Genomic DNA, 144,179 nt, shown 5'->3' on the forward strand with positions numbered 1-144,179 from the left:
GTCAGTTAAGAACACATTCTTATTTTCAATGACGGCCTAGGAACGGTGGGTTAACTGCCTCGTTCAAGGGCAGAATGACATATTTTCACCTTGTCAGCTCGGGGGATCCAATCTTGCAACCTTACAGTTAACTAGTACAACGCAATAATGAACTGCCTCTCTCTCGTTGCACTCCTGTTATGCGAATGCAGTAAGCCAAGGTAAGTTGCTAGCTAGCATTAAACTTATCTTATAAAAAACAATCAATCATAATCACTAGTTAACTACACATGGTTGATGATATTACTAGATATTATCTAGCGTGTCCTGCATTGCATATAATCTGACTGAGCATACAAGTATCTGACTGAGCGGTGGTAGGCAGAAGCAGGCTCGTAAACATTAATTCAAACAGGACTTTCGTGCGTTTTGCCAGCAGCTCTTCATTGTGCGTCAAGCATTGCGCTGTTTATGACTTCAAGCCTATCAACTCCCGAGATGAGGCTGGTGTAACCGATGTGAAATGGCTGGCTGGTTAGCGCGCGCTAATAGCGTTTCAAACGTCACTCACTCTGAGCCTTCTAGTAGTTGTTCCCCTTGCTCTGCATGGGAAATGCTGCTTCAATGGTGGCTGTTGTTGTTGTGTTGCTGGTTCGAGCCCAGGGAGGAGCGAGTAGAGGGACGGAAGCTATACTGTTACACTGGCAATACTAAAGTGCCTATAAGAACATCCAATAGTCAAAGGTTAATGAAATACAAATGGTATCGAGGGAAATAGTCCTATAATTCCTATAATAACTACAACCTAAAACTTCTTACCTGGGAATATTGAAGGCTCATGTTAAAAGGAACCACCAGCTTTCATATGTTCTCATGTTCTGAGCAAGGTACTGAAACGTTAGCTTTCTTACATAGCACATATTGCACTTTTACTTTCTTCTCCAACACTTTGTTTTTGCATTATTTAAAACAAATTGAACATGTTTCATTATTTATTTGAGGCTAAATTGATTTTATTTATGTATTATTTTAAGTTAAAGGCATAAAGCAATCACAGGTGTTGATTGGGAGAGCTAAGACAACAATGGGTGAGACAACAATGGGTAAACAGCTAGGACAATAACGGGTTAATTGCGATGAGTGGGCAGAGAGAGGGTCAGTTAGCTACACATAGGGCCTGAGTACGAGGCTGGGGCCGACAGATAAACAGAATGAAGTACCGTGCTTATGAACAGTCCAGCAGGCATAGGCTGTGTAGCAGAGTGATCATAGGGTCCAATGAGCAGCAATATATGAAACAGGGAGCTGTTCGGTAGTCAATTACTACGCTAGGCGAGCGGGAGACACGGCGTTCAGGAAGCTAGCGGCCGGAGCTAGCAGATGGATCATCAACAACATCCACAACTAAGAAGCCGGTTGCGAGCACATCGGCGAATTACATCAGCAGACCAGCAGTGATGGATCGGCAGGGCTCCAGGCCAATTGGCAAGAGAAGTATTGTAGGTGGTGTACTTCGTTTGCTAGCTATCCGGGCTAAAGCGGCTGGAGTCCGAGCTGAAAGTAAAGACTGCTAGCAGTGACTAACAATGACTAAATAGCTAGAAGCTAATTAGCTTGCTAGCTGCTGATGGAGATTCCAGTTATATGGTCTAAAAAATAGCAGATCCGTACCACATTGGGTGAGGTGGATTGCAGGAAGGTATATTTAAATCAAAAATGGAAAAAAAGAGATTGAAATGTATACAAAACCCCCCCGAAAAATACAATATTTACATGGGACGAAAACAAACACGTCTTACTGCTGCGCCATCTTGAAAAAAAATATATCTTTCCTCCCTTACTCTTTTCCACGATGGTCTGCGACCCACAACCTTCTGGCCCGCAGCTCTGTGCGCTATCAAAATTCCTGCAATGCAACACGAATAATAGTTTCTAAAACTGCACATATAAGGCTCTGGTCTGTCCAAGAAGTGATGGTAAATGGTAGACATGTTATTTGCTATCTACTTTATGCTTTATTATTTGTGGTACAGGGGTGGGTCACTTGTTTTTTTTTCAAGTGTTCAGGGAGGGCTTAGGTAAAATATATTTTGCTGAAGGGAGGGCCATTCATTTTAATTTCCGAGAGGTTAGATTTTCTTCATGTAACCCTTATTAGAAAAACCGTTCACTCACTTGCCAAAGATGCGATCCTCCAAACTTATTTCAATTATTCAGTCCTATAATACAATACAATTTACGAGAGCCCAGTATACATGTAGGCTATGCTATACTTGTTGAAACCAATTACAACAATGTTGGCTGCCAACACTCCAAACATAGGCTATTTTTTTTTTTTTACTGTTGCCATTACTCATTACTGTAGCATATGCTATTTTATAAACTGTAGTATCAAGCCACAATGGACCAGGCCAGGGGGAGAATAATCCGTGCCCCCAGCCGAATTGGAGTTGATGGCAAAAGCAAAGTCGTCAATTACTTACAGGACTTGAGACAAACGCATACAGTATTGAGCCATGGAACTTGTTGATTGGCCAGTGAGTGGCCAAGTCCTTGTCAGACCTACAACTTGTTTACTCATCAAAACCCAGTCCTGCCACCGCCAGCTATTGGGCTCATAATTCCAGCTGTGAAAATGGCAAAAATATTTCTCAAACACCCCCTGACCTATAGCGCTAATTAGATTTACCATTGTGTTATGTTTGTTAGAATTTAGCCCAAGGACTAAATCAAATCAAACTTTAAATGCACTTTAGATAAAGTTTGATTTAGTCCTATTCTTTAACTTAAATGTTTGGTTGAGATGAAGACGTAAATCCACCATATCAACTATTAATTTGTAGACAAACTGGAATAAAAGCCAGACTAATTCAGTGGCACAGATGGAACTATCCAATCAGAAGATGCATCTCCTTCAAATGTTGATATTTGGTTGGGTTGACGACAACACAATTCGATATCATGACATTTGAAATCAACCAGAGCTTGAAACCCTAGGCCTGTTGTATTGTCTATTTTTAGTTGAATTCACAGTGGAGTTGAAACAATAGCTGTTGATGACTTAGCACATTTTTTCAAATCCAATGTATTTTCCACATAGATTCCAAGTCACAATATGTTGACACATTACATTGAAACAATGTTGATTCAACCAGTTTGTGCTCTTTGGGAGGAGATGGATTCACACCACTAACTGCTCCTCCCCTGGTAGCAGCACATGATTATCTAGGATAGAGTTTTAATGTACAGATTTATGTTTGGTGGTAGTCCCCGAATGATTTGGAGTTGTTACTGAACGGAAATGATGAATTATTAATGACTGGGAAAAGATTGAGAGAGAGAACCATATAAACTGCCTGGAACTCAGGCGCTGGCTCATTTGTCAATCAAAAGAGCTGAGTGGAGCCGATACTGTGTAGCCTGTTATGTTTTCAAGTGAAAAAGCCAGAGTGTGTGGTCAACCTAATCATGCCCATCAAAACCAGGGCATGCAGGCAGCCAGAGACATGGTCCTCATGTGGATTCATTCATGAAACAATGGGAAGGACATTGAGCACAGAGCAAAAATAGAGTTAGAGGAATTCATTTAAGGCTCATAACCTACACTCCCCTATGTATTTATTTGGACAGTGAAGATATAACTTTTAATTTGGCTCTATACTCCAGTATTTTGGATTTGTGATCAAATATTTCACAGTAGTGAATATCACCTTTTTATTTGAGAGTATTTGTCACGTTCGTTTAGAGATGGATTGGACCAAGATGCAGCGTGGTAGGCATACATTTAACTTTTATTTTAATGACACCGAAAAAACAACAAAATACAAAAATGAACGTAAAGCTATATGCAGTGCAGAAAGCAACTACACACAAACAAGATCCCACAACTAGATCCCACAACTAAAGGTGGAAAAAAGGCTGCCTAAGTATGATCCCCAATCAGAGACAACGATAGACCTCTGATTGGGAACCATACTCGGCCAACAACGAAATAGAAAAACTAGAATGCCCACCCAAATCACACCCTGACCTAACCAAATAGAGAAATAAAAAGGCTTTCTAAGGTCAGGGCGTGACAGTATTTTCATACATATTTTTTATTGTTTAGAAGTGAAAGCACCTTATGTATCTCGTCCCCCCATTGGAAGGTGTCATATAAGTATTTGGACAAATTTTGACTCAAAATACAAACTTGTTGGATGCATTTGCAGTTTGTTTTAGTTCTGTTTCAGATGTTGTGCACAATTGAAATGATCGTAAATAATGTATTGTCATTTTGGAGTCACTTTTATTGTAAATAAGAATGGATTATGTTTCGGAACACTTTTACATTAATGTGGATGTTACCATGATTATGGATAATCATTGGTGAATCCTGAATAATGATGAGTGAAAAAGTTAAGAGGCACAATGATCATACCCCCAAGACATGCTAACCTCTCAGCGTTACCAATTAACAGGGTAGGTAAGCATTTTTTCGGGGGTATGATCTTTGTTCCTCTGTAACGTTCTCACTAACGTTATTCATGATTATCCATAATCATGGTTGCATCCACATTCATGTAGAGGATTTTTTTCTACATTGTAGAATAATATTGAAGACATCAAAACTATGAAATTGTCACACCCTGATCTGTTTCACCTGTCCTTGTTATCGTCTCCAACCCCCTCCAGGTGTCGCTTGTTTTCCCCAGTGTATTTACCCCTGTGCTTCCTGTCTCTCTGTGCCAGTTCGTCTTGTATGTCCAAGTCAACCAGCGGTTTTTCCCGTCCTCCTGCTTTTGCTCCTTTTTAAAATATTTTTTTAGACCTCCCGGTTTTGACCCTTGCCTGTTCTGGACTCTGTCCTCGCCTGCCTGACCATTCTGCCTGCCTTGACCTCGAGCCTGTCTGTCACTCTGTACCTCCTGGACTCTGAACTGGTTTTGACCTTCTGCACACTGTTGGAATTATCTCAACCAGCTTCACCTGGAATGCTTTTCCAACAGGTTTGAAGGAGGTCCCACATGCTGAGCACTTGTTGACTGCTTTTCCTTCACTCTGCAGTCCATCTCAATTTGGTTGAGGTCGGGGGATTGTGGAGGCCAGGTCATCTGATGCAGCACTCCATCACTGTCCTTCTTGGTAAAATAGCCCTTACACAGCCTGGAGGTGTGTTGGGTCATTGTCCTGTTGAAAAACAAATGATAGTCCCACTAAGCTCAAACCAGTTGGGATGGCATATCGCTGCAGAATGCTGTGGTAGCCATGCTGGTTAAGTGTGCCTTGAATTCTAAATAAATCACAGACAGTGTCACCAGCAAAGCACCCCCACAACAAAACACCACCGCCTCCATGCTTTTCTAATCAAATGGCTACCCAGACTATTTGCATTACCCCCACCTCTTTTACGCTGATGCTACTCTGTAATTATCTATGCATAGTCACTTTAATAGCTCTACACGTACATATTACCTCAACTAACCGGTGCCCCCGCACATTGATCTTATATCGGAACCCCCTGTACATAGCCTCACTATTGGTATTTTACTGCTGCTCTTCAATTATTTGTTACTTTCATTTTGTATTTTGGGGGGGTATTTTTCTTAACTGCATTGTTAAACTTCCTCAGGATTGGTGGGTCCCCTGCGGGACGGTTGAGCTAACATAGGCTAATGCGATTAGCATGAGGTTGTAAGTAACAAGACCATTTCCCAGGACATAGACATATCTGATATGTAATCTAACTGTTCTGTAGCTATTACAGTGAAAGAATACCATGCTATTGTTTGAAGTGAGTGCACAGTTTTGAACATAAAGTTATTAATAAACACATTTGGCACATTTGGGCAGTCTTGACACAACATTTTGAACAGAAATAAAATGGTTCATTGGATCAGTCTAAAACTTTGCACATACACTGCTGCCATCTAGTGGCCAAAATATACATTGCACCTGGGCTGGAATAATACATTATGGCCTTTCTCTTGCATTTCAAATATAATGGTACAAAAAAATGCAAAAAAACGGTTGGATTTTTCTTTGTATTGTCTTTTACCAGATCTAATGTGTTATATTCTCTGACATGCCTTTCATATTTCCACAAACAGAGTGTTTCCTTTCAAATAATACCAAGAATATGCATATCCTTGCTTCAGGTCCTGAGCTACAGGCAGTTAGATTTGGGTATGTCATCTTGGTCGAAAATTGAAAAAAAGGGGCAAATGTAAGTAATTTGATTTACAGTGGGAAAAACACATGCGGAGATCATCCGTTCACCCACACTGCGTCTCAAAGACTGGGCAGTTAGAACAAAAAATCTCAAATTGGGACTCCTGACCAAAGGACAAATTTCCACCGCTCTAATGTCCATTGCTCTGTGTTTCTTGGACCAATTAAGTCTCTTCTTATTGGTGTCCGTTAGTAGTGGTATCTTTGCAGCAATTTGACCACGAAGGCCTGATTCACACAGTCCACTCTGAACAGTTGATGTTGAGATGTGTCTGTTACTTGAACTCTGTGAAGCATTTATTTGGGCTGCAATTTCTGAGGCTGGTAACTCTAATGAACGTATCCTCTGCAGCATAGATAACTCTGGGTCGTCCTTTCCTGTGGCAGTCCTCATGAGAACCAATTTCATCATAGCACTTGATGGTTTTTGCGACTGCACTTGAAGAAACTTTCAAAGTTCTTAAAGTTTTCCGCATTGACTGACCTTCATGTCTTAAAGTAATGATGGACGACTTTTCTCTGCTTATTTGAGCTGTTCTTGCCATAATATGGACTTGGTCTTTTACCAAATATGGCTATCTTCTGTTTACCCACAACACAACTTTTTGGCTCAACTGCATTAAGAAGGAAATAAATTCCACAAATAAACTTTTAACAAGGCACACCTGTTCATTGAAATGCATTCCAGGTGACTACCTCATGAAGGTGGTTGAGAGAATGCCAAGCGTGTGCAAAGCTGTCATCTAGGCAAAGGGTGGCTATTTGAAGAATCTCAAATATAAAATATATTTTGATTTGTTTAACACTTGGTTACTACACAATTCCGTATGTTTCCATATTTTTTATGTACTACTGTGAAAAGTGATCTTCGATGTATGAAGGCAAATGTTTGTACGTTTTTTCTTAGGACTAGTTATACTGTGTGTGTGTGTGTGTGTGTTATGGGATATTGATGGCCTGATTGTTGTGTGGTATGCCAGGGCACTGTTAATTGCAATCAGTTAATGCCGCGCTAGCTGGCATAGATTTATATGATCTCCTGCCATTACACATTGCATGTGTAAATCATATTAATGAACCTATATTGCTCTTTGCTTGATTGGATGAAATGAGATGGAATCAGCAGCCAAGTCTCTCATGTAAACCACACCACATCTCACTACCACATCCCCCCCAGAGGGCAGCAGCAACCTTGTCCAAATGCTGTGCCTGGTTGATAAGCACTTATGGTGATGGTCAGTCAGAGTGCCAGCTTGGCTTTGTTTGGTGGCCATGAGGGCTTTGTTTTGGTCTTCAATCTTTAGTTTAGGCTGTTGGTAGTTTTCCTTTTCATATATATTTGTTTTCGTCACCCTCTGAACATAATAACCCGCTTGGGCTCGCCGACCCAAAGGAGTCAAGACAGAGCTGGACCTAAGGTAGGTTGCTGTCTCCCTGGGCACATGTGCATCTAACACAGTCCTCAAACACTTTCTCACATAAATGCACACATTCATTCAGGTTACGGACCATGTACGCCTAAAACCTCTAGACAAAGGGTTTCATAACAAGAGATTATGTGATCATAGGTGTTATCATAACTTGTGTGATATATCTCATGCTGTAGATTTTGCCGTTGCAAAAAGTTATATATCCATTTGTTTAGGAAACACTTTGACAGCGACTAGGATGACAATACTTTATACAGCAATCCAAAGACAGCGTATTATTCAAATGCCTAGGCTCTAAGTTAGCACTAGCTCATGCTGTAAAATATTTTGAAAGCAGGACACTAGTGCCAAAAGTTAGGGAATAGGTTAGGTAGTTTAGACTGCACACTCATGTCTGTGTGTTTTCAGTGTGATGGGACTAAAATGTGTGTGTGTGTGCAGACTCAGCCTTGTGTTTACAAGCAGTTGTGATTACTATCAGTCTACACTCTTAGAAAAAAGGGTTCCAAGAGGGTTATTTGGCTGTCCCTACAGGAGAACCCTTGTTGGTTCCATGTAGAACCCTCTGTAAAAAGGGTTTTACATGAAACACAAAAGGGTTCCAGGTAGAACCAATCTCCTATGGGGACAGCCAAAAAACCGTTTTAGGTTCCAGATAGCACCTTTTTTTCTAAGCGTGTACAGTACTTCTAGCCTAAATGTGTGTGTGTGTGTGCTGTATATGTGCACCAATAAATGTACTACATTATTGATGATAATTTGTTGGAGTTGATCAATAATGGATTTGATCTAGGTCGTTTAACATCTCAGGGATGTGCTGATAATGTGTTGTGGGAATCTTCCTAAGATGTTTAAAGTTATCTCAGCAGAGGGTGAGAGAATGCATAAATTGTACTCCCCACAATACCTTTAATCCAACATTGAATAAGAGGTGAATTGTGCATGTGAATGTCGGGGGCATATAGCAGTTCAAAATCTCTCACCCCCACTGGGTTAGTCTATACATGCATTCTTCCTTACCAACATGTAGGCTACAGTCCATTGGGTCCACCAGTAATAATCTAGTTTTCACACTGAAAAGATAACATTTATTGATTTGCCCCAAAATGTAAGTCTTTCCTAGGGCTGTGGCGGTCATGAAATTCTGTCAGCCGGTGATTGTAAAGCAAATAAATACAAATAAACACATTTAGCATCTCCTGGCTTCCACGCATAGACTACAAGCTACTGAAAAAGACCGTTGGAACATCTACATTTTAAAAAGTCTAATAAATTTATGTAATATAGCTTACACCATCACAGTAAATCCATAATTTATTTTTGACAGGACTAAAGAAACATGATATGAAGAACAGTATAGCATACTCTGAGTTGTTCTTATGTTGGGCCCTGATCTGGCTATGCCACAGCTATTCTGTGATGAGTGGTTAACAAAGAAACAGGTACTCCTGTTGGACTATATGTTTTGATTTCTATTACATTCTACGGCTACATGATGCGACTCTAATGATGACTTGAAAAAAGTTGCCTGAAAGCCATAAGCTCTGCTGTGTCTTTTGCACAGACTGTACACACTTCATCATTCACAATTTGACAAACACTTGATGATGTCTGAATGTTTCCAGAGAAATCCCATTTGTGTGGCTTTAATGCCCTCTATAAAAACCCATTCCTTTTGTGGCCAGTGGCTGAATATAACAATTATAATTCCCTTCTCCCGGCTACATGCCCAGAAGCACCTCTCACTCACATGGCTCTCCATCACGTGATCACGGGTCTTTCTCACAAGCTACAAGTGCAGACAGACACGTCGGGGATGCAACTGCGCGGGTCCTTATCCAATTCGAGGCGCATGATGAAGATATTGGAAGAACTGTCCACATTTACTTTTCGTCATCCAACAAGATGAGTAGGCCTAATGAACAGCAAAAGCACTAGCCCATGTAAGTCTACTATTCCCCACAGTACAAAAGTTGTCCTATTTTGTGTGAGAAATAAATATTCCAAACACAGTCTGGGACAGTTGTGGAATGCGATAGATTCCAAATTAATACAATCACTAGTATAAAAAAAAACAAACAGATGAGAACGTTTAGCTTAAAATGTTGATAAACTATTCGATTATTTCTTCACATAAGCACAGAAATGCGGCAGTAGGCTATAAGCACAAATGTTCCATTAGTAGGAAAACACCTTTCTCAAAAGTGACCACAAACACGATTATGCATGTCATGCTTTTAATATAAAGGTAGATATTTTATGGTGAAAATTAACTTCCCCAAACTTGAAACTCATGCGCCGCATATGTATGCAAGTTAGGCTCTACACCCCTTGTAAAGCGGATTAATGTACTTCATTTTTAGAAGTTATTTGGCCACTTTTTCCTAGGTTTGAGTGTTTACACAGATAATGATTAATTCATATTGCTCATAGCTTCAGGGCTTTAGTAAATCTCCTCCTAAAGGCTCTTCTTGTAATTCACACAAGAAGCTGTAACAATTCTCATTCCTATGAGCAGCATCCCTCATATTGGGTCATTGATTGCGGAATCAGCCAGAGACGATCATTAATGCTAGTTTAAAACCTCCTAACTTACAGAAAGTTTGTTTTTATTCTCATTCTTATAATAAGTTTGTCCTGTGGGATCTCTCCATCCAGAACGGAGTGAGACTGACTGCCAGGCAGTATGCCCTTGAGGAACAGGCTGCTAACAGGATTAGCCTCGCTAGCAGGGTCCTGCTAATTACCAGATTTCTAAGCTAACAGTTAAATCACAGCTTCTTAGTGCCATAATAAAAAAATAAAAAATGTAATTTATGAATCTCTTCACTCCCTTGCTTTCATCTGAATGTGTGTGTTTATGAAAGATAATGAAGCCTCCAAATGTGACGCTCGACACAGGAGCTTTTTGGTTATCCCCTCTTCATTGTTTGGAAATACGTTTGTGATTAATGTAATTTACTGCATTGTTTATCTTTGTTTGCCACCTTGGTGGAAATCAGTGGGGGTGACAGACATGCAATGTTGATTATTCACCAGACATGGCTCTGATCTGGCCAGATAACGAAGAAACTGTATCTTCGCAAGGAACATATCATTCAAGGTGTATTCATTTCATTGTTTTTGCTTCTTCTTGTCTTACTGTCCTCATCCTGAGAGCTTCCTGAGACATACCATTCAATAATGGTTAATACTATGTATTTTCTATCGAATCAAATGTTTTGTTATTTTCTATAGGCCAACACTACAGGCTTACAGCCTTCCTGCTTGGAGAAAAAGTAGGCTGTGTGTTCATTGTGCCACAAGAGGATTGACGATATTGACAATTCCTAAATTCAAAACTGGGCCATATACCAAATCCCCAAATCATGTGTAAATGGGTCAGGCAGACACAATCCCTGCTGTGTGCAGGTTTCAGTAGTAGATACAGTATTTGTGTATCTTTGGAACACCACTTTATTTTACAGTTGGCGGGCAAATGTCTGACATAGAGAGCTGAGATGATTATCTAATTTGCAATACATGCTCTCCTGTGGTGACTTAATATGCATCTCCTGCACCAAGGATAAACCTGGATGTGAGTGCAAACAAACACAACAAACAAAATTCTGCAAAGCATAATTAGTCCTCTAGTCAGAACTAGTTAAGCTTAGGCAATTTATATGTCATTTCCTTAATTAGATATTCTAAAATACATTAAAATGTGTTGGTTTAATTGTTCATAGCATCTCCAAATCGTTTCTAGATGCTAAATGGGTCATTTTACTTCTATTTGTGTCCTATTTTTGCCAAACTTTCAGTGTGCATACTGTATGTAGGTAGACATACTGTACACTGAGTGCACAAAACATTAGCAACACCTTCCTACTATTAAGTTGCACCCCCTTTTGCCCTCAAAACAGACTCAATTTGTTGGGCATGGATAAGGTGTCAAAAGCGTTCCACCGGGATGCTGGCCCATGTTGACTCCAATGCTTCCCACAATTGCGTCAAGTTGGTTGGATGTCCTTTGGGCACACTTTACAATCCATGTCTCAAGGCTTAAAAATCCTTCTTTAACCTGTCTCCTCCCCTTCATTTACACTGATTGAAGTAGATTTAACAGGTATCAATTAGGGATCATAGCTTTCACCTGGATTCATCTGGTTAGTCAGTGACGGAAAGAGCAGGTGTTTCTAATGTTTTGTACACTCAGTGTATATACTACTCACACACTTTGTTTGTTTTGCATATTTTAAATATTTACCTGAATTCCTTACCACCTTACAAAATGTGTCACTACCGAAAAGAGTGAAAAAGTTGCAGTAAAGGGAGAACCATGCACAGCAATGATAATTTTGATTAACCATCTATTAAACATTAATTTTAGAAATTGTATTTTCATACCAAATTAACAAAATAATAAAAACATGAATTTTAATCTGATTTTCAAAACATAATCTGTATTGTTTTCTGTAAAATGTTCAATATTGATTGTATGAACCTGAAACTTGATTGTTTTAATTGCTTATGCATCAAATTAATTTTGTTGTTTTGATATTTAAATGATCACTTTACCAATCTTTATTTTAGCAAAATAACAGGCGTTGCGGGGTCAAGTGTCAATCATAGAGATAAATGGAAGACTATTGATGGATGTAACCAGTTTTAGTATAGACATTGCCGTTGAGGGCTTCCACCATTTAAAAGTAGTCAACTGAGTGGGAATTCCTATGGGTTGGGAGTGATCAGCCAATGATCAGAGGGCATTGTCTTCTTCAAATTGGGTTGCCTATGGTTTGTAAACCAAAGAATAAGGTAATATCCAGGAGCCAAGACCAAGATTTATGCCAGGACATTGGTCCCAAGATCCAGACCCAGACTCAGTAAGTTGACACCATGACAAGTTAAAGACCAAATGTATGAGGTCTTGAGTAGTCTCAAAACCGAGATCACTATTACCAGTACAGTAGAATACAGTAGAGTAGGGAACAGTACATTACAGTACAGTAGAGCACAGTACAGTAGAGTACAGTAGAGCACAGTACAGTAGACAGTGGTATAAAGTACTTAAGTAAAACGTACTTTAAAGTACTACATAAGTCGTTTTTTTAGTCTGTACTTTACTATTTATATTTATTTATTTTTGAACTTCACTACATTCCTAAATAATACATTTTCCCTGACACCCAAAAGTACTCGTTACATTTTGAATGCTTAGCAGGACAGGAAAATGGTCCAATTCATGCACTCATCAAGAGAAAATCCCTGGTCATCCCTACTGCCTTTGATCTGGCGGACTCACTAAACACACAACCTTAGTTTGTCAATGATGTTAGTGTGCCCCTGTCTATCCGTAAATAAAATTTAAAAAAACTGATGCCGTCTGGTTTGCTTAATATAAGGAATTTAAATGATTCATACTTTTACTTTTGACACTTAAGTATATTTGAGCAATTGCATTTAGTTGCGTTACTTATGTTTAAAACCAAATACTTTTACACTCAAGTAGTTTTTTACCGGGTGACTCACTTTTATTTTTACGCAATTGGGTTATTTCCCCCCCCTTGACAGTAGACTACAGTACAGTAGAGAAGAGCACAGACTAAAATACAGTGCATTACAGTACAATAGAGAAGAGCACAGACTAAAATACAGTGCATTACAGTACAGTATAGCACATTATAGATGTTTATGTTTTGGCCAAGAACTGTTTTGATCAAATTTTTACTGATTTTGGACTAAATCTGAGTCTGACATATCAGCTCGTCGCCTTGTTTCCACCCTTACGAAAAATATTGCAGTCTGAGTGCAGTGAAACTGCAGTACACTAGCCTCGATCACACCGATGGCGTCATTGTGCAAAATGGTAAGCAGCAGCATCTGGATGTGTGTGTGCAATAAAAGTTCAACATTAACCTTCTGCTATCATTTCTGTTAAGCCTTCTACGAATACAGTTTGACGCATATGTAAACACCACACTGAGTTCACCTCAACTGCCTCTGCAACGCAATGCTGCAGGGCTATTAGCCTTCCATTTGAAATGAATGCACTTCTGCTGTACCAAAATGCAATGACGCTATCGGTGTGATCGAGGCATAATGATTTAACTGCAGTGAGAGAGCAATATAATTGCAGTATGCGGCAAATAATGCATCCAAAATTACAAATGTTTCTTTAATTTTGCAGTGTTACTGCAGTTATTCTGCAATTACTGCTCTAAAATACAACAGTCGTCTGCAGTTTCGGCACTTTTACTGCAGTTTCAAAATGGCAATATTTTTTTGTAAGGGCGATGTGCATTCTACTGCCATAAAGTCGATTTAAGCAGTACTACATTTCCTATGACATCTGGGGGGAAAAATAAATGCATTCTACTCTAAATCCTGTTTTAACTTTATAATATCAATTCAATTTTTTTAACGTTTCGTATTAAAACTGTAAATAATGTTCTATAAACAAGTTCATGCCAACAAATCCGATCTGGATAAGAAAAATACCTATGTATGAATGCTGTTTATTGACTATAGCTCAGCATTCAACACCATAGTACCCTCCAAGCTCGTCATTAAGCTTGAGGCCCTGGGTCTCAACTCCGCCCTGTGCAATTGGGTCCTGGATTTCCTGACAGGCCGCCCCCAGGTGGTGAAGGAAGCAACATCTCCACTTCGCTGAACCTCAACACTGGGGCCCCACAAGGGTGCGTGCACAGCCCCCTCCTGTACTCCCTGTTCACCCATGACTACGTGGCCATGCATGCCTCCAACTCAATCATCAAGTTTGCAGACAACACAACAGTAGTAGGCTTGATTACCAACAATGACAAGACAGCCTACAGGGAGGAGGTGAGGGTAACTCTGAGTGTGGTGTCAGGAAAACAACCACTCACTCAACGTCAACAAAACAAAGGAGATGATCGTGGATGTCACGACTTCCGCCGAAGTTGGTGCCTCTCCTTGTTCGGGCGGCGTTTGGCGGTCGACGTTACCGGCTTTCTAGCCTCCACCGATCTACATTTCTTTTTCCATTTGTTTTGTCTGTATTGTACACCTGGTTCCCATTACGTTTGAATTATTTCCATATTTAACCCTCGGGAGCCATCATGGTTTGGTGAGTGCGTATTGTTGTCAGTTGTCTCGTTTATGTAATTCTGGATTTTCGTTCTCCTTGTTGGAAGATTATTTTTGAGTAAAGTTACTATTATTACCCATCTCTGTGTCCTGCGCCTGACTCCGCCTTACCCACATCATCTAGACTCTGACAGTGGACTTCAGGAAACAGCAGAGGGAGTACACCCCTATCCACATCGACAGGACAGCAGTGGAGAAGGTGGAAAGTTTCATGTTCCTCAGAGTACACATCATGGACAGACTGAAATGGTCCACCCACACAGACAATGTGGTGAAGAAGGCACAACAGCGCCTCTTCAACCTCAGGAGGCTAAAGAAATTTGGCTTGTCACCTAAAACTCTCTCCAACTTTTACAGATGCCCAATTGAGAGCATCCTGTCGGGCTGTATCACCGCCCTCAACCGCAAGGCTCTCCAGAGAATGGTGCGGTCTGCACAACGTATCACCGAGGACAAACTACCTCCCCTCCAGGACACCTACAGCAGCCGATGTAACAGGAAGGTCAAAAAGATCAAGGACAACAACCACCCGAGCCACTGCCTGTTCACCCCGTTACCATCCAGAAGGCGAGGTCAGCACAGGTGCATCAAAGCTGGGACCGAGAGACTGAAAAACAGCTTTGATCAAGGCCATAAGGCTGTTAAACAGCCATCACTAACACAGAGAGGCTGCTGCCTACATACAGTACATACTTGAAATCATTGGCCACTTTAATAAATTGATCACTAGCCACTTTAATAATGCCACTTTAATAATGTTTACATATCTTGCATTACACATCTCATATGTACAGTGGGGCAAAAAGGTATTTAGTCAGCCACCAATTGTGCAAGTTCTCCTACTTAAAAAGATGAGAGGACAAAATGAGAAAAAAAATCCAGAAAATCACATTGTAGGATTTTTTATGAATTTATTTGCAAATTATGGTGGAAAATAAGTCTTCACCAGCATGGTGCAGGTCTACAATTTTGTTTCTGGTGTCCTTTGACAGCTCTTTGGTCTTGGTCATAGTGGAGTTTGGAGTGTGACTGTTTGAGGTTGTGGACAGGTGTCTTTTATACTGATAACAAGTTCAAACAGGTGCCATTAATACAGGTAACGAGTGGAGGACAGAGGAGCCTCTTAATAAATAAGAAGTCTGTGAGAGCCAGAAATCTTGCTTGTTTGTAGGTGACCAAATACTTATTTTCCACCATAATTTGCAAATAAATTCATTAAAAATCCTACAATGTGATTTTATAGTGACTGTGTCAGCGTGCATGCGCCTGGCCTGCCACATGAGTTACTACAGCGCAATGGGACAAGGAAATCGCGGCTGGACAAACCTTCCCTTAACTCGGAGGACACTGGGCCAATTGTGCGTCACCTCATGGGTCTCCCTGTCGTGGCCAGCACGGGTCTCGAACCAACATCTGTAGCAACGCAGTTTGCACTGCGATGCAGTGTCTTAGACTGCTGCACCACTCAGGAGGCTCCATCCACAAAGTTTTTTATGCTTATCAATTGCCTTGCACAAAGTATCAAAATACTAAAAAACTACACAGGACTCTTAAAGAATTTCATTTGAATGTTAATTGTATTTTTTTGATTTCAGAAACAATGAGAAAATATGTTAAAATAAATAATGAAATGTTAATTATATAAAGCAGCCCGTGTAATCATCTGCCAGAGAGTAGCCCCAATCGGCCCGTGCCAGATACCTGACACCAGAATCGTCCCGAGCTCAGCACGCCCAGCACCCCTACGAGTCTACACACTAATGCCAAATAGCCTAAAATGAAAGAAAAACCTCAATGTAGTCTATAGATATAAATTGCACAATAATTAAACATTTTTTGGACTGTAAGGTATTATTTTTTTTTAAAGTCAATCCACACATCACTAGGCCTACAGCAGATGTTAATAACATTCTCTGAAGATTGTGATTCCTCACTGCAGGAACTATACAATGCCTTTGGAAAGTATTCAGACTCCTTGACTTTTTCCAGATTTTGTTATGTTACAGCCCTATTCTAAAATGTATTAAATGTTTTTTTCCCCCTCAATCTACACACAATACCCCATAATGACAAGGCAAAAACAGATTTAGCAACATACATAAGTATTCAGACCCTTTACTCAGTACTTTGAAGCACCTTCAGGTTTTTAGTCACCTCCCTGACCAAGGCCCTTCTCCCCCAATTGCTCAGTATGGCCGGGCGGCCAGCTCTACGAGAAGCCTTGGTGATTCAAAACTTCTTCCATTTAAGAATGATGGAAGCCACTGTGTTCTTTGTGACCTTCAATGCTGCAGAAATGTTTTGGTACCCTTCACCAGATCTGTGCCTCGACACAATCCTGTCTCAGAGATCTACGGACAATTCCTTCGACCTCATGGCTTAGTTTTTGCTCTGACATTCACTATCAACTGTGGGACCTTTTATAGACAGGTATGTGCCTTTCCAAATCATGTCCAAAACAATTGATTTTACAACAGGTGGACTCCAATCAAGTTGTGGAAACATTTCAAGGATAATCAATGGAAACAGGATGCATCTGAGCTCAATTTCGAGTCTCATAGCAAAGGGTCTGAATACTTATGTCAATAAGGAATTTGTGTTTGAATTCTTTGTAATTTTGCAAAGAATTAAAAAAAACAACATTTTTTTGCTTTGTCATTATGGGGTATTGTGTGTAGGTTGCTGAGTTAATTATTTTTTTTTTTTTTTACATCTATGTAATTCATTTTACAATAAGGCTGTAACCTAAGAACATGTGGAAAAAGTAAAGGGGTCTGATTACTTTCTGAAGGCACTAGCGCCTCGGGGAGAGACTTTTTCTGGCCCACGTAATTATGTAGTGCGTTCATATTTTGTTTTGTTTTTTTGCAGCCCATCTAATTATTTGTTGAGGTAAAACTTTATTTGAACTCACATGTCACAATCTGACATGATGGCAGTAAAATTGGTTGGCTTACATTAGATATTTGCCATTTTTACATGGTTTTAGGTAGCCTACATTTTTAAGCGCTACTGAACGAAGAGCGATTTGTGAGCCAAATGATCATCTTTTTTAAACGAATGGAGCCAAATGAACCGGCTCATTTAGAGTCGCTTCCGCCGTTACTTGTTGCTAAGATACACTCCCAATGTCCTAACCACAACAAGCAACAAGCTTAGTAGTGGTGCGACAGGAGACGCAAAAACTTGTCAGTAAGGCAAAGTATTTAGCTAGTAGTATCTATTAAAGTAGTACGAGTGAGATATAAATAACTTACCAGGTTAATTAACGTTATGTTAACTAGCAAACTAGTTCTTTGCTAAAGCTTGCCGGGCCCGCCTAATTCTAGCACAGCAACCACCTGTCAAGACTGAGCATCATGGATCTTCACATTCGCCAGTATTTGACCAAGGCACGTCAACAAAAAGGTAACACACTACTAGCTAGTTTCTTAGCTATCTAAATAGTTGACTGATAGTGTTGTTGAACACGTTTCATATCGTGTGGTTTTGTCTTTAGACACTGATGCGCTGAATGCAGCCTATGACATGATCAGAGAGGGGTCAGATACGCGATGCTTCTGCCCGGAGTTGTACGTTCTGTGCGCAGAACAAGCCCTACAGGTAGGCCTATGATGTGCTATAATGTTGCAAACAATTCTATTAGCTACAGTGTTACATTGTTGTTACATTGTTGTTACATTGTTGCATTGTTACCATTGTAAGCCAGGTAGTTAACTAGTGTTCGCTACAATCATGCAGTGGTGATTTTAATCTTGTTGGTGCAACCCCCCCCCCCCCCCCATTTTTTTTTTTGAGATGCATGCCAGCAAAGCCACCACACAACACTAAACAATACATGAATTGTACTATAATGGTGACAAACGTTGCCCACAAAGTAATAGGGCCTACATAAAGCTGTCCCAACCTCAGAGCTTTCTTTTCAGGACCATGGAGTGAATCCATACCACCTAGCTATCAGCGGTGCCTTGTCTGGCAGCGAAACAGTTCGGAAACAGTTCAGTTGATATGGCTGACTTGGGCCAGGATGTACAAACTATGGCATAAGGGAATGATGAGCGGATAAGTGGAAATGTGTAATTTCAATGGGCCATTCTTACAGTATTCTCCCTGCACACCAAGTCAAAACCGTAGGATAAATAAAGGGGCATATAAGCAGACAATGAAAGCTCTTACAATATTCAATTATGACATTTCTCTAAAACAGGCTATTGGCTACATGTACAAGCGATTCGGGGGCATTCCCTGAGTCTCTTTACTGTGTCGCCACCATACTCAACGCTAGGTACAAGGACTACTTTGATGCAGACAAGAAACAGGGTTTACGTGAAATGTTAGACACAGCTGGACAAGATGGAAACAAGTAGTCTGACAGTCCCGGTCACAACAGGCAATCACAAAGATTTTGCGTTCGTTTCTCTCACCTCCTCTGCCCCCTTTGTGCAGGCTGCTTCCACCTTTATCCCCAAGCACTCATTGGCTTAACGACTCACAGCCTTTCCTCGTTGGGGCAGGAAGTCCATATGAGGCTTGGGGGTGGAGCCAGCTACCTGCAAGATATCCCTCAATTATCACTCTACACCTCTCCCTGTCGACTGCCACAGTGTGTTAACTATTTAACTGTACTAGAATGCTTAAAAGCCGCTAACATTTTTAAATATCGGGTATCGGTATCGGGTTTTTGGCAAGAAAAATATTGGATATCGATATCGGCCAAAAATGTAATATCCCTAAATATAATGTGTATGTATACAGTACCAGTCAAAAGTTTGGACACACCTACTCATTTAAGGGTTTTTCTTTATTTGTACTATTTTCTACATTGTAGAATAATAGTGAAGACATCAAAACTATGAAATAACACATATGGAATCATGTAGTAACCCAAAAAGTGTTAAACAAATCAATATATATTTATATTTTAGATTCTTCAAAGTAGCAACCCTTTGCCTTGATGACAGCTTTGCACACGCTTGGCATTCTCTCAACCAGCTTCATGAGGAATGCTTTTTCAACAGTATTGAAGGAGTTTCCACATATGCTGAGCACTTGATGTCTACTTTTCCTTCACTCTGCTGTCCAACTCGTCCCAAACCATCTCAATTGGGTTGATTTCAGGTTATGGTGGAGGCCAGGTCATCTGATGCAGCACTCCATCACTCTCCTTTAGGGTTAAATAACCCTTAAACAGCCTGGAGGTGTGTCTTGGGTCATTGTACTGTTGAAAAACAAGTGATAGTCCCACTAAGTGCAAACCAGATGGGATGGCATATCGCTGAAGAATGCTGTGGTAGCCATGCTGGTTAAGTGTGCCTTGAATTCCAAATAAATCACTGACAGTGTCACCAGCAAATAACCATCACACCTCCTCCTCCATGCTCCCCGGTGGGAACCACAAATGCGGAGATCATCCCTTCACCTACTCTGCTTCTCACAAAGACACGGCAGTTGGAACCAAATATCTCCAATTTGGACTCACCAGACCCAAGGACATATTTCCACCAGTTTAATATCCATTGCTTGTGTTTCTTGGTCCAAGCAAGTCACTTCTTCTTATTGGTGTCCTTTAGTAGTGGTATCTTTGCAGCAATTTGACCATGAATGCCTGATTCATGCAGTCTCCTCTGGACAGTTGATGTTGAGATGTGTCTGTTACTTGAACTCAGTGAAGCATTTATTTGGACTGCAATTTCTGAGGCTGGTACCTCTGCTGCAGTGGATAAGTTCATTAGAGAACTCTGGATCTTCCTTTCTTGTGATCGTCCTCATGAGAGCCAGTTTCATCACAGTGCTTGATGGTTTTTGCGACTGCACTAGAAGCAACTTTCAAAGTTCTTGAAATGTTCCACATTGACTGACCTTCATGTCTTAAAGTAATGATGGACTGTAATTTCTCTTTGCTGATTGGAGCTGTTCTTTCCATAATATGGACTTGGTCTCTACCAAATAGTGCTATCTTCTGTATACCACCCCTACCTTGTCACAACACAACTGATTGGCTCAAACGCATTAAGAAGGAAAGAAAGTCCACAAATATACTTTAAGGCCCACCTGTTAATTGAAATGCGTTCCAGGTGACTACCTTGTGAAGCTGTTTGAGAGAATGCCAAGAGTGTGCAAAGCTGTCATCAAGGCAAAGGGTTGCTACTTTGAAGAATCTAAAATATAAATATATATTGATTTGTTTAACACTTTTTGGGTTACAACATGATCCCATATGTGTTATTTCATAGTTTAGATGTCTTCACTATTATTCTACATTGTAGAAAATAGTAAAAAAAATAAAGAAAAACCCTTGAGTGAGTAGGTGTGTCCAAACTTTTGACTGGTACTGTATATATTTTTTTAGCTAAACAGTTGTCTCAGAAGAGGTGGGGTTTAGCCCCAGCCGCCCTGAATGATGGGTCGCCAATACAATCATCTCCCTAATCCCACATTCCATATGTGTCTAACTTTTCTTTCTGTGCTTAGCGCAGTCATGTCATGGTTGTTGGTATTAAAAGGATATAGTTAAGTTTAGGCTTCTCTATAAAACGTTTCTATTTAAGGTCAGGAAGTAGGCTATTTACTTTGAACAAGATTGAATATTCAACAATGACATATACGCAAACAATGGCTGATGATGCACTACCCAATGATTCAAAAACTGATGATGCACTACCCAATTTCGAAATTGCACCTTGTCCATTAAACTATTACAACTTTCAAGTGTACGGACTGAGTTCCTTAAAAAAAAAAAAAAAAGTTTGTCAACCACTGGAAAGGGGGATAAGCCGTATCTGGCTGTGCAGAATATGGAATTGATCCGCACACCTGTTACATTAAATGCAACATCTAAATTCAATAGAGTGCATGTTGTAAGGGCTCTCTTTCAGTATAATGATGATGGAACTGTCATATGCTCACTTGATTGAGGATTTAGTCTGTGCTTGAGACTGATAGCATTGAGAAAGATGTCGGCAGCAGTTTTGTGTTGAATTGCTGTACATCAACCAATCAATCAAATGTATTTATAAAGCACTTCTTACATCAGCTGATGTCACAAAGTGCTGTACAGAAACCCTGCCCCCAAACAGCAAGCAATGCAGGTGTATAAGCACGGTGGCTAGGAAAAACTCCCTAGAAAGGTCAGAACCTAGGAAGAAACCTAGAGAGGAACCAGGCTATAAGGGGTGGCCAGTCCTCTTCTGGCTGTGCCGGGTGGAGATTATAACAGAACATGGCCAAGATATTCAAATGTTCATAGATGACCAGCAGGGTCAAATAATATGTCAGTTGGCTAAATGTCAGTTGGCTTTTCGTAGCCGATCATTCAGAGTATCTATACCGCTCCTGGTGTCTCCAGAGAGTTGAAAACAGCAGGTCTGGGATAAGGTAGCATGTCCAGTGAACAGGTCAGGGTTCCATAGCCGCAGGCAGATCAGTTGAAATTGGAGCAGCAGCACAACCAGGTGGACTGGGGACAGCAAAGTGTCATCAGGCCAGGTAGTCCTGAGGCATGGTCCTAGGGCTCAGGTCCTCCGAGAGAGAGAGAGAGAGAGAGAGAATACTTAAATTCACACACAGAACACCGGATAAAACAGGAGAAATACTCCAGATATAACAGACGGACCCTAGCCCCCGACACATAAACTATTGCAGCATAGATACTGGAGACTGAGATAGGAGGGGTAGGGAGACATTGTGGCCTCGTCTGACGATACCCCCGGGCAGGGCCAAACAGGCAGGATATAACCCCACCCACTTTGCCAAAGCACAGACCCCACACCACTAGAGGGATATCTTCATCCACCAACTTACTATCCTGAGATAAGGCTGAGTATAGCCCACAAAGATCTCCCCCACGGCACGAACCCAAGGGGGTGCGCCAACCCGGACAGGAAGATCACGTCAGTGACTCAACCCACTCAAGTCATGCACCCCTTCTAGGGACTGCATGGAAGAGCACCAGTAAGCCAGTGACTCAGCCCCTGTAATAGGTTTTGAGGCAGAGAATCCCAGTGGAGAGAGGGGAACCGGCCAGGCAGAGACAGCAAGGGCGGTTAGTTGCTCCAGTGCCTTTCCGTTCACCTTCACACTCCTGGGCCATACTACACTCAATCATATGACCCACTGAAGAGATGAGTCTTCAGTAAAGACTTAAAGGTTGAGACCGAGTTTGCGTCTCTCACATGGGTAGGCAGACTATTCCATAAAAAATGGAGCTCTATAGGAGAAAGCCCTGCCTCCAGCTGTTTGCTTAGAAATTCTAGGGACAATTAGGAGGCCTGCATCTTGTGACCGTAGCGTACGTGTAGGTATGTACGGCAGGACCAAATCAGAGAGATAGGTAGGAGCAAGCCCATGTAATGCTTTGTAGGTTAGGAGTAAAACCTTGAAATCAGCCCTTGTTTTGACAGGAAGCCAGTGTATGGAGGCTAGCACTGGAGTAATATGATCACATTTTTTGGTTCTAGTCAGGATTCTAGCAGTATTTAGCACTAACTGAAGTTTATTTAGTGCTTTATCCAGGTAGCCGGAAAGTAGAGCATTGCAGTAGTCTAACCTAGAAGTAACAAAAGCATGGATGAATTTTTCTGCATCATTCTTGGACAGAAAGTTTCTGATTTTTGCAATGTTACGTAGATGGAAAAAAGCTGTCCTTGAAACAGTCTTGATGTGTTCGTCAAAAGAGAGATCAGGGTCCAGAGTAACACCGAGGTCCTTCACAGTTTTATTGACACAGCTGTGTGTCATCCGCATAGCAGTGAAAGTTAACATTATGTTTTCGAATGACATCCCCAAGAGGTAAAATATGTAGTGAAAACAATAGTGGTCCTAAAACGGAACCTTGAGGAACACCAAAATTTACAGTTGATTTGTCAGAGGACAAACCATTCACAGAGACAAACTGATATCTTTCCATCAGATAAGATCTAAACCAGGCCAGAACTTGTCCGTGTAGACCAATTTGGGTTTCCAATCTCTCCAAAAGAATGTGGTGATCGATGGTATCAAAAGCAGCACTTAGGTCTACGAGCACAAGTACAGATGCAGAGCCTCGGTCTGATGCCATTAAGAGGTCATTTACCACCTTCACACGTGCAGTCTCAGTGCTATGATGGGGTCTAAAACCAGACTGAAGCATTTCGTATACATTGTTTGTCTTCAGGAAGGCAGTGAGTTGCTGCGCAACAGCTTGTAGGCTGCAGGCCAGGCAGAAAACAGTTTTCAACCAGCGATTGAGTTTTGAGACTCTGCTTTAGAGCTCATCACTCCCCCTAACTGGGAGGGTGCCAGAGACAATTACTCGATGCCGACACATCTTTCTAGCTGATTTACTCATTGAAGCTATGTTGCGCTTGGTGACCTCTGACTGTTTCATTCTAACATCATTGGTGGCAACGTGGATAACAATATCCCTCTACTCTCTACCCTACATTTAGGCTACTCTATTTGCCATTTCCTTTGGTTCACAGGAGTGTATTGTTGGTCCAGATATAACCATGTCCACATTATTTAGGGCAGTATTCAGACTTGACTTTGAGCGTAACTCAGACTTTCAAGTGAATCATTCATTGATGTCAAAGGGAGACTCGCAGATGTCAAGTCTCTGAATACCGCACTTACTGTGTACAGTCCTGGTATACCCGAAATAGGACATTGAAGTGTTCAAAACATCAGATTTGATATGATCTCACTGTGTTTTTACACTGACCGAGTAGGTAACTCAGGTGAGTTGGAACATTGCTGCAGGGGCTTGCTTCTATTCAGCCACAAGCATTAGTGAGGTCGGGCACTGATGTTGGGCGATTTAGGCCTGGCTCGCAGTCGGAGTTCCAATTCACCCCAAGGTGTTCGATGGGATTGAGGTCAGGGCTCTGTGCAGGCCAGTCAAGTTCTTCCACACCAATCTCGACAAACCATTTCTGTATGGACCTCGCTTTGTGCACGAGGGCATTGTCATTCTGAAACAGAAAATGGCCATGGAAACCCATTTCATGAATCTCCCGAGTGACTGAGTAATGAAGTGGCTGTACATCATTTGAAAAACGTTTAAATGAATAGAATCACAGTTTGCTGAGTAATTGACTGAAATCCACTACAATTGTGTTTATTTTCCACTTCGATGGCGAACTTTCTGTACTGCTAACATTCACTTCCAATCATTTTTGCTCGTATTGCTAGTCCTATTGTTTCTAATTCTTCCACATTTATGCAAATGTTTATGGGATATTACAATCCTCTTGTCTTAATCTGTATATTTTCATCCTAGCCTGTAAACTAATCCTGCCTGGCAGATCTTAATGTGCCTTTAGCTTCTACCAAGCCCCATTCCTCTCTTACGTAATCTCAACAGCCATTAGAGTGTTATATGATGCAGAAGGGAGTAGCCTATATTGTTTATTAAATAAAAAGTTAACACATCAAAATACTGTTTAATTCCTAATGAGCCATCCTTGTTTACAGCAATTAGAGACTCAGGCTAATGACAAATATGTTGTGGTTAAGATGAGCTGAGATGTATGTTGTTTATATATGGGTCAGGGTGGATAGCACAGAAGAGGTCGGTGTGAATAAGAATCACATTTGTCTTTTGCTCAGAGATCCATGGGCCATAAAGAATGGTTGAATAATGCTTAATTCTCAGGCATGTAGCCTACATGCTTCACAAGATTAAGCATTATTCATATGAACCCTTTCAGAAGGCTTACGGGAAATCCCAACAAAGACTCATCATGATTGTATGCTTTACCCCAGAGAAACACGTGCCATAAGAATGATTGAATACACCAAACTGAATATTTACAGTGCCTTCGGAAAGTATTCAGACCCCTTGACTTTTTCCACATTTTGTTACATTACAGCCTTATTCTAAAATGGATTACACTGTTTTTTGTCCTCATCAATCTACAAACAATATCCCATAATGACAAAACAAAATGTTTTTTTTTGTTTGTTTAAAAAAAAAAAAATGTTGTGCTAATTTATAAAATAAAAAATAAACAATGACTTTTACATAAGTATTCAGACCCTTTACTCAGTACTTTATAGAAGCACATTTGACAGCTATTATAGCATCAAGTCTTATTTGGTATGAGCTTGGCACACCTGTATTTGGGGAGTTTCTCCCATTATTCTCTGTAGATCCGCTTAAGCTCTGACAGGTTGGATGGGGAGCGTTGCTGCACAGCCATTTTCAGGTCTCTCCAGAGATGTTTGATCGGGTTCTGGTCCGGTCTCTGGTTGGGCCACTCAAGGACATTCAGAGACTTGTCCTGAAACCACCCCTGCATTGTCTTGGCTGTGTGCTTAGGGTTGTTGTCCTGTTCGAAGGTAAACCTTCGCCCCCAGTCTGAGGTCCTGAGCGCTCTGGAGCAGGTTTTCATCAAGGATCTCTGTACTTTGCTCCGTTCATCTTTCCCTTGATCCTGACTAGGTTTCCTCCAGACGTGATGCCAAGAGTTCAATCTGGGCTTCATCAGACCAGAGAATCTTGTTTACCATCGTCTGAGAGTCCGAGAGTCCAAGCGGGCTGTCATGTGCCTTTTACTGATGATTGGCTTCTCTCTGGCCACTCTACCATAAAGGCCTTATTGATGGAGTGCTGCAGAGATGGTTGTTCTTCTGGAAGGTTTTCCAATCTCCACTTTGTCATTATTAATCATTTTTTGAATCTGGCTGTAACGTAACAAAATGCGGAAAGGGGTCTGAATACTTTCTGAATGCACTATAAATAAATCAACATTGAACTCCGATTTCAGTCAACTTGTTGAATTACAGATTAAAAGTAGAATACTGTTTGAAAACAGCATATTTCAGTGTATGTTTTGTGTTTTTAGCTGGGATGTGCAGATATCAGCCGAGACTGCCTAATGATGTACTTTGAAGGGAAACCCCCAGCCAATCAATTCCTGTGTCGAGCGTACCTCTGTCAGGGCCAGCTGGAGTCTCCACAGAGCTTTGGGAGTGTGGTGAGGACAAACACGACTAAAAGTCTACTAGTTTGTGGTTGTTCAGCAATGTTTGATCGTCTAAGTGTATCTTTTCTGCTAACCATTGGTTTGACATTTTATAATGGATGAACAGAGACAACCTTTGTGACTCTAGCAGCACTGTCTGTATTTTCCCATAGAACCAGCAGCTTAGCACTGGTTCCTCTGCTCTGACCTCTGCATACTTCCATATGAGGCTCTGGGCCCGGTTGCATAAAACACCTTAAGTTAATATCCCCCTTATCTTTTCCTGAAAGTTTCCCTAACTTTAAGTCCATTGCACAAAACATTTTAAGGTGAATTTCCCTCTTAAAATAAGTGAAAAAGTTAAGGGTACCCATGAGGTCCCTTAACTGCTTAATTCAGTATGGATATCAATGTAAACAGCAGTGGTATAAAGTACTTCAGAAAAAAATACTTTAAAGTAATACTTAAGTAGATTTTTAGTCTATCTGTACTTTACTTTATATATTTTTTTGACAACTTTTACTTCACTACATTCCTAAATAAAATAATGTAATTTTTACTCCATACATGTTTCCCTGACACCAAAAGTACCCCTTACATTTTGAATGCTTAGCAGGACAGGAAAATAGTCCAATTCACACACTTATCAAGAGAACATGCCTGGTCATCCCTACTGCTTCTGATCTGGCGGACTCACTAAACACAAATGCTTTTTTTGTAAATTATGTGTGTTGGAGTGTGCCCCTGCCTATCCGCAAATGTAAAAAAAAAATAACAATTGTGCCATCTGGTTTGCTTAATATAAGAAATTTAAAATTATTTTTTACTTTTGATACTTAAGTATATTGGAATATTACATTTACTTTTGATACTTAAGTATATTTAAAAACAAATACTTTTTGACTTTTACTCAAATAGAATTTTACTGGGTGAATTTCACTTTTACTTGAGTAATTTTCTATTAAGGTTTCTTTACTTTTACTCAAGTATGGTAATTAGGTACTTTTTCCACCACTAGTTAACAGCATTTGTTGAGGTGAATGTTGCTTTCATCTGCTCTGGTTACAAAAGGAAAACATCAACCAGCTACCTACTTAGCTATTTTGCTATCTAACAAAATGAAAGCAATCTACTTGAGAGAAGTTTAGTCCGTGAAATCAGGCCGTCTCCATGGAAACCAGATACTCTTTCTAACATACATGCCTTTAAACTACCATAAGTATGCCCTTAAGTATGCCCTTGACTAAGGAAATATTTGAGGGGCTCTATGCAACGCCCTTAAGCAATTGCCTTAGGTAAGGGAACATTATGCAACATCATAAAACATCTTTCTCTAAAAAGTTTCATTAACTTTAAGTCAGTTGCACAAAACATTTTAAGGCAAATTTCTCCCTTAAATTAAGGGCCCGGTTTCATACAACATGGCTATAAAACCCTTAAATTATGACCTTACTTAAGGAAATGTTTGAGGGCCTCTATGTAACACCCTTACACAAAAGTGTTTCTCTTAAGGGTTTACCTTTAATAAATAATTTTCCTATACCCTAAGGCAACTGTGTAAGGGTTTTGCATAAAGCCCCTCAAACATTTCCTTAAGCAAGGGCCCCATGCACAGCTGTGAGCTACAAAGTCCTTTTATCCCTCTTTTATTCCTCTTTTTTTCTCCTCTTATTTTTTACCTCTATTTTTAAAACAAAACACCACGAATTCATGTCGGGAAAAGCAAAAAGGTGAAACTAACCGTTCTGATAAAAACCTTAGGGCATTCAGCCTCGGGTGATGCCCTGCTGACCACACCCTTCTTCCTTGTTCCTGGCCTGCCCTGCCTCTTCCACTAATCCAATTGTTTCTTATGGACAGAAAAGAGCAGAGGCTCTGAGCTGTCCGATCAGGTCCATTGTCTACTTGAGCATTAAGCAAGGGCATTATTTTAAAGGTTTTACGGTAGTTTTATGGTAGTTTGAAGGCATGTAAGCAGAAAGAGTATCTGGTTACCATAGAGACGACCTAATTCATTGACTGAAAGTCTCTTCAAAGAGATCACATTTATTTTTGATGATTGCAAAATAGAAGTTGTACGTCCAAGACAGGAGAAACGAATTGATTCAGAAGATGATAATAATAACGTGTTTCCTCAACTTGTTTCTATGACTTTCTAGGAAGCAAAGCTAATTTACAGAGTAGGTAGCTAGCTAGCCAGCTAGCTTTGTAGCCATGGATTGTGCACCTTCCATTGTTTAGCTATGTAGCTAGCTAGATATCTATTTAGCTGGTGGATGTTTTGCTTTTGAAACCAGGGCAAAGGGAAGAAACATTCCCCTCCACAAATTCTGTTTACATTGAGCTCCGTAATGAATGAAGCACGTACGGGACCTCATGGGCACCCTTAACCTTTTCACTTCATTTAAGGGGGAAATGCACCTTGAAATGTTTTGTGCAACTTTAAGGGAAAAGATAAGGGGGAAATTTACTTAAAATATGTTATGCAACCAGGCCCAGATCCCAAGCTATGATATAAATACGATGAATGACTCGTATAACATACATCTATAGTGTTCATAATGTTATTCCTCCTCTGCCTGTCTGTTATTGTGACCCCCCCCCCCCCCCCCTTTCATACTCATTATTTCACTCTTAGGAGGAGATTGAAAAGGCTGTGATTTATTTTCTGAAGGCTATTGAGATTTCAAAGGTCAAACCAAGGTATGCAATCTAACATGAGTCATTTTCCTGTTTTTATCGTTGACCAAAGTGAGCCGTACCCACACTCTTTGTGACAGAAAAGTTGAATTATTTATTTGATATGTGGTCCGTCTTTCATATTGTCTAGCACAAAGTGGCATCATGTCAGTCTATGTTCAAATAGATCATAGAGGGGAAATATTCACAGGAGGACGACAGGCTTAGGTGGGGAGTATGGTGGATGAAGGTTTACTCTGTTTCTGCGGCACAGAAATATCCAGGAGTGGGAGACTTAGTTAAAATGTAGGCCTTTTTTCGATATAGTTCATCTCTTGGTGTGTAAACATACGATACAAATATGAAGTTGCTCTTAAGATTCATATTTGTTTCACCCTAAGGGTGAAATGGCTAGCCATAAGCAAATAGCAAAGCAATAAGAATATCAAATGTAATTATCTACTGGCTTATATGCCTTGTGACTGTACACAGATATGTTATGAGATTTATGCAAAAAGGCTCTACAGACAGTAAGAGGTGCATTATTAAGTCATAATATCATATAGGGCCCACAGAGATCTTATTAAATTACAGATCTAATATGTAATTATATGTGTCAATGAAGGGCTGCCGGAACAATCCCAATTAAGACCAAAGGGAATGACTAACACAGCCCAGACTAAAGTACTCCTTCATCCCAGGAGGATAAATTAGTTCCAATTATGTTAGAAAAACTACAGTAATCTCTGCACCCTTTTTAGTTGATAAATTCCACCCCCGTGGCCTGTAAGCCAGTAATGGCTGTACTCCAAATGGAGATTTACCATAGGGCTTTCACTCGTTGAAAGACTGTTATACTGTACTGTGTACATACATTGTCAATTTATAGGAATTTTCATCCCCAAGTCAACACTTGGCCTAAATTAAAATGTACTGTATAACTTTCCAAAAAATCAGATAGTGTTTTTCTGCTGTGTAAATTATTGATCTCAACAACAGGTTTTCTTCTTTCTCTCATACTCTTTACGTTCGTGTAGATACCACTTTTTGGTGTTCAATGCTTCAGTGCTCTACTTCCAGATGGTCCGGCCGCTCCTGCGGTCCGGGCCACGCCAGCACCTGGTGCCCACCCTCACTCAGGTGGTCAAGGCACTGGAGGAGGTTGGGGAACAAGACTACAGTTGGAGAGCTCAGCTCATGATGTAGGTGGCTCTAACTGTCATACTTTGTCTCATCATACAGTAACAATCAGTAATGCCAAATGTCCCTCAATTATGACACTGAACATTTACGAATCAAGATTAAAAAAAAAAAAATAGATTTCAGTACAACGATTTGTATTGAGGTGCAGAGTATAGTGATTGTTGTATCCATTGTCTCTACAAGCAGGCACCTTGTCGAATGCCTTGTGGATGCTGGGAAAGGGAAAGAAGCTTCTAGTTTTGCCAAGGCCACCTCAGACTTCATAGAGTCGCATATCCCTGACCTGTATCCAAAGATATTTTCCCTACAGGTAAAGCCTCTTTTTTTGTTGTTGTTATGTGCTGACTAAAGTCATGAACTCCTTTTCGGATGTGGTGTCAGGGTCTGGAAAGACACAACTAGGGTCTCCCTTGTTTTGACTGTCTTTGGGTAGAGCATGGTTATATGTGGGGTTAAACTGGGTCGTTCTATTTATCTACTAATACAATTACGTTACTCCTAGGTACGACACAAGCTATTTGACTTCACTAAAACCCCCCAAAAAACAGAAGCAAGTCCTGTTTTATCAGTCATCTACAAAATGCAGAAGCTCAAACAGTAAGTGTTTCCCCCCCTTTATCTAAAATTATATTATTTTGTTTAATCAACTTAAGAGTTCTTTGTCACTTAACTTTTCCATGACCAGTTGAGCGTCTTCGTAGGCTCAATGTTTTTTTGCAGCAACACATCCCAGGAGATTAGTGTGTTTCTTTTCCAACTATGGATGTATTCTGTATCTTCATTTATGAGACTGAAAAGCAATAACCACAATAACCGTTAACAAGTTGAAGCTAAATATTTTGAAAGTGCTTTTGGGATTAGATTGTGATGTGCATATTGATAATCTTTTCATTTGAAAATGCATTTGAAGAATCATACTGCCGCCACTGTTATTTTTTTCCAAAGTTGTTTGCAAGAAGCAAAAAGCTTTGATATCATTTTTTGCAGCCATACACATTGTGCTTTTTAAAGACTAAAAGGTTATTGTTTGCTGTGGTATGTCTGTTTATTTGTTTGCCATGGTTTAATGAGTTGAGAGTGGGCAGTTCTTTATTAGTGGTCCTAAAGATCACATTGCATAAGTTGATTTGGACCCTCTGTACCCACTGGACCTAGGTCATTGGGTTAGTGACATGCTCTCTCTCAGGTAGACCCGGAGCATCTCAGAGGAGACAGGGTTATCTGTACCCACTGGACCTAGGTCATTGGGTTAGTGACATGCTCTCTCTCAGGTAGACCCGGAGCATCTCAGAGGAGACAGGGTTATCTGTACCCACTGGACCTAGGTCATTGGGTTAGTGACATGCTGTCTCTCAGGTAGACCCGGAGCATCTCAGAGGGGACAGGGTTATCTGTACCCACTGGACCTAGGTCATTGGGTTAGTGATATGCTGTCTCTCAGCTAGACCCTGAGCATCTCAGAGGGGACAAGGTTATTAGACCACTGATATTTATTGCACGTTAGTATGGCTTTTGGTACTACTGAGAGGAAGACCAGCGCCCTCTCCGCAGGCGTGTACTCTACATGTCAGACTATCTCACGGTTAACAAGCTGAGCTATAGACATGGGCAGCATGACTCATACCATCACCCAGACCCTACCATCATCATGATAATTATAAACAGTAGGTTAACGTGTGTGTGTGTGTGTGTGTGTGTGTGTGTGTGTGTGTGTGTGTGTGTGTGTGTGTGTGTGCGCATTTGCGCTTGTGCTTGTGTGCACTAATGTGCATGTGTGTGTTCATTCTGTGTTCCACAGTAAGGTTGATGACGTTTGCGAGGCCAGAAAAGAGGACGCTGCCAGGATTAAGGAGATTTTCCTGCTCCTTATGCATTCTGCTGCAGCCCAATCCCCTGTTATAGCGCGTGGCTCCAGCCCTTGTCTTGCAGAGAGCCCCTCACCCATCCCTCTAGCTGACAGGTCATCTCCTCTCCTGTTGCAATACTTACTATCATCACTACAATTGGCCTAGTAATTGCCTATATTTCGTTTGACTCTATTCACCTGTTGTTGAATTCATGTGAATTGAAATCTTCAACACCAATACAGTGGCTTCACATCTCAGTAGCATCAGTCTGAATATTACATGGCTAAATAGTTTTTACTCTTACATATGATCAAAGTAATTGTGAATGTCTTATGAATGTCTCACTAACCATGTTAATCTTATACATTGTTTCTAAAGAGTTGCCTTCCTCCTGGAGCTAGCCTTTCTGGCCTTGCAGTTGAAACATCACCAGATGGCAGCGGACTGTCTGAGTGAGCTGAAGACAACGGGAGTCACTGTGAGTGGCGGCCAATCACAGATAACTCTATTATCATGTCTCTATATTCCATATAGAGTAATGCAATTTTGCGAACACATGCACGTAAATTGACCCAATTTCTCAGTCGAGGTCTCGACATAAGACTTGATTAGCTAGAAGAGGCCCACATATTCCCTTTTACCATCAGTTGTATTTCTAATACACTCAGTAATTCTACATTACATGTGTGGGTGGAAATGGCTATTGGGTAACGATAAGAGTTAGACATACAACGTCTTCTACACTCTCACTTCGATACTGTGATTCAACTTGAGCCATCAGGCCCCTTTTCACAGAGCATCTCAAAGACATAATGCTGATCAAGGATCATTATTATGAAAATGTTATCATAATAAGTACGATTATGTACATGGGGGGGGGGGGGGGGGGGCTGATCCTGAATCAGCGCTCTACTCTGAGACACTGTGAATACACATGGCTGGTCTCACTATAATTTTGCAGTAGAAATGCCATGCTCCTTACCTGTTTTGGATTTCACTTTTTGAAATTCTCTATTTGTAGAGTGTTGGCCAGTGCATCATGATGGAGTGTGTCCAGTGTGACCTGGACCTCCAGAAGAAGCAGGAGGGGGGGATGAAGGACTACTCCAAAGCCAATGTGGAGGTGCCCTCTCCTGTGCATGAGTTAGCAGCGTTAATGTGCCTGTTTGCCACCCAGAACATATTACATTACATCAATACAGTGTTGACTGAGCTCAGAAGAGCCCAGCGCCTTTTACGCATTCATTCTTTTTACTGCAAACCAAGCTGTGGATGTCATTGGGAATGTGTGTTGTAGTATCATGATGTTACAGTATTATCTAATTATTATACTGTTGGCGCGATTCAATATATTTGATTGTTCTGCGCAACAGTGTTGCGCCATATTTAGTAGATTCTGTAGATGCATTAGGCAGTCCTTGCTGTAGTTGTTGCCTGGTCCCTTAGGCTCAGCTGAAGGTGATAGGCAGACTGGACAAGGTGCTGCAGAGTGCAGTAAGAGAGGGGGATGCCAAGGTGATGCAGGCGGTGTGTGCCTCACAGTGGAACACCTGTCTGCCCCTCCTTCAGCACAACCTCAGGAGAAATGTCAAGGGGGCGCTCCTCAAAGTGGCCCAAGTCCTGGAGGACACATACAGGTGACTACACACACACAGAGGCCATTATGTGTGTTTGTGCACTTTCATGCCTGCATGTGTGTCCAATCTAAAGTGTTAACTTTGTTCTCTCTCAGTGTGCAGCTGGAGATGCGCTGTCAGGTCCACAGTGAGCTGGCAGTGATCGAGGAGGAAGAGGGGAGGCTGGAGCCCGCTCTGCTTCACCTCCAGAGGGCCCTGCTGCTGGACGAGAGAGGGGTGCACCACGAGCGGCTCACCTCAGCCCTTAACCTTCTTCAGCTTCGCGGCACCCTATATCAGACCCCCAGCAGCACAGAGGACCAGGCTGCCATGCTCATCCAACAGGTCTGCGGACCCCTTACACTAAATACAAAGCAGGACTGGGGAGACTTGACCTTACTTGACTTACTGTAAGATGAAACCTGGCAGTAGGGTGAAGCAGGCATTAAATATAATTTCTGTGAAATATAAATTGTGATGTTCCTGATAGGCATGTTTGTTGTTGCCCGACTGTGATGAAAAGTACAACTATGATGATATGTCAAACTGTGAGATGTTCAGTCAGTTGGTAAAATGCTACATCAGAGTCTGCCTGCAGAGAAGAGAGATCGTAGTAGGTGAAAACAGCATGGGTGTCAGTCTCTGTCTTTCTCTCTGTATTTTTCTGCCTGTCACTCTCTCTCTTCATCACTCTCTTTCGCACTCTCTCTCTCTCTCTTTGGTGAAGGCTAAGAATGGTCAGCCACAGGAGGAGGTGAGAAAAAGACGTCCCATGCTGGTCAACGCAGGCCTCACTCTGGCCCCCGACGCTTTCCAGGTGGTGCTCGACGCAGATAGCACTGCAAAAAGTACAAACTATCCTTTTGAATAACCATTTCATTTTAGTATGACTTTGGTGTAGTGTCTTTCACCCGTCATGTATAGGATTGCCTAATCCTGCTATGTAAAGCTCACTATTGGTGATTAAGGTACCCTCAAAACTAAGACCGAGTTCGGAGGGGGGCTTAGTTTGAAAGAGAGGCTTACTTACTTCATAGCCCAGCATCCAAGTACTAGAACCATTTCTTGGAGGATTTGACTGACTCCTTGGTTCGATATGTCTGCATGACAAAAACCCTATAGCTCTTATGCACTGGATCATAGAGCCTATGGAGCCCTGGGGCTAAGGGGCTGGCACTCTTTGATCTCTCCCCTCTGATCCTGGCCCCCTTGTGCCCAGGATCAAATGAACACTCCGTTGCCTAACGACCCAGCCAGAGTCCTACATCTGACAGCCAGGCCATGAGACTGGAGCAGACTAGCTGCTTATACAGACACGGGTCAGGTGTGCAGGTCATGACTACTTTTACCTAACGATACCTCCTGTGTTACAACACTAACACCTCAAGCACAAACTGGCTTTCGAGGCATAAGACAAAGAAACCCGATGATGAAGCCGTTTGAACATCCAAGCAACCCGGGTGACCCCGGAGATTGGAGAAATGTGCTGAGCATGTGCTGAAGATTAACAAATTAATAATAGGATGTAGTGTTTGTACCATGCTGTCATTGGTCCCCAGACTGTCATCAGCAATGTGCTGTAGTGAGACGTGTCTGGCTGTCTGCGAAGCAAGGATCTAACCTTGGAGCACTCTGCCTCTTAAAACGCTGTAATCAGATGGAGGCACAGACCTCTTTTACATTATTCAAGCAGGAACACTATGTGCCTCTCGCTGTTGCAGACACAGTTGTGTGGATCCATTTTTCAGGGATGTAATTTCTTGATTTCTGATTAATCACTGATTCCTGGATTTTCGGAGTTCATTTTCTCTTTAGAAGCCTATAGCTTTACATTTTTGGATTTCATGCCAATCACAACACTGTTTGTCAGGGCTGGGAAAGAGTCTGTGGCAAATTGCAGGCTCCTTGGATTCGTTCCAATTTCAAAGTGATTGTCCATCATTGTCATATGACGTATTTTTGTATTTGTTTGTGTGTACGGTGCCAAAATGATGGCCTATTTATCACTATTCCAATGCAGTTGCTTTCTTCATGTAAATGTATATTCAAATGTGTTTAGTCCCCTCAGGCACCAGTGGACCTGGCGGTGTGGCTCATCTCTCTGCTAAGGCTCAGCACCACTCTGCATGTGTTGAGAAGGTACAGGGACACCTGAGCAGACAGGGAGCTGGCAAGAATGACAGGGAGAGGTGTGTATCATGTAAATATGAGTGAATATGTGTGTGGGTGGGTGAGAGAGAATATATCAAGGTTTTCTAGAAACATGTGCTCTTGTCTTGATATCTTACAGGCATTAACACAATTGAGTGCACATGGTGCGTAATTAACATTTTATGAACAGGAACCATTTGGTAGCTATCAACTTTAAATAGGTTTCTATGTGCTAGGATCAAATCAAATCAAATGTATTTATATAGCCCTTCGTACACCAGCTGATATCTCAAAGTGCTGTACAGAAACCCAGCCTAAAACCCCAAACAGCAAGCAATGCAGGTGTAGAAGCACGGTGGCTAGGAAAAACTCCCTAGAAAGGCCAAAACCTAAGGAAGAAACCTAGGGGCTTAGTTAAAAAAGAGAGTGCTAGGACACTGTGAAGTCAAGCTGAACTATGTAGCTTATTCATTTTTTTGTGCCTACTACTGGTACTGAATATCATTAGTAGGAGGTTTTTCAGGGTGAGGATATGGGATGATGTGTAGCAGCACAACCAGCCTTCCACCAGGCTTCAGTAACACCCTGATGAATAAACACATCAAAAAGATCTGGAATCACAGTGAGGGAAGAACATACAGCAAGGGCGGTCGAACTAGCCAAAGGAAACTATTATTATTTAACCATCTCCAAACAAAGTATGGATAATCGAATACATTTTTTTTTCAGGGTGAAATTGTGGGCAGCCCTGGCGAAGACAGCTAGGAAGCAGGAGGTTTGGGATGTGTGTCGAGCTGCCTGTCGTTTCTGTTTGCTCTACGACGATGGACGATGGAAAGCTCCTAAATCAGACTGTGAGGAACTTTCCATTTGACAACAGAAGGGATATATATATATATAAATATATACACACACAGTGCCAGTCAAAAGTTTGGACACACCTACTCATTCAAGGGTTTTTGTTGGCTGCTTTTCCTTCAATCTGCGGTCTAACTCATCCCAAACCATCTCAATTGGGTTGAGGTCGGGTGATGGTGGAGGCCAAATCATCTAATGCAGCACACCATCACTCTCCTTCTTGGATCAATTATCCCTTACACAGCCTGGAGGTGTGTTGGATCATTGTCCTGTTCAAAAACAAATTGTAGTCCCAATAAGCGCAAACCAGATGGGATGGCGTATGACTGCAGAATACTGTGGTAGCCATGTTGGTTAAGTGTGCCTTGAATTCAAAATAAATCACTGACAGTGTCACCAGCAAATCACCATCACACCACCTCCTCCATGCTCCACGGTAGGAACCACACTTGCACAGATCATCCGTTCACCTACTCTGCATCTCACAAAGACACCGCGGTTGGAACCAAAAATCTCAAATTGGGACTCATTAGACCAAAGGACAGATTTCCACCAGTCTACTATAATGTCCATTGCTTGTGTTTCTTGGCCCAAGCAAGTCACTTCTTCTTATTGGTGTCTTTTAGTAGTGGTTTCTTTGCAGCAATTCGACCATGAAGGCCTGATTCATGCAGTCTCCTCTGAACAGTTGATGTTGAGATGTGTGTTACTTGAACTCTGAAGCATTTACTTGGGCCACAATTTCTGTAGCTGGTAACTCTTGTGAATTTATCCTCTGCAGCCGATGTAACTCTGGCTCTTCCTTTCCTGTGGCAGTCCTCAAGAGAGGCAGTTTCATCATTGCGCTTGATGGTTTTTGCGACTGCAATTGAAGAAACTTGATGATGAACTGTCGTTTCTCTTTGCTTATTTGGGCTGTTCTTACCATTACAGTTGAAGTCGGAAATGTACATACACCTTAGTCACCATACATTTAAAATCAGTTTTTCACAATTCCTGTCATTTAATCCTAGTAAAATTCCCTGTCTTAGGTCAGTTAGGATCACCACTTTATTTTAAGAATGTGAAATGTCAGAATAATAGTAGAGATAATGATTTATTTCAGCTTTCCCAATGGGTCAGAAGTGTACATACACTCAATTAGTATTTGGTAGCATTGCCTTTAAATTGTTTAACTTGGGTGAAACGTTTCGGGTAGCCTTCCACAAGCTTCCCACAATAAGTTGGGTGAATTTTGGCCCATTCCTCCTGGCAGAGCTGGTGTAACTGAGTCAGGTTTGTAGGTCTCCTTGCTCGCACACACTTTTTCAGTTCTGCCCACACATTTACTATGGGATTGAGGTTAGGGCTTTGTAATGGTCACTCCAATACCTTGACTTTGTTGTCCTTAAGCCATTTTGGCCACCAGCTGCATTAAGTACTGCAGTGCATCTCCTCCTCGTGGACTGCACCAGATTTGCCAGTTCTTGATGTGAGATGTTACCCCACTCTTCCACCAAGGCACCTGCAAGTTCGAGGACATTTCTGGGGGGAATGGCCCTAGCCCTCACCCTCCGATCCAACAGGTCTCCTCTGCCCCCAGCTGTGCCATCGATACCATATGTGAATTGATTGCCCCCCATCTATCTTCTGAGCTTGTGCTACTAGGTGACCTAAACTGGGACATGCTTAACACCCCGGCCATCCTACAATCAAAGCTTGATGCCCTCAATCTCACACAAATGATCAATGAACCTAAAAGGTACAACCCCAAATCCGTAAACACGGGCACCCTCATAGATGTCATCCTAACTAACTCACCCTCCAAATACACCTCTGCTGTTTTCAATCAAGATCTTAGCGATCACTGCCTCAATGCCTGCATCCGTAATGGGTCTGCGACCAAACGACCATCCCTCATCACTGTCAAACACTCCTTAAAACACTTATGCTAGCAGGCCTTTCTCCCGTCAGTTGATGATGCCTGGCTATTCTTTAAAGGTGCCTTCCTCACCATCTTAAATAAGCATGCCCCACTCAAAAAATGTAGAACTAGGAATAGATATAGTCCTTAGTTCACTCCAGACCTGTCTGCCCTTGACCAGCTCAAAAACATCCTGTGGCGTTCTGCATTAGCATCGAATAGCCCCCGTGATATGCAACTTTTCAGGGAAGTTAGGAACAAATATACATAGGCAGTTAGAAAAGCTAAGGCTAGCTTTTTCAAACAGAAATGTGCATCCTGTAGTACTAACTCAAAAAAGTTCCAGGACACTGTAAAGTCCATGGAGAATAAGAGCACCTCCTCCCAGCTGCCACTGCTCTGAGGCTAGGAAGCACTGTTACCACTGATAAATCCATTATAACTGAGAATTCCAATAAGCATTTCTCTACGGCTGGCCATGCTTTCCACCTGGCTCCCCCTCCCCCGGTCAACTGCCCGGCACCCTCCAAAGCAACCCGCCAAAGCCCCCACCATTTCTCCTTCACACAAATCCAGATAGCTGATGTTCTGAAAGAGCTGCAACATCTGGACCCATACAAATCAGCCGGGCTAGACAATCTGGACTCTCTCTATCTAAAATTATCTGCCGAAATTGTTGCAACCACTATTATTAGCCTGTTCAACCTTTCTTTCGTATCGTCTGAGATTCCCAAAGATTGGAAAGCTGCCTCGGTCATCCCCCTCTTCAAAGGGGGGTGACACTCTAGACCCAAACTGCTACAGACCTATATCTATCCTACCCTGTCTTTCTAAGGTCTTCGAAAGCCAAGTTAACAAACAGATTACCAACCATTTTGAATCCCACCGTACCTTCTCCGCTATGCAATCTGGTTTCCGAGCTGGTCATGGGTGCACCTCAGCCACGCTCAAGGTCCTAAACGACATCATGACCGCCATCGATAAGAGACATTACTGTGCAGCCGTATTCATCGACCCGGCCAAGGTTTTCGACTCTGTCAATCACCACATTCTTATTGGCAGACTCGACAGCCTTGGTTTCTCAAATGACTGCCTCGCCTGGTTCAGTGTGTCAAATCGGAGGGCCTGTTGTCCGGACCTCTGGCAGTCTCTATGGGTGTGCCACAGGGTTCAATTCTCGGGCCGACTCTTTTCTCTGTATACATCAATGATGTTGCTCTTGCTGCTGGTGATTCTCTGATCCACCTCTACGCAGACGACACCATTCTGTATACTTCTGGCCCCTCTTTGGACACTGTGTTAACTAACCTCCAGATGAGCTTCAATGCCATACAACTCTCCTTCCGTGGCCTCCAACTGCTCTTAAACGCAAGTAAAACTAAATGCATGCTATTCAATCGATCACTGCCCGCACCTGCTCGCCCGTCCAGCTTCACTACTCTGGACGGCTCTGACTTAGAATACTTGGATAACTACAAATACCTGAGTGTCTGGTTAGACTGTAAACTCTCCTTCCAGACTCACATTAAGCATCTCCAATCCAAAATTAAATCTAGATTTGGTTTCCTATATCGCAACAAAGCATCCTTCACTCATGCTGCCAAACATACCCTCGTAAATCTGACCATCCTACCAATCCTCGACTTCGGTGATGTCATCTCTAAAATAGCCTCCAACACTCTACTCAACAAACTGGATGCAGTCTATCACAGTGCCATCCGTTATTTCAGATCGCTGGTCACCATAGCAGCACCCACCCATAGCACGAGCTCCAGCAGGTATATCTCACTGGTCACCCCTAAAGCCAATTCCTCCTTTGGTCGTCTTTCCTTCCAGTTCTCTGCTGCCAATGACTGGAACGAACTGCAAAAATCTCTGAAGCTGGAGACTCCCTCACTAGCTTTAAGCACCAGCTGTCAGAGCAGCTCACAGATCACTGCACCTGTACATAGCCCATCTGTAAACAGCCCATCTATCTACCTACCTCATCCCCATACTGTATTTATTTATTTATCTTGCTCCTTTGCACCCCAGTATCTCTACTTGCACAGTCATCTTCTGCACATCTACCATTCCAGTGTTTAATTGCTATATTGTAATTACTTCGCCACCATGGCCTATTTATTGCCTTAACTTACCTCATTTGCACTCACTGTATATATACTTTTTATTTTATTTTGTTCTACTGTATTATTGACTGTATATTTTGTTTATTCCTGTGTAACTCTGTGTTGTTGTATGGGTCAAATTGCTATGCTTTATCTTGGCCAGGTCGCAGTTGCAAATGAGAACTTGTTCTCAACTAGCCTACCTGGTTAAATAAAGGTGAAATAAATAAATTAAATATTAAAAGGTCCCAGACGTACTCAATGGGATTTAAGATCCTGGCACTTCGCTGGCATGGCAGAACACTGACATTCCTGTCTTGCAGGAAATCACACACAGAACGAACAGTATGGCTGGTGGCATTGTCATGCTGGAGGGTCATGTCAGGATGAGCCTGCAGGAAGGGTACCACAGGAGGGAGGAGGATGTCTTCCCTGTAACGCACAGCGTTGAGATTGCCTGCAATGACAACAAGCTCAGTCCGATGATGCTGTGACACACCCCCCCAGACCATGACGGACCCTCTTCCAAATTGATCCTGCTCCAGAGTACAGGCCTCGGTGTAACATTCATTCCTTCGACGACAAACGCAAATCCGACAAAACCGCGACTCGTCAGTGAAGATCAGTTTTTGCCAGTCCTGTCTGGTCCAGCGACGGTGGGTTTGTGCCCATAGGCAACGTTGTTTCCAGTGATGTCTGGTGAGGACCTGCCTACAACAGGCCTACAAGCCCTCAGTCCAGCCTCTCTCAGCCTATTGCGGACAGTCTGAGCACTGATGGAGGGATTTTGCGTTCCTGGTGTAACTCGGGCTGTTGTTGTTGCCATCCTGTACCTGTCCTGCAGGTGTGATGTTCGAATGCACCGATCCTGTGCAGGTGTTGTTACACGTGGTCTACCACTGCGAAGACAATCAGCTGTCCGCCCTGTCTCCCTTTAGCGCTGTCTTAGGCATCTCACAGTATGGACATTGCAATATATTGCCCTGGCCACATCTGCAGTCCTCGTGCCTCCTTGGAGCATGCCTAAGGCACTTTCACGCAGATGAGCAGGGACCCTGGGCTTCTTTCTTTTGGTGTTTTTCTTTTGCTGTTTTACAAGAGAAAGGCCTCTTTATTGTCCTAAGTTTTCATAACTGTGACCTTAATTGCCTACCATCTGTAAGCTGTTAGTGTCTTAACGACATTTCCACAGGTGCATGTTCATTAATTGTTTATGGTTCATTGATCAGGCATGGGAAACAGTGTTTAAATCCTTTACAATGAAGATTTGTGAAGTTATTTGGATTTTTACGAATTGTCTTTGAAAGACATGGTCATGAAAAATGGACGTTTTATTTTGTTGCTGAGTTTATAAACACCACTGTTCAAATGTTTGGCCTCACTTAGAAATGGGATATGAGATATGACTTTTTTTTGCAACTCTGCCTAGAAGGCCAGCATCCCCTAGTCACATCTTCACTGTTGATGTTGAGACTGGTGTTTTGCGGGTACTATTTACTGAAGTTGCCAGTTGAGGACTTGTGAGGCATCTGTTTCTCAAACTAGACACTCTAATGTACTTGTCCTCTTGCTCAGTTGTGCACCAGGGCCTCCCACTCCTCTTTCTATTCTGGTTAGAAAGTTTGCGCTGTTCTGTGACGGGAGTAGTACACAGCGTTGTACAAGATCTTCAGTTTCTTGGCAATTTCTCGCATGGAATAGCCTTCATTTCTCAGAACAAGAATAGACTGATGAGTTTCAGAAGGAAGTTCTTTGTTTCTAGCCATTTTGAGCTCGTAATCGAACCCACAAATGCTGATGCTCCAGATACTCAACTAGTCTAAAGAAGGCCAGTTTTATTGCTTCTTTAAACAGGACGACAGTTTTCAGCTGTGCTAACATAATTGCAATAGGGTTTTCTAATGATCAATTAGCCTTTTAAAATGATCAACTTGGATTAGCTAACACAACGTGCCATTTGAACACAGGAGTGAAGGTTGCTGATAATGGGCTTCTGTACGCCTATGTAGATTTTCCATACAAAATCTGCCATTTCCAGCTACAATGGTCATTTTCAACATTAACAAAGTCTACACTGTATTTCTGTTCAATTTGATGTTATTTTAATGAACAAAAAAATTGTTTTTCTTTAAAAAACAAGGACAAACGTTTGAACAGCAGAGTGTGTGTGTGTGTGTGTGTGTGTGTGTGTGTGTGTGTGTGTGTGTGTGTGTGTGTGTGTGTGTGTGTGTGTGTATATATATATATAGGAGTGTGTGTGTGTGTGTATGTATATATATGTGTGTGTCTACATATTTTATATATACATATTTATATATATATATATATATATATATATATATATATATATATATATATAAACTAATTGTATCAAGAGGAATTGGTTATGAATCCTAGACTAGTAACTGATTGAAACCTAAGTAGTGGGTATCTCTGGAGGATTGTAGTGTCCAATACTCTTTGAGTTTACATTTACATGTGAAAAATGTTTTCACCGCCTAATTGATTTCACTAAGTCAGTCTATCGACAGCGCTCAAATCATTAAATCATCTTACATATTTATTTGGGTGCAAATGAGTTAGTTATCAACCAATGATATTGATAACAAGCATGTGGCTCACTGGTTAGTGTCAGCGGTAATGGAGATTAGTGTAGGAGGGAGGAGAGACTGGGTTGTTAACAGAACTACTGACGCATAACTGCATATGCTCACTCTGGCTCACTCGATACCCTCTGGTCCCCAGGTGAGCGCAAGGCGGGGGACGAGAGCCCAGTGGAGGGTGGACTCCATGGTGACCGGCGTCCATCGGCAGGGCGACTGTCCCAGAGTGCGGAGAAGGACCTGCTCCGTCTGCTGGCTGAAGTCTGCTTCATCAATGCTGAGGTCAGATTTGACCCTTGACCCATGTCCCTTAATATGCTCAGAAAATCGGTCTTCTCACGAAAACTTCTGTAGCATTCGAACGGTTTGGCCTACAAACTACTATGACCACTCCATGGTAAGACTAACGAACACGATGTTGTTCTCCGTTTTTCTCGACAAGCATCACGGGACTGATCGATCTGCCAAGTTTTGTCCGTAGCGTCCAAACAGTTTTGGCTACACACGAACACATACATGTCGGTTGTTTTGCTCTAGGACACCCACAAGCCTTAAGACTCATCTGGAGGTTGCCCGGTACCACTTTAAAAAAATGAATGGAAGTGTATTCGGAAGTAGTTTAGTGCCCAATTGTTGGGGGGTATATATGGATCCCAAAAAATATAAATAATTTCATGATCTTTCTTATATCTCTGATATTGGACAGACACTTTTAAACAAACTTAGTTTTGATTTATTTTTTGACTGTCTGTTTTTCTATGTATGAATCTGTTAGTTAATGCCTTTCTATTGGCTAATAGCAGTAAGGCCAAATTCAGTGTTTCATCAAATAATGTTAATTCTAAAATCCAAAATCAAATTGCTCATTTATCCTTGGTATGACCATCTTAAAACAATTCCATATGTTAGCTTAGTAGAACCCCCCCAATCCTCAGTTCTCCTGACAACACACTATAGTCACTGTGACTTTTCTTCATAGACATTGATTGATTCTATTGATGCAATTAATGCAAAGTAAAGGCGAAAGACCAATATTAGCAGTAGAGTGGCACTGTGAGATTTAATCAGACTGAGCCCGGAGGTACAGAGGGGGGTGTACTATGGTGCGAGATAGAACAGTTAGTGAGCTAACTTTGGTTAACTCTGAGTTCAACTCGGGATAACCGGGCACACGAAAGTGGCTCACCTTTTATGGCAATGAATCCTTCAGAACTTACCTGCTCCGGGTACAGACTAACTCAGGGCCAACTCCACTTATCCTGAATGAAATCAGATTCTCCCCTTCTCGCAAAGATGGCGTCATCATCCCCTTCATTTGAGGAAAACAACTGAGTAAAGGTAGAGTCAGCGATATGATGTGTATTTAACAGAAATAAAAACGCAACATGCAACAAGTTAAAATATTTTATTGAGTTACATTTCATATAAGGAAATCAGTCAATTGAAATAGATAAATTAGGCCCTAATCGATGGATTTCACATGACTAGGAATGTAGATATTCCTGGCTATATCACAACCGGCTGTGATTGGGAGTCCCGTAGAACGGTGCACAATTGGCCCAGCATCGCCCGGGTTAGTGTTCGGCTGGGGTAGGCAGTCATTGTAAATAACAATTTGTTCTTAACTGACTTGCCTAGTTAAATAAAGGTTAAATACAAATTTACAAATATGCATCTTTTAGTTGCAGATACATAAAAAAAAAAATGACCTCACAATGGGCCTCAGGATCTTGTCACGGTATTTCTGTGCATACAAATTGCCATCGATAAAATGCAATTGTGCTCATTGTCCGTAGCTTATGCCGGAACATTCAATTCTCTGGCAACAGCTCTGGTGGACATTCCTGCAGTCAGCATGCCAATTGCACTCTCCCTCAAAACTTGAGACATCTGTGGCGTTGTGTTGTGTGACAAAACTTGTATTATCTCCAGCACAAGGTGGACCTGTGTAATGATTAGGGCTGTCCCCGACCCCCAAAAATCTATTGGTCAACATTTTTTTACTTGTATATTTCCATACATAGACACTTGTTTTAATCAAATCAACTATATGCACTGAGCTTTTCTGATGCTTTAAGCGATCTGTTTGATGAAATAATTAAGACACACATGACTTGAGGGAGTCCGACCGCAGTTGATTTGATTGTGCCGCCTGGCTCAGACTTGATGCGCTGTTTAAAAAAAAAAAAAGCCAGTGACTGGGACTAGCACCCGTTGCCTCTCTCTCCTCCCTGCTGCAGCGACCACCACAGAACATCAGTGTGTGAATAGCGCTGTCTGTGTTGCTGAAGCTGCAACATAATTACATCCATTTCTGACTGAAAAGTTATGTTACCAAAATCCCTCATTTGTTTAGGAAATAGATGACATAATCCCTTCAACCCTTGCTCTCTTTACGTGACACATGTATTCTTTGCATGCACGTGACCAATAGGGCCTGACCTAGAGCATGATCACATCAATAAACAAACTGGTTATATCAAACTATGAACACTGTAACACATGTGACAACAAAATGGATGCAGAGGACGTGACAAATAAACTCGAAACGGGGGGAAGGTTTATTTGGTTGCGAATGAGGTAAAGGGGAAGTCGGGTGTGTGGAATAAATTTGACTAGTTGTGGAAAATAAGGTATGGAGCAAGCGCTGTGTGCCTATGTGTGCCAAACAGGTGCTGTTAAATTATAATATCATTTTTCTAACGGTTTGGAACAATGTAAACTACACAAAATAAATGATAAGTGTACGAGAGAGTCTGTAGAAGGAGATCAAAGAAAAAGGAGGGTTAATATTATTATTATAAATATTGTTTTTTTTACAATTTGGAACAGTGTAAACAACACTAAATAAATAATAACAGAGAGGTTGGTCTAACAAAAAGTGTAAAGCCTTTATTACAGCATAGCAAAGATTAAAAACAGCCAAATTTGTGAAATTATTGCGTGAGGCTTGGTGCTCACGGAATCAGTAGGCTATCACCCAAACACTCAAACAGACAACAAAGGCAAGATCTGTCTTATTGACTCTTTAAAAAAAAAATGCCCCATTTAACAGTACACAGCGTTTTAAGAGTTTCACCTTAGTTGTCAGACAGCCACAGGTGTTAAAATCATTGTTCTCTGAGTTCACCAGTTATATTTGCTGCCTTCGATGACTATGGCTGTGTGGCTGCCCGTTTGTCTCTTTGCTATTTGCTGAGTGGTGTTATTTGCTCCTTTGAGGCAGAGTAATGGGGAGGGCAAGTCATCATCAATATCATTTGTGTTTGTCCCTTACAGGCCACCATACACAAGCTCCGCTCTGAGGGGGTACAGCTCAACACCCCAGCCGCCCCTCCTGAGGAGAGAGGACTCCGTCTCCCTGAGGACAATCCACAGTGGGCTGTCTACAGGTGAGGACACATCATCAAATCAAATGTATTTATAAAGCCCTTCTTACATCAGCTGATGTCATAAAGTGCTGTACAGAAACCCAGCTTAAACCCCCAAATAGCAAGCAATGCAGGTGTAGAAGCACTGTGGCTAGGGAAAACTCCCTAGAAAGGCCAGAACCTAGGAAGAAACCTAGAGAGGAACCAGACTATGGCCAGTCCTCTTCTGGCTGTGCCGGGTGGAGATTTGCACACGCTCATGTTTTTTTTCTTCTGTCCTAAAATGGATTTCCATTCAAAATCCTATTTTTCTTACCCTAAGCTTAACCTTTAACACAAAACCTAAACCTAACCACTAAACCCTTAACCCCAATTCTAACCATAACCCTAATTCTAACCATAACCCTAATTGTAACTCTGAACCTAACCCCTAAGCTTAAAATTGCTTTTGTCCCCATGGGTATGTGGAACATTTTCCTTGTGGGGACTTTTGGGTATTTTAGGTCCCCACAAGGCTGGAAGAATCAACACGCACACGCACACGCACGCACACACACACACACACACACACACACAAACACAAACAAAACATGCAGATAAACGGACAAAGCACAGCATATCATTTTATATTAAATGTAAACACTATTATAACTTATTTGTGGTTCTCAATATAACCAGTCAAGTGTGTATATGTAGTTACGGAGCTTGGTTCACCAGTTTGTTATATGTAATATCCTTTGTTTTCTCATATATTATGCACTGCAGACAACATAACTATCGTTCCCCTCCTTCCCACTCCCAGAGATTGGATCCAGGACTTATCTGCGGCGTTCCTTTGTTTTCTCATATATTATGCACTGCAGACAACATAACTATCGTTCCCCTCCTTCCCACTCCCAGAGATTGGATCCAGGACTTATCTGCCTACGCCACCTCCAACTTCCTGCGGGGAGCCGAGCTGGGAGCAGAGATTCGCGAGGCCTGGGTGGTGGTCAACGCAGCCGTGTACTTATGGAACTACAACAGCCACCTGGTGGCAGTTGGGGAGCAGCGACGCCTCCTGCCCACCTTCCAGAGAGCCGTGGAGCTGCTGAGACAGACCGGACACGCTGGGTAAGTCTAAGAGGAACATCTCACTGGACGGAAATACTTAAACACTACAAATTGTAACATTTGCTTGTTGCTGTCACACACTTAATGCTCATCAGCCTTTTTGTGACATAGTACATATGTGACCCGATTCAGGAAACTAGGTGTATGTATGTTGCAAGTCACAACTTCACCGGTGAGCTGTTTGAACGTATTTTTTTTTGTTGTTGTTGTCGAAATGCCTTCTCGAACGTGAACTTTCTTCTGCCTTAATATCAAACTTGTATGTAGGGTTGCACAATTTGGGTAATATTCAGAGGTGGAAACTTTCCGTGGGAATTAACGGGAATATATGGGAATTAATGGAAATATATGCAAATTAATATTAATACCATTTAAATGTTGATGTTTTTTTGCATTGGATATATTTACCATATCATTTGGAGACAGAAACATAAACCTTTTACCTTATCATAAGTACAGTAGACATAATTGCAAATGATTAAATCCTTTCAATAGAAATACAAAAAAACGGAGATTGCCAGATTCTGGCAATCTGTACATACTGCTGCACAGAAAATACTAGAGGTACAGTTTGATATGACCCCGTGTATCTATCTTCTTAATGCCCAGCAGGACTTTGTTCTTGATCCTGACAGAGAAAATTTGCTTATGACTATTACATACTTTGCTAAGAAATGTATTCTTCTATTGTGGGCCTCAAATACCCCTCCTACATTTAAAATGTGGATTGACCAGATTGTTGACTTTCTTCCTCTTGAAAAGCTCACTTATGACCTACACAAGAGACAGCCCAAGTTTGATAGACTCTGGTCTCCACTATTCAACTATATTTCAAACTGGACAGAGTGAACGGGGTGACTAGGGAAATGCGCAGATACATGTTGTGTAAGGTACTGTAAAACCTAAAAACGAATTATTGGCCCGTCGTCTCAGCGAATGCTTGAAATAGCTGATAAGAACCTTGATAGTGCTGCTGCAAGTGTTATATGCTATTTTTTTTTGTGTTTTTATTTTAATTTAGTTTTTGAGTATGTGTGGGTGTGTATGTATATGTGCGTATGTATGTACGTACGTATGTATGCATGTATGTATATATATATATGTACCAAGGAAAATATATAGACTAAGAAAAATAAATGCTTTTATTTGACTTTATCATTAATTTTAATTGTATTTTTATTTTTTCAAAAGTATTATTATTTTTTTATTTTTTTTATTTTTTTAAAGCCTGTCACATCTGTGAATGTGGAATGTGTTTTGTTGGTTGATTGAAAAACAAGAAAACTTAATAAACTTTAAATTGAAAAAAAAGAAATACAAAAAAACTATCTAGTTATGAATTGAACTTTAATTAAATTAGTTGAATATTGAATGATCCCCAATGATCCATCACATCTCCCAAAAATGTTTTCAACATACATCTGTAAAATTATAGTCTAGAAACTAAAGATTTGGTTGTCTTCTTCTCAAGCTTCCATGTCTTCTCCCTGGACCGCCTCAATGTCCACCTCTTGAACATCAGACTCTGAGGCCTCATCTTCACTGTCACTTTCCAACCTTGTTGAGGATGGCTCATTGTCAGGCTCAAAAAAACTGAAATTTTCCCGGATGGCCACCAATTTTTCAACCCTTGTATTGGTCAGCCTGTTGTGTGTTTGGTGTGTGTTTTCCCAAACAAGGACCAGTTGCGCTCTGAGGCGGCTGATGTTGGGGGGATTTGGAGGATGATGGAAGCAATAGGGGAAAGAGCCTCAGATCCACAAAGTCCCTTCCACCAGGTGGCTGATGAGATATGTTGGCACCATAGGCCTTGTTGAACTCTGCACCTAACAGGATGCTCTTGCCAGCATACTTGTGGTCCAACATGTACACTGCGGCGTGTATGGGCTTCAGGAGAAGTCTTTACGCTTTTTCATTTATTTCAGAACTGAGGTTTCCTCTGCTTGGAGCATCAGTGAAGTGAGCAGGGCAGTATGTATTTCTTCTCTTACATCTACAAGCAGAGTCTGAACATCAGACAGGGTGATATTGTCTCCCTCAATCCGTGCAATGGCTACTGCTATAGGTTTCAGGAGTTTCAGTCTGCTTACCACTCTTTCCCAAAATACATCATCCAGGAGGATCCTCTTGATGGGGCTGTCCATATCGGCAGACTATGATATGGCCATTTCTTGGAGAGGCTCCTTCCCCTCCAGGAGACTGTCAAACATGATGACAACACCACCCCAACGGGTGTTGCTGGGCAGCTTCAATGTAGTGCTCTTATTCTTCTCACTGCTTGGTGAGGTAGATTGCTGCTATAGCTTGATGACCCTTCACATACCTAACCATTTCCTTGGCTCTCTTGTAGAGTGTATCCATTGTTTTCAGTGCCATGATGTCCTTGAGGAGCAGATTCAATGCATGAGCAGTGCAGCCAATAGGTGTGATGTGAGGGTAGGACTCCTCCATTTTAGACCAAGCAGCCTTCATGTTTGCAGCATTGTCTGTCACCAGTGCAAATACCTTCTGTGGTACAAGGTCATTGATGCCTGCCTTCAGCTCATCTGCAATGTAGAGACCAGTGTGTCTGTTGTCCCTTGCTCTTATAGAATACTGGTTGAGGGGTGGAGATGATGCCGTTAATTATTCCTTGCCTACGAACATTCGACCACCCATCAGAGATGATTGCAATACTGTCTGCTTTCTCTATGATTTGCTTGACCTTCACTTGCACTCTGTTGAACTCTGCATCCAGCAAATGAATAGATAAAGCATGTCTGGTTGGAGGGGTGTATGCTGGGCGAAGAACATTTAGAAATCTCTTCCAATACACATTGCCTGTGAACATCAGAGGTGAACTAGTTGCATACACTGCTCGGGCAAGACATTCATCAGCATTTCTCTCAGTATGTTCCTCCATTTGGGTCAAAAGAAGCTGTTGCTATCGATAGGGTGTCTGATTCATCATTTTCACCTTGAATAGAAGTAGAGGAAGTTTTGTCTGAGGTTGCTTGTTGTGAGCACTGAGGGAACTTTATGCACTTGGCCAGATGATTCTGCATCTTTGTTGCATTCTTCACATATGATTTGGCACAGTATTTGTAAATGTACACAGCTTTTCCTTCTACATTAGCTGCAGTGAAATGTCTCCACACATCAGATTGTATGCACAGTGTATGATGCTCTTCTGTGCTTCCAGGGAGCCGGTGCTCTTGGTTATGCTGTGTGATGCGGTGGCCCAGGGGCTGATCCAGCCCTGGTTTGTGTCGGCTGCTGGGCCGGGAACTGGCCAGGGAAGGGAGGACAGCGGAAGCAGGGGGGAGCTGAGGAAGAAAGTAGCCGGGAAGGGAGCCGAGAGGACAGGCAGTATCCACAGCCTCCCCCTCGACCATGCGGCCCTCCAGGACATGCGGAAGGCTCTGGAGGTGTGTGTGTGTGTGGGTCAAGTAGAGAGGTAGCCAGGAGACGGGGCCATGGGAGATTTTAAAGGTGACTTGCTAATTAGGTTTGGCAGAGAGTCAGGTTCTATTATCCTGCAATGTGCTGTCAAGGGTACTCCCTCCCCTGAAGAGGTCTTAATTTGGGCACTGCAAAAACAAACACCCTCTCTCCCACTTTGAGCTTATTGGGATAGGCAGAGGGCAGAGGTGGACCTGCATAGAGACCTGGACTATATTACTGCTGGGCAGTTTGAGGGATCAGAGAGCTGTGCTTGTGTATTCCTGAAGGGCAGCCTCTGGTCTTCAGGTTTCCCAAGTTTCTCTGAATAAGTGATCTCTAAATAAGTTCCTGGAGGGCTGTTGAAACTTTTTCTGTCTTACATCTTAGTATCTCCAGTGTCTTTCTCCTATATATTTTTTTGTTGAAAGGGGGGAGCACAAAGAATGAAAGAATCAAGGCACTTTGATACATTATGCTTTTCAGAAATACTCTAAATACAACTAGGGCTCTATTTTAACAAATCAATATTTCTACAACTAGGGCTCTATTTTAACAAATCAATATTTCTAACCTAGCGCTATGGTAAATCTTATCCCAGCCGCTGTTGAGTTGGGGTTGTTTTGAAATATTTATTATATTTTCACAGTGGGAATCATGGGCGTAATAGCTGGCGGTGGCAAGGAAAGGCTGGGTTTTGATGAATAAGTTGTAGGTGTGGCGAGGGTTTGACCACTCACTGGCTAATAAATGTTCTCTATGGCTTAGTACTGTATGCGGCGGTTGTTTCAAGTTGTTTAGGCTATTGACAGTCTTTGCGATATCATCAGCTCCTAGTCCTTTGTGGATTGATACTGTTTATTAAATAGTGTACAGCAACAAATAATAGCAGTAACAGTAAAATACATTGCTTTGTTTAATGTTTGGCATATTTGCGGTCTACATTGTTCTATTTGGCTTCAACATGTCTTTACGCATCACATTTTCACTCGAGAAAGAAAGAAATATTAGCTCCAAAAAATTGTGAATTAAGCAAAAGCATGAGGGCAAAAACCTCAAATATTTCAAGACACTCTCACGAGTAGAATATTTTATAACCTTTCATTGGTAGGCTACTTGGCTAATGTATGGCCAGAATAAACAAAAAAGATGCGAAGACACATTGCTGTTGAACCAGACTTATAGTAGGCTAGCCTACCGTGGGCTTGGTTTTTAATCAAAAATCGAAAGCAAGGAATTGGACAGGAAAATAACTTAAATATTTCTAAATATGAGGGTCATCGACATCATCGAGTCTCTCGTTCCATGATGGGCATATGGACATATACATATTTTTTTAATTAAGCAAGAAAGCTGATGTTAGACAGGTAAATTGCCGAACCTGGTTGCAAGGGGTGGCAAATGCCAGAGCGACAGTTTTTACAAATAATTGACAAATACCGTGCATTTGACAATAGCGCCGCCTTAGGGGCAAACAAAATTAGCTGCCTGCCATCCAGGACCTCTACACCAGGCGGTGTCAGAGGAAGGCCCTAAACATTGTCAAAGACCCCAGCCACCCCAGTCGTAGACAGTTCTCTCTACTACCGCATGGCAAGCGGTACCGGAGTGCCAAGTCTAGGACAAAACGGCTTCTCAACAGTTTTTACCTTCAAGCCATAAGACTCCTGAACAGGTAATCAAATGGCTACCCGGACTATTTGCATTGTGTGTGCCCCCCCAACCCCTCTTTTTACGCTGCTGCTACTTTCTGTTTATCATATATGCATAGCCACTTTAACTATACATTCATGTACATACTACCTCAATTGGGCCGACCAACCAGTGCTCCTGCACATTGGCTAACCGGGCTATCTGCATTGTGTCCCACCCAACACCCGCCAACCCCTCTTTTACACTACTGCTACTCTCTGTTCATCATATATGCATAGTTACTTTAACTATATCTACATGTACATACTACCTCAATCAGCCGGTGTCTGTATGTAGCCTTGCTACTTTTATAGCCTCGCTACTGTATATAGCCTGTCTTTTTACTGTTGTTTTATTTCTTTACCTACCTATTGTTCACCTAATACCTTTTTTGCACTATTGGTTAGAGCCTGTAAGTAAGCATTTCACTGTAAGGTCTACCTACACCTGTTGTATTCAGCGCACGTGACAAATAAACTTTAATTTGATTTGGAATTAGAGCCCCTAGTGTGTGAAACCCAAGTGACTCATTCTGACATTCATCCATCTTTTACAGAGATAGATGTGCTTTGTTTGAACTATTTCATGTGAATGAAGTGCATTTGTTCCCAATTGAATCCCATTTCCTCCATCTATTCTGCTTTTCTCCAAAGGGTCTGCTGTATCGTCAGCACATACTCTGGATAGAAGTAACTTTATTAGTGTATTATTAACTAAGTGTTCTCTTTCAGAACGGAAGATAAAAATGGTTCTCCATTTTCAACATATAGGCCTATATATCAGATAAATCTTAGATAGCTGACTTAAACAAACTCAGATTACGCAATGGATTTTCTCTAGATACTGTCATATGTGGAACTCAGAGCTGCAAAGCCCCGGCTATGGAGTCCCAAGGTTATAAGTGTATGTGGATTCGAAAAGAGTATTGTGCAGATTCACACGGTTAGGCTAGTTACGAACTGCTATGGTTATGCAAAGAGTTTTAAACCTTTTGCAAAGCAGACAGCCTAGCTGTTAAGAGTGTTGGGCCAGTAACCGAAAGGTTGCTAGTTCGAATCCCCGAGCCGACTAAGTCAAAAATCTGTCTGTGTCCTTCAGCAAGGCACGTAATCCTAATTGCTGCTCAAAGTCGCTCGGGATAAGAGTGTCTGCTAAATGACTAAAATGTAAATGTAACCCTTATGCTGCTATGGTTACTATGCTAACTTTTATTTCCCCCACTTTATGGACTTTTAGCTGTGTGACTATGCACTGCACCTTTCTAATGGCAATGTGCCGGGAGAGAGCGTCCCTATCGCAGCGAGGAAACAGGTCATTTCTACGTGGGTGTGGACCAAGAGGCTCCTCCAGCAGCAGATTGGACAGAAGCTGGACATTGATGATGAGGTACAGTAACATAACAGTCCAAGTCTCCCTTGGGAAATATGTTTTCTGTCCTCAATGGGACTTCCTGGTTAAATAAAGGTTAGATAAAAATCAAATAAAAACACACTCACTCAGTCAAGTTAGTCAGTATGATGAGCTGTTTATGAATCTGCCTGGCTGTCAGCCCAGCACCTCAAGCTCAACCTCGACAAGACGGAGCTGCTCTTCCTCCTGTGGAAGGCCTGCCCGTTCCAAGACCTCTCCATCACGGTTGACAACTCCACAGTGGAGCCCCTACAACGCCTCAGCCCGCCTGGTGTTCAACCTTCCCAAGTTCTCCCATCTCACCCCAGTTCTCCGCACACTCCACTGGCTTCCAGTTGAAGCTTGCATACACTACAAGAGGATGGTGCTTGCCTACGGAGCGGCAAGGGCAACTGCCCCTCCCTACCTTCAGGCTATGCTCAAACCCTACACCCCAAGCCAAGCACCCCGTTCTGCCACCTCTGGCCTCTTGGCCCTCCCACCCCTACGGGAGGCCAGCTCTCGCTCAGCCCAGTCAAAGCTTTTCTCTGCCCTGGTACCCCAATGGAGGAACTAGCTTCCCCCTGACTCTCATCCCCTTCACTCAAAAGTCAGTCACAGAAGCTGCCGGACAAGGGGAAAGAGACTTCTTCAAGTATGGGGACTCTTTTATTCCAACAGCCATTAGGCTGTATAATAGATAGTTTGTTGGTCCATCGAGTATACAGCATATTGCGTTTTCACTTTAAATGTGGAGCTATAGCACTTTGAATGAATTCTGTTGTGTAGTTTCTGTGTTTCATGTTTTATGTACTGTCTTTTAAAGCACATGACCAAATGAATATTCCCTGGTGGGATAATAAAGTTGATCTGAATCTGAAGGACAGAGTACCTGCCCATCTTTTGAAAACGTCTGAATCCCCCCCCCCCCCCCCCCCCCCTCCCCCCTCCCCCCCAAAACACAACTAACTAACACCCTTGCCTTTTGTAAACTAAAACTTGCACTTGACTTTTCTCTACTAGCACTGGCTTTGTTAATAGCTACTTTGAGGGAACTATAACTGAGGTGTAGTTGTCTCACCTAGCTATCTTAAGATGGATGCAATAACTCTTAAGTCACTCTGGATAAGAGCGTCTGCTAAATGACTAAATTACAAAATGTGGTTATTCCCCCAGACTCAGACCCAGAGTCAGTGCAGTGTTAATGTGAGAAGAAATATGATTCATCACCCAGCCGTCTGTATACAGTAAATCATTGTTTTAAATCAAGTTACAGTATCACAAGGGGATAGGGAGTCATTTATTCATTGCAAATGCCAGTCTCATTGATATGCTGTGCATGTATGATTGTGCCTGTCAGAGATAGCATTGTTAATACATCTCTATGGTTTTGACTGGTAAGCCACGGTACCATTGTGATTAAATATTCAGTTGTGTCTTTATCTCTTTTTGTCTTTCCAGTGTAAGAATGAGGCAGTGTCAGCCATGACACGTGTGCTGGTAGGAGTGGAAATGCTGTTATGCAACAGTCACCCCAGGCAGATAGAGTTCTCTGTCCCTAGTCTCTCTACGGTAGGTCATGCTTTCTTGGCCAGGCGGCAACAGATGCCTTGAGACCGTACTGGTAATCAGAGCGTTTGTTCATGCCTATGTTTGTGAATTTGGTCCCCAAAAAAATGCTTCCTCAAATGAACATCTTATTTGATTTGTTTGTTTTCATTTCCTAGCCCAGTAGGACTGTACGTGTTTCCGTCCTGCATTCTTGCATCATTAAACCCCAGTTCTATGGATCCAGAGGACAGAGCACTCATTGCCTCTGTCTCCCTCATCTCCCTTCTCTTCTCCTCCTTCCCTACTATTTTCCTCTCCGCTCCCCTCCCCTCTCCTCTCTCCATCCTCTCCTCTAGCTGGTCCGCATGGCGTCAGACTGCAAGTGGAGTGACCCTGTTGTCGAGCTGCAGGTGTGGACACACCTGGCTTGCTTCTCTCACCAGGCCCAGGACCACAACCTGGTCATGACCTGCAGCCACAATGCACTGCAGCTGGAAGCCGCTGCAGCTCAGAGGTTGACGGTCATGGCCTATGCTCTGTAGGTGTTGGTCACTATGGTGACTTTGATTCCATCTGTTTTACCAAGGCTGAAATGGTCAGATCTTCCCTGTATGTTTTACCTGATATCTACCCATTTCGGTCAATTTGCCTTTAAATCGTGGCCTCCCGGGTAGCACAGTGGTTAAGGGCGCTGTACTGCAGCGCCATCAGAGTCCCTGGGTTCGCGCCCAGGCTCTGTCATAACCGGCCGCGACCGGGAGGTCCGTGGGACGACGCACAATTGGCCTAGCGTCGTCCGGGTTAGGGAGGGATTGGTCAGTAGGGATCTCCTTGTCTCATCGCGCCCGGGAGGTCCGTGGGACGACGCACAATTGGCCTAGCGTCGTCCGGGTTAGGGAGGGATTGGTCCGTAGGGATCTCCTTGTCTCATCGCGCACCAGTGACTCCTGTGGCGGGCCGGGCGCAGTGCGCGCTAGCCAAGGTTGCCAGGTGCACGGTGTAGCCTCTGACACATTGGTGCGGCTGGCTTCCGGGTTGGATGCGCGCTGTGTTAAGAAGCAGTACAGCTGGTTGGGTTGTGTATTGGAGGACGCATGACATTCAGCCTTCGTCTCTCCCGAGCCCGTACGGGAGTTGTAGCAATGAGACAAGATAGTAGCTACTACTACAATTGGATACCATGAAATTGGGGAGAAAAAAAGGGGTAAAATTCCCAAAAAATAAAATTGCCTTTAAATCAAAATATGGGATGTGATCAAGTGTTTTTTTTTTACATAGCAAGTTGAAGTGCAAATGACACCTGCGCGAGTAGTGTCCAGAAGAGAACATTACACATTACATTACATTACTCAGGACCATATATTCATTAATCATTTTATGTTACAATAATGTGCAATATACTATCATCAAATGACTTCAGTTAATTGTTATCTTCAAGGCTTTAAGGTCCCACTGTTTGTAGGATTCTGACAGTCCGTCATTCTAAAAAATGATGACTGTCAGTATCTACGTTACTGTAGCAGTGGCATTTTGTCAAATTCCTGACTGGCTGACTTGATTCTCTGAATGGCATATTTGTCAGCTTATTTAATTAAAAAAATGTTTGACCTTTTCAAGTTACAGCCAGTCGGCCGTGCAGGAGATGTTGAGCAATGCTGCATGTCTAAGAGGATTGAGCATGGTCCACAAGTCAAATGGACATCCTCACAGTTACAGAGAAGCCTTGCAGATGCTCCAGTCCAGTGTCAGGTTAGTTACTGTTTTCTGTCATTCCTAAACAATAGACTGCTCATTACTTTGTTCTCTTTTTGTCTCCCCTACGTCTACCTTTATTTATCTCTCTCTGTCTCTTTCTCTCTCTCGTTCTCAATCTGTCTTTATTTTACCCTCCATTTAAACCATCTTCATATCCATTCGTGCCATAGCAACCAATGCTTTCTCTCTTCTTCAGCTATGCGGAGCAGGCAGGTAACTCTGTCCTGTGTATGGCTACAGCGCGCCACTACTGGAACAACTGCCTGCCCTTGACTGAGACCTCACTGGAGAGACAGCAGCTCCGACAGCCTCTAGAGAAGATCCTGAAAGCCCTGGTCCACACCAGCAAGAAAGACCCAACTGTAAGAACCCCATCTCGAACTAGCCTGGTCCCAGATCTAGTTTTATAACGAACTCCTGTCGTATTTGTCATGTTTCTCTGGTACGAGCCCCTCTCCACATTGGCTTCTGTACAGTATGTGTATCATTGGTGCTGTCACTGTAAAAATACTCCTATTCAATCAAGTGGGGTTTGATTTTGTTCATGTGTGTTATTCATTTTCTCTGGTGGTTTAAGAAGGGGAAAGAGAAGGGAAGGGCTACCCTGACTGGGATGCCCTCTGTGACCTCATCGCTGGAAGCCTCAAGTGAGTCCCCACACAAACTTCAAATGTTCATACCGCACAAACATTTGACTGCTGCTTCTCAGCTAACTACTACTTTTTATTCTATAATCTTGTTCGTGACTTTAATTCCATAAGCCTGCTTGCTTATTTATTTCCAAAACGGCCTGTCTTGTGCTGTAACACTCTCAAACACCACTAGTAGACATGATAGATGAAGTCACATTCCCACGCACACCAGTAGGCCATTAGATCTGTGGCATTTACATCCAAGGAGTCACATAGAGTAGTGCTTTTTCCTGACGTTCTGTTAAGTTCTGTCACCCAACCTATTCACTCTCTACAGAGAACTTCAGGGAAAAAAACGCTACTCTATGTGACTGCTTGTATGTAAATGCCACAGATCTAATGGCCTACTGGTGTGCGAATGCAATATATTTTTTATTCTCATTCTCTATTCCTTTCTTTCTCTGTCTGTTTGTGTCTGTGCATTTGTGTTTGCATGTGTGCTTGTGTGTGTTTATCTATACATTTTTGTGTGTGCGTGTGTAGGCATGGGGAGCCCTGAGGATGACCTGACCCTGAGAGCAGCCATGTACGGCCTGCTGTTCCACATCCACGCAGACAGCTCAGATTGGACAGGAGCTCTGACGTTGCTGGAGCAGGCTATCAGAGACATGCCCCGCACCAGACACAGGCTGTGAGTACTGGAGAGAACTGATGCGGGAATAAGGGAAAATAATGGGGGAGGAAAGGGAGAGAGGAGAGAGATGGAAGAGGTTAAAGGCCATGAGTACTACACTGACACTAGGAGAAAACGGGGATAGAATGGGTGGAGAGAGAGAGAGAGAGAGAGAGAGAGAGGTTATACAGGACTTTGGACTTCAATCACTGGCGTCATCACATTTCTATGTGCTTATTTGTACGCATGTTAATATGCCTCAATATGACTATGACGCTATAAGTATGTGTGTTTTATGAAATGTCATATTTTGGATATGGGCAATTCCATCATTATGGAGGCCTCAGCAAAAAAGCATGACCCTTATTGGGTGAATAAGCATAAAATATGTTTGATTTGTCAAATCTTTTGCTTAAACAATTCATTTTCTTTGTGGGGGGGTTCAGCTTTTGCGAGGGCTTTTCAGAGCATCAAATCCTTAGTAATGAAAACATTAGGTCTTGATAGTTTAACTGGAGGAAATGATTCCCTTAAAAAGGAAATATGAAACATAACTTTTTCATGGCCATTATCACAATCATATTTCTGTGGGGTTACCCATGTGTGAGAATGTGATACCCTTTTCACACTACTTAGCCAAGTTAAGCTATACTGTGCTGGCCTGGTTACACATCTTCATAGTTGCTGGAAATGACAATGTGAAAAGAAAATGTCTTGAGTCAGCACAGTATGGTTTGGGTTGGCACGATGGTGGGAAAAGGGCATGAGAATGTGAAACTGTGCTTGTCTTCCCCCATGACTGTGCCCAAGGCTCCTGTTCAAGCACCGGGTGCTGGTGAAGGCTCGACTGGGGGAGAGTGTGGTGATAGACATGCAGAAGTTCCGGGATGAAGGGGAGCTCTACTGCTCCCACATGTGGCACAGAGTGGCGCTGTGTTCTGGGGAGATGCTACAGCAGTTGGCCTGCTACCAGAATGCCATTACTTCTTTACTGGTAAGGAAAGGGGATACCTAGTCAGTTGCACAACTGAATACATTCAACCGAAATGTGTCTTCCGCATTTAGCCCAACCCCTCTGAATCAGAGAGGTGCGGAGGGCTGCCTTAATCTACGTCCACGTCATCGGCATGGGGATAGAGCATTTGTGTTTAGTGAATCCACCAGATCATGTAGTAGGGATGACCAGGCATGTTCTCTTGACAAGTGTGTGAATTGGACAACTTTCCTGCCCTGCTAAGTATTCGAGTACTTTTGGGTGTCAGGGAAACTGTATGGAGTAAAATGTACATTATTTTCTTTAAGAATGTAATGGAGTAAAAGTTGTCAAAAATATAAATTAATAAACTAAGTACCAGATACCAAAAAAAACGACTTAAGTATTTTTACGTAAGTACTTTATACTGCACATGCACAAACATATACACACGAAGACACATTCTTGAGCAAACACACACACACACACCTACACCACACACGTACATTTTCACTTTTGATTACTTTACAAACATACAGTTCTTCAGTGTGCTCTTCGAAATGTGAAATATTGCCGCAGTTCCTTGCAGGTCTGAATCCAAGTAGCCCTATTGAGCTAAGGGACACTAGCAGCATCTAGTGGAAGCTTAGTGCTATTGCAGCCAGGCTCTGTGCATCGCTTACGCTGTAGCTTTGTATGGGTGAACCTTATGGGTTTGTTGTGTTTGTGTAGAGTGTGAAGAGTCAGTGGCAGAAGGCAGATTTCCTGTTGGAGTTTGGGGAGTGGCTGTACTGTCAGAACTTTCCCCTTTCTGATGCCCAGCACCAGATACAGTGGGCTATCGACATCCTCCTGCACATGATCCCTGACCAGGAAGAGAGCAATGGTATGTTTCTTGTCATTGCTATGTGTTTGTGTGAAGGTCTGTTTAGTTACTGAAGAATCGTAAACAATTTCCTTTTTTGTTCTTTTCATTTTAATTTATAGAGAAGACCGGTTCCAAGGGAAGCAAACTGAAAGAACTGGAGAGGAGAGAAAATTCCCAAGGAGGTACTGATTTCTCTTGGGATGAGTCTACTCATTTATGTTGAATGCGGTGCGTGTGTGCTTGTACATGTACACCAGACTTGGGTTCAAATACTATTTCAGATGTTTTCAAATATTTTAGCAAGGGGTTGATTGAGCTTGCCTGGACCCAGGAGAATATTTTCAAAACTGCAACCCTGCCACTAGCATTACAGACAGGCCAGAGCGAATGGGAAAGTATTTTAAGGATTGAAAATGTGTTTGAACCCAGGTGGACAGTATGCGGGGAAATCCGACCCGAGTTTAAGCACGCGTAACTGGAACGCAATTTCCCTTTTTATGCAGTTTTCTCTCTATGCGTATTTCGACCTTGAACTTAAGCATGAGAATAGCATCCTATTCACCATTTGAGATCTAAGAGGTGTGTCTACAGATAAGCCGCATTCTGACATAATTCCACCACCTTTACTCACAATGAAATGACGATTAAGGTCGAGCAGCCTGTTGGTCCCAAGTGGAACAACATCTACTTAATTTTTCTGAAATAACACCATTCTCCATGCACTGTAATTTACAAATTGATAAGAGCTAGGTAAATGGAGTAAGCCGTTTGGGTAAGGGGATTGTAAATATAAATTACAATCGTTTTAGATTTAAGGATCGCTGTAGACAAATTGTGAAACCGGTCATATGGCAGCAAACTGAAGCATATCAACATGTCACCTTTTATCACCACAGTGAAGTTTATGAAATGCTGGCCTTATAACATGTAAGGATGACATTTGGAGACCAAAGCTTTAGGCTTCTGTAGCCATGCGCAAATGACAGGCCTATAGCGCCAAACCTACCAAGCTGATTTATGATTTCTAAAAATGTTTTAGTTAAGCCCAGACTTTTCACTGTATCTAACAACAAAAATGGTATGGTGTTAAATATTAGCCACTATCGGTAGCCACCGTCAATTATCCCTACATTCATGTATTACTGTCACTTTTGTTATTTTATTATTATTATTTTTTTGCTGGATTCCATTATATTGTTTGTTTACTTTTATTTCCTCTGTCACGTTCGTGGGGTTGTTCCTTAGGATTGCTAGCAATAGTGGATCTTATTAGGCTAACTTATTTCAAGTTGTGCAACAATAGGGGTCGTGTAGTCTATTTGTGTCATTATGGAACGCAGACCATACGTAGCAGTTTAAACCTGGAGCATAGCGCATGATGAGTGAGTATTATTAGGGTAGATATGACTACTGTTCACTCACCTATTGTACACTCACCTTCCAATATTTCCACTATTGAACAATTGAACATGGCAACTTCAGGATGAATCAAACCAATGTATTTTTGATTCGCCAATATATTTAGTGTGTAAAAGCTCTCCAAATATATATTTTGAATCATTCATGAATACCTTCTAACCCTAAGTAATATACAAGATCAGAATATTTTTAAATCTACCAATTGATGCTGAAAAGGAGACAAATATGTGTGTATTTAGGCCTACATTTCTTGAATTGATCCCTAATATTCTGAACCGTACTCTCCATATATTCTAGTGAGTCTGTCGAAAATTCTAACTAAAGGTACCCAAATTTAAAGGGATTGCTTTAGATAAATGTACTGAAAACCCTATTGAATGAAAACTCCACCAGAAAATATTTTAGCAAGTGGAAGGGTTTTCAGCAGTTGAATTACTTTTATTCAGTGCGTGCAAGGGAACCAAAGCCCTTTACGCATCTGCATAAGGTAAGTCTGAATACCAACTACTGAGTAGTGCGTAGGAAAGGCGTGCTTAAGAAGGCATTCATTTCTTAACTCTGAATCGGGTCCTATGTGTGTATCCTCCTCCCTTACAGATGAGTCTGGAGAAGGGACAGGGCTGATACCAGTGAAGGTTCAGTCCCACGTCGGGGTGCAGGGGGTGGTGTCTGGGCCCTGTATCTCTGACCTCAGGGAGGTGAGGCGTCTGGACAGCCTGGTCAGAGCACACACTCTGCTGGCTGTCATGGGGGACAGGGCATCCCCCCAGCACCAACATAACCTACTTACGGCCTATAGCCTAGTGCTGCAGATCTGGCAGGTAGGGACTCCTTTAAAACTACCACACCTAAGTTGTGTTCATGAGGGCACACCGTAGCGAAACATTTTGTAATGGACAACAGGTTCAGATAGTACCTTAATGTTTCATGTCTACTGAACACGACCCAGTAATTTCACTATGTTTTATACCATCAGATGCATACAGTATAAGCCACAAAACGGTTTCTCCGTTTAAAAAAAATGTGATTTACGGGTAACAAAAAGACGAGTGATAGCAGTGCATTCCCATTGCAGGTGTCCATGGCAACTGCATGTCAGGTAATCAAGGAGATGATGAAGAATCCTCTAGTCCCAACGTCCCGGCCATGTCCCTCTGCAACAGCCAAAAAAGACAAAGATAAGGAGAAGGACAAAGGCAAAAAATCTAAAGAGGTAGACCTGACCACCCAGGCCTGACCACCTTCAGAGACGTCCATGGCTATTTTTTGTTGTTTTCTCATTGTAGAGCATTGCAAATGACAAGTAATGAATGATACGATATGTTATTTTACCATTGTACATTCTTGCCAAAGTGCAGTTTAGAGTATTTGTACAGTTCAATTGTTTTCAGTTCATTTTTGCCAGCTGAAAGCAATTAGGAATGAATATTTGGCCAAGGAATACCAGAGCTCTTCTGTGTTTAAACAGCCACCCCCTGCTGAGGAGAAGCCCAAAGCCCGGAGGCCACAGGATGACGTGTTGCCCTCCAGCCCAGAGGAGTGGGCACAGTACGACTGTCCCGAGGATGTCCGCCAGGCCTTCAGATATGACACCAGCCCCCACTGCATCAACAGACACAGCCTCAGCAAACAGGCAGGCACCACTAAGCTCTCTCTGACTGCCTCTGTTATAGAGCCCAATGGGGTCATGTTCATTAAGGACACACCATGGCAAAAATGTACAAGTTCATGTAGTCTCTCCCTATTTCAGTCTGTTTTTGTCCTTTTGGTCCCTAATGAATATAAATTATTGAGTCATTATCGGAACAGGGACTGTTTCGATTGGCCGTGGCGGGTTAGGGTCGAGGGCTTGAAAGCCAGAAACATTGACTCGATATTGATCCTCGTCTTGACAAGTCATCATTTGTTGGCTGGAAGAGGATGTCTACTGATTGATTTTGGGAGCAAATCAGAATGTTGTCAGAGAGAGAAAAGAAGAAGCTTATTTTAAATTAAAGACGTGTAGTGATTCATTTATCTTATGCCACTCCAGTGTGACAGTATTAGGTGACACAGTTATGCTTGGTAATCATACAAATTAAATGAGAAGATGCTCAGATGGTGCAGACCTACACAGTGTGAAAAATATGCTAAACGATGACCAGTCCAACACTTCATGTGATATCAGGCTGTACTGTAGTGTTTTTTTCTTCTCTGTCCTGTTCCACAAGCTGTATCACCACATGATACAGGAGGATAAAGTCTTATTGTCCATGGCTCAAAGTTTGTCCTACATGTTCTACACATCAAATGTAATCACTGTCCTGCACTTGAACTACTTATTAAATTACTAATTACAAACGCAGGATGTTAATGAAACAAAATAGCAATGATTAAGTCATGTGTTTACTTCCTTTTCTCCCTGGGTCTGGGTGGCTGCAGACTCAGAGCTTGTTCTTCCTGGACCTGCTGGTGAAAGAGCTGCAGTCTCTTTCTCTCACCCACCTGACTCTTCCCATACTGCACCTGGCTGAGGTCATTGCCCATGACCTGGTAGACAGAAGGAGCCTCTCTGACCTCTACCGTCTCAGGTGAATAACGCCAATTTCGCTTCAAGAGTTTATTCTTTCTGTTCGTGCACAGGTGCAATACTGTTACTTTCACTGGAAATAGTCCATGGGGTGTTTTACCAGACATCAGGCTAATTTCTGGGCTAAAAAGCATTTTCAATGGAGATTCTCCATTTATCTTGCTTTTTAGTCCAGGACTAGACTTAATGTGTCCAGGTAAACTGAGTATACAAAACATGAAGAACAGTCTGTCATGCACTTTCCTTGACAGACTGACCAGGTGAATCCAGGTGAAAGCTATGATCCCTTATTGATGTTATTTGTTAAATCCACTTCAATCATTGTAGATGAAGGGGAGGAGACAGGTTAAAGAAGGATTTCTAAGCCTTGAGACAATTGAGACATGGATTGTGTACAGTATGTGTGCCATTCAGAGGGTGAATGGGCAAGACAAATTTTTTTTAAACTCAATATTAGGAAGGTGGTCCTATTGTTTGGTATACTCAGTGCATGTTAGTTAAGGCTACTGCTTTTACTTTTGGCTTGTCAATTATTGAAAAACAGTGTAGAGCTAAACATTCCAATATGAAAGGTTTCCCACGTGTGGTCCAAATCCTTGCCCATTTCCAAATCATTGATTTCTTGTGAAATATTACCTAATAGTTTCCCCATCGTATTTCCTTATTCTAACGTTTTAGAATTGTGAGGAGCTGTTCTCAGCTGGATATGGAGACGTCTACAGTGTACCACGAGAAGCTCCTGAGCCTGACTGGTATCCATGAGCAGGAACAAATGGAGTATGTGTGCCCCACTCTTTTCCACCAGCTCCTGTACACACTGAGTACTCATTTGTATTAGATCTGTAGTGTTTGCTCTGATTCTGTTACTAGTGTTTTGATCTCCTTCCTGTACATGCATTATTTCACTGCAGGTGTCGCAAAGCTATAGCTTTACAAAGAGAGAGAAAGCGCCTGTATATGGGTTATAATGGCAAAACGGACAATGAGGTTAGTTTCAAAGCGTCACAGCTGAAATGAACAAGCGTATGCTTGGTGTATTATCACCGTATAGACCTAGAGTTGAGAAGAAAGAAAGCGAAATGACCCCTGAAATGAATAACTGTACTACTGTAGTTCTTAGTTTTTATTCTACTTTTATTCTAGTTTAAAGCCTGATTGGCAAGCAGCATAGGTTGATTACAGTCAAACGCAGACAGGGATATAAGTCCAAACTGCACTTTTCATAATGTGAAACCCATAACACATCATTATCACAGGTTCATGAGAGTTTAATTAGTTGCTTGTTAAATTTCAAATGGCCGTCGCTCATGTCAATCTGGCATGACGATGATCCTCATTTCTTTTTTTACGAGCATTATTAATGGTTGTATTTTTTCATTGCCTTACCCAGAGTTTTGCAGCCCATGAACAATCCTTTAGATTTACAGTATGTACAGACTTAACCTATTGAGTTCATTCCATAATTCATATTTTCCATGAGGTGCAGGGCCAGGGGATTGAATAGAATTCAGGGATCAGAATTCTGACATTGCTGCCTTTATCCATTTCTCTGTTTACAGAAGTCTAAGGTTGACCACATCTGTCTGTCTGGGAAGCAGTGTGGGGATCTGTGGAGTCAGGATATCTGGCTTGATAAGGCTGAGATATGCCTTGGTATGGGACTGTACCAACCCGCCAGACAGCTATTGGCAGAGGCCCATCTGGTGGCTAAGGTTATTTCATTTTGAGTAATTTTGTCAATAGTTTGGTTTTCAATATTTCTCTTAAGTAGTCCACTGCATATTTGTGAAGTGTTTCTCTGTTTTGGTTGAAATGTGACTCGTATTTATGTGTATGTGAAGTCATAACAGTTTAGCAATTCACTTTTATTCTATTTTTGTGGTCTCTTGTATTGTGTGCTCAGGAGCTGGGAGATCAGGCTGCAGCAGGGAGGAGTCTGCTCTCTCTTGCCATCCTGGCCAATAAGGAACAGAACCACTCTCAGGCCCTGGCACTGTTGGAGAAGGCCCAAGACATGGGAGGTGATGAGGACTTCTGGTACAAGCTCACCCTGGCCCTGCTGACAGCTACGGTGACCCAGAGGGGCCAGGATATAGACACCAAGGTGAAAACTATTCTATTTTATTCTATTGAAGCTCCTACAAGCCTCTGCTCAATTGTCTCCTCTGAAGCAAATATTGTCCTTTTCAAAGTGACCACTCTCTCCCATTACAGACAGATCAAATAGTAAAGCAAGGCTGTGGAGCCCTGAAATCGATGCTGGAAAAGAGGCATAACCGAGCTCCCGCGCTCAGGTTCCTGATCACGTCTCTGGAGAGCAGGTAAGGCTCTTTGATGTCTGTGTTCTCCACATTCAGTCCTGGAAAGCTTCTGGGTTGTGCAGGCTGTCGATCAAGCCCCGCTGTAAATCACTTTATGGTCCAGAGTGAAGACTCATCACCTTGATTAGTTTGATATTTGAATCAAGTGTGGTACTGCAGGGTTGGATCAAAAGCCCTGGTGTACAGTGTTCTCCCCTGTGCTGTGACCAAAACAGACCCCTAGATGTCATTGACTCGCTGTGATGTCTGTCTTTCAGAGGGGCGGTGGAACGTCTGCATGCAGCCAGCCCTGTCGAGCCAGGTGAGGCTCTGTCCACCCAGTCAGTACAGAATCTCATGGCTGCCTGTGACACCCTGAGAGAGAGCACCCGTGAGTTCCTCCGACTGGGCCACAGAGAGCAAGCTGCTGAAGCTCTCCTGGAGCACGCACAGGCATTGAGGTCAGACATCAACACAACACATCATAGTATGATCTATCCAATTTGGGATCAATAACGTTCATTCATTCATTTTTGTCGACAATTCCTCTATTGGTCCGCTTCAAATCATTCACAGCATGTTCTACTTTGTAGGATACTGGCTAAACACACTGGCGATGAGGGAAAACTGCGCCACCTGCTGGATGCCTACTCCTTCATGCAGCAGGCCGTCTCTGTACAGGAACATGTGGTTCTGAACGCCCAAAGCCTGTTCCCATCACAAGAGGTAAAGCACATGCTGTATACCTTCCCAATATCAGCCTTCAAGTCAGAACATACAATACAGTTCAAACTCTTAGGTAATAATTTGGACCTATTTTAAAACACGTTGTAATTTTACTAATCATCACCACCAGGTTGAGTCTAGTTATTCGGTTAGATTCTGATCTAAACAGAAAATAGAACACATTTATTTATTTTATCATTTTTACCCCCTTTTTCGTGATTAAGATCTTGTCTCATTGCTGCAACTCCCCAACGGGCTTGGGAGAGGCAAAGGTCGAGTCAAGCGTCCTCTGAAACATGACCTGCCAAACTGCGCTTTTTATTACTCGCTCACTTAACATGGAAGCCAGCTGCACCAATGTGTCGGAGGAAACACTGTTCAACTGAAGATCAAAGTCAGCCTGCAGGCGCCTGGCCTGCCACAAGGAGTCGCTAAAGCGCGATGAGCCAAGTAAAGCCATCCCGGCCAAACCCAGACGACACTGGACCAATTGTGCGATGCCCTATGGGACTCCCGGTCACGGCCGCTAATGACACAGCCTGGGGTCGAACCCCAAGCTGTAGTGATGCCGCAACACTGCGATGCAGTGCCGTAGACCGCTGCGCCACTCGGGAGGCCAGAACGCATTTTTTGGAACCATATTTCAGCAGTGTTCTTCATTGTGAAGGAATTTGTCTTAATAAGTGTGCAAATCCTATTTTGCTCAGCTGTTACAGTTCCTCAAAACAGAGTTCTGGCTATCTGTCCTGGAACTGAAAGCATTTGCAAACATATTACACTCTATTTAGAGAGTAACTGAACATGTTGACAGGGTTGAGATATTAGATTTGCTTGTGAAAAGTCCATATATGGCTTGTCAGAAAGCCTGATTCGCTGCTTGGACTCCTGTCGACCCAGGGCTGCCAAGTCCAAGCCAGTGCTGCTAAATTATTTATTGAATTCATTTTGCCCTTTGTTTCGCTAGGGATCTACATTGTTACATTTTCCAAATGGATGATTTAATTATAGAACAAGGAATTCCTGAAAAGGACAGAACCATTCATTATAAAGCAGATAAATATACCTATAAACAAGATAAACCTGATCTGCCTGTTAATACTCGCTCAATAAAAATGGCATAATCCGTTTTTTTTTTGCGGAACATGGTATCTCAGCCAAATCATTACTGAATGTGTGTGGACTCTGGTGGATCCACCTATTTGCACCAGACCTCAATTAATATCTGATATAGCCTACAGAGTAAACAGACAGACAGACACACACCCGTTTGAGTTGTTTTTTTCAGTAACACCAGATGGTTAAGAGCCAACTTTCAAACAGGCCAACATTCAAACTGCCTTATGTAGAAAAAGCATTCCAAAAGTCAATGTCAAAGATGGAGCAGACATGACTTGCACACTGCCATTTTGAAGTGCATCTTGATCTAATCATGAAAGGACATTGAAATTGCATCTTGCTTCATTATTAAACCACCTGCTGAAATCCGGAAGAATCCAGTTAGCTAGATACAATCTACTTTGACGGTCCAATTCTGCATTTAGGATTAACAGTCTATAGCCCTGTGCTTTCAGCAGATGGTACTGCTGCCCCAATAAGTTACATTGAAATGGCATACCAAATATGAAAACAGGAGTATATATGAATTCACTTACTCTCGTGGAACCAGACGAGTGTCTGAAAATTGCATATCAAGTCTGTCACGCAAGATTTGAGTTTATTTGACCCAATCTCCATTTGTTTCTTGGTTACTTCCCTTTCGTTACTTTGTAAATGAAGGTGTCTCTTTTGTTCAGTCTGAAGATGTACATCGATATACGTTTATCTTCTTCATGAACTTTTCCATTTCAAAGGAAATCAAATTCAGATCTAAGGCCTTTAAAGCTATCTTGCACTGGGTTGAAAAATTAGCTGGGCACAATAAGACATTTTAACTTCTTGCATTTGCATTTACAGTGGTGTCTGTGCGTGTGTTCTTGTTGTTGTAATGTGTCTGTCATAATCTTTGTCTTTTTCTCGCTCTCTCTTTCTGCCCTCTGTACCTTCCACAGTGTCAGCCCTTGTCTCTCCCAGCCACGAGGAGGCTGTTGCGGGTCAGACTGGCTCTGGCTGAGCTGTCCTTAACCATGCTGGAACAGGTGTGTGCTGAGGAGAACAGACTAGCCCTGGCCCAGGACAGGAAAGCCTCTGTGGAGAGGACCGTGGAGGAGTTTGTACGCATTACACCAGACCCCGGCTCTGTAGAGCAGGTAAGGGCATAGACAGAGGTCGTGTCCAAATGTACATACTTGCGTTCTAAATAGTAGGCTTTTTGGGTATGCAAACATATTGAACGTTTTATAGTATGTGACGTACTCATTTCGCTTTTCATCAAGTAGAATTCGCTGCACATTGTTGAGGAAGAGAATCATATTTTCATACTCACTTGTGTTTGACAACAGTTGATAATCAGAATAAGGGATGTCCTCTAAAAAAATTTGCGAATAGCAGCAAACACGCTCGATTTTCAAACCAATTTGGTTTGCCTGGTTAGCTAGCTAGCTAATAGTCAATGCCATGGCAAGCAAGGTAGGATCTAAGCTAGCTAGCCTGTTATGCTAGCGACGATGCTTACTGTTTAGCTAACTATCGTCAGCAAGCTAAATATATAGTTCTGAGTCTGGCTGGCACTGGCAGGAGTATGGGGTAACGTTAGTTACAGCATGGTGAGGGTGAATTAAATTATTCAACATCTTGCTAGCTAGCAACATTAGCAAAGCTAGCTGCAGTTATATATTGGCTGCCTAGCAACATTACATAATTTCTGGAGGCAGTGTTAACACAATTTGTGTTAGTCCACCAAGGCCAGCCCAACCTGGGTTGACTTCAAAGTCCCAATGGTAACGGGGATTAAGCCAGTTCCAGTGTGATCGGTACCCCTCCCCTTGGCCCTAATTACCCCTTCAATGTTTGCAGATCTGTAAGGTGAAAGCAATATGGTGGAAGCTTTACCACTACACCTCTTGAATACATACTATTCAGACATGCTAACATCAAGAGATTAGTGCCAAGGGGGAGGGATAGGGAGAAATTTGAGACTGGTGGATAGACATAATGAAAGAAAACTACTGGCCTACACAGTTATTGGACAAAAAATTGTTACAAACAAAACTATTTCCTAAATTCTGGGAGGCTTATTACAAGTCAATGCCCGACTTGTGAGAGCTGGAGAGGAGACTGCCGATTTCATCAACCAGCACTTTGAATTGTAAATGTTCTATCTAATATTTATGTGTGAAGCTAATGATTTGGCTCAGACAGGGATGGGCTCGTAGGATATGGGCATGCCGACTGCAGAGCACACACACTCCTCTGGTCGATCTTCAGTAGTTCTGTGGGAGGACCGCAATCATGTCTGTCTGATAGTAAAGGGCTTTTCTCCCAAAGTGAAATCTCCACCACTAAAATGGGACTGATCTGATCAATACTGGCAGTGATTAAGCTTATTGCTTGATGACTCGCTTCATGTTGTTTCTCTCTGTTGCTGCTCCCCGTCATATCAGCTCCCCCATGAAAAAAACTAAGCGAGATCTCACTATGAGTAAGATCTGGTCTGTAGCTACAACCTTTAAGTTTTTTTTTTGTTGTTGTTGAGAAATGGCCCGTCTTCTGCAACCAAGACGATTCTTTAAACCAATGTGCTTTCGATTTGGAGGAGTTTGTGTTTGTCTTGAAATTCCCAAAGTTGGTACACGGGAGGGAGAACCTCCTCCCTTAGAGGAAGTCCAAGTTGGTTTTGGAATAAGGAATAGGCCTACCTATTGTGTAATGACCGACGCCGGGGTTGAGAAGCAGGTACAGGGAGTTGAACACTTAATGCGGAACAGACAGGTAACAGGAACAGCGTCAGCACACGGGTACACAAAGACATACGAACATTAATGTAGAAGCCGGGAACAGAGCTGGGAACCAGATAGATATAGGGAAGGTAAGGACAGAGGTGATTGAGTCCAGGTCAGTCCAATAATCGCTGATGCGCGTGACAGGAAGGCAGGTGTGCGTTATAATGATGGCAGGAGTGCGCAATGCTGGGGAGTCTGGCGCCCTCAAGTGCCAGGGGGGAAGAGCTGGAGCAGGCGTGACATAGTGCAGTAGTTCCCAACCAGTGTACACTCACTTATAAAAGTGACCTATGGAATTTTGACTTGGGGCACTAGTGCCGGTCAGATAATACATTAAATGGCACATGGTTACAACTGTATCGTTGTTTCAAGTCCAGTGTGCTCAGGCTGTTATTACATTTGTACCGTTTGATGGGTCATTTTTCTTAATCTGAAAACCATTAGCAAAGGCAAATCTGATTTAGGTTTAGTCAGTCATTTATTTGTTAATACATGGCTCTGGGCTTAACTCTACCACAGCCTTTGCCATAGGAACAAACGGAGCATGACATTGTGTCCGTGATTGCGCCTTTATAATGCCTAAAACCGCTCATCTGTAGCTCAAACTGTTCAAAACTAAGACCTATTTTTACCAGAGCTACATTTTCTTCTTAGTGCAGATTCCCGGAACGCTCTTACAGGGGTACACACAAATTAACATGAGTAAGGAACTATCAAAACAATGAAAATATTTCAAATATACCCTATTTAATGTCTAAACTTTAGTCACAGAAAATAGATGATTTGCAGTGTTGGATCAGATGAGATGGTCATTACCACTAAATAAATTAATAGGGACATTTTAGGTGTGCTGCAGAATTTTGTATTCCATCTCCCTCCCTTCTTCCTTTATACATCCCTCCATTTCCTCTGTGTCCCCCAGTAACCACCCCATCCCCTTTGTTCCCTTTGTAGGAGTGGATAGCTACAGGCAGGACCCTGGGGCAGGTGGCTTTGAGCCAGCTGGCCACGGTCAACTTCCTGTCCCTTGACTGTGTGGAGACCAGAGCCAGCTCTCTAAGCCTGATGGGGAAGTGCCTGAGGCTGCTAGCCATGCAGAGAGACCCGCTCTACCCCTTCACCCTCTGGGATGGACACAACCTGGTACAGACACTGACAGACAATACCAAAAACAGTAAAAATGGACTAAAAGTAACTTTTAAGGGGGCTTAATGTGACTTTTCGAGATGTCATTCCTCTTCACAAAAATCTAAGAGCTCAACAAAAATTGTCAGCGTTCGTGACCAGATTGTAAACTAATCTTGATTCTATGAACAGGAGGAGGACCGGTCAGAGTCTAAAGCCAGCCCTGAGGAGGAGGAGGAGTTAACCGGAGAGAATGGCCTAGAGTCAAGCAGAACGGAGCCCAGACAGTACGCAGCCAAATGTGCTGAGTTGCAGGTACTGTATAGTCTACCTGGAATCTTTCCTCCACATTAATCTGGTGTTTTTAGACAAATCTAGTCTTTCTTATCTTCAACAGAAGTCACTTTCTTGGCTAGTCTTGATATACTGTAAAAGACAGTCTTTATTTTAAAAGTAATCTTGGTTACCCAGAAGTGATATTCTCTCGTAAAAGTTTGTCGTTTTCTGTTTTACTTTTGGTGGAATGCCATTAACAATTGTGATTATCTTTGTGCAAGTGATGGAAAAGGTACCCAAAGTAAAGAAACCTTCAAAGAAAATGACTAGAGTAAAAGTCACCCAGTAAAATACTACTTGAGTAAAAGTCTAAATGTACTTAAGTATGAAAAGTAAATGTAATCGCTAAAATATACTTAAGTATCAAAATAAAAAGTATAAATAATTTCAAATTCCTTATATTAAGCAAACCAGACGGCACAATTTTTTTTTTTTTTTTTTTTTTTTTTTTTAAATGTACGATAGCCAGGAGCACACTTTAACACTCAGACATAATTTACAAAGGGAGCATTTGTGTTTAGTGAGTCTTCCAGATGAGAGGCAGTAGGAATGACCAGGGATGTTTGATAAGTGTGTGAATTAGACAATTGTCCTGTCCTGCTAGGCATTCAAAGTGTAAAGAGTACTTTTGGGTTTCAGGGAAAATGGAAGGATTAAAAAGTATGTTATTTTCTTTAGGAATGTAGTGGAGTAAAAGTAATATAAATAGTAAAGTAAAGTACAGATACCCCAAAAAAACTACTTAAGTAGTACGTTAAAGTATTTTTACTTAAGTACTTTACAACACTGGTGCAAAGGAAGGAAGCGAAGTCTCCTCCCTCGCAAACGGAAACTCTTGGCCAAACCCCTCCCTTCCACTAATTTCACCCGTGTTTATCATGGCCAAAAAGGAAATGTTTTTGTTTAATGAATTTTTACGATACAGACAATTTTGACTTTGTGACTGTGGAATCTAGTGGAAACCGTTTATCATCACTGCACCAGTTTAATCACCGCCTGCGTCCAATCCTGATTCATCCAAATAATCAATGACGAAAACCCCAAACCAAGAACTACTGTTGCTCGTAATCACAAACTTCTATGTGCGCTTTGACAGATTCTCGCCGTTTCATCTGTCCACGAGAGATTATATTAAAAGTAACCTAAGAAGGTCAAGTCCATCCAGAAATGTTACTCTGAAGTTGGTGCAATAGATTAATAGCAGCAGGTGGCATTATGATAGCATGGTGGCATGCACAACTTGAAGCTACTTGTTTTCTCTCTCTGTTTGTGTGCGCGTGAGCGCATGTGTGTACGTGTGCCTGTGTATTCCAGAGAAGAAGACGTTCTGCCCTGCAGCTTCTGGCTCAGGCCAGTGAGACTTTAGCACAGGCCATCAGCCTTTCTCTCCAACACAAACTCCCAAGCTCCATCCTCTCAGAAGCCTGTCTCAACATGCTGGAGTGTCACGGCCAGTTTGACCCCTGTGCCACTGGTCAATACCTGGCCTTGCTCCAGGTATAATATGTACAGTTGAAGTCGGAAGTTTACATACACTTAGGTTGGAGTCATTAAAACTTGTTTTTCAACCACTCCACAAATTTCTTGTTAACAAACTATAGTTTTGGCAAGTCGGTTAATACATCTATTTTGTGCATGACACAATTCATTTTTCCAACTATTGTTTACAGACATTATTATTCACTTATAATTCACTGTATCACAATTCCAGTGGGTCAGAAGTTTACATACACTAAGTTGACTGTGCCTTTAAACATCTTGGAAAATTCCAGAAAATGATGTCATGGCTTTAGAAGTTTCTGATAGGCGAATTAAACATAATTTGAGTCAATTGGAGGTGTACCTGTGGATGTATTTCAATGCCTACCTTCAAACTCAGTGCCTCTTTGCTTGACATCATGGGAAAATCAAAAAAAATCAGCCAACACCTCAGAAAAACAATTGTAGACCTCCACAAGTCTGGTTCATCCTTGGGAGCAATTTCCAAACGCCAAAGGTACCAAACGCCAAAGGTACCACGTTCATCTGTACAAACAATAGTACGCAAGTAAAAACACCATGGGACCACGCAGCCATCATACCGCTCAGGAAGGAGACGTGTTCTGTCTCCTAGAGATGAATGAACTTTGGTGCGAAAAGTGCAAATCAATCCAGAACAACAGCAAAGGACCTTGTGAAGATGCTGGAGGAAACAGGTACAAAAGTATATTTTTCCACAGTAAATCGAGTCCTATATCGACATAACCTGAAAGGCCGCTCAGCATGGAAGAAGCCACTGATCTAAAACCGCCATAAAAAAAGCCAGACTATGGTTTGCAACTGCACATGGGGACAAAGACCGTACTTTTTGGAGAAATGTCCTCTGGTCTGATGAACCAAAAATAGAACTGTTTGGCCATAATGACCATCGTTATGTTTGGAGGAAAAAGGGGGATGCTTGCAAGCCGAAGAACACCATCCCAACCATGAAGCACGGGAGTGGCAGCATCATATTGTGGGTGTGCTTTGCTGCAGGAGGGACTGGTGCACTTTACAAAATAGATGGCATCACGAGGCAGGAAAATTATGTGGATATATTAAAGCAACATCTCAAGACATCAGTCAGGACGTTAAATCTTGGTCGCAAATGGGTCTTCCAAATGGACAATAACCCCAAGCATACTTCCAAAGTTGTGGCAAAATGGCTTAAGGACAACAAAGTCAAGGTATTGGAGTGGCCATCACAAAACCCTGACCTCAATCATATAGAACATCTGTGGGCAGAACTGAAAAAGCGTGTGCGAGCAAGGAGGCCTACAAACCTGACTCAGTTACACCAGCTCTGTCAGGAGGAATGGGCCAAAATTCACCCAACTTTATTGTGGGAAGCTTGTGGAAGGCTACCCTGAAACGTTTGACCCAAGTTAAACAATTTAAAGGCAATGCTACCAAATTCTAATTGAGTGTATGTAAACTTCTGACCCACTGGGAATGTGATGAAAGCAATACAATCTGAAATAATTCATTCTCTCTACTATTATTCTGACATTTCACATTCTTAAAATAAAGTGGTGATCCTAACTGACCTAAAACAGGGAATGTTTACTCGGATTAAATGTCAGGAATTGTGAAAAACTGAGTTTAAATGTATTTGGCTAAGGGGTATGTAAACTTCCGCCCTTAACTGTATGTGTGTAGGGAGGGGTGTTTGTGTATATGTGTACATGCATGTGTATGTCTGCATGTCTGCTGTGCAAGTGTGCGTAGTTAGAGGCTGTCTTGGTCACTGTAAGATTTTGTGTCACAGTCTAAATGTTTGTGTGTTAGTGTCCCTACTCTCCTTAAATTAGATATTATGTGCTTTTGCTAATCTCTGTTAATCTCTATTCCCAGAGCTGCTCCTGCACAGCTATGATGGCTGACATTCTAAGATCTGCTTGCACTGACACTCGTGTGTCCCAGCTCTCTGCGCTACTCAACCTACACAGCAACCTGCTCCCTTCACAGGTGGAGACCCCCACTAGTCTGCTGAAGGGAGTGGAAGACTCACTCAATGGCTTCTCCAAGGTACTGTCCCACAAAACACCCTCAATACAACAAATGTTTTCTAGGCATCATAGAGATTCACTTGAGCTCCCATTACTGGTTCCCCATGAATGTATTGAAATAGATTAAATATGCCTTGTTTAGTTTCACACATTGAACGCCATGTGGTCTGTGGTGCATCTATCTTTCTGGGCTGGCTAATTGCCCTTTAGAGAGTGTTCATTACAAGCTTTGGATAAAGAGTATTTATTTGCAGTTGCCATTTCAATTATGTATCAACATAAATAATTTGCTCAGTATAAATGGGTAAAAAATGGATCAACATGTCGCAAATCTGTGCCCAGACCTACAGCCACCTGACCATCAACCCAAGTCACCTGAGTCTTCTGGGAGAGCTGCCCTCTAACCTGAAGATCCTGCTGCTTCAACACACACAAGACAGGTACATGTCAACGCGGGCATTTAGTCTGTCTACCGTATGTCAGACACACACAAGCCCACGAGTCTCCTCTGGCCCCATCTGTTACACTGGCTCACAGTCTGTCATTTTATGACCGCGTGGTCACATTTCACATTGGGTTAGTTAACACACATTTTCTGGAGCTGGGTGCAATATTTGATGACACCACACGAGGGAGAGTCTCATCCTATGTCCTCTGTAGAATCAGCACAGTCGGGCTCCTGCTATACCATTTAACATACTTTACTGTAAATGCCAAACATACTTTACTGTAAATGCCAAACATACATATAAAGTTCTGTCGTGACACAGTTTGTATGGCAAATAGGTGAAATGTGTGTTCTTTTTTAGGTCAACTCTCTATGGAGCTTTCTATGAGAGGAGCAAACTTACAGAGAGTCAGAGAGGGAAGGCCATGCAGGTTTCTGGTGAGGCTTCTCAACCTTTGGGATATTTTCATGTAGTACATGTTCAGTAGGTGGTATCCAGTAGCACGCTTGCATTTATGGAATAAGAAGATGGATGCCAACCTTTTAAAGGTTAATTATTTATTTTTGTGTGTGGGTGGGATTTTCATTGCTATGATATGCAATTCGTTTTTTTAAGACTATGCAATGCACTTAAGTGTTATCAGCATTCAGAATTAAACTATAAAGAAAGAAATCATTCCAGCGTAACATTTAGTACGCCGGGTCTCTCCCTAACAACAGTGCCAATGAAAAGTTGAGAGCTAATTTAGACGGACACAAGCAAAGATGAACACTGAATAGTAAGATACCTGGACACGGACCCTTTCACCTTTCGTCTGCAGCTGCTAGCCAAGCATGGGAATAGTTGATGTTCTAATTCCAAAAAACTAAGTAACATTTGCATATTACCTCCTCAAATGACCTTTCTGTAGACTCTGCTGTTCGAAAAAGGCACAGGCTAGCATCTGGGCTTGTTTCGGGAGAATGAGATCAAATACGTTCATCACAAAGAAGAGAGGGGAAGGGATGGAGAGACAGGGTTGGTACGGTCTTGAACATCCTGGAAAAGTCATGGAATTTTAAAATGGTGTTTTCCAAGCCTGGAAAAGTAATGGACATTAATTTCATAATTTCATTTAATTCAATTTATTTAGGCACAGTTTTTAAATATTTTATTGATCAAATAAAAATCAACATATCATCCAGGATCGGAACGACACTGTTTTTCGAGCATCACCTGCGTGTGTGTGAGACGAGTGGGTCATTGCTCAAGGAGAGAGAGAGACAGTCGGACATGCAGCAGCAGGTAGGCCTAGCCTATAAAATATGATAGAGAACAGACTAGCTAGGCAGCAATTCAAAACAAAACTTGTACCCTCTAGTTAACTGTTTAGCGATTTATAGTATGTATTAATGTTTTCATCATGTCCCAAAAAACTTTCCACCGACATTTGCGAATAAGCCCATACAAAATGTATTATATTTTTTTTAAAGAATCATGATTATTTTAAATTATTATTTTTGATGAAGCAAATGATTCACTTCACCATTGTATTAGTTGGGATTCAGTTCAATTGTGGCGAATCGAAACATGTGAATCAAAATAATAAAATGGGAATCGTGAACATTAATTTTAGGTAAAAATATTATATTCTAGCCTTTCTTTTGGATTATCTGGTTTATTGGGCATCCAATGTATTGGACATTGCAACTCAATAGATGCTAGTCAGCCTGCAAAGTAAGTACTTCTAAAGTAGCTAAGATAAATATTTGAAAAAGAAAAAAGGCGAGGAGCTCAGATGCAAAAATGTAATAACAATGTTTTGACAGCCAATATGTCTTCATCAGGCTATAGGCTAAGATAAATATGACTAAACTATAAAAGGTTTATTTCCTGAAGATAATGTGTGTGCCTGCTTTATCAGAATAAAAAGATTTGTAGCTTACCATAGCCATTTGATCTTTGATATATTGAATGAGCACATTATTTAAAAAGGCATTAAACATATTTGATTGTATTGTTGCAATGTTTTACATCAAGGGTGGTCAACCATCCTCCAGGAGAGCTAATGGGTGTGCAGGCTTTCATTCCAGTCCCCTTCTAACAAACTACATTTTAAAAATGAGCTGGTCAACCGGACCTTGATAAACTAGCTCTGATGTGTTTGAGCAGGGCTTGATCAAAAGCTTGCACAACCAGTAGCTCTCCAGACTGAGGGTTGAACACATGTTTTATACAGTTGCCTAACAGGTATTCTACTTTATGGGGGGTTAAGTGCCTTGCTCAATGACAGAAGATGGTACCACCCATTGTGTCGATACCACATTATGCCTACTTTTTTATACGTACATTGAGACGCTGCCAATTGTTGGTCATGGAAATTTGGTTAAAAGTCTCATTGAAAAGTCATGGAGTTCTATCTTTCAAAATGTGTGTGGAGAGAGAGAGAGAGGGAAGGAGAGGCATGGAAGGGAGAAGGAAAGAGAGATGGGAGGTACTGAGTAGAGAAGGAGGATGTGGGCTCGGGGGAACCAGTTACAGCGGCTGTGCTGTTCTTTTGTTGCAGGTATGCTGATCTGTACCAGGGTCGCCAAGGTTGCTGTCCAGCCCAGGGCTCTGCTTGATCTCCGGGACAGAACACAAGCCTTCAAACGCGAGACCAAACACAACTTCTTGAAAGAGGCGCATTGGCTTGGCAATGAGGGCAGGGCGGGGAGCGAGCGTCACGTTCACCTAGTAGGTCACGAACCCTCTACAACCCCTTTATGAACCCACTACGATCCTTTGCGACCCTTTGACTTGGCTGTGCAAGTAACATTTTTAATTGGTCGCATCAATGCGACCTGCAAATTTTTGCTGGTCACTTCAGTCAAACATATTTGGGGGGCGGCTAAAACCATGATTGGGTCGAACAGTAGCTCAAACAAGATAACTCAGATGTGCTTTTGGATTTCGTAACAACATTCAAAATGCAATCGCAGGGAATGAATGGTTTGAACACACATACTGTTGTGACTGTAAGAGAGAGGAGGGTCTCAGCTTCCTGTAGGTATTACGTTTATTTCTCATCTCTCAATATTGACTGTATTAGCACCTTTTTTAACCGTCTATATGTGTTTGAGAAATATGGAGCGCGGGAAGTGTGCATCTGCCATTGTCAGTGATTTCATTGACTAGTATGCTTAATGCAAGAAAGCTGAGTTACTGTATCTAGAAACAGTATGATTACTTCAATGAAAAGAGAAACCCGCATCATACAATTTATTAAAGCTTTTGTGTCGGCCTCTTGGCCTTCATCAGAGCTTTGAGCTCAGTGACACGAGCAAGAGACGTTTGTGGGTTTCTCTTTTCTTGGAAAACTTTAGCTTTTTTTGTTGCTTTTTTAAATACATTACATGTACTGTTAGTTTTACACAATGGTGAATTAGCCCCAAATGAATTATGATATTGGTACACAAAAATGATTAACCAAATGAATCTCTATTGAACAAAAGGAATCTGCGATTCTGGAGCCCTATTTTGAGATTAAAATATAGCAACAATAGCCTAATTGTCAACCCAAAATTCATGACAATCACTTTTTCAGATTGCACACAAAAATATCTTGATCATGCATTCCTGCTTGGACATGTTAAATTCAACTTATTTCTTGAAACATACCATCTAGGTAGCACTGAATTACTTTATGAGATGATTGCAAAAAAATATTAATTGCATGACACCTCAACAACATTATGGTGCGACCAAATCATGACCTGGAGCCATCAACTGAAAATGTAAGTGGCCCTGCTCTATTACCCCTCCACAAACCCTCTACAACCCCTTTTTCTCTATTAAAATGATCGACTGGCCTCATAAATAAACCAGTCTACAACAATATCCCGGAGCTCTTCCCTCTCTTTCTGCCGATATTGGATTTGAATGTCCAAACATTGTTCAAGTTATGTAGGTCTGTGTAATCGTTGTCAGTGCTCGAGACAAGTGTTGATTTTACATGTCAGCTAGGCTTTTTCTTTTTGTCCCTGTATAGAAATCGAACTCTGAAGAGAAATTGGAATCTCATTTCAAAGCCATTGTACAAGAAATGGAGGACTATTTGTGTCCAATCCTCTCTCAGTTTGACTTCTCATGCTTCGGGTAAGTCAATACAGGTCCGGATATTGTCCTGTATTGTACAATGGTCATTTTGCTGCTGAGTTCTATTTATTGCAGAATTTAAACTAAACCCAACCCTTTACCCTAACCTTAACCAATTGGGAACTTACTGTACCTAAACATGACCAGCCTCTTTTCTTGGCTGAACCACTCAACTAATCACATTGTTTTTGCCCTTGAGGCAGAGCTTGAATAAGAAAAGATTGAATAAGAAAACTCCAATGCAGTTGATTTGGTCTACAGTTCATCATAGAGCTGGGCGATATGGGCAATATTGCAATAAATTGCCTGAATTAATGCATTAACGATAAGACTACAACATTAAAGTGCAACACTTTTTTTTGTTTTTTTGTATCCTTTAAACTACTACTAGCAATTTGATGGTTGTAGCCATCAATTCTCCCATTAACATCACCCATATTAGCAAACTTATTTCATTTCAAACTTCTCTAGTACTATGATCGGTATGGTCAGTGTTGATTATTTTCTGTTTACCTTCCCAGGTCTAGTTCATCATGTCTGACTTATTCATGTGTTGTATCAGCTAGACATTCACATTGCGAGACTTTGTGTCAGTGTGGCCTGTGATCTTTTTCTCTCTCTCTCTGTGTTTGTTTGGTTTTACTATCCTTGCGGGGACCAGAAATCCTCACACGGATAGTAAAACAAGGGACATTCTGTGTTTCATCCGACACATTGGTGCAGCTGGCTTCCGGTTTAAGCGAGCGAGTGTTAAGAAGCGCTTCTTGGCGGGTAATGTTTCGGAGGACGCTTGACTCGACCTTCGCATCTCCCGAGCCCGTTGGGGAGTTGCAGCGATGAGACAAGATCGTTATCACGAAATTGTGGAGAAAAAGTGCAAAAATATAATTTAAAAACATTTGGGTTAGGTTTAGGGGTTTAGGGTTAAGGATAGGGTTAGGTTAATGGTTAGACTGGGGCGGTATATTGTATATTATAAACTGGGTGGTTCAAGCCCTGAATGCTGATAGACTGACAGCCATGGTATATCAGACCGTATGCCACGGGTATGACACAGCATTTATTTTTACTGCTCTAATTACGTTGGTAACCAGTTTATAATAGTAAAAAGGCACCTCAGGGTTTGTGGTATATGGCCAATATACCACGGCTAAGGGCTGTATCCAGGCACTCTGCGTTGCGTCGTGCATAAGAACAGCCCTTAGCCGTGGTATATTGTTCATATACCACACCCCCAACCCCCCCAGGGTCTTATTGCTTAACTGTATACCGTATACCGGGGTATTTGGAAAAAGCCACGGGATGGTTTTTCAATACCATCAAAACAATTTATTTTAAGTTTTTCAATACATTTTTATATTTATAGCTACTTTAAGTTAATATCTGTAGTCAACTTGTGCAATGCGTTTGAGGATAAAGCAGATTGCATTCTTAATTTCACCTGTCACATGATTTTACATTAAGAAGCTTACCATAGTTCCCCAGAACAGTTGAGGCAGTCACGTGTTTGTTTGTAAATAGCACAACGAGAGAAAGCAGGAGCTGGTGAGTCCATAGTGTTCTATTTCTATCGGCGAGTCTCTTGTGCGGCGCACTTGAGGTATTTATTTTATTTTTATTTAACTAGGCAAGTCAGTTAAGAACAAATTCTTATTTACAATGACGACCTTCCCCGGCCAAACCCTAACCCGGGGGAGCTCCTCCTACCAGCCTCCACTGGTGTGTATGTTTGTGTGGGAGTATGGTTTCTTTGTGCATGTACAGTTGAAGTCGGAAGTTTACATACACCTTAGCCAAATATATTTAAACTCAGTTTTTCACAATTCCTGACATTTAATCCTAGTAAAAATCACGTTTTAGGTCAGTTAGGATCACCACTTTATTTTAAGAATGTGAAATGTCAAAATAATAATAGTAGAGAGAATTATTTATTTCAGATTTGATTTCTTTCATCACATTCCCATTGGGTCAGAAGTTTACATACACTCAATTAAAATTTTGGTAGCATTGCCTTTCAATTGTTGAACTTGTTGATCTTCGGGTAGCCTTCCACAAGCTTCCCACAATAAAGTTGGGTGAATTTTGGCCCATTCCTCCTGACAGAGCTGGTGTAACTGAGTCAGGTTTGTAGGCATCCTTGCTCGCACACGCTTTTTCAGTTCTGCCCACAAATTTTATATGGGATTGAGGTCAGGGATTTGTGATGGCACTCCAATACCTTGACTTTGTTGTCCTTAAGCCATTTTTCCACAACTTTGGAAGTATGCTTGGGGTCATTGTCCATTTGGAAGACCCATTTGCAACCAAGCTTTAACTTCCCGACTGATGTCTTGAGATGTTGCTTCAATATATTCACATAATTTTCATCTATTTTGTAAAGTGCACCAGTCCCTCCTGAGTGGTATGACGGCTGCGTGGTCCTATGGTGTTTATACTTGCGTACTATTGTTTGTACAGATGAACGTGGTACCTTCAGGTGTTTGGAAATTGCTCCCAAGGATGAACCAGAGTTGTGGGGATCTACAATTTTTTTCCTGAGGTCTTGGCTGATTTCTTTTGATTTTCCCATGAATTCAAGGAAAGAGGCACTGAGTTTGAAGGTAGGCCTTGAAATACATCCACAGGTACAACACAAATTGACTCACATTATGTCAATTAGCCTATCAGAAGCTTCTAAAGCCATGACATCATTTTATGGAATTTTCCAAGCTGTTTAAAGGCACAGTCAACTTATTGTATGTAAACGTCTGACCCACTGCAATTGTGATACAGTGAAATAATCTGTCTGTAAACATTTGTTGGAAAAATGACTTGTGTCATGCACAAAGTAGATGTCCTAACCGATTTGCCAAAACTATAGTTTGTTAACAAGACATTTGTGGAGTGGTTGAAAACAAGTTTTTATGACTCCAACCTATGTGTATGTAAACTTCCAACTTCAACTGTATGTGTCCGCATGCATCAGTCTGTCTATTTGTCGAGTTAGGTGTCAGCTGTGACTTTCCTCTGTGTTCTCCATCTCCTCGTGCTTCTCTGGGCCTTGTACATTTATTTTCTCATGTTTGGACCAGGTCTCCACTGTATCTCTGCTGATCCTCCCTGTCTTTATCTATTTCATTCAGGCACCAGACGCCATCAATATTCATCCCGGAGTGCATCCGGCCCAAAGACAAGGAGGAGAAAGCAGGCCTAGATAAAGGTCTAGCGGGTGTGTATTGCTTGTCCCAGAAACGGATATATACAGTGTAAGGATCAGGGAACTGATGTTCAGAATCCGGAGAGTGCTTGATGTGTACTGTACTGTACCTGCTCATTGCTTGTGATTAGCCCCACAGCTGGATTTACTTAGATTAGTTTAAGTTTACTAATTCCCCCTCCATCTCCCATTTCTTTTGATTGTTGTTATACCAGTTTGTTTATTGACCAAATGATGTACAGTGGAGCCACATCAGCATGTTTTTACACAAAAGACAAATGGTATTTAATTCCCTAAACACAATACTACCTGAAATATATATGTTCAAATATTTACTCTAGTGCGAGATACAGTACAGCTATAGTGGATGTAATGGAAAATATAACTTACCAAATAGCTAACTGGTCCAGGGCTTAAGAGACCCATTTCAGATGGTGATTTGTACTTTGGATTTTCCCTCGCACCATTACATGTATAAGTATGCGCTGAGTGAACAAAACATTGGGATCGCCTTTCTAATATTGAGTTGCACCTAGGTGCTGTGGCGGTCATTACATTTTGTCAGCCGGTGATTGTCAAGCAGATAACTGCCAGTCTCACGGTAATTGACTGGCAATTAACATAAACACATTTTAGCATCTCCTGGCTTCCACGTATAGACTACAAGCCACTGATGCAGACCTTTTGGAACAGCTACATTTTAAAAAGTCTAATAAATCCATACCCTACACAATCACAATAAATCCATTATGTATTTTAGACAGGTCTAAAGAAACCTGATTTGAAGAAAATGTTGTATATTTCAGAAGAACAGAAAAGCATACTCCTTGCCCTTATGTTAGATCCTGATCTGGCTATGTCATATGGCTGTGGGCTACACTCGTTTATTTAGCAGACAAGATTTGCTTAGAATTCCATGGCATTATTTTATAGAATGAAGAACGCAATTTAACATAGCTGGATGAAATAGATAGGATATTTTCTCAGTGATTTCTGAGGGAGTGCGCGCACGTGGCTATTCTGTGTTGAGCTGTTAACAAAGAAACAGGTCCTCCTATATGCTTCATGGGGTGACAGGGTAGCCTAGTGGTTAGAGCGTTGGACTAGTAACCGGAAGGTTGCAAGTTCAAACCCCCGAGCTGACAAGGTACAAATCTGTCGTTCTGCCCCTGAACAGACAGTTAACCCACTGTTCCTAGGCCATCATTGAAAATAAGAATTTGTTCTTAACTGACTTGCCTACTAAAATAAAGGTAAAATTAATAAAAATGTATGCAACTTTAGTTGTGATCAAAACATATAGCCCAACGTTTGTATTTTTAATACATTCTAAGGCTGCATGATATGACTCTAATGATGATTTGAAAAAAGTTGCATGAAAGGCATGAGCTCTGTTGTTATTTGCGCAAGTTGCACACATTTCATCAGTCTCTTATTCGCAACACTTGATATTGCCTCGATTTTCCCGACTGCATCCCCTTTGTGTGGCCGTAATGCCCCTAAAAAAAATCCATGCCTTTTGCGGCCAACGGGCCGTTATGCCCTTGGGCTGAATATAATAATTATAGTTCCCTTCTCCCGGCTACGTGCTCCGAAGAAGCACCTCTCACTCACATGGGTCTCAGCTCAATTCTTATTAGCCAATGCCTGTCCGTGGTGATCAGGTCTTTCTCACAGGTTTTTCGGAGGCCAGCATGATGAGTAGGTCTAACGAACAGCAAAAGCACTAGGCTATCAACTTTTGTACTATGGGGGATAGTAGATTGACATGCTATGTCAATCTACAATGCCTCATAGTACAAAAGTTGACTTATTCTGTTCGAGAAAGAAATATTCCAAACATAGTCTGGGACAGTTGTTGGATGCGATAGATCCCAAATGAATACAGTATAACCACTAGCATCCCAAAAAAATAATTAAGCAATGAGGCTGATGCAACAGATCAGAACGATTAGCTTAAAATGTTGATAAAATCTTAGGCTTTTTCTTCACATTATAAGCGCAGGAATGTGCACACGGCAGTAGGCTATAAGCACAAATGTTCCAAAATGCAATCAATTAGCGGGAAAAACACCATTCTCAAAAGTGACCGCAAATGTAATTATGCATGTATTGCTTTTATTAAAAAGGTGCATTTTTATGGTGAAAATTATCTTCCCCAAATTTGAAACTCATGCGCTGCTTATATATGCCAGTTAGGCTCTACACCCGTTGTAAAGTGGATTAATGTGCTTAAATTTAAGAAGTTATTTGGCCACTTTTGTTGTGATATAAACCTTGGGCTAGGCTACATGAGGTGTGTGACTATAATTGGAAAAATTCGCAAATAAAGGAATGCTCTGTTTCTTGACTTACTGCACACAACCTGGGCATGATACACAAGTGATAAATTATATAATTCACAAGTGAGTTAGCAAGTTTGGTAGGCTACTAATGACCATCAGCAGCATCAGTGCTTGGAGAAGCCTAATTACAGTGACCAAACGGTCACATGGAATTTTACTTCCTTCATGGCTCGTGACTGCCGCTGTTCTGAGGGCACCCCCTTATGCCCTCAGAACAGCCTCAATTCGTCTACAAGGTGTTGAAAGCGTTCCACAGGGATGCTGGCCCATGTTGACGCCAGTGCTTCCCACATGTCTTTTGGGTGTTGACCATTCTTGATACACACGGGAAACTGTTGAGTGTGAAAAGCCCAGCAGCGTTACAGTTCTTGACACACTCAAACCCATGCTCCTGGCACCTACTACCATAACCTGTCCAAAGGCACTTGCATTTTTTGTCTTGCCCATTCACCCCATTCAAATGTCTCAGGGCTTAAAAATCCTTCTTTAACCTGTCTCCTCCCCTTCATCTACACTGATTTGAAGTGGACTTAACAAGTGACATCAATAAGGGATCATGGCTTTCACATAGTTTCACCTGGTCAGTCTATGTCATGGAAAGAGTAGGTGTTTCTAATGTTTTGTACTCTGTAATAAAGTATGTTGTATGGCTTTTGTGATCAAAAGCAACAAAATGACTATATATACACTAATATAAACATTTTCACAGCAAGCTGAGCATATTGTATTGACGTTTGTACACTGTGTGTGCAGGTGTGTGTGCTCACCTTTATCTGTGTCTGTTTGTGTGAAAAGTGGGGTCTCCTGCAGAGCTTGGGGAGTATGTCGTGCTCCTGGCTGACTGGATGCTCATGGAACTACCTCTGGAAGCGTTGGCAATCCTGCAAGAAGAGGGGCTGAGCTCTGTATCTCGTGACTTCTCACTGCAACTCCTCCACACTCGCCTGCAGAGAGAGGAACCAGGTGAGGGGTTACACACACATACACACACACACACAAATGGAGTGCTTAGTTGCAAGTACAGTTTTCATTCTATTTCATTTCAAAACACAGCAAATTTTCATTAGCATGCCCACACTAGTAGTATTAAAGGAAGACTCAGCAATATGACGTAGATGCAGAAAGTAAACAGCATAGTCAGTCAGTTTCTGCAACAACTGAGAGCATTGAAGCGCGAGGGTCAACTTGTCCGCAGTTTTGGTGCCCTGGCTTCCACACTGTTAACAGAGTGACACAAATCTGTGAACATGCGCAGAGATACTGTGTGTGACGGTGTGCGAGCGAAGTGTTGCCTCTTGCTCATTTCAATATCTCCGGTGCTGCTCGTGGCAACGTCATTTAGTTGAGTCTACCTTTAACAAAAACATTATTTAAGGTAGTTCATCACACATGCATAAATTAGACAATTTGCAGACTTTGCAAGTGCAAATTAGCATCTAAGTCCGCCCAGAGGGTTTTGTACTCTACAAGCATTTCATCTATTCTTACCCCTCTATCCAATTGGCAAAGCTTCGTTAAACTTTCTGGAATACTAATGATGTTTTCATGACATAATTTGTTCGGGCAGGATTAACACCCTCTCCCACACTATAATCTCTTTAAACCTCAGTTGGAATGACTTTGACGGTGTTTGCATGGCTACAACCCTTCATTCCAGCCATACTCAATAGGCAGACTATAATAGTCCTGATCCAGACCTACAATGTGTTAATAAACACAGTTGGGCTTTAAACTTACTGTTGAGTGAAACTTACTGTAATAAAATAATGCAATCGAAGCAATTATTGAAATCAACAAGCCCATTTTTTTTAGCTAGGTAAGTTAAGCTAACCAGCTATCTAAACCTTGTAGTTATCATAGCCAGATTATCTGCTGAGGCCCCTATTTGATTTGGTTGTAATGTTGGAGTCACTCAGATATCATATGAACACACATAAGACATGGCAAAATGTGTAGAATTGCAGGAAATAATCTTTAAAGCGGCAAAATGTTCTCTCCGCCAAAAAGAGGGTTGTGAACAGTGTCACGTGGAAGTTTTATCGCATGCACAAGTACAGTGAAATGCCTTGCAAGCTTTACCCAAAGTGCAGCAATCAATGTCAAAATAGTATAACTAATACAAATAAAAATAAATATTAGGCGAAAGTGGCGGGTAGCAGGATCAATAATAATCAACAGTTTGGCAGCAACTTAAGGGTGGGACATTTTAGTAAATAAAATATTACATTTACATAAGTATTCAGACCCTTTACTCAGTACTTTGTTGAATCATCTTTGGCTGCCTTGAGTCTTCTTGGATATAACGCTACAAGCTTGGCACACCTGTATTTGGGGAGTTTTTTTCATTATTTTCTGCAGATCCGTTCAAGTGCTGTCAGGTTGGATGTGGGGCATCGCTGCACAGCTATTTTCAGGTCTCTCTAGAGATGTTCGATCGGGTTTAAGTCTGGGCTCTGGCTGGGCCACAGAAGGCCATTCAGAGACTTGTCCCCGAAGCCACTCCTGCATTGTCGTGGCTGTGTGCGTAGGATCGTTGTCCTGTTAGAAGGTGAACCTTCGCCCGTCTGAGGTCCTGAGCGCTCTGCAGCAGGTTTTCATCTAGGATCTCTCTGTACTTTGCTCTATTCACCTTTGCCTCGATCCTGATTAGTCTCCCAGTCCCTGCCTCTGAAAAACATCCCCACAGCATGATGCTGCACCTCCATGCTTCACCGTAGGGATCGTGCCAGGTTTCCGCTAGTCGTGACGCTTGGCATTGAGGCCAAAGAGTTCAAACTTGGTTTTATCAGACCCGAGAATCTTGTTTCTCATGGTCTGAGAGTCCTTTAGGTGCTTTTTGCTAACTCTAAATGGGCTGTCATGTGCCTTTTACTGAGGAGTGGCTTCTGTCTGGCCACTCTAGCATAAAGGCCTGAACGGTGGAGTGCTGCAGAGATAGTTGTCCCATCTCCACAGAGGAACTCTGGAGCTCTGTCAGAGTGACTTTCGGGTTCTTTGTCACCTCTCAAGGTCCTTCTCCCCCGATTACTCAGTTTGGCTGGGTGGCCTGCTCTTGGAAGAGTCTTGGTGGTTCCAAACTTCTTCCATATAAGAATGATGGAGGCCACAGTGTTCTTGGGGACCTTCATGTTTTGGTACCCTTCCCCAGATCTGTGCCTCGACACAATCCTGTCTCGGAGCTCCAAGGACAATTCCTTCGACCTCACGGCTTGGTTTTTGATCTGACATGCACTGTCAACTGTGGGACCTTATTTAGATAGCTGTGTGCCTTTCCAAATCATGTCCAATAAAATGAATTTACAACAGGTGGACTCCAATGAAGTTGTAGTAACATCTCAAGGATAATCAATGGAAACAGGATGCACCTGAGCTTAATTTCGATTCTCATCGCAAAGGGTCTGAATATTATGTAAATACGTTATTTAAAAAAATCATATGTATTTTTGTATTTTTATTATTAGAATAAGGCTGTAACGTAACAAAACGTGGAAAAAGTCAAGGGGTCTGTATACTTTCCGAATGCACTGTATGTGTATTAATATTCCTAGCGCGCAATAATTACATCAAGCTTGTGACTCTACAAACTTGTTGGATGCATTTGCTGTTTGTTTTGGTTGTATTTCAGATTTTGTGCTCAATAGAAATTAATGGTAAATAATGTACTGTGGCATTTTGAAGTCACTGTTATTGTAAATAAGAATATTATATATTTTTAAACACTTCTACATTAATGTGGATACTACCTACCATGGTTACGTTTAGTTCTGACTGAATCGTGAATAATGATGAGTTAGAAGCACCAAATATCATACCCCAAGATATGCCAACCTCTCAACATTACAATAACAGGGGAGGTTAGCATTTTGGGGGGAGGGGTATGATATATGTCTGCGTCTGTAACTTTCTCACTCTCACTTTTGTTGGTGGGAGACGGCAGAGTGGAGTGCCATTGAGATTGCATCGTCTGTGGATCTGTTGGGGTGGTATGCAAGTTGGAGTGGGTCCAGGGTGTCCAGGATTATGAATGCCATGACCAGCCTTTCAAAGCACTACATTACAGATGTGAGTGCTACAGGGCGGTAGTCATTGTTACGATGCGGATAAATTACAATATCCATCCGGACCTTTGTCGCCTAGGAAATTTGTGTGACCGGACCTTCTCAAAAAGTATTTGAGTACCTCTGCTCTATTCTTTCCCAACATGGTCTGCATATCCAAATTAATTTGTAATTTGGTTGTAAAATTCACATGACAAGTGAACTTACATTTATATCTGGGAAGGTAATTCTGATAATGACGCAGAGAAATGTGAGCCTCACATTCTTGAGGATGCAATGAAATAAGTGTCAGATAGTGTTCAATCAATATATTTTATTAGAAAGCTGCAGTGTCTATCCAATAAGTTATGTACTGCACATAGATCATGATGCTCTTACATAGAGTACCAGTCAAAAGATTGGACAGACATTCAAGGGTTTTCTTTATTTTTACTATTTTCTACATTGTAGAATAATAGTGAAGACATCAAAACTATGTTGTAACGAAATAAGAATTAAACAAATCCAAATATATTATATATTTGAGATTCTTCAAAGTAGCCACCCTTTTCCTTGATGACAGCTTTGCACACTCTTCAGATTCTCTCAACCAGCTTCATGACTCATCCCAAACCATCTCAATTGGGTTGAGGTTAGGTGATTGTGGAAGCCAGGTCATCTGATGCAGCACTCCATCACTTTCCTTCTTGGTCAAATAGCCTTTAAACCAGATGGGTTGGCGTATCGCTGCAGAATGCTGTGGTAGCCATGCTGGTTAAGTGTGCTTTTAAATTCTAAATAAATCACAGACAGTGTCACCAGCAAAACACCATCACACCTCCTCCTCCATGCTTCACAGTGGGAACATGTGGAGATCATCCGTTCAGCTACTCTGCGTCTCACAAAGACACTGCGGTTGGAACCAAAAATCTCAAATTTGGACTAATTAGACCCAAGGACAGATTTCCACCGGTCTAATGTCCATTGCTCGTGTTTCTTGGCCCAAGCAAGTCTCTTCTTCTTATTGGTGTCCTTTTAGTATGGTTTCTTTTCAGGAATTCAACCATGAAGGCCTGATTCACGTAGTCTCCTCTGAACAGTTGATGTTGAAATGTGTCTGTTACTTGAACTCTGTGAAGCACATATTTGGGCTGCAATTTCTGAGCCTGGTAACTCTAATGAACTTATCCTCTGCAGCAGAGGTAACTCTAGGTCTTTGTTTCCTGTGGCAGCCCTCATGAGAGCCAGTTTCACCGTAGTGCTTGATGGTTTTTGCGACTGCACAATTTTCCAGATTGACTGACCTTCATGTGTTTTCCAGATTGACTGACTGTCATTTCTCTTTTTTCTCGTTTTTACCATAATATGGACTTGGACTTTTACCAAATAGGGCTATAGGGTTATGGAAGGGCATGAAATGTTGTTTTTACATTTATTTCTCCCAAAAGAATACATGTTATTCCATCCATGAAATTACATTGACATTTGTTTTAGATTGCCTTAGATGTGACAGTAGGGAGATTAGGATGTTCAAGGTTAGTCACAAATTCGTAATACTGCATACTGTATGTTTACAGTTTTGGATGTGAAATATTTAATTTAATTTCATGTGTTGTCAGTCCAGGACACATTTTCAGACAAGCAGTTTGTTAGACAGCAAGCAGATTCTGATCGTCAAGATCTTGAGTCACTCATCTCTTTGTAGCTCCTGGGCTCAAAGTCTCTGGCATCTCTGGCAATAACACCATTGTCGTTGCAGAGGAAATTTATCAGTAGGGCTGCTTCGTTCTAACGTCATTGATTTGAGTATAATCCAATTCAATGGAATAAGAAATGTATTAGAGGCATTTTGAACAAATAGATCCTGAATGACAGCCATTGTTGAGTGAAGGACAATGTTTACTGTAGCCTGAAGCGTACACAACTCACCACGAAAATGTAATAATGGACAAGAAAATACTTATTTAAGTATAAATAACTTTATTACTTGTTTTTTGTTTTTTTAAAGATCCATTTGTCAGCAAGACTCATTAATTATTTCAGACTACAAGAGTGTAGGCCTAATGACAATTGTTGAATGTCATTACACTTTTTTTTTTTTTTTTTTTTTCATGAGGTTTTATAATTTATTGGTTGACAAGACAAACTATAAAACACAAGCACACACACACCAGCAGACATTACACATTTATCTATCCCCCCACCCTCCTTCCCATCTCACTCACAGGACCTGCTTACTTAAGTACATGTATATAAAGTAATGATTTTATACTGCCAAGTGTTGTAGTTTTGCACCATGCAGTTGAGAGATTGACAGTTCAAATTGAGCTATCTCCATGAATAAATAAATCCATTGCTAATGTGGCAGAGTGTGTGGGGCTTGGCATTGTAAGGCAACCATTCTCTTGGCTGTTGTTAGGCCGGCAAGCCAGATCCTTCTCTGCCTGTATGTTAAGTTCAGTGAAGACTCATCGTTAAACAGTAGCACATTGCCAATTTGCCAATTTGTTATTTAGAATGATTTATTTCTGTTTTTAGAGGGAGAGAAACCAAAAACCTACAATCATCTCATGGGTCTCCCAGTCAAGGAGGTATTGAACCAGCATCTGTAGCAACACAGCTTGCACTGCTATGCAGTGTCTTGGACTGTTGCGCCACTCAGGCGCTGTATAACGTGACCGGTCGGGAGTGGGCTACACTACTACAGTAAGACCAAAATAAAACAATAAAAACCTTAGTGTAACAACAGTTTTAGTAAGTAATACAAAGTCTTGCACAATTATCAGTTTCTATTTAGGTTTATGTCACCCATTCATTGTCAGAGACCCATTTGGACCCAAAAGCATAATCAGTGCTCTAACTCCCCTTTGCTCTGGTCTGGAGCAATGAAGTGGTGACGCAGGGTACCGTACTAAACCACAAATTACCTCTAAGTCCCATGGTGTAAGCTCGCAATTTTTAACGGAGGAACCCCTGTACTTTGGCGTTAAACCACACATATTGTGGGCACAGAATAAAGACCCAGAAATATAATTTAAGATTGGGGAGATTTTGGCCTCCAGAACACTTCCGTCTTTATAAAGTGGACATTTTGATCCAAGGGCACTTTCCCCTCCATATAAATTTGGAAATCAAAGGGTGCAGTTTCTTCCAATATCCCAGTGGCTGTGAAAGGGGAATCATAGAGCTGTAAAAGTTTATCAGAGGAAGTATGTTCAGCTTAATGATGTACGTGCATGTCTGAAAAGAGTTTGCATTTGTGCATTAAGACCATCTTTGTAGGTCTGACTCTACTTGTTTATGAACACTATTAAAATTGGTAGTGATCTGTAAGGACGGATAGATGTCAATGCCTAGGAATTTGAAATGGCTTACTATTGGGATGTCAGGGGACATGTAGGTATCTCTTCATTAAGCGGTAATAGTGTGGATTTGGTCCAATTAATTGTGTAACCTGAGATTGAACTAAAGTTTTTAAAGATATTGAGAAGGACAGGTAGAGAACGAGGGACATCTCCAACCTATAGTAATATTTCATCTGCATATGGTGGTCAGAGATGTGAGTAGTGATAGGAACATGTGTGGACTGACAGACTGCTTGAGCCAGGGGTTCTAGTGATAAAGCAAAGAGCAAGCTGCTGAGAGCACATCCTTGCCTTGTCCTTCTGGCAATGAGGAATTGTTTAGAAAATAATTTGCAAAGCCCATACGTTTGAGTACTGTCCAGAGGTACTGCCATTCAAAGTGATCAAAGGCCTTTTCGGCATGAAGTGAAATGAACAGCATCAGGTAGTTCCACATCTGCAGCTGCAGCATTGATGTGTAGCAGACGGCAGATGTTGTCAGAGGCCTAACTAGTTTTTTTTTTATCATGCTGAACTAAATTTGTCATGCAAGGTTCAAGTCTGCGAGCCAATAATTTTTGCATATCATTTAACATCTAAATTTAACAATGATATGAGGCAATAGAATACTGGTGCCATCATTATCGTCATGTTTAACCTACAATTTAGAATAAAAAGAGCGAAAAGTATTGTTAATTAGCTTTTGGTCTGTATGGACTATCCCCTCTGTTGATTTGACTCTAATATTATTTGCAAAGCCCTTATTGGTCCTTAGTTTCATAGCCAATAACCGGCTGGGCCGTGCACTGTTGAAGTAATAATTCTGACGAGCTTTGTACATAATACAGTGCCTTGCGAAAGTATTCGGCCCCCTTGAACTTTGGGACCTTTTGCCACATTTCAGGCTTCAAACATAAAGATATAAAACTGTATTTTTTTTGTGAAGAATCAACAACATGTGGAACACAATCATGAAGTGGAACGACATTTATTGGATATTTCAAACTTTTTTAACAAAGCAAAAACTGAAAAATTGGGCTCGAGAGATTACTAGTTTGCTAGTCACTGCAGAAGGAAGTATTTATGGGTCGTAGGAAAACTTTCAGAGTGTCTGTATTCTTTCAGCGTCTTCAATGATGTCATTGACTTTGGCAGTAAACCTGAAAGTAAAGTAAAGTCATTAGGATTTGTCAAAATGCTGTGTAATTTAAACCGCCAGACAACCGCTTCCTTTATTATTTCTACATCCTGTTTGCTGCAGTTGAAAGTGACAACAAAAAGGAGACCAAAGGTGGAAAGGGAGCCAAGGGGAAGGTAGATCAAAGCAAAGCCATCAAAATGGTGAGTTCAGTAAATAAATCTAGGCCTACCTTTTTACCTGCCTTCAGCACAGGAAATTATTTAAGTCCCCTTGCCCGCTTGTGACTTCCCAATCAATGACATAATGTTTCTGTAATGATCCTGTGTCTTGCTTCTATATCATATTTATTCCCTGTCACCCTTTCACTCTTGCACTCTTTCTCTCTCTCTCTTCCTCTGCCTCTCTTTCTCCCCGTCTCTCTCGCTCTCTCAACCCCGCCCTCTCTATCTCCCTCTCACTACTCCACTCTCTCACTCCCAAGTCAAATGTGTCTCTTCCACTCTTGCTGTCACAGATGTTTGTTTGGATGTTTCTATCCAATATTAATCTACCTGGATTTAATCTGTGTTTCTTGTTACCCAGGTGCCGGTCAATCGTGTCTTGCCCCCCAACACCCTCCCAGTAGACACACACAACTTCAAATGTATATTTTACTTGTTTGACTTTAATAATTACCTTTAACACCTCCAATAAGTATTTCACTGATTTTCAGTGGTGAGATAATCTATATTTCTAGGAATTTCCTAGATAGGTATTTCTTAATATCAGTACAGCCAGAAGAGTACAGCCAGAAGAGTACAGCCAGAAGAGGCCACCCCTCAGTGCCTGGTTCCTCTCTAGGTTTTTTCCTATTTTCCTGCTTTCTAGAGATTTTCCTCTCCACAGTGCTTCTACCTATGCATTGCTTGCTCTTTGGGGTTTAACCCTCGGCATCTGTAAAGCACTTTGGGACAACTGCTTATGTAGAAATGGCTTCATGAAATTTGATTTGGGAAATAAGATTGTTTGTAATGCCAGACCAGTGACATACTGTGGAGAAAATTGTCCTTAATACACCTCATCTAAGATATCATAGACCCTTACAACGAAGAGGCATATGGTAAGTAAGCATGATCTTAGTTGTCATTATTATGTTTCTGATTTTGCTAATAATTTCCACAAGAGAATCGTTGATCACGATACGGCCCCAGACGATAAGCTATGTTGTTCTGACAGCCCGGGCCCATATTCAAAAGTGTCTAGGATCAGATTTGACTTTGATATCATAATGTATAAGATTATATGGACAGGGGGTGCCTGATCCTATCAGCACTTATACTCTGAGACACTTTATGAATATAGACCCTGATCTCTACTGATATCTTTGTAAGCTGTGCAATGATGGGTTTTGTTGCAGTAGACACCTAGGGGCATGGCTCTCCTGAACGAAACATCCAAGAATACCATAAAGAGGTGCCTCCAATCTAGTGTAGAATATGCCCCCAAAAAGTCATCCAAGATAGCACTGTTTTCCAATCCCATTTATTGATTTGATATTTTGTTTTAATAAGCATGGAAATGTTGCCAGCGCCAAATAGACGTGGTTGTAATGGTCAGACTTTTTAACCTTTAGCCGACTTTTATGTTGATATCCCTATGTATGCGAGTGGCCGATTTACGAAATCTGTCTTGCCTGCTACTTACTTAAACTGCATACTGTGTACTAATCATACCAAATACTATGTAGAACGTACTGTTTAGTAAAATCATATGCAATAAGCAACAAATATCAATATACTACTCATCCATATTGAGATGGCCTCATTGAATGCGCAATCGCGCTTTTTCCCTGACGTTCATACAATTTTGTAGAACACGTCCTCTATTCTGATTATCAGCTGGTGTCGAACACACTTGAGTGTGAAAAAACTATTCAGTTCTGTGAAGCAAATTCTACTAGATGAAAAGCCGAAATGAGTATGACATCCGGGCACTTAAAGTATTCTCGATTTTCAACATTTCACAAACTATAAAAGGTAATTTTTTCGCAAACTCAAACGGCCTACTATTTACGATGCAAGTATGGGTATTTGGACTGGCTGTGTACAGTATGTGAAATGAAAATCGAGTATGCTTTAAATGCCTGGATGTCATTCTCATTTCGGCTTTTACAGCTGATAATCAGATATGGGGATGTGCTACCAAAATTAACCAATAACACAAAACAACGCAATCGTGCATGACGCATTCTCAGTATGCAAAAATAGAATGTTTTGTAGTATGTACATTTTTTTTAAATCGAGTATGGTTTAAATGCCAGGATGTTATATTAATTTCTGATTTTCATCTAGTAGAATTCGCTGCCCACTTTTCCACAATGCATTGGAAGAGGTGGGCTGCGATTGATAGGCCCTACTTCTCTTCATGTAGCCAAACAACAAAACTATACTTAAAAGGATCTTACCCTTTTTTCAATTTTCGCCTAAAATGACATACCCAAATCGAACTGCCTGTAGCTCGGGACCTGAAGCAAGGATATGCATATTCTTGATACCATTTGAAAGCAAACACTTTGAAGTTTGTGGAAATATGAAATTAATGTAGGAGAATATAACACATTAGATATGGTAAAAGATAAGACGAAGAAAAAACATGCGTTCTTTTTTTTTTGTACCATCATCTTTGAAATGCAAGAGAAAGGCCATAATGTACTATTCTAGCCCAGGCGCAATTTAGATTTTGGCCACTAGCTGGCTTCAGTGTATGTGCAAGTTTTAGACTGATCCAATGAACCATTGCCTATCTGTTCAAAATGTTGTATCAAGGCTGCCCAAATATGCCTAATTGATTTATTAATACATTTTCAAGTTCATATTTGTGCACTCTCCTCGAACAATAGCATGGTATTATTTCACTGTAATAACTACTGTAAATTGGACAGTGCAGTTAGATTAAAAATAATTTAATCTTTATGCCCATATCATATATGGATATGTCCTGAGGATTTTTTTTGTTACTTACAATCACATTAGCCTACGTTAGCTCAACTGGGGGGGGGGGGGGGGATTTCTGCTTTCTCATTGAAAAGTGTTTTTTGTTCTCTTGGCCTTCGTCAGAGCTTTTAAACTAAATATTAAACCATCTTTTGATTTCTGAACGTGTCGACACAGGGGACTCGGGATGTGGCTACGTTATTGATGTCATGTTAGTCAGGCCTTTTGATTTGAACATATGGATTGTTATAGTTTTGTAGGCTAGGCTATCTATTGAATTATTACATGTATGGATCAAGCCTTAGCAGTCATTTTCATCTCGTTCCCAATGATCAGTGCTTTAGTTTATTACGTTGCTGTCGAACGGTTCTGAATTTGCGATGCACCCAACTGTCCAAATTGTTCTGTGCAATAGCCTTTTGATTTGAGCATTTGAAAAGTTTTGGTGTGTGTACTAGACTATTTGATTTAATGTATGTATGTTACAGCACTTAGGTTTCACTAATAAATATGTTGAAATGGAACCAGATTATGCATTTCTGTCTTCAGTACTTTTTAAATAGAATAGATGGGCTATGTGGTCTACTATGGTATAAGTCGAATGTGATAGTGCTATTATTACATTCCTATTCTATTCAGAGTTTTGAGAAATTAATCAAATTAAAATGAGCTATTATCAGGCTGGTTAATGTGGTGCATGCCTGTTAAATTTGGAAAAATCCACCTACACACGGCCTGCGTTGCGGCCATGGCATACTGCATACTTTTTAATAAACAGTACATCACGTGCTAAATACTATGCAACATAGTATATACTATGTACATAGTATGCGGTTTAAGTACAGTATGTAGTACGCTAGTATGGGTATTCGGACACAGCCTCTGTGTTTAGAGCTATGACTCCTACTCAGCAAAGAGAATTTTGCAGTGATTAATGTGCTGTTTGCCAAAATCCAATGGACTATTGACTGGCCTTGACGTGTCCTCCTCCCTCTCCGCCACCGGTTCACCAAACTCCCTTCATACTGTACATTTTGTCAGTGCAATTTTTAGGTACAGCTTAGATTTAAATTATGCAGTCCAGCTTGTACTATAGATTGGGTCCTACAGTAATATACCTCATCCAATGATAGTAAATGATGAAGTAGCTGGAACTGTTGTTTATTCTCTGTGTGTGTACGTTGTGTGTGTGTGTGTGGGGGGGGGGTGTGTATGTTTCAGAAGGCAGCAGCCTGACAGAGAGGATGAAGAGGACTTTGGAGGCATACAGCCAGCAGTTCACCCCACTGTGGGAGGGCTTTTTGGGGAGTGAACGCACTCCCAGGTCAGAAGTCACTTTCACTCAACACACTCATTAGCAGTAATGACACAAGAGTCACATATGTATGTCATGTATTCCTGTCCGCTGGCATACCAATCTGATGGCTGATGTTTTTTCATGGCATGCTGCACTCTAAGCCACTAACACTGTTGTGTGTGTGTCAGTCTCGCAGAGCTGGAGCAGCTGCTGACAAACTGCAGTGCTTTCATCTTCCATGGAATGGAGCGCTTTCTCGCTAACATCCCACCATCCAAGCTGGCTGCCCTCAACCTTTCTGGTACTGTATCCAATACCTACCTATTTTCTTTTGTGGTTTGAGTTTGTTTGGTCTGAGTTTCAAGAACCTTCTTGTGAAGATGTTGGACGATTTGAGGTAGATTTTATTTTATAGTATTAGCTTTTTCCATCAAATACAGACTATTTCAATTTTTTTATCAGAAAACAACCATGCCCTTAACCAAAGCCAAAGCTCAAATACCAGAACACAAATAAATAACCAGAACCTGCCACATTCCAACTATGCCTCCCTCCCAGTAAGCTGCTGTTGTATATATGCCACCACTGCAGAATTAGCACAACATACCTTTTGAAGTGACCCATTCGTCTGAAAGGGCGTCCCAAATGGCACCCTATTCCCTATGTAGTGCCCTACTTTTGACCAGGGCCTCTTGTAAAAAATAAAGCACTACATTTAGGGAATACGGTGCCATTTAGGATGCATCCTGTGTGTCAGAGATTTGTTGTTTGCCATCTAAAATTAAGGAAACTAAGTAGAAAACAACATCATTCAACTCCAAATCCAACTCATTCAACTCCAAAGACTGGTGTTCAAAGGCATTAGGCTATAAGTTCAGAACACAGAACATAACTCTTCCGTTATGACGGAATATTTGTAAAGACTTGTATAAAAATGTCACATTATGTCAAAGATCTGAGTAGCTTTGGATATTATGTGATGATAATATGATTTATTTAATCAAATGAAGGATTTTCCAAAGTCAGTGATGGAGAAACAAAAACCCAGATATAAATTTTAAATTGTACTGTGTGTAGCTTATGTACGTAAATGGAGCAGTAGACTTAATCTCTTTAAACACATCAATCTTTAATTCCCCGAGTGGTTATATTTAGAAAGACAGCAATATAACATCAATTAGATTTCATTATAGCCCCGTTGCTGTTACATTTTCCAAGTTTCACCAAGCACTTGTAGAAATTATACAGAGATTCAGAATGAATGGATTAGGGATAATCACTAGGCTTATATGATTTATTAACATGATATAGGCCTAGTAATTGTTTGATGTAGGTTTAATGTGTGCATTGGAGATGTTCATCATATGTAGTGTTCTGAATCTGTCGCCCGGAGTTGAAGTAGTTATTATAGGCACTAGAGAGCAAGCTGTCAATTAACGTTAATCTCACATTGAACTGTTCCCTGGACAGGAACACTGGCGTTCCCAATCCAGCAGATCAGAGTCTGGAGCTGACAGTGCCCCACCTGTGGCCTAACCCGGGTGTGTCACATTTTGGCAGATCCATTGACAAACACCTCCGCAATTGATATTGACTAGGGGCCTTGTCTATAAACATTGATTACACCAATTGCCACTCAAAAATCTGTACAAGGTCGTAGTGCTGTAGTACATTTAAGAGTAAATGGAAATAGACACTTGACTAAAACATTCATTGACAAAAAAGAATAACATGTTTTTGATGAACTTACAGTATGTTGTGAAAAGAATAACCATGTTTTTTCTTCTCATTGACATTATGTGAAATGAAATACCGCTGTCTAAATAGAGCATAAAGCAGCCTGTATAAAACAAGGAGGAAGGGAAGCGCTGCTAAGGTACACAATAGTAGATTTTGGTAGACAGAAGGTGCTCTTTGATAAAAGGGTTAAATTGGTCATCAAAAAGAAAGGCGGAACAAGGCACTCTTCATAGAAGTAACAAATGTTTTTTTGGGGGGGGGTATTGATTCTCATCATGTTCATTTCATAGGCCTTTGGTATTTGGGAGACAGAGACTTCACTCTTTCCTCAGTGGCTGCTGTCTTGATTTCTTTATTACGATACTTTTTCACTAATCTTCCTTAAATAACTGATCACACACCCCAAAAAGCCTTCTGACTTTTCACACCTTTCAAACCCTTTTCAACAACAATCAAACCCTTTTCACAGGCATGGCTCTTGGCCTTGCTTGATTTTTTTTTTTTTTACTTCCTCCAAAACAAAGGACGTTTTGGGTGTGGATGACACTGGGTGTATTTGATCTGATTGACAGTGGAAGTCAGGATGACCTTACACATCAACCTGGGCCTCACAATACCATCCACTATCAAAGACAGGCTGGGCTTTGGCACTTCTAACCATCAAAGTGGTGAGGAATGTTCAGACTATGTTGCCTCGTCTGAATAACAGCTGTAACTCGATAACAAGCCAACCCCACCCAGTTAACAAGGTGTTTGCAGATGTTCCAGATAGTTTTAATGTCATGCACAAGTACAAGCACAGGGAAATGTCTTTCTTGCGTCAGACCGAGATGTTCAGAACTGATCTAGAGCAGAGGGAGGGAGAATGAGTTATATTCTACTTCCTGCACTCAATCTAATGTCTGAAGAGAGTTTTGAGCATGACAAACTGTGCTTGTTGGAGTCATGAACATGAATCAACAGCTCTCTTCTCTTTTTCCTTTTGTTTACACACACTGGCCTAAATTCATAACCGATCTAGGGGCTACAGATGAGAATTAGCCCTTCTACTAACTCTGGTGCATTTACATTGATGTAAACAAGGAAATTTTAATTAATGTGCACGGTCCCTGTCAAGTAAATCCCAGAAAATAAATAAATCCAAGAATACATACACCACCGTTCAAAAGTTTCTGGTCACTTAGAAATGTCCTTTTTTTTTAAAGAAAAGCTCATTTTTTGTCCATTTAAAATAACATAAAATTGATCAGAAATACAGTGTAGACATTGTTGATGTTGTAAATGACTATTGTATCTGGAAACTGTAGATTCTTTTTAATGGAATATCTACATCGGCGTACAGAGGCCCATTATCAGCAACCTTCACTCCTGTGTTCCAATGGCACGTTGCGTTAGCTAATCCAAGTTTATCATTTTAAAAGGCTAATTGATCATTAGAAAACCCTTTGGCAATTATGTTAGCACAGCTGAAAATGGTTGTTCTGATTAAAGAAGCAATAAAACTGGCCTTTAGACTAGTTGAGTATTTGGAGCATCAGCATTTGTGGGTTCGATTACAGGCTCAAAATGGCCAGAAACAAAGAACTTCCTTCTGAAACTCGTCAGTCTATTCTTATTCTGAGAAATGAAGGCTATTCCATGCGAGAAATTGCAAAGAAACTGAAGATCTCGTACAACGCTGTGTGCTACTCCCTTCACAGAACAACACAAACTGGCTTTAACCAGAATATATAGAGGACTGGGAGGCTCCGGTGCACAACTAAGCAAGAGGACAAGTACATTAGAGTGTCTAATTTGAGAAACAGACGCCTCACATATCCTCAACTGGCAGCTTCATTAAATAGTACCCGACAAACACCAGTCTCAACGTCGAGTTCCTCTGTCCAGTGTCTGTGTTCTTTTGCCCATCTTAATCTTTTCTTTTAATTGGCCAGTCTGTGATATGGCTTTTTTTTTGCAACTCTGACTAGAAGTCCAGCATCCCGGAGTTGCCTCTTCACTGTTAACGTTGAGACTGGTGTTTGATGTTATTTTAATGGACAAAAAAATTGCTTTTCTTTCAAAAACAAGGACATTTCTAAGTGACCCCAGTAGTGTATCATTCCACCCATAGAGTACGTTTTGGGTAGTGTAATTTGGTCCCAAATAACAATTTATTTCACCTCATTTCAAAATGTTGTCATTAAGAGCACATAGTCAACAATTTCACTCCACCTGCAATCTGCTAAATATGTGGCCAATAAAATGTTATTTGATAAAAAGCATGTTTTCACATCTCAAAAGAGTTAAATTATGAATGAGGTACCATTTAAAGTAACAGGATTGACGTAAAAAGGCTGATGATTTAATCTTAAATCAGCCATAACTCCCCTTGTGACGGGGAATGGAAGCTTGTGTTCAACAGGGAGTGGCAATTGAATGTAAGTTAAAAAAAAAAATATATATATAAAGTTAAACATTTCTAGCCTATCTATCGATGGGTAACAGGGTTGATATGTTATGCTCGATCCGTTCAGTTTTCCACCACCAAACACCAGAAAATGGTCAAAAAGAGTAAAACCAGCTGACATGCTTTTACACTATGATTTACACAATCGTTTGAAAATATCATTTAAAGGAATAGTTTCACAATATTAAAATGAGGGTTCAGTAGAAACAGGGTTTAACTTCAAATGAGGGACAAACGTAAAGGAATCACTAATGTGAAATAAATAATTTTGGGGTTAAGTGGGTTGAAATCTTCCTAAAAGTCAGAAAAACATGCACTTTAGCAAGTCTTTATTCATATAAAAAATCTTGGGTTTATTGAATTGTCATTGTGGTTTATGTAAGGGGCACTACATTTAATATAACAGGCTTTTATTGGTGTACCATTTTTACATAAAATATCAAAGGGACACAAAAGTCACTATTTGTGGAACGACCCATGACCAGATGATGATAATGTGTTGTTATTTGTCCTCAAGAGTGCCAGATGGCTGTCCTTTTCGACCTCGTCCAGAACAGCGCCAGCATGCTACGGCAATCCAAGCTAGATGTGCAAAAGAGGTAACGCATTGCATGTGCTTCTTATGACTTTATCCAATGAAGTGCATTAAGTTGCATCCCCTCCTTCACAGCTGATACACCACAGCTGTTTGATGCTTCGTCTCAGGATGGTTATGAGAAGACGCTGGACAGTTCCTTTTTAGACCTCATGTGTCTCCGTCTCTCTTTCTATCCTTCTTTCTACCTCTATCTATATATTCTCTCTCTCCCCCTCTTTCACTCCCCTTTATCTATATTTCTCTCTTTCTATCCATCTCTTTTTCTCTCTCTTTCTCGCTCTCTATCTCTCTCGCTTTCTCCCTCTCCTTTAGTGATGGGCACCTGGCCCTGGAGAGGCCCCTGGAGACAGCCCTGCTACTCACTCTGAGTGGCGTCCGTTGTGTTCTGCTCAACCAGTGGCACAGCAGCCCCCAGAGGAACATAAATAACATGGACTCCGTCATGGAGAGTGAGTTCAATACACTGTTACTGATGCACATTACTGTATGTAAATGAAAAACAGTTTCAAATCAACCTAAACTGGGACATGAAAGCTTTAATTTAAGGTGTGATATGAAGTCTAATAATAGCTGTAATATATGTTGTGTACTGTGTGTTTTCATGTGTTGTAGATCTCCTGAGGGTAGGCCTGACCTCTGGCCAGGCTGTCCATGCACTGAGGAAGGGAGAAGTCCAGAGCACAGAGAAAGACACAAACACTGCAGGATCAGATGGTAGGCCATCACTACAACTCTGGGGCTGGGCCATATTCAATCATATCTGGTAGTATTCTGTTAAGGCAGTGAGAAAATATGTTGAAATTGATATGTAGTTAAATATACCCATTTGGATGAATGTTGAGTGCGTTTTGCATTACAAAAATGCCATGGTATGCATTTGCTCCGTTGTTTACATTTTTGTTGGTGGCACTATGCGGGAATAATGCCATTCATCAAGTGAGCCTTTAATCCTTTACACTAGTGGGAATTGGCCTATATGGATAGGGAAATGTTTCTTATAGAAGAAATATGAATGGCATATGCATAACCATGGTAGCAATTGAAAGGGAACCGTTTGGAGATAATGGGAAAATGATTAGACCAAAGGTGAGTGCACAACAGTTCACCTGACACAAGACTGAATCCAAACCCTGATTTTATGTGCATTTTACTTTTACTGTGCCTTTTTGACATATTTGTTGATAACGAAATCTGAAAATGTTCTGAATACATTCAGTAGCAAAATAAGAATATTCCTGGAAAATGTGGGGTAGGTGCAATACAAATTACAGGGGTTTGAGTGAGACGACTAACTGGTGTCCCCAAGTGGCCATACACCTCCAAAGTGTGCACAGTTCCTAAGCAATTTCAACTATAAGGTACTTTTTGAAAGCTTTCGTAACTGCCGTTGAGGAACTAGAGCAAGCATACTTGTAGTAGTTTCATTTGGAACACAACCCTGCTTCCCGGCCATCAGACAATTACTGTTGTTAACACAATCCAAAAACAGTCAATCATAACTCACGATCTGGGTCAGGTCAGCATGACTTGAAAGCTTGTTCTATTGCTAATATGACTAGGTAAGTTCTAAAATATAATTTGACAGTGTTAGGCTTTCACAAGGCAATTAAAATAAATTGTTCGTAGTTTTGGTGCGCATAGAAATGAGTCCGGAGTATATTCAGGTGCGTGTGCCGCTGTGAATTTTCTTCACAATAAACAAACAGGCTCATTATGTTCAGAACAACCCAGGGTATGACGCCATGCAATCTTGTAACTGTACATCAAACATAGTGAGCATGATTATTGACACTGTATATGACATGAGTTTGGAAATGTGAAGTGCACATTTGGAGTCACGGGTGTTTGGCTTGCTTTTATGGCATCAAAGCAGTATTTATTATAATCCTCAACGTCTCATCTTTCAGAATACACAGAGTCATCTTCACTTACAGCATTTCCCTAAGTCAGATAACAAAACATTTACAAAAGTTGCCCTATTAACCAGGATAGATTTTGGCAACTTTTTGTCACATGATGCTCAAGTTCATGATGCTCAAGTTCAGTATAGCTTTCAGTTAAAACTCATACAGCACTGTGAACCGGAGAACCTGCACTCTACATCATGTATAGCATGCTACTGTACTGCCACTGCGTTCCAATGTAGGTGCTTATTAGTGCCCAAAATCTGCCATTTTCAACCCGTATACGGGTACGAGTGTAAAGGGTTAAGTGCACGTATTCAGATGTCAATTAGTCTTGCCACCAAGCAAAATGTGTTGTTTTTTTGCTTATCCCATTCATGACACAATTCCTAGAATTAAAATGTTCCTAAAACTGAATACTCTGTCAATTATTAGGATTTAAAAGACGGAGCACATTGCTTGTGTGAGTCATCTCTCTCTCTCTCTTACTCCCTCTCTTTCTCTTTTCTCTACAGATACCATAGGCCACGAGGATTCGGTAAATAGAGATGGGAATGCACATGATGCTCAACCAAGATTGACCACTTCATCATCAGCCTTCAATTGTGTCATCTATGGACTGCCTAACTTAGTTATTACGTGATCCACTTCAGTCCCTCGTAACATTCCTTCAAATTTAAGGATATTCGTAAAATTGTTTTATTAAAAGAAAACATCAACACAATGCCATCTAATAACACAGTTATTCCCAAGGCTGTACAATTACAAACAGATCCCAAAAATGCATTAGCCAAGAGTAATCCTCAGTTTCTCTAAGAGACAGTTCACCATTCGTTGCTTGGCTTCAGTGAATAAATAAATATATTGTTTGCCTCCACTTGTTTCATCTGTTTTATTGCGCCTCAGCAGAAATAAGCCATCTAATGCACCTGGTGCCAGTGGTGGGATAGACAGGGTCGGGTAAGAGGTAAATGTCTAAAGCATTATCGTCCACTCCCCAAGCTTTCTCCCCTATGGAGTTCTGCCATGCTTTGGAATTACACTGTTATCAAAACCAATAATGTAATAAAGCTATGAAAACATAGGGATGTATAGTACATAATATTTGGACCACATGGGTTGGTTGTGAGAGGACTGGATCTACAGTAGGCCACAGGACAGCACCTGGGGCTGTATGTATAAAACGTCTCAGAGTAGGAGGGTTGATCTAGGATCAGGCCCCCCCATGCGGTCTGTGACCTTATTCATTGTAATCTAAAAGTCTAATCTTATCCTAAATTAGCACTCTTGACACGCTTGATATATACAGCCCCTGGTCACAAATAACATTTGTGCCACTTGACGTTCCAGCAGATGCAACTGAAGTAGTTGTGTGTGTTGCTCTTGAGATGTTTCACCCTGTCGATACATCACACCTTTGTTAGCAACCATGTTGTTTATAGTGCTCGCTTCCGTGTTGTCTTTTGGCTGTGTGTTTAACTCAAGATATACCTTAACAGTCTACTCTAGATGATAAGTGGGATGTTGGCTGTTATCTGGTATCCAAGAGACACTGTAAAACTCTTGACAGCCCTTTCTATCCATATTTCTGTCTCTTTCTATCATCTCTCACAGATTAACATAAAGGACTGAATGATCAATGAGTTAAAAACTGATCTGACCAAAAATAATTTCGAGGAGCCATGGGTAAGTCCAAAAACTCTAGAAAATCCACTTCTCGTAAAGCAGGTATGTTGTGTGTTATTGTAGAGGCTTACATGCTTATTGAGTGAATGTTTGCCTTGAGGCAGATTTTTAAGTATGACCACCTGAATCTCAAGGCAAAGTGAATGCGAGCCATCTTTGAATGAACATTAAGGTTAGTCTTAGCTGTAAGCACCCTTGGTAGAGATGTTTGAACTAAGATAATTGTTTTCTTTTTGATGTTCTCTGATTTCTGTAACATGCATGTCACACAAGTATCTTTGAATAAAAATTGGATTTTGTACTTACCGGTAAATCAACATTCTGTCAACATGAACAAAGCAGAGTCTTTGTCAGTTCACATGGTGGCTGAGAGAACATGATTCACTGTTTCAATTAAATGGGGCTTTTTGTGTGGGGTTTATTGATTCTAATTCAGGGACATGTGGTTATGCAGTGCAACCAGAATATTAACCATAAGCTTGTAATCCTCAGTTTCCCAGTATGTGTTGTTATATCCTGCTGACTTTTATCCTGCTGAAAAATGGTTGTTAATTGGTAAAAATGTTTGCTCTTTCTGTCAGCGTATGCGCTACTGGTGTCAGGTTGTGCGCTACTGGTATAGAAGTCAGGTGCAGGAGAGCAGAGAGTTGTGATCAGGCGCACTCTTTATTTGGGCAGAAGCACAACAAACGGACGCAACAGCATCAAACCTCCAGACAAAAATACTGAAGAGAAATGCGCAAAATAGCGTCACGAAACAAACGTAATAATCCAACCTCCTATGGGTTACACAAGAATACCCAGGGGGAAATAACCAGCCTGGCGCGGCACACTGAACATGTAACAAAAACAATTCCACACAAGGACATGGGGGGAACAGAGGAATATATATATATATTAAGGAATGTAAACCAGGTTTGCGGGGAACAAGACAAAACAAGTGGAAAAATGGAGCGGCGATGGCTAGAAGGCCGGTGACGTCGAACGCCGCCCAAACAAGGAGAGGAGCCGACTTCGGTGGAAGTCGTGACACTCTCAAACATCTTTGTCTTGTGGTGGGTGGATAATGGTCTTATACTTTAAGAGATCTATGAACTCTGGATGTGAAGCTGTCCTCAATTACTTTATATCAAAATAGAAGGCCCTACTAGGTCGTAGCACTGAGTGTGTATGTGTGTGTGTGTCATTGTGGTTGAAGGTTCCTCCAAGGAGCGTTCTGGGAATCCAGGAGACAAGTGGGAGAGAAGGAGGTGATAATGACAGTGATAATGAAGGTACAGTAAAGGTTGGCGCCCCGCCTTGGGTTGTGCCGTGGCGGAGATCTTTGTGGGCTATACTCGGCCTTGTCTCAGGATGGTAAGTTGGTGGTTGAAGAAATCCCTCTAGTGGTGTGGGGGCTGTGCTTTGGCAAAGTGGGTGGGGTTATATCCTGCCTGTTTGGCCCTGTCCGGGGGTATCATCGGATGGGGCCACAGTGTCTCCCCTCCCCTCCTGTCTCAGCCTCCAGTATTTATGCTGCAGTAGTTTATGTGTCGGGGGGCTAGGGTCAGTCTGTTATATCTGGAGTACTTCTCCTGTCTTATCCGGTGTCCTGTGTGAATTTAAGTATGCTCTCTAATTCTCTCTTTCTCTCTCTCGGGGGACCTGAGCCCTAGGACCATGCCTCAGGACTACCTGGCATGATGACTCCTTGCTGTCCCCAGTCCCACCTGGCCATGCTGCTGCTCCAGTTTCAACTGATCTGCCTGCGGCTATGGAACCCTGACCTGTTCGCCGGACGTGCTACCTGTCCCAGACCTGCTGTTTTCGACTCTCTAGAGACAGCAGGAGCGGTAGAGATACTCTTAATGATCGGCTATGAAAAGCCAACTGACATTTACTCCTGAGGTGCTGACTTGTTGCACCCTCGACAACTACTGTGATTATTATTATTTGACCATGCTGGTCATTTATGAAACATTTGAACATCTTGGCCATGTTCTGTTATAATCTCCACCCGGCACAACCAGAAGAAGACTGGCCACCCCTCATAGCCTGGTTCCTCTCTAGGTTTCTTCCTAGGTTTTGGCCTTTCCAGGGAGTTTTTCCTAGCCACCGTGCTTCTACACCTGCATTGCTTGCTGTTTGGGGTTTTAGGCTAGGTTTCTGTACAGCACTTTGAGATATCAGCTGATGTAAGAAGGGCTATATAAATACATTTGATTTGTTTTAAAGGCTGGGTTCCAATAGAGAGATGAATGGGCATTCTCATTTCTCCCTGTTTTCCCTTGTTCAGATAATATCAGTTCAATGGGCAGGCAACATATTTTCTTCCTATATAGCGTACTGTATATGTATATGGTTTGTATGGCCTCAGGCCCAAACTGGTATCTGTAGATTATTACCCCTGAACAGCTCTGTTTGGAGTAATATATTTTGATACTATGTTCGGTAAGAGTGAAATGAAGAGCTGTCTCATTAGCTTATCAGACAACTCTCAATTGATGTAACTGTGGTCATACAAACATGCCCATTCCATACCAACATTTAGAGCCATACAAATGCCTTGTTTAAGATAAGGCCCTGAGTGGCTCCAAGTCTGTTACTGTAGGCAAACACTGTGTACCAGGGGTCCAATCTTTACTTCCTCTTCCCAGTTTCCAGTATACACAAGATGCTTATGATTGCACTGCATTCAATTTACATATCAACATATGAAGTGTTGGTACCATGTTTCATGAGCTGAAATAAAAGATCCCAGAAATCTTCCATACGCACAAAAAGCTTATTTATCAAAAATGTTGTGCACAAAATTTCTCCTTTGCAAACATAATCCAGTCACCTGACAAGTGTGGAATATGAATAAGCTAATTAAACAGCATGATCATTACACAGGTGCACCTTGTGCTGGAGACAATAAAAGGCCACTCTAAAATGTGCAGTTTTGTAACACAACACAATGCCACAGATGTCTCAAGTTTTTAAGGATCGTGCAATTGGCATGTTGACTGCAGGAATATCCACCAGAGCTGTTGCCAGATAATTGAATGTTCATTCTACTGCCAATGTTTGTCAATTGAGATTGCGTGGCTGTGTGCTCGATTTTATACACCTGTCATAAACCACTGTGGCTGAAATAGCCAAATCCACTAATTTGAAGGGGTGTCCACATACTTTTATATCTATCCAACTGTGGTAAATTAATTTGATTGGACTTGATTTGGAAAGGCACACACCTGTCTATATAAGGTCCCACAGTTGATAGTGCATATCAGAGCAAAAACCAAGCTGAGGTCAAAGGAATTGTCCGTAGAGCTCCGAGACAGGATTATATCGAGGCACAGATCTGGGGAAGGGTACCAAAACATTTCTGCAGCACTGAAGGTTCCCAAGAACACATTGACTTCCATAATTATTAAGTGGAAAAAGTTTGGGACCACCTAGAGCTGGCTGCCCAGCCAAACTGAGCAATCGGGGGAGAAGGGCCTTGGTCAGGGAGGTGACCGAGAACCCGATGGTCACTCCTCAGTAAAAGCCACATGCCAGCCCACTTGGACTTTGCCAAAAGGCACCAAAAGGACTCAGACCATGAGAAACAAGATTATTTGGTCTGATGAAACCAAGATTGAACTCTTTGGCCAGAAACCTGGCACCATCCCTATGGTGAAGCATGGTGGTGGCATCATGCTATGGGGATGTTTTTCAGCGGCTGAGACTGGGAGACTAGTTGGGATTGAGGAAAAGATGAACGGAGCAAAGTACAGAGAGATCCTTGATGAAAACCTGCTCAAGAGCACTCAGGACCTCAGACCGTGGCGACAGTTCACCTTCCAACAGGACAATGACCCTAAGCACACAGCCAAGACAACGCAGGAGTGGCTTCAGGACAAGTCTCTGAATTTCCTTGAGTTGCCCAGATTTGAACACGATCGAACATCTCTGGAGAAACCGTAAAATTGCTGTGCAGCGACGCTCCCCATCCAACCTGACAGAGCTTGAGAGGATCTGCAGAGAAGAATGGGAGAAACTCCCCAAATCCAGGTGTACCAAGCTTGCAGCGTCATACCCAAGAAGACTCGAAGCTGTAATCGCTGCCAAAGGTGCTTCAACAAAGTACTGAGTAAAGGGTCAGAATATATACGTTAATATGGTATTACATTTTTATTTAAAAAATTGTTAAAATTCTGAAAACCTAATTTTGCTTTGTCATTATGGGGTATTGTGTGTAAATTGATTAGGGGGGAAAAAACGATGTAATCAATTTTAGAATAAGGCTGTAACGTGACAAAGTGGAAAAAGTCAAGGGGTCTGAATACTTTCCGAATGCACTGTGTGTGTGTGTTGGTCTTTGTTCATTTGTATGTGTTGGGCTTTAGCTGAGATTATTCTTTACAGAGTCAAGTATATTTACCCAGGCCTCAATTGTTCCTTGAGTAGCACCATTCTTTCTCAATAATTCTAATGTCATAACTTCTAATAGTAACTGTATCCACTGGCGAAATGGGAGAGAGAGTGGGGTGATTGCCATCTAAGAGCCTACATCTGTTTTTTGCGGCAGTGCTGCCTACCAGCATCAATCATCTCTGGTTGATTGAGAGATTCAAGGACCTATCATCATTAAGTAACATGGTATGTAGATGCAATGCATTGAATATTAAAGATTCTTGCGCTTCAAAATGAATTTAGTAACTTTGTCCCAGAAGCATTAACTGCAGGGCACCTCCACATCATATGAAAGAATATGACTACCTTTATTTAGGGAACACAGGGAACAGTTGGGAGTCGGGGCCAATTTCATCGTTAAACATTTCCTTGGTGTTAAATACAGTCTGTGAACAAATTGAAAATGTATAAATTGATGGTATGGATTACGGTCATATTTTTACATATTCTGTTCTGGTTAAAGTGTTCTTCAGATTCACTTAGATCTGTTGATCATATTTTTTTAATGGCTAGCTCAGAATTTGAGCTTTCCAAAAGCTGTTTATATATTATAGCGATCAGTCCTTTCGGGAGCCCAGATCATTTATTTTTAAATTCAATCATTGGATGGTTCGGTAGTTTTGTTTCCCAAGGGACACCTTGACTTTGTGGTCCTTAAGACATTTTGCCACAACTTTGGAAGTATGCTTGGGGTCATTGTCCATTTGGAAGACCCATTTGCGACCAAGCTTTAACTTCCCGACTGATGTCTTGAGATGTTGCTTCAATATCTCCACATAATGTTCCTACCTCATGATTCCATCTATTTTGTGAAGTGCACCAGTCGCTCCTGCAGCAAAGCACACCCACAACATGATGCTGCCACCCCTGTGCTTCACGGTTAGGAAGGTGTTCTTCGGCTTGTGCAAGCCTCCCCCTTTTTCCTCCAAACATAACGATGGTCATTATGGCCAAACAGTTCTATTTTTGTTTCATCAGACCAGAGGACATTTCTCCAAAAAGTATGGTCTTTGTCCCCATGTGCAGTTGCAAACCATAGTCTGGCTTTTTTTATGGCGGTTTTGGAGCAGTGGCTTCTTCCTTGCTAAGCGGCCTTTCAGGTTATGTTGATATAGGACTCGTTTTACTGTGGATATAGATACTTTTGTACCTGTTTCCTCCAGCATCTTCACAAGGTCCTTTGCTGTTGTTCTGGGATTGATTTGCACTTTTCACACCAAAGTACGTTCACCTCTAGGAGACAGAACGCGTCTCTTTCCTGAGCAGTATGATGGCTGCATGGTCCCACGGTGTTTATACTTGCATACTATTGTTTGTACAGATGAATGTGGTAGTTGTGCCAGCAGTGCCAGTTGTGCCACCAGAGACCCTGGGTTCGTGCCCAGGCTCTGTCGTAACTGGCCGCGACCGGGAGGTTCGTGGGGCGACGCACAATTGGCCTAGCGTTGTCCGGGTTAGGAAGGGCTTGGCCGGTAGGGATATCCTTGTTTCATCGCGCACCAGCGACTCCTGTGGCGGGCCGGGCGCAGTGCACGCCAACCATGGTTGCCAGGTGTACGGTGTTTCCTCCGACACATTGGCGCGGCTGGCTTCCGGGTTGGATGTGCGCTGTGTTAAAGAAGCAGTGCGGCTTGGTTGGGTTGTGTATCGGAGGACGCATTACTTTCAACCTTCGTCTCTCCCGAGCCCGTACGGGAGTTGTAGCAATGAGACAAGATAGTAGCTACTAAAACAATTGGATACCACGAAATTGGGAAGAAAAAAAGGGTCAAATTAAATTTTAAAAATAATAATAATAATAGTAAATATTGTCTGTGAGTATAACAGAACTGAGGATGTTATGACACTGTTTATTAATTGCTGACACATTGTATCTAGTATGTGAATCATGGTCCTAAGCTGGATGTAGTTCAGGAAATTGATCGCGGCTTACTGTCAGTGACTGTTGATTTAAGAACTTTAGCCACTTAAAAAGTCTTTGGATCACAACTGTCAATGTAAATTTGCTAAATCTACCCCACAGTCATTCTCAACCTCAATTGATGTCCCTGAATTCTCCATTTAGTTTGGTATCTAAAGCTTGTCTGATGACACTTTAATCAATATTCCACTTAAAAGGCTTTGTCGAATACACCGTTCTGTACATACAAAGCTCATTGATTGCAGCCTTGTGAAAACTGTAGCTCCACATGGCTTCTTCCATTTTATATATGCAAAATGGCTCTAACAGTAACAATGACCCGTTTCTGGAACCAAAATGTAAAAGTATGAAATAAAAATAATATGGTGTGTGAGTATAGCTAATCAGAATGTTCTCTCACAAGTGAAATATTCTATTCAGTACCATTTTTTGTGTAAGCCCACAGTCATATCCACAGAATACAGTTACACACGTCATCATTTGTTATTAAAAAAGAATGAGTCGGACAGAACAGCTCTCCCGAATGCACAGGAGGTTGGTGGCACCTTAATTGGTTTCCATGTGTTTGATGCCATTCCATTTGCTCTGTTCCAGCCATTATTATGAGCCGTTCTCCCCTCAGCAGCTTCCTGTGGCTCACTCAGGGAATATAAAATTGGCGTTTTTTCTCTGATGAACAAGAGGAAGAAGTAGAGAAACTGTGAGATGACAGATTGGACACGCACCCACTTTAATTCACGGGGGGGACGACATTGAAAGATAACCACTATCATGTAAAATCCTTGGAATTCAATAACTAGACCAATCTTGACAAGTGACATCGTTTTTCCTGTGTAAAGAAAAGCCCTACGTTAGATAGAAATCCACCGGCAAGTGTTTCAAAAACTGAGCTGGAATGTAATTGGAGAGATGGAGAAGGAAATAAGTGCCAAACATTCTGTTTGTCTACACTACCTCATGGCTCCATTATGCTTCTCACTCTATACCCAATTACAAAGAGATCCTCCCCGAACTACATTTTAAAGGCCTATTATCATCTTCACCATCGATTACATCAAGAGACAGTGGAGGGAATAAACACACCATATTCAATATGAAGTTATACGGTGCAAATAAAGTGTGCTGCAACTGAGAGCATTCAGAGGGGTCATCTCGATCTCATTGCATCAGTGTTGTCGTGACAACCCCAGGCGTTGACAGGGTCAGCCTGCCTGCATGTCAGTCTTGGAGCCGTGGAGGAGGACACTGGCGTATTGTGGTTGACAGAATGAGGATGATTTGGATGGTGGACTGTCCCTCAAGCAAATAAATGTTCCTGCAGCGTCCCCGGGGGCTTCAGACTCCAGGTGCTGGCAGGCAGGCAGGCAGGCAGGCAGACGGTTCCTCGGCCCAGGTGCCTCTCAGCCTTCCACCTTCCTCCTAACAATCACCTCACTGCAAGGACATAGCTGACTCCAGAGAGATAAACAGCTAGGTTCTGTACATGCATTTCGATAAAGGGGGAGGTCTACGGAGAGTTGTGAATTTAGGTCAGAGACAGAACTATGGCTGGTGGATTCCAGTGGGCTAGTGTCCAGATGGTGGGTATTATGGAGATATGGTCTCACTGTTCGCACCATACAACCTCTGTGAAATATACCAGTGACAGAATATTGGTATGAAGGACAACAAATGAGTAATTGAGCTGGGATACTGTACAAATGTTACAAAGAAGAATTCAGTGTCACAGCTCAAAGTGCAGAGCAGCTAAATGTAGCCAAAGTCAATTTCAGGGACAAAGGGTCAATTCTCCAGTGCTTCCCTTCGATTTTACCATGGATGTCTGTACATTCTCATAACTAACCGAGTGAATGTGCATTTTTCCCCCAAGTTGCTCTCGGGGACCTGTGCTAAGTAGTGGGAGGTAGCTGTGATGCAGCTGTAGAAAGGAGTGTGCACCTGCATGTCCGTCCATCTGTCTGTCTGTCTGTCTGTCTGCCCGCAGTGTGTTTTGAAATGTAGGCAGATAGCATCAGTGTATCTCAATGCTCCCACTTTCCCTTTACCTTCCACCTCAGCAAATTACTTGGAATTGTCAGCGATTCACGGTAATGCCGGATGTCTGGTGACGTGCACTAGATTGCTTTTTTTCTCTGCCTGAGCTTTCTTTTAACAGAATGAGGGCTAGATCAGTCGACAAATAAACACTTCACTTTCAGTCAATTAAGGGCATTATTCTAATGAACCTCTAGTGGATAGACTGAGGAGGAGCTGTGCTCGACCATAGTAACTTAAAATGAATGGATTGTGCTCAGGTTCAAAGATTTTAACAGACATTCCAATAGACTATTTAACCTAAATGTAAGGATACACAGAGCTGCTCACACTCTATCCCCTGGATGCCATTTAAAGCAAATACACTTGAGGTTTCATGCCTCACATCTCACACTTAAGCCTTGTTCACATTGGCAGATTGAAGTGATCTACACACTGAAGAAGGCTGCAAAGCCGAAACGTCTGTGTACGCCAGGGTTCCCCTACTGATGGCCCGCGGGTCGAATTTGGCACCTGGGGGATTCTATTTGGGCCCCCAAGTTCTCTGAGCAAATAAATGAATAAATATTGTAAAAACACCAGCAAGTCAGCTCTGAGTGATTTTAATGTTGGAAATCTGTTCCAACGTAATCCCACGCTTAATAGAGAGAAAAACAAATGATCATATACAAATGTAAGCAAGGTTTGAAATTATTGTTTTAGTCAAGTATTATATCTGTTTGGGCTTCTTGCGGTCAATTTGCTGTCCACAAATGATTTGTAATTATATTCCGGCCCCCCACTCAAAACAAAATGAGGCCTGAGGCTGAATCTAGGTGATGAACCCTGGTGTACATTATCCCTTATGCATGTGGTAGCTAACTAGCATGTTCATTGATTACAGACAAATGAGTGAATGTGCTACAAAGCTAAACAGCTACCTAGCTAAAAAGGTCCTGGCGAGCCAAAAAAGACTTGTTTTTGAAAGTTGGATCATCTTATCCTTTGAGGCTTTAAAAGTGTTCTTATGGAATGATTTTGAACATTCAAAGCAACTGGGAAACATCCATGGCAGCCATTGTTGTCAACTTAGCTTGCTACATAACTTCTGAGTGAAATGAAACAAGTGCACCACAACCAATCAGCTTACTCTAGTACGCACACACCCGTGCTTACTATGACAATTAGCTTAGACATGCCAGCAAATGACTGCTGTCTGAACACATACAGTGCATTCGGGAAAGTATTTATCAATACCCCATAATGACAAAGCAAAAACAGGATGCATCTCAATTTCGAGTCTCATAGCAAAGGGTCTGAATACTTATGTAAATAAGGTATTTCTGTTTTGCAAAAATGTTAAGAATAACTGTTTCCATTGAACATCCTTGAGATATTCACCTGTGGTAAATTCAATTGATTTGATATGATTTGGAAAAGCACATACCTGTCTATGTAAGGTCCCACAGTTGACAGTGCATGTCAGAGCAAAAACCAAGCCATGAGGTTGAAGGATTTGTCGGTAGAGCTCCAAGACAGGATTGTGTCAATCACAGATCTGGGGAAGGGTACCAACACATTTCTGCAACATTCTTAACTGGAATGTCATTTTTAACTGGAAGAAGTTTGGAACCACCAAGAACCTTTCTAGAGCTGGACGCCCAGCCAAACTAAGCAATCGGGGAGAAAGGACTTGGTCAGGGAGCTCCAGAGTTCCTCTGTGGAGATGAGGATGACAACCATCTCTGCAGCACTCCACCAATCAGGCATTTATGGTAGAAATGTTATTTGTCATATGCGCCGAATACAACAGATGTAGACCTTGCAGTGAATTGCTTACTTACAAGCCCTTAACCGACAATGCAGTTTTAAGAAAAATGTGCACCGGTTAGTCGAGGTACATGTAGGTAGAGTTATTAAAGGGACTATGCATACATAATAATAGAGAGTAGCACCAGCATAAAATAGGTTTTGTCGTGTCCTCTTCACTACTGTCTTGGTGTGCTTGGACCATGTTAGTTTGTTGGTGATGTGGATGCCAAGGAACTTGAAAATCTTAACCTGCTCCACTACAGCCCCGTTGATGAGAATGGGGGCGTGCTCGGTCCTCCTTTTCCTGTATTCCACAATCATCTACGTTGTCTTGATCACGTTGAGGGAGAGGTTTGTCGTCCTTGCACCACACAGTCAGGTCGCTGACCTCCTCCCTATAGGCTGTCTCGTCATTGTCGGTGATCAGGCCTACCACTGTTGTGTCATCGGAAAACTTCATGGTGGTGTTGGAGTTGTGCCTGGCCATGCAGTCATGAGTGAAAAGGGAGTACAGGAGGGGACTGAGCACGCACCCCTGAGGGTCCCCATTGTTGAGGATCAGTGTGGCGGCTGTGTTGTTACCTACACCTTACCACCTGGGGGCGACCCGTCAGGATTCCAGGATCCAGTTGCAGAGGGAGGTGTTTAGTCCCAGGGTTCTTAGCTTAGTGATTAGCTTTAAGGGCACTATGGTGTTGAACGCTGCGCTGTAGTCAATGAATATAATTCTCACATAGGTGTTCCTTTTGTTGAGGTGTGAAAGGGCAGTGTGGGGTGCAATAGAGATTGCATCATCTATGGATCTGTTGGGGCAGTATGCAAATTGGAGTGGATCTAGGGTTTCTGGGATAATGGTGTTGATGTGAGCCTTTCAAAGCACTTCATGGCTACAGACATGAGTGCTACGGGTCTATAGTCATTTAAGAAGGTTACCTGTTCTTGGGTCCTGGACTATGGTGGTCTGCTTGAAATATGTTGGTGTTACAGACTCGGACAGGGAGAGGTTGAAAATATCAGTGAAGACTCTTGCCAGTTGGTCAGTGCATGCTCGGAGTACACATCCTGGTAATCCGTCTGAATGTTGACCTGTTTAAAGGTCTTAATCACATCGGGTGCGGAGAGCTTGATCACACAGTCGTCCGGAACACCTGCTCTCATGCATGTTTCAGTGTTACTTGCCTCGAAGCTAGCATAGAAGTAATTTAGCTCATCTGGTAGGCTTGTGTCACTGGGCAGCTCTCGGCTGTACTTCCCTTTGTAGTCTGTAATAGTTTGCAAGTCCTGTCACATCCAACGAGCGTCAGAGCAGGTGTAGACGATTTGATCTTAGTCCTGTATTGACGCTTTGCCTGTTTAATGGTTCGTCGGTGGGCGAACTATGTTGGTAGCAGGTCCTGGGGATGGAGGAGGTGAGTCTGAGCTTCGGAGGGGCAGGAGGCTGACAGAGCACCTGCGAAGCTCCACCCTGCTGCTTGGGTTGTTAGCGGAGGAACAGGAAAGACTGAGGGAGCTGGCTAGGAAGGCTCTGGAGGAGCAGAGGGGTCAGGAAGAGAAGGAACCCAGCTGGCATCGACTCTGAGCTCTTGTCTAAATGCTGAGTCAGACGCTCTCTAACATCATCTGAATTAAACAAAGCCACCCAAACACCCCAGCTTTGAAAAAGACCACACATAGATAATACATGTGTGTCATGTTTTTGAATAAAGATATACATAAGAGCACTGAAACGTGTAATATAGCAATTAATATAAATACATGTAAAGTTGCAGATTACTGTTTGAAGTCTTTCTTTATTCCCTCTCCATTTTTGGAAGAAAGACCCCACTGTCACATCTGCCTATTGTACTGCATAATTTATATAATGGAATCAGGAACAACGTTCAGCAAAGCTGCTTTCTTGACTGCAACAGATAAGCTTTTAAAGGCCCGAAATTGATGATGGACATGTTATTAGTTCTGACTTCCTCTGGTGATGTCTTAATAGAGTTTATTTATTGTGTACTCAAGATACCAACCACAATGTTGCAGACTGGATTTTGCTCGCTTCTTTTTCCTCGGAGATGGCAAAATGAAAATGTGTAGATCATAAAGATACAGTATACCCAAATTGTCTTAGTAATACCTTCTTCTTTTTAAAAAGTGAAATCATCCATCATACACTACAGTATAGTGACAAATGCAATATTATTTGTACCCATTTGTCAAAAAGATAAGTAATTTTGCGGCAGATGTATCTGTTATTCCCTTATCCTCCCATACCTCAAATGTGTGTGTTATGACAGAAACAACATAACAGTCTGAGTAGAGATTTGTAATGTCAATTTGATGAGTTATCTATTTTTATTTCTTCAAAAATAACAACTTGAACAAACACTTCTACCTTTTATAAAATTTTAAAGACTTGCTTGTCTCTACATGAAAATAAACAGCCAAACAGCTGTTTCGCAATGAATGGATTCATTCTTTTTTGTTTGTCTGTATCTTGTCTTTCCCTGTCAGGAGAGGATCAGAACTTTGACCTCTTCAATTATGTATTGGAGTAGAGCATAATAGTAGAGGAGACGACCAAAGACTTGGAACAGGTACTGTACTGAACACTGAGAGGGTGAGAGGTTACTCACAGCTCTAGGCCTGTTTCAGAGTAGGAGTGATCTAGGATCAGGTCCCCCCTGTCTATGTAATCTTATTCATTATGATCCAAAAATCCAAACCTACAGTAGATCAGCTCTCCTACACTGAGATGCTTTATCAATCCGGCCCCTGATCAGATGGCAGAGTGAGATACAGCGATGGTTTAACTCAATTAAGATGACTAAAGTCAGTATCTTATCTGTTGTGATAATCATACAGATTTTTAAGTAGTCACAATTTATATTAAGCCTATTTAACCTTGCTATCTAGTGTCACTATCAATTTGAGTGGATTCATCATTGTTTTAGGACTCATTTTGAAGACAGGTTCTGGAAATAGTGTGTTAATGTACAAGTAACTGTCAAAATATTGGAAAGACGAGTAAATTAGGGTTCTGGCGGATCTGTTATGGTGTGGGGTGCGTTTTCCTGGCATAATTTAGGTCCACTCAACCCCTTAGAGGGCAAGGTAAACACCAATACACAGCCATTTTGAGTGACCTTGAACCTTTGGTGAATCATTTCTATCCTGATGGGAGTGGATGAAAATGAGTGGTTACTGAATGGTTTTATGAGCATGAAAAGGATGTTAACCATATACAATGGCCAGATCTCAACTGATTCAACACTTTCTGGAGTGGCGCCTGAGACAGTGTTTTCCATCAACCAAACACCAAATTAGGGAATTTATTGTGGAAGAATGGTGTTGCATCCCTCCAATAGAATTCCAGTCACTTGTAGAATCTGGAAGGTGCATTGGAGCTGCGGTTGCCCAAGCTCTATTAAGACACTTTATGTTGGTGTTTCCATTATTTTGACTATTACCTGTATCTTTCTCTGAGCTGGATAGCTTGGACAGAAGCTTGTTGCTTAATGATTTTATAGACCTTCCCGCCCCTTTAGAAACAGAGTTGGCTGTCGATAAGGCACACCACTGCACTGATACTGCTAGCTGATTCTCTGCTGAAAATAAGTGATTATAAAGCATGGGCCTGGGTGGTGCACTGCTGGGGCCTCTGTTGCAGCTCAAATGGAGTGTCGCGCTCCAGAAGGAGACAGACTTTGCTGGGCGACGCTCACACCAAGACAGGGCTAGAGAACTGGAGCTAGAGTGTCAGCAGGCTACGGAGGTCGCCAGAAAATTCCAAACAGATGTTAAAAAGTACGAGAATATTCTGAGCCTTGTCAAAACAGGTGGGGAGCCGATTTAGCAGTTTTCCTACTTACAAAGCATGTAGAGGTCTGTAATATTTATCATAGGTACACTTCAACTGTGAGAGATGGAATTTAAAACAAAAATCCAGAAAATCACATTGTATGATTTTTAAGTAATTAATTTGCATTTTATTGCATGACATAAGTATTTGATCACCTACCAACCAGTAAGAATTCCAGCTCTCACAGACAGATCTGTTAGTTTTTCTACCAACCAGCAAGGTCCCCCTGCTCAAGCCAGCGCATGTCCAGGCTTGTCTGAAGTTTGCCAATGACCATCTGGATGATCCAGAGGAGGAATGGGAGAAGGTCATGTGGTCTGAGACAAAAACAGAGCTTTTTGGACTAAACTCCACTCGCCGTGTTTGGAGGAAGAAGAAGGATTAGTACAACCCCAAGAACACCATCCCAACCGTGAAGCATGGAGGTGGAAACATCATTCTTTGGGGATGCTTTTCTGCAAAGGGGACAGGACGACTGCACCGTATTGAGGGGAGGATAGATGGGGCCCATGTATCGCGAGATCTTGGCCAACAACCTCCTTCCCTCAGTAAGAGCATTGAAGATGGGTCGTGGCTGGGTCTTCCAGCATGACGACGACCCGAAACACACAGCCAGGGCAACTAAGGAGTGGCTCCGTAAGAAGCATCTCAAGGTCCTGAAGTGGCCTAGCCAGTCTCCAGACCTGAACCCAATAGAAAATCTTTGGAGGGAGCTGAAAGTTCGTATTGCCCAGCGACAGCCCCGAAACCTGAAGGATCTGGAGAAGGTCTGTATGGAGGAGTGGGCCAAAATCCCTGCTGCAGTGTGTGCAAACCTGGTCAAGAACTACAGGAAACGTATGATCTCTGTAATTGCAAACAAAGGTTTCTGTACCAAATATTAAGTTCTGCTTTTCTGATTTATCAAATACTTATGTCATGCAATAAAATGCAAATGAATTACTTAAAAATCATACAATGTGATTTTCTGGATTTTTGTTTTACATTCCGTCTCTAACAGTTGAAGTGTACCTATGATAAAAATTACAGACCTCTACATGCTTTGTAAGTAGGAAAACCTGCAAAATCGGCAGTGTATCAAATACTTGTTCTCCCCACTGTATATATCACCACCACTTTGTGAACAGAACACTGTTATATTGTAGGACAAATAATAGGTTCAAGAATGATAGGCCAGGTCAAAGAACAAGCCCCAATAAAAATAATGACTTATAAAGAGCTGGGCCTAGGCTGCCAGGACTAGCAGCACCTCTGTATATCACTTCCCTTGAAAATCATCTGTGTGATCTGCAAATGTAAGTGTTCTCGTGTTTTCAGGATATATCAGATGAATGGATACTTGCAGTAAATGTCTAATCAAGAAAGTCATTTTACCCCAAAGGAGAACATCTCCTTTACAATGTATTGCAGTCACACCTGATTATACAGTATATGGTGCTATGGTTCATAGCCTGTACTGTAGGCTGGTGTACATCTCCTCTCCAGACAGTTCTGTTGGTCCCCTGAGACCATCCATCCAGTAAGCCATCGACGAAGCCCCAAAACACATCAGAGTTAGCCTTGGTCTGTCGCTGTGTGACTTATGCACACTAGTAGCACAGCTGTTCAGGGGTTAACTGTATTGTAAGGGAGGTCCATGGCTTCATTATTTTGGGAGTGTGGTGTATAGCATGAATTTTCAACTTTATATCTGGTATTAACATAGCCTACTCCTCGTCCAAGGATCTTACTTGCTATGTTCAGAGGTAAACTGGCTCTGGTTGCCAAAACAGCCAATCTAAATCTAACAGTGAATCAACTATCAATTGTGATCCGGATCTAGAAACATAAAGCCATCCACTTTCATATCACATTAAAATAATTTTACAAATGCAAAATATACACTTACTGTTTTAACACAGCTGCAGCCAGAGGTGTTTTTAATTTACAACCCTTTTCTGTCGTCCTTCTTCCATTACACACAGGTGTTTGGAGATACTAGATAGCTAATTAAGAACAGGTGGTCGCCTCTCTTCCGTAAACAAGCCTTAACATGTAAATATGGTTATGTGGGAATTGTGTTAAAAAGATGTGTAGTAATTTTCCCTTTTTTTCCCCTTTTTTTCTTCTTTCTCGATGATATAAAAGTAAAGTTGTCCAACTGAAAATAAACTATCCAAAGGTTAGTTTTTTTTTAGAGGACTGAGACGGGTTTTCCTCTGACTTTTTACCTGGCCTTTTCTCCTTTCACTACCCAGTCCCTGCCGGTGAAAAGCATACCTGTAACATGATGCTGCCACCACAATACTTGTAAATACAGAGGGTTTCACTGTGTGTTGAGTTGCGTTGGATTTGATCCAAACCTGTAGTTTTTAATTGAGGCCAAAACGTTAATTTATTTGCTGTGTTGTCTTGCAGTATTACTTAACTGCCTGATTACAAACATAATGGATTATTTGTAGTGGATTTTTTTAACACAGGCTTTTCGTCTTTTCTCTTTGTCATACAGGCCAGTAAATGTGGAGTGATTGCAAAGTTGTCGATCCATTGTATTTTCAAGTATTGTTGTGGCAGCATCATGTTATGGGTATGCTTTTCACTGGTAGAGTTTGGGTGCTTCCACCAAGTAATAACTCTGGGGTGTGAAAACATACGCAATCAATAAAATAAAATAAATGTTTTTTTTGGGGGGGGTGTTCTATAATGTCTTTCACTTTGAAAATGTGGAGTAGGTTGTGTAGATCTAATTTAATCCCTTCACAGCAAAATGTGAAGACCACGCAAGTGGTGTGTAGACTAACAGATCTTCAGACAATAGACAAGAATAAATGACAACATCTTTGTTGTCAAGGATCTTCTTTGCAATGCTCCACTTTGCCTAATGAGAGTTATCTCTGCTTTCTATATATCAGTATGCAGCTGTGTGTGGGAAAGCACAGGCAGGCTGTGTATGCTCTGAGGCCAGTCATTAGTCAATTTTATCATGGCCCCCTTGCTCTTCTGTGGCATCTCCCATTATCTGTGAAGGGGGATGTGCTACTCCTCACACTCATGGCCTAGCCCAATTAATTTATGGCCTCTTTGCGCACGTGTGTGTGTGTGTGTGTGTGTGTGTGTGTGTGTGTCTGAACACATGGATGTTCACTCATCTGTGTGTGTGTTCATGCTTTCATGTTTGTGCGTGTGCACTTTAACATTTCCAAGGAAATGTTATTCCAAACATGTTCAGACACCTCAAGGTTTTCTGGAGTCTAGGACAGGGGTTGGCCATTTAGAAGTGCCACAGAGAGAGCACTCATGCTGAAGAAATGTGGTGTGTCCACCTTCAAACCGAGAGAAAACCCCAAGAGAGAGGAAAAACCGACTTACCTCCTTATTTATTTATTTCTATTTATTTATTTATTTTTACCTTTATTTTATTAACAGGGAGACCATTGATACCAAGGTATCTTTTGCAAGGAACCCCTGCATATACACCATTTACAAAATACAACATAATAGAAATATACAAAATTACAAACACACTCAAGTAAAACAATCAAATTCATCAGCAAAGAGGTCCCTAATCAACATTGTGAACTTGCCCGAGAGGCACCAGAACATCCAGTTTTAAGGAAATCTGTAGATCCATACATGGGGGTGCAAAGAAACTAAACACAGATTTACCTAACTCTGAGGAGACCGGAGGGATTTCCAGAGTTAGCCATCCATGAGGTTATAAGTACTTTCAGCCTAGTCCGAGCAAAGTAAACCGTGTAGTTGGGAAGTGATTATTTATTATTTCCAAAATCGGGCTCATCGCCGCTGGCCCTGTTAGCTTTAAGAGGCGGAGGAGGAGAAACTGAGCGAGACGGAGAGAGAAAGCAGGAGCAGACCTAAACACTCTCTCCATCTGCATTAAGATTTATGCTGTATCTTCACATTGTTGTCCACTTCCAGAAGAGTCATGCCATTGTTACATTTTTATGAGATACCAGTGGCATTACGTTCAGGGATGGCGAGATACATGACAGTTACATACCCCAAAAACAGGATTTCAATTGGAAATGTGGAGGCTTACTAGTTGTTGAATAGTCAAGCAAGTGGCCCCTTATCTGATGCAGTGACAACATGCACAAATTAATGATTTACAATAAGTGTACTCGAGGCCAAAGGATCAGATAAATATTTTGAGAGTGAAACTACCCTTGAAGATTAAACATGATGTCCCATACAGACAGGTGGGTGAGAGAGAGAGAGAGAGAGAGAGAGAGAGAGAGAGAGAGAGAGAGAGAGAGAGAGAGAGAGAGAGAGACTGGACAGATGACACATTCACCAGAGCTGTCCTCAGCCTACTAGGACAGACCGTTGTCAAGGTGGCAGACCTGCTGGCTACACACTACTACTAGAAACAGACAGATACCGTGAGTCACCGTGTGTATAGACATTATATGAATAGAAAAGGTGTGTACAGCAGCAGTCATATAGGATGAACCTTAACTAGAATACAGTAGTGGAGGCTGCTGAAGGTAGAACAGCTCACAATATTGGCTGGAATGGAGTGCATGGAATGTCATCAAACACATGGAAACAACATGTGTGACGAAGACCCAGGGAGTCAAAAACAAAAACAGGAGTAGCGTCTGAACATGAAACCAGGAAACAATACTGCCTGATGGGCGATACAACAGAGTGCTAGATAAAGGGAAAGTAATCAGGGAATGATGAAGTCTAGGTGTGCCTAATTCTGGGGCACAGCTGTGCGTAATGATGGTTGCCAGGTGTGCATAATGACGGGTTGCCAGGACCAGTGGTTAGTAGACCGGTGAAGTTGAGCACCAGAGCAGGGGAGTGGGAGTAGACATGACAGTACCCCCCCCTGATGTGTGGCTCCAGCCGAAGGGTGAAGCCAGCCAGGGGGTCGGCCCCAAGGGCGAGGAGCGGGCCGCTCCAGACGGCGAAGGTGGAAATCTCAGATAATGTTGGGCTCTAGAATGTCGTCCACCGGAACCAAACACCGCTCCTCTGGACCGTACCTCTCCCAGTCCACCGGGTACTGGAGCCGACCCCCACAACGTCAGCATTTCAAAATTCCTCTGCATGCCGGAACCACTTGTCCAATGCAGGAGCTTCGGTCTGGCTTGATGTAGCCAGGGCTGCGTAGCCAGGGCTGACTGGTACCCCAGGACACACTGGAAGGGAAACAGTCAGGTGGTAAAGCAGTGAGTTCTGGGAATACTCCGCCGATGGAAGGAACCAGGCCGACTTCACCTGCCGGTCCTGACAGTGACTTCTAAGGAACCTCCCCAGCTCCTGATTAGTCTTCTCTACCTGCCCGTTGGACTGAGGCCGGTACCCGGATGTGAGGCTGACCGTGACCCCCAGCTTCTCCATGAAGGCGCTCCATACCCGCGACGTGAATTGGGGACCACGGTCGGAGACGATGACCTCCGGAAGGCCATAGTGTTGAAAGACCTGCTGGAACAGTGCCTCAGCGACTTGGAGAGTGGTAGGGAGACCAGAGAGAAGGATACAACAGCAGAATTTTGAGAATCTGTCCACAACAACCATAACAGTGGTGAAACCATCAGAAGGGGGGAGATCAGTAACAAAATGTATGGACAGATGGGACCAAGGCCAATGAGGCACGGGAAGGGGAAGGAGTTTCCCTGCTGGAGCGTGCCGGGGAGGTTTGGTTATATACGGAGCAGGAGTTGGCGTAGCGGACAACGTCCTGCGCCAAAGTGGGCCACCAGTACATAAAGGATGTGGTGCGGGTGATACCTGGGTGTCCAGTGGCAAGGGCTGCGTTCAAATCTAGCGAAGAAAAGGGCCCAGCTTGCTTGGCGCGAGTTCAGTCACCTTGTTGTTCTAATGTAGTCCAAGTTCCGATAGTCGGTGAGGATGTTATCCTGGTATCCCAAGAAGAAGATAGCGGCCTGATGGAACTGGCACTTCTCCACTTCGACATACAGATGCTTCTCCAGCAGGAGTTCCAGGACTACCTGGACGTGAGCGATGTGATCCTCCAAGGTGGCCGAGTATATCAGGATGTCGTCAATATACACAACCACCCTGAACACCTCGTTCACGAATGCCTGGAACACCGAGGGAGCATTGGCTAAACCATAAGGCATTACCAAGTACTCGTGGTGCCCAGACATCGAGCTGAAGGCCGTTTTCCGTTCACCCCCCTCCCGGATGCGGATCAAATTGTAGGCACTGTGCAGGTCCAGTTTAGTAAAAAAAAGTGTCCCGCGGAGCTGTTCAATGGCGGCCGGCATCAACGGTAGGGGGTAATGGTACTTGGTGGTGATGGAATTGAGACCACTGAAGTCGATGCACGGACGTAGAATCCCCTCCCTCTTGGCCACAAAGAAGAAACCTGCCGACGCAAGGGAGGTGGATGGGCGGATGAAACCCTGTTGGAGAGCCTCCTTGATATATTCCTCCATAGCCTTGGTTACAGCCACCGACGGGGTAGACGCGACTGTGAGGAGGTGGAGAGTCTGAAAATGTTTACATACTGTTTTACCCACATCATATTAGGACTGTGCCATCGACCTGCTAACAAAGGGACCAGTGTTCAATGACTGTGTACATAGGGCAGCAGTTTCTAAGGTGCAGGGTAGATGGTAGCAGGGGTGAACAGGCCATGGCTCGGGTGGCTGAGGTCCTTGATCTTCTTGGCCTTCCTGTGACACCGGGCACTATAGATGTCCAGAACGGCAGGCAGTGTATTGACGCAAAGCATTAGAAAGAGGGGGCAAAGTGCTGTTTTTTAAACCACTCACACTTTCTTCGTCCTTCACATTGGAGTGCTGCCGCAGGCTCGTTGTGTGTCTTGGCCAATCAGATTCACAGAAATAGCAGCCTCTGCCGAGTCCTTAACAACCAGGTGTTCCAGTTTTCAGGAGAAATGGAAAGAGAGCCTTTGACACGACTTACGCTTTTGGATGTTAACAAGGCGACATTCCATCTTAACTCCTCTTCCACACCTACTGGATTGGTTGAACAGTGTAGAAGAGAACCTCCCTGGACAAGTTTTTTCCCCCATTCTCGTCAAGATCAGCGTGTAGTGGACCTAGTTTCAAGCGTTTATTTTATGCCTGCTATGTTAGGTTAGCCAGGAACAACCAAAAAGATCAAGGCGCTTTCCACTTTCATCCTGTATTTATTCAGCAAGCGTGATAACACATCACTCCCGACAGGCACATGCAAAAACTGTATTACATGGAAATTAGAAAATGTTTCAGTCTGATCAACTGTAGACGACAAACAAAAGCAGTAATGTTCTGTATTTATAGCCCATTTGTTTGTGAGACAATGTGTGAATGATATAGATTTGGTTGATTTTCAAACTTGGGCTGATTAGGCCAAAAGTATTAACTGGAATGAATCAATAAACAACATAGACTACACGATGCAAACCTGCATAAAGCAAGCTCAGCGCTGCAAATTTTATTGTCCATTTTATTGCTTTCTCTGTGCCTGTGTTTAGGAACCCCCCTAGTAATTTCTTCAAAATATAATTAATATGAACAAGTACAAAGTTGCTGCAGTTTGACAAGGGTTTTTAGTCTTTTGACCAATCAAATCAGCTCTTTTGCCTTTAATTGGGCAAAATATCAGAATTCTGCTGCCTGTGTAAATGCAGCCTAATGTCTGCCTTCTATCAGACCAGCGTGTGCCATTCTCAGTGTAAAGTATAGCAATTTTACTGTAACACCACTGTGGTAATTACTTAAATCTATTGCATATCTATAGCGCATTCATGTCATGCTATGCAAGAGCTCATATTTATGTATCTTATTAGATGCATCATTACAATGACAGCATAGTGCCATCATTATGGCTGTTCTCAAAAGGGTTCCTCTGCCATACCAGTGTCACTGATAATGCCATGAGGTCAAACCATGTTTTAGGCACACCTAGACACCATCACTCCCTGATTACTTTCCCTTTATCAAACCATTTCCTCCACTGGTCGGTATAGGCCCGTGACTTACGTTCTTCTTCTCACTGAGGTCAAAGGTGCATGAAGTTCCCCACAGGGTTGAATCCTCAAGGTACATTAACAGCCCTACTAGGTGTTTCCCTTGCCGGAGGGGCAGCCAGTTCGTACAGAGATCGACACAGGCTCAGATACAGTCTACAAAAAGACACCTTCCACTTCAGCCAGCAGAAATCCTGCTAAACAAAGCCTTACACAGGTGAATCTGTCTCTGTGAGAAGCATCACTGATGTCACAGTTCACTTAAACAGACAAACTGAAAAGCTGCCACTCTACAGTGCCTTCAGAAAGCATTCATACCCTTTAGCTTATTCCAAATGATGTTGTGTTACAGCCTGATTTCAAAGTTGATTAAATATACAGTACCAGTTAAAAGTTTGGACACACCGACTCTTTCAAGGTTTTTTTTTCTTCTATTTTTACTATTTTCTACATTGTAGAATAATAGTGAAGACATCAACACTATGGAATCATGTGGTAACCAAAAAAGTGTTAAACAAATCAAAATATATTTTAGATTTTAGATTCTTCAAAGTAGCCACCATTTGACTTGATGACAGCTTTACACACTCTTGGCACTCTCTCAACCAGCTTGACCTGGAATGCTTTTCCAACAGTATTGAGGTGTTCCCAAATATGCTGAGCACTTTTCTTTTGCTCTGCGGTCCAACTAATCCCAAATCATCTAATTTGGGTTGAGGTCGGATGATTGTGAAGGCCAGGTCATCTGATGCAGTACTCCATCACTCTCCTTCTTGGTCAAATAGCCCTTCCACAGCCTGGAGGTGTGTCGGATCATTGTCCTGTTGAAAAACAAATGAAAGTCCCACTAAGTGCAAAGCAGATGGGATGGCGTATCGCTGCAGAATGCTGGTTAAGTGTGCCTTGAATTCTAAAAGAAAAATCACAAAGTGTCACCAGCAAAGCACTCCCACACCATCACACCTACTCCTCCATGCTTCACTGGAACCACACATGCAGAGATCATCCATTCACCTACTCTGCGTCTCACAAAGACACGGCAGTTGGAAATAAAAATCTCAATTTTCTACCATGAAGGCCTGATTCACGCAGTCTCCTCTGAACAGTTGATTTTAAGATGTGTCTGTTACTTGAACTCTGTGAAGCATTTATTTGGAATTTGCCATTTCTGAAGCTGGTAACGCTAATGAACTTATCTTCTGCAGCAGAGGTAACACTGGGTCTTCCTTTCCTGGGGCGGTCCTCATGAGAGCCAGTTTCATCATAGCGCTTGATGGTTTTTGCGACTGCAAAGTTCTTGACATTTTCCCCATTGACTGACCTTAATGTCTTAAGGTAATGATGGACTGATGTTTCTCTTTGCTTATTTGAGCTGTTCTTGCCAGAATATGGACTTGGTCTTTTACCACATAGAGGTATCCAGGTATCCACCTCATGAAGCTGGTTGAGAGAATGCCAAGATTGTGCAAAGCTGTCATCCAGGCAAAGGGTGGCTACTTTGAAGAATCTCAAAAATAAAATATATTTTCATTTGTTTAACACTTTTTTGGTTAAAATGTATCCATACGTGTTATTTCATAGTGTTGAAGTCTTCAATACTATTCTACAATGTGGAAAATAGTAAAAATAAAGAAAACCCTTGAAGGAGTAGGTGTGTCCAAACTTTTGACTGGTAGCATCATTTTCTAAATTTGGTTTTGTAACGGCCGTTGGTGGAAGAAGGTGAGGACCAAGGTGCAACGTGGTACGTGTTCGGCATTTTATTAAATAGAACTGAACACTAAATACAAAGTAACAAAAGGCACAACCGAAACAGCTCCGTCAGGTGCAACACACACTAAACAGAAAATTAGTCATTCTCAGTTTCTTCCCCTCCAGTCAGTGTCAGCGATTGGGTGCAGAGATGTAGCGGCGTCAGGCGCAGGACACAGGTTTGAGCAACACAACGGAGTTTACTCATAAAAGTCAAGCAAAATTCCAAATAGGAAAATACATACAAACTAACACCTACAACAACCACTAAGACACCAACAATCACGGACAGAACAGAAATGTATGTCAGAGGGTTAAATAAGGAACATGATATGGGTATTGAAACCAGGTGTGTGTAATACAGACAATGCAAAACGAAACTGAAACATGGATGATGGTAACTAGAAAGCCGTTGACGTTGACTGCCGAACACCACCCGAACAAGGAGAAGGGCCGACTTCGGCGGAAGTCGTGACAGGTTTTGCCTTTTGGCATTTTCTCTAACACTTTAATGGGAGAAGCAGACTTTTGAGAACAGCCATAATGACACTATGCTGTCATTATAATGATGCATCTATTGAATGTATCTAAATATGAGCTGTTGCATAGCATGATATGAATGCGCTATAGATATGCTATGGATATACTGTACAGTTGAAGTCGGAAGTTTACATACACCTTAGCCAATTACATTTAATCTCAGTTTTTCACAATTCCTGACATTTAATCCTAGTACAAATTCCCTGTTTCAGGTCAGTTAGGATCACCACTTTATTTTAAGAATGTGAAATGTCAGAATAATAGTAGAGAGAATGATTCATTTGAGCTTTTATTTCTTTCATCACATTCCCAGTGGGTCAGAAGTTTACATACACTCAATTAGTATTTGGTAGCATTGCCTTTAAATTGTTTAACTAGGGTCAAATGTTTCGGGTAGCCTTCCACAAGCTTCCCACAATAAGTTGGGTGAATTTTGGCCCATTTCTCCTGACAGAGCTGGTGTAACTGAGTCAGGTTTGTAGGCCTCCTTGCTTGCACACACTTTCTCAGTTATGCCCACACATTTTCTAGGTCAGGGCTTTGTGATGGCTTCTCCAATACCTTGACTTTGTTGTCCTTAAGCCATTTTTCCACAACTTTGGAAGTATACTTGACGTCATTGTCCATTTGGAAGACCCATTTGCGACCGAGCTTTAACATCCTGACTGATGTCTTGAGATGTTGCTTCGATATATCCACATCATTTTCTATCTATTTTGTGAAGTGCACCAGTCCTACCTGCATCCCCCTTTTTCCTCCAAACATAACGATGGTCATTATGGCCAAAATGATTTCACCAGATTTCTCCAAAAAGTACGATCTTTGTCCCCATGTGCAGTTGAAAACCGTAGTCTGGCTTTTTTATGGCGGTTTTGGAGCAGTGGCTTTTTCCTTGCTAAGTGGTCTTTCAGATTATGTTGATATAGGACTAATTTTACTGTGGATGTAGATACTTTTGTACCTGTTTCCTCTAGCATCGTCAGAAGGGCCTTTGCTGTTGTTCTGGGATTGATTTGCACTTTTTGCACCAAAGTACATTCATTTCTAGGAGACAGAACGCGTCTCCTTCCTGAGTGGTATGACGGCTGCGTGGTCCCATGGTGTTTATACTTGCATACTATTGTTTGTACAGATGAACGCTCCTTCAGGCGTGTACCTTCAGGCATTTGGAAATTGCTCCCAAGAATGAACCAGACTTATGGAGGTCTTCAATTATTTTTCTGCGGTCTTGGCTGATTTCTTTTGAATTTCCCATGATGTCAAGCAATGAGGCACTGAGTTTGAAGGTAGGCCTTGAAATACATCGACAGGTACACCTCCAATTGACTCAAATGATGTCAATTAGCCTATCAGAAGCTTCTAAAGCCCTGACATTATTTTCTGGAATTTTCCAAACTTTTTAAAGTCACAGTCAACTCAGTGTATGTAAACTGCTGACCCACTGGAATTGTGATACAGTGAATTATAATTGAAATAGTCTGTCTCAAAACAATTGTTGGAAATATTACTTGTGTCATGCACAAAGCAGATGTCCTAACCGACTTGCCAAAACTATAGTTTGTTAACAAGAAATTTGTGGAGTGGTTGTAAAACAAGTTTTAATGACTCCAACCTAAGTGTATGTAAACTTCTGACTTTAACTGTATTTCAATTGATTGATTTCCTTATATGAACTGCAACTCCCCTTGTCCAGATGGGATAGGGCAGTGTGTAGTGTGATGGGGCGGTATGCAAATTGTAGTAGGCCTAGGTTGTCGGGTAAGGTGAAGATAATATGATCCTTAACTAGCCTCTCAAAGCACTTCGTGATGGCAGAAGTGAGTGCTATGGGACAATAGTCATTTATCTCAGTTAACTGCTCTACCTTGGGTACAGGAACAATGGTGGACATCTTGAAGTCAGTGGGGGACAACAGACTGGGATAACAAGAGATTGAACATGTACATAAATAAACACTCCACCAAGCTGGTCTGCACATGCTCTGAGGACGTGGCTTGGGATGCCGTCTAGGCAGCATCCTAGCGAGGGTTAACACCTAAGTGTATGTAAACTTCCGACTTCAACTGTATTTCTTTAACCTTTAATAATGTGGTTGGGACTTGTTATAATACGTTCATGAAATGCTTATAGATGTGTAATAAATGTATTATAGATATATAGTCAGAGTAAATCGTTACCTCATGCACTATTTGATGCAGCTCTATGTCTTTTAATAAAGGGGTTACATGTGAAATGCTCTTGGAAACTAGGCCAATTGCAACAATGTTTAAACACCCCGCCTGGCTTTATTGGAGTCAACATGGGCCAGTATCCCTGTGAAACTCTTTCAACACATTGTAGAGTCCATCCCCTGGTGAAATTGAGGCTGCTACTATATATTTAAAATAAACTGAACTATAAATTATTAAAAATTCAATAAAGAAATTTGAATAATAGAAAAATCACTAATAATTAAGGAGGAACAATAAAATAACAGTAGCGAGTCTATATACAGGGGTACCAGCTAGTCAATTTGCGGGGGCACCGGTTAGTCGAGGTAATTGAGGAAATATGTACATGTTGGTAGAGGTAAACTGACTATGCATCAGTGGAGACTGGTGACTTGAAAAATTAGGAGGATGGGAGACCCAGTATGGGCGCGGAACGCACAGAGGCGACAAAGTGTGTTTCAAAGACTAACTATTTTAACCTAAAGCATTTAACAAAGACATTTATAGTACAATATTATGGGGAATGGGAAAAAGAGGGCTACTTACACAGTGTTTGGAAGGGATCACAGCAGTAAATGAATGAGAGCATAAGGCCTGAGTTTAAGTGTTCAAAGGCTTGACCAGTGCAGGACAGGATTTGACTGGGAAGACAATAAACTATAAGGCAACACACTACACAGATAGACAAACGAGCTAAGAATGAATTAGTCCAAGCAAGGAGTAAAATCATTGATGTGTAATAATGTGATTGTGTATGTGATTGACTCTACATACAGTAATGAGAGAAAATTGATAGAGGTACCGACAGTGCTTAGAGGGGAAACATTTCATGAGCCAGTGGATGAGCGGGCACATGAGACGTGGCTTCAGTTCATGTCAGGAGAAAATTGACAATGGAAGTGGAGTGGAGTAGTCATCACCTCTTAATCAGGGAACAGGAGGGGACTTAACTGTAAATACAAATAGCAGATACATTACATTACAGCTGCACCATCGTAGGTTTGGACATTGAGTTTCTCTATGAACTTTAACTCAGACATCTCAACATTCATGAAGTTAAACACAGACTGCGCATCTCGCCCACTTGACACAATACAGTATCCCAAGAAACGTTCCTGAATAGCTGAAGATAACTGACAACTGCAAGCAGACTTGGCGGCACCATAGGCACCCTATGGTAGTCCCAGAGAGGTGGCGCAATTTTTAACATTTGATCAGACTGAAAAATCGTTTCGTTTTCATCCGATACAGCATGTCAGATTTCTAATGTTTAGGTGTAGCATAGGCTACTGCAACATTTATTTCATGAGTTTTTGCTTGTGTCTGTCTGGAGTGATTATGTGTTATCATCTTTGTTAAATAAATACCAGAGGAAAGTGGAAAGCCTACCTGAGCGAGCACAAAAAAAATGCGCCGTCTTTTATCTAACTTTTAATGGATGATGCAATGGAAGCTATCACAAAATTCGGAATTGTTTTCGACATCCCAGAAAAGACAGTTGAAATGTTGATATGTTCAGCAAGTAAAGCATCGTAACGTGTAATTACCTCTGCAAACTCCTTGTAGTTTCCCTTGGTAACAGAACTTTCCCTCTCATTGTGTCCTCTAAAAGCAAATTCTTGCATGCCCTGCTTTTGTTTTTTCATTTTGCTGAACAATCGATGTTCTTCAGGTCACTTTACCCACCTTTCGACCAAGGCTCAGACTTGACCTTCATTGCAAAACAATCTACTTCAATAAATTATTCTGTGACATATGAATATATGGAGTATGCTGTAGTTTTATCTAAAAGGGATAACTTTAATGTTTCACTATTTTCACTATTCCTCCCCTTACTCCTCGTAGGAGCCTCTACTGCTATGCATCCATAATAAACAGAGTAGCAGCAGCATAAAAATGAGGGAGGGCAGCGCAAATAGTCCAGGAAGCCATTTTATTAGCTGTTCATGAGTCTTATGGCTTGGGGGAAGAAGCTGTTTAGAAGCCTCTTGGACCTAGACTTGGCGCTCCGATACCGCTTGCCGTGTGGTAGCAGAGAGAACAGTCTATGACTAAGGTGGCTGGAGTCTTTGGCAATTTTTGGGGCCTTCCACTGACACCGTCTAGTATGAGGTCCTGGATGGCAGGAAGCTTGGCCATACGCACTACAATCTGTAGTGCCTTGCGGTCGGAGGCCAAGCAGTTGCCAAACCAGACGGTGATGCAACCAGACAGGATGCTTTCTGGTGCAGCTGTAGAACTTTTTGAGGATCTGAGGACCCATGACACATCTTTTCAAGTCTCCTGAGGGGGAATAGGCATTGTCGTGCCCTCTTTCGGACTGTCTTGGTGTGTTCGGACCATGATAGTTTGTTGGTGATGTGGACACCAAGGAACTTGAAGCTCTCAACTACGCCTCTGATTGACGTTGAAGGAAGAGAGGGAGAGTGCAGCTTCTAATTTGACAACAGAGGACAGACCGTCTTTTGCTGTCAAATAGGAAGGCGGCATTATCAGAATGCAATATTTTACAGGCCCGAAATAATATTTTTGTGAAAAATTGTGAAACACTATCATTCCACTTTTACTACAGATATATTATCAACATTTCCTAAATTACAATGAAAAATTCTACATGTAGCTCCTTTAAAAGTGTACATGGCTAAATATGTAATAAGCATGCTTGCTGAAAACACAGCTTTAGAAATGGTTCATACTTATTTTTATAATTCTTGTCTTCCTGCTGGAACATATAGCACCAAACCCTTTTCTGAGCCCCTTCATAAATTCAAGTACTGTTTTTCAACAACCATGAGTCATCCTTATTCTCACCTATCACCTCCCTTGTCTACTCTGGGTCTGCATTGCCCAAGATAAAAGCTTTTTCCAGGACACTGCATGTTTTTCTTAACTGGCCCAAGGCATCATGGCGCCCTAAAAATCCACTGTAGTTGAGAGAGGAACTTAAGAACCCAAAGGAACATCGTTTTTTTTACCTATGAAATGTACCTGTAAGGGTTTTCCTCCTCCTCTTTGTCTGAGGAGGAGAAGCGAGAAGGATCGGAGGACCAATGCGCAGCGTGGTAAGTGTCCATGGTTGTTTATTTATTAAACAAACTGAACACTCAATGAATACAAAACAATAAATGTGAACAAAACCGAAACAGTGCCGTGTGGCGAACAAACACAGACACGGAAACAATCACCCACAAAACAACAGTGAAATCCAGGCTACCTAAGTATGATTCTCAATCAGAGACAACTAACGACACCTGCCTCTGATTGAGAAAACCAACCTAGAAACACAAAACATAGAATGCCCAACCAACTCACGTCCTGACCAACTTAAACAAACAAATAACACAAGAACTAGGGTCAGAACGTGACAGTACCTGTTATTACAGTTCAATTATTATATTCAAGCATAATCCCTAAAGACTAATAACTGAAGAACGTTATTTACACTGAACATAAATATAAAGGCAACATGTAAAGTGTTGGTCCCATGTTTCATGAGCTGAAATAAAAGATCCCAGAAATTTTCCAAACACAGATGAAGCTTCTTTCTCTCAAATTTTTGCACAAATTTCTTTACATCCCTGTTAGTGAGCATTTTCCTTTGCCAAGATAATCCATCCACCTGACAGGTGTGGCATGTCAAGAAGCTGATTAAACAGCATGATTATTATTATGCAGGTGCACCTTGTGCTGAGGACAATTAAAGGCCTCTCTCAAATGTGCAGCTTTGACACACAATACAGTGCCACAGATGTCTCAAGTTCAGAGGGAGAGTGCAATTGGTATGCTGACTGCAGGGATGTCCACCAGAGCAGTTAACAGAGAATTAGCGTTAATTTCTCTAACATAAGCCATTTTAGAGAAATTGGCAGTGCGTCCAACCGGCCTCACAACCGCAGACCATGTGTAACCACGCCAGCCCATCTAAACATCCAGCTTCTTCACCGTGGAATCGTCTGAGACCAGCCACCCAGACATCTGATGAAACTGTGGTTTTGCTTCAGTGTGCAAATGCTCACCTTCGATGGCCACTAGCATGCTGGAGAAGTGTGCACTTCACAGATTTATCATGGTTTCAACTGTACCAGGCAGTACGACGTTATGTGGGCGAGCGATTTGCTGATGTCAACGTTGTGAACAGAGTGCCCCATCATGGCAGTGGGGTTATTGTATGGGCAGGCATGAGCTACGGACAACAAACACAATTGCATTTTATCAACGACAAAGACACCATGACGAGATCCTGAGGCCCATTGTCGTGCCATTCATCTGCTGCCATCACCTCATGTTTCAGCATAATAATGCACATCCCCATGTCGCAAGGATCTGTACACAATTCCTGGAAGCTGAAAATGTCCCAGTTCTTCCAGGGCCTGCATACTCACCAGACATGTCACCCATTGAGCATGTTTGGGATGCTCTGGATCAATGTGTATGACAGCGTGTTCCAGTTCCAGCCAATGTCCAGCAAATTCCCACAGCCATTGAAGAGGAGTGGGACAACATTCTACAGGTCACAATCAACAGCCTGATCAACTCTATGTGAAGGAGATGTGTCGCGCTAAATGAGACAAATGGTGGTCACATCAGATACAGACTGGTTTTCTGATCTACACCCCTACCTTTTTTTAAGGTATCAGTGACCAACAGATGCATATCTGTATTACCAGTCATTTGAAATCTATAGATTAAGGCCGTATGAATGTATTTCAATTGACTGATTTCCTTATATGAACTGTAACTGAGTAAAATACTTGACATTTTTGCATGTTGCATTTATTTTTTTGTTCATTGTAGTATGTCATACCTTATTCTACAAAATGTATCCATGACCAGCTCAGAAGAATGAACCAACCACATCATTTTATCAGCATCGACCATTTTCAATCTCTCTTTTGCCAAAATTAAATATTAAACCTGAAGGCCTGACAAAATGATGCCATCTTATCAATTAATGATGTGCTTCAAAGTGCAGGGGAAATAGAACGTGTAATGTCCTCTTTCATACGGCAAAAAAAAGACTGATGTTGTGGAATATTTATACCCTGTGCAAATAGATTGGACCTGTAAAGAGTACCCAGGCTGACAAATCATTCACATGTTCACTTGGGTCGCGGCCATCTCTGACTCAACAAAATGAGGTAATTTGCATCCCGGTCGGGGTTTCCCATACTTCCCTTCTCGTTTGTTGATCCTTTTCACTCCAAAGCTAATCTGCAACTTTCTCTAAATATCACTCACATGGTTTTTATCACTGAAGTAGAACAAATGAACAAAAGCTAGCTTAAGATGTGCTGCTGAACACCTGGAAACCTGACAGTAACAGGCCATGATTGAACCTTAGTTACTTCAAAACCAGGTTGTCTATGAGATGTCTTCTTCTTTGGTGTCTGTTATAGATACAGAGGTAAGAGGGCTGTAGATGTAGATGCCTCTTCCTGTGATATCACACCGCAGGAAGCGCAAGGATGGGTTCTCAACATGAATCAGTAGAAAACGGAAACATGTACTGTATGCACATCCAATCATCAGGACCTGGACAGAAAAAAACGAATGTTCATTAATTTCTGCACATGAATCACCATGGTCTCCAAATTCATAATTTTCAAGATTAAATATACCTCCTTAAAAAAAAATCTATAGCAATGGAGATTATGGTTAGGAACAATTTAAATTGTAAAATCTCTTTTGATAAACATATATTTACCAGACAAATATTAGATACATATATCCTAATATTATATGAAAGACAATGCTTACATGTAATTCATTGTGTTCGTATGACAATTTGAGAGAGAGAGAGAGAGAGAGAGAGAGAGAGAGAGAGAATATTTGAGATTATGAGAAATTATTAGACCAAAGGTGAGGACACAACAGTTTACCTGACACAAGACTGAATCCAAATATTACACTGTTGATTTTATGTGAATTTTACATTTACTGTACTATTTTCTTCACAATAGACAAACAAAAGCTTGTTCTGTTCAGAACAACCACGGACATGATGCCATGCAGTGGTGCAAAGTACTTAAGTGAAAATACTTTAAAGTATTTGATCTGGCAGACTCGCTAATGCATCGTTTGTAAATTATGTCTGAATGTTGGAGTGTACCTCTGGCTATCCGTAAATTTAAAAAACAAGAAAATGGTGCTATCTGCTTTGCTTAATATAAGGATTTATACTTTTACTTGTACTATTGATACCTAAGTATATGTTAGCAATTACATTTCGTTTTTATACTTAAGTATATTTAGAGCCAAATCATTTTAGACTTTTACTCAAGTAGTATTTTACTGGGTGACTTTCATTTTTTCACGAGTAACTTTCTTTTAAGGTATCTATACTTTTACTCAAGCATGACAATTAGGTACTTTTTCCACCACTGACGCCATGTCATCTTGTAACTATACCTCAACCATAGTGATTTTTAATGTTGACACTAAATTACATGAGTTTTATGATATGTAAGTGCATATTTGGACTTTTTGGACGGGTGTTTGGCTTGCTTGTATGACATCAAAGTGGTATTTATTATAATCCTCATCATCAAAATATTTAAAGTCCTCTTAATTACAGAATTTCCCTCACACAGAAAATGTGCAAAAGTTGCCCAACAAGTGGGAGGGATGGGGGCAACTTCTTGTAGCTTGAGGTGCTCAAGTTCAGAACGGCTGTCAGTCAAAACGCATACAGCGCTAAGGGAAAAAAAGTGTTGAAGTATTTTTCTCCGCTCATACAGGAGTAAAAAAAAGGCCTAGTGCATATTAATACATTTTTAATTGGGATTTATCAGGGGGTATCCTCAGCACCCCTACCTCTCACAAATACGAAAAGTCTCACAATAGTGCTCTACGTTTTGCTAACCCCACAAACCCTTCTAAAGTCGGTACCTGTCTATGTTTTACAAACCCCACAAACCCTTTTAAAGTCGGTACCGTCTATGTTTTACGAACCCCACAAACCCTTCTCAAGTTGGTACCGTCGATGTTTTACGAACCCCACAAACCCTTCTAAAGTCGGTACCGTCGATGTTTTACGAACCCCACAAACCCTTCTAAAGTCGGTATCGTCGATGTTTTACGAACCCCACAAACCCTTCTAAAGTCGGTACCGTTGATGTTTTACGAACCCCACAAACCCTTCTAAAGTCGGTACCGTCTATGTTTTACGAACCCCACAAACCCTTCTAAAGTCGGTACCGTCAATGTTTTACGAACCCCACAAACCCTTCTAAAGTCGGTACCGTCGATGTTTAACGAACCCCACAAACCCTTCTAAAGTCGGTACCGTCAATGTTTTACGAACCCCACAAACCCTTCTAAAGTCGGTACCGTCGATGTTTAACGAACCCCACAAACCCTTCTAAAGTCGGTACCGTCGATGTTTTACGAACCCCACAAACCCTTCTAAAGTCGGTACCGTCGATCTTTTACGAACCCCACAAACCCTTCTAAAGTCGGTACCTGTCTATGTTTTACGAACCCCACAAACCCTTCTAAAGTCGGTACCGTCAATGTTTTACGAACCCCACAAACCCTTCTAAAGTCGGTACCGTTGATGTTTTGCTAACCCCACAAACCCTTCTAAAGTTGGTACCGTCAATGTTTTACGAACCCCACAAACCCTTCTAAAGTCGGTACCGTCGATGTTTTACGAACCCCACAAACCCTTCTAAAGTCGGTACCGTCGATGTTTTACGAACCCCACAAACCCTTCTAAAGTCGGTACCGTCGATGTTTTACGAACCTCACAAACCCTTCTAAAGTCGGTACCGTCAATGTTTTACGAACCCCACAAACCCTTCTAAAGTCGGTACCGTTGATGTTTCGCTAACCCTACAAACCCTTCTAAAGTCGGTACGTCAATGTTTTACGAACCCCCAAACCCTTCTAAAGTCGGTACCGTTGATGTTTTACGAACCCCACAAACCCTTCTAAAGTCGGTACCGTCGATGTTTTACGAACCCCACAAACCTTTCTAAAGTCGGTACCGTCGATGTTTTACGAACCCCACAAACCCTTCTAAAGTCGGTACCGTCGATGTTTTACGAACCCCACAAACCCTTCTAAAGTCGGTACCGTCTATGTTTTACGAACCCCACAAACCCTTCTAAAGTCGGTATCGTTGATGTTTTACGAACCCCACAAACCCTTCTAAAGTCGGTACCGTTGATGTTTTACGAACCCCACAAACCCTTCTAAAGTCGGTACCGTCTATGTTTTACGAACCCCACAAACCCTTCTAAAGTCGGTATCGTTGATGTTTTACGAACCCCACAAACCCTTCTAAAGTCGGTACCGTCGATATTTTACGAACCCCACACACCCTTCTAAAGTCGGTACCGTCGATGTTTTACGAACCCCACAAACCCTTCTAAAGTCGGTACCGTCGATGTTTTACGAACCCCACACACCCTTCTAAAGTCGGTACCGTCGATGTTTTACGAACCCCACAAACCCTTCTAAAATCGGTACCGTCGATGTTTAACGAACCCCACAAACCCTTCTAAAGTCGGTACCGTCGATGTTTAACGAACCCCACAAACCCTTCTAAAGGCGGTGGGTACACGACGTGTGAGCTTTTGTCTCTGGCTTCCGAACCGTTTGGGCGGAAGCCAGAGGCCACTAATGTGGCCCCACTATAGAAAGGGGAGATTCTTCATTTTGCTCTACAACCACCACAATTGTCACAGGACTCATCTGAAGGTAACCCGGTACCGGTTTAATTAAAAAATGAATGGAAGTTGTTTTGTGCCAACAAAAAAAGGGGTTAAAATATGTCCAAAAAGAAACAAAATATTTCCTGAGCTTTCTTATACAGCGCATATGGAAAGTATTCAGACCCCTTGACTTTTTCCACATTTTGTTACGTTACAGCCTTATTCTAAAATGTATTTCATTGTTTTTTCCCCCTGATCAATCTACACACCATATCCCATAATGACAAAGCAAAAACAGGTTTTTAGACATTTTTGCTCATTTTATTCAAATAGAAAACAGAAACATAAGTATTCACCCTTTGCTATGAGATTCGAAATTGAGCTCAGGTGCATCCTGTTTTCATTGATCATCCTTGATGTTTCTACAACTTGATTGGAGTCCACCTGTGGTAAATTCAATTGTCTATATAAAGTCCCACAGTTGACAGTGCATGCCAGAGCAAAAGCAAGCCATGAGGTTATAGAATTTTTCATAGAGCTCCGAGACAGGATTGTGTCAAGGCACAGATCTGGGTAAGGGTACCAAAACTTTTCTGCAGTATTGAAGGTCCCCAAGAACACAGTGGCCTCCATCATTCTTACATTTTGTAAGAATGAAGAATTTTACATTTCCTAGAGCTGGCCACCCATCCAAACTGAGCAATCATGTAAGAAGGACCTTGGTCAGGGAGGTGACCAAGAACCTGATTGTCACTCTTACAGAGCTCCAGAGTTCCTCTGTGGAGATGAGAGAACGTTCCAGAAGGACAACCATCTCTGTA

The 144,179-nt window shown here is 41.7% G+C and overlaps 1 protein-coding gene across 1 annotated transcript; it reads left to right on the forward strand.

Moving 5' to 3' along the window:
• The first annotated feature begins 18,088 nt into the window (after nucleotides 1-18,088).
• LOC139381534 (cilia- and flagella-associated protein 46) lies at nucleotides 18,089-107,351 on the forward strand. The gene is made up of 60 exons (XM_071125155.1): nucleotides 18,089-18,137; nucleotides 18,229-18,332; nucleotides 26,552-26,683; nucleotides 29,310-29,374; nucleotides 30,388-30,552; nucleotides 30,740-30,863; nucleotides 31,056-31,150; nucleotides 32,352-32,513; nucleotides 32,779-32,878; nucleotides 33,422-33,523; nucleotides 33,847-34,037; nucleotides 34,133-34,361; nucleotides 34,744-34,864; nucleotides 36,076-36,205; nucleotides 36,897-37,021; nucleotides 43,782-43,921; nucleotides 46,919-47,031; nucleotides 47,911-48,123; nucleotides 51,305-51,530; nucleotides 54,472-54,621; nucleotides 56,086-56,196; nucleotides 56,532-56,713; nucleotides 57,793-57,924; nucleotides 58,127-58,292; nucleotides 58,508-58,577; nucleotides 59,106-59,253; nucleotides 60,046-60,229; nucleotides 60,941-61,094; nucleotides 61,196-61,258; nucleotides 63,093-63,316; nucleotides 63,571-63,708; nucleotides 63,964-64,128; nucleotides 64,917-65,065; nucleotides 65,743-65,841; nucleotides 65,976-66,051; nucleotides 66,624-66,776; nucleotides 66,968-67,168; nucleotides 67,279-67,385; nucleotides 67,643-67,825; nucleotides 67,958-68,090; nucleotides 70,139-70,336; nucleotides 72,923-73,111; nucleotides 73,286-73,408; nucleotides 74,744-74,926; nucleotides 76,802-76,975; nucleotides 77,299-77,396; nucleotides 77,766-77,842; nucleotides 79,951-80,120; nucleotides 81,415-81,521; nucleotides 84,644-84,729; nucleotides 87,858-88,025; nucleotides 95,705-95,784; nucleotides 96,167-96,227; nucleotides 96,651-96,683; nucleotides 99,778-99,880; nucleotides 100,042-100,154; nucleotides 104,560-104,641; nucleotides 104,953-105,089; nucleotides 105,253-105,354; nucleotides 107,060-107,351. Exons 1-60 carry the CDS (start codon nucleotides 18,089-18,091, stop codon nucleotides 107,185-107,187), a joined length of 7,986 nt encoding a protein of 2,661 aa, XP_070981256.1. The 3' UTR covers nucleotides 107,188-107,351.
• Nucleotides 107,352-144,179: the final 36,828 nt, after the last annotated feature.

Source organism: Oncorhynchus clarkii, chromosome 23 (genome assembly GCF_045791955.1).
Source record: "Oncorhynchus clarkii lewisi isolate Uvic-CL-2024 chromosome 23, UVic_Ocla_1.0, whole genome shotgun sequence".
Classification (NCBI taxonomy): domain Eukaryota; kingdom Metazoa; phylum Chordata; class Actinopteri; order Salmoniformes; family Salmonidae; genus Oncorhynchus; species Oncorhynchus clarkii.

Excerpts from the sequence above, each read along its gene's own strand:
- LOC139381534 (XM_071125155.1), top strand. The coding sequence starts at position 18,089 with ATGGATCTTCACATTCGCCAGTATTTGACCAAGGCACGTCAACAAAAA. Across the intron at positions 32,514-32,778 it reads CCCATCCCTCTAGCTGACAG|AGTTGCCTTCCTCCTGGAGC; the intron begins GTCATCTCCTCT and ends TTGTTTCTAAAG. Across the intron at positions 59,254-60,045 it reads CCCCGCACCAGACACAGGCT|GCTCCTGTTCAAGCACCGGG; the intron begins GTGAGTACTGGA and ends ACTGTGCCCAAG.